Source organism: Macrotis lagotis, chromosome X, assembly GCF_037893015.1.
Source record: "Macrotis lagotis isolate mMagLag1 chromosome X, bilby.v1.9.chrom.fasta, whole genome shotgun sequence".
In the NCBI taxonomy this organism is placed as follows: Eukaryota; Metazoa; Chordata; class Mammalia; order Peramelemorphia; family Peramelidae; genus Macrotis; species Macrotis lagotis.
Genome location: NC_133666.1, coordinates 697,658,249 through 697,780,144, shown reverse-complemented (window position 1 = coordinate 697,780,144; position 121,896 = coordinate 697,658,249). Strand labels below are relative to the sequence as shown.

General features: G+C 46.1%; 2 protein-coding genes across 3 annotated transcripts in view; both read right to left on the bottom strand.

The window, feature by feature from the left end:
- Window positions 1-595: 595 nt before the first annotated feature.
- MAPK1 (mitogen-activated protein kinase 1) lies at window positions 596-69,201 on the bottom strand. 2 transcript variants are annotated; one of them, XM_074206604.1, is made up of 9 exons: window positions 69,065-69,201; window positions 22,111-22,293; window positions 20,421-20,610; window positions 14,326-14,442; window positions 11,248-11,362; window positions 10,643-10,774; window positions 9,372-9,481; window positions 7,343-7,469; window positions 596-4,153 (listed from the first exon to the last, which is right to left on the bottom strand). In XM_074206604.1, the coding sequence occupies exons 1-8, from the start codon at window positions 69,184-69,186 to the stop codon at window positions 7,353-7,355; spliced, it is 1,086 nt and encodes a 361-aa protein (XP_074062705.1). In that variant the 5' UTR covers window positions 69,187-69,201; the 3' UTR covers window positions 596-4,153; window positions 7,343-7,352. The 2 variants fall into 2 exon arrangements, with proteins under 2 accessions (XP_074062705.1, XP_074062704.1); XM_074206603.1 differs by lacking the exon at window positions 69,065-69,201 and adding an exon at window positions 38,723-55,090.
- Window positions 69,202-115,436: 46,235 nt separating this feature from the next.
- The window catches only part of PPM1F (protein phosphatase, Mg2+/Mn2+ dependent 1F), a 32,921-nt gene continuing 26,461 nt past the window's right edge, over window positions 115,437-121,896 (bottom strand). The window contains exons 7-8 of the mRNA XM_074206601.1: window positions 121,278-121,371; window positions 115,437-120,686 (exon numbers count right to left, since the gene is read on the bottom strand). Coding sequence (XP_074062702.1) covers window positions 120,403-120,686; window positions 121,278-121,371 — 378 coding nt within the window. The 3' untranslated portion in view covers window positions 115,437-120,402. The remainder of the gene's footprint in view (window positions 120,687-121,277; window positions 121,372-121,896) is intronic.

Sequence of the window (121,896 nt, the reverse complement as noted above, 5' to 3'; positions counted from 1 at the left end):
GGAGAGGGAGGGAGGGTGATAGGATCCCAGATTTAGCATTGACCCTCTGTATCCCAGAAGCATCCCATCTGTGGAGGACTGAATTCCAGAGCTCCTTCTGCCACCCAGTGACAGTCGGCCCAGGCAGTGCTTGGGGTCCCTTACAGTATTGAGTGAGAATCTTTTTTCCTCTCTGGTCCTTTATCTGAGTCTCTTGGAGCATGATGGAGACTCTTCATGGACCTGCACCTCAGGTCAGAGGGACCACTCTTGCTGGCCTTGGCTTCCATGGACATTGTTGACTCATACAGACTTCTCTGTTCCAGATGGAATGACTCTGCTAGTGTCCTGGATCCAAGTGTGCCACAAGTAACTGAACCCTCTTATCCCTATCAAATTTCCTTTATTAGAGTCGACTGACTCAGTGTTACTGCCTGTCAATTCTCTTTTGGCTCCTGTCAATGACAGGTACATCAGATCTGGAATACCCTCAACTGGCTTTAATGGGGGAAATGTGGAATTCACAGGAGGTGTTAACTAAAGCCTATCAGTGTGACACCCCTCCCCCACTCCCACCCTCAATTCTCACTACACATACACACACAGGACAATGGTATTTGGGTGAGACAGGGCCACAATTTAATGATTTGATGTCAAAAGCAGTAAACACTCAATGAATCAGGTTGTTGTTTTTTCCCAAAGGTAAGTGTACAACATCCAAAGAGTCCACTGGAAATAGAAACCTTTGCTACTTACAATCGTTTTATACAGATTAACCAGCTCACAAATGCCACAAGAGAATGTTCAGTTAAAACAATACAATGAATAATATACATTCAGATTCTTAATAAAAATCTCCCTTTTCCATGTTCTTTAAAACTTACCATCAATTAAGTCACTTATGCAGAGGTTAGGGGTACAATACTAAAAAGGCACCGACAAGACAAGCAGGTACAAACGAAGCTGTTTTTTCTGGGACATGTTCGGCGAGTGCCCTAACAGAACCAGCCCAAGGAAGGAAGGACAGCACGGGCTGTGGCGGCCGAGTCGTGGCCAGCGACTTGGGAAGGCCACTCTTTCTCATGTGCTGTTCAGGGCTGGCCGGACGGCAGGAGAAAGGCTGCTCGGCCGGACTCTCTCGTTGCCACCTTCTTGGTGACTCTGGTTTTCCAACACCGGCACAGCCGTTTAAAAGCCCAAGTGCATTGAAAAGTATCAGCAGAAGGACTGCTCAATAGGTTTTTTTTTTAATGGCTGCATTTACAAAAATATTTCCCACCAAGTGGGGATTACTCGGAAACATTGATTTACAAATATAAAAGTACTTCGCAAGGGCCCAGATCACGTGCGTTTGCAGATGCAGGCATGGACATACTAGTACCATACTACAGACTACAAAAGTTACCAATTTCTTCAAAAATTATATCAACATAAGAAAAAAGAGCTCCAACTTAACAGCTGCTCAGAAATGGTCTAAATGTGATGTGGAACAAATGGCGGGCAGTGTGGTTTTTCATTAAGGATGGCCACTCAAAACTCACCTGGGTCTCAGTTTCATCTCCTATAAAATGGGTGAGCTGAACTAGATGATCTCTAAGGCCTGTGATTCCAAGTGCACGTGCTCAACTGCTAAAAGCCTTTTTGGGGAGCATCCCCTCTAAACTGCTCTTAAGTCTCAGAGCCAAAGCTCAAGCAGTTGGGTTGTGTCATTGCATATCTGGTGTCATGGGGTTTGAAAGCATTTCAACCAAGGCCATGGTTAGCACGTTTCTAATGGGGTTTCTGTTGGCATGCCTGATGCCAAAAGTGACTACAAACTAGTGGCCAAAGGTCTTGGCGCCATCTTAGTTGGCTGCCCAGAGCACCAGATAAGTGATACACCAAGGCTGTGGTTTTGAGGAGGATTTGAAGATCAATCTTTTAATACAGAGACAAAGGAGGCAGCATGGTCCAGAGGAAAGGGTGCTGAATTTGGAGGCAGAAAACCTGGGTTCAAATCCAGACCCCATTTATTACATGTGTGACCTTGGAGACAAGTCATTTGAATTCTGTATGCCTCAAGTTTCTTCATCTGTAAAAAATGGGGATGGGGTGGGGAGTTGGCTTACATCTTCCAGTTCTAAAATCTATGTTCCTAGGAAACTCTATTTGAAAAACATAGGGGAGTAGGGGAAATGAAGCCATGCACAATCCTTAAGAAATTAAAAATGAGGACCAAAGGCATCAGATCCAACTCTACACATTGTATCAGGTTCTAGAAATTCCTAGGAGAAGCACAAGCATGGATGTGAAAAACGAGTAAAAAAGCCCAGTGTTTTTAACACCAAGACCCAGCTCAGCTTTGCAAATAGAACTGAGGATCCTTTTGTTGGGCTGGATGAAGCCTAGAGTTTGCAAGCTTGCTGGCTAATCGTTTACGGATGCCCTCAATAAAAGGGTGGGGGGGCTAGGGGGCTGATTGTTCCAAATGCACAGAAATCCAGAGAGGATCCTTTCCAAAGGAGAACAGTTCTTGGTCACAAACATTTTTTCTACTAAATCTCTAATACTTAGCATAGGGATTGGAGGAAATTGAGGCCATACTCTCTCCCTGTACACTGGAGGGTGAGAAATGTCTGGGCACAGCTTTGTACAAATGTCACACCTTTCACTGACCACCCCAGGAAGGTGAGCACTTTGCCCAGGGATGCCAGTTGAGTCTGACTGCCCATCCAAACACACTAGCCCAGAGAAAAGCAAAACTAAATTTTAATGTTAGTGTGAAGATACCAGACTTAAATTTATTTCCATGAATTACAAGTGCATTTCTGTTCATGTTAGCAGGCAGTCTTTATAGAATCCATTCTCTATTGCTGCCCAAATCAAACAAGGAAGAGGAGAGCAGGGGAAACAAGAAGCTAAAAACAGAATTCTTTCTCTGAAGGTTACCTGTTGGAAAACAACTCAGAGATTTTTTTTTTTTGTCTCCATCAATAGGCATGGGGCGCTTAAGACGACAGTCATCTGTGCACAGAAAGCAGTGACGGTCATGCGAGGGCATGGTCATTATCTGGAACAAGGCAGGATTCTCACCATGGAGAGGAGAGCAGCAGAGAGGAGAGAGGAAATCCGACCCGGGTGGGACCCCCAGGAGATTCCAGAGGAGGATTCTGGTGCTGGGTTTTGCCCAGGCAGGGCAGGAGAGTGGTTCAGGGGGATCGAGCAGGCCAGTGGCCCCAGGATCAGACCCTCACCTCAGCACCCACAGAAGCAGGCATAGTCACACCAAGCTCCCTCCCTTAAGCGTGGACATCCACACTCATCAACTCCCTGGCTGTTAAGCCTGCACAACTCACCAGATGGTGAGGTACCTGCCCCAGGGGGTTCTTTTTGCATACATTTTGTAAACACTCACTACTGCATATAACATGAGCTTTGGAAGGGCCCCGAGAAATGGGACAGGGAGCCACCAGACGCCAGCCCAAACATGCTATGGGTGGCCAGCTCCGGCCTTTGGAACAAAATCCTAATTTCCTAGGTGTTGGACAAAGAGCATCTACCCTTGAAGAAATCAGGCCCCCTCCATTTGGGTCTAATAAAATGGTGGCCAAGGGCATCCCTGGGATGAAGGTGAAAGACACACTTGCTAGGTCTGCTAACTTCTAATTAAGATTGATTTCAATGATTTCCTGCTTGGGGTAAACAGTTATGGTTCAAAGTTGAAGTGCAAACAAGGGGTTGTCACTGACGGTAAAGTGCCCTAAACAGTCCTAATCTAGCTCTCCCTTCAATATACAACATGATAAAACAAGATGCCAGTGACTGAAGCCAAGTCAGGGAAATGGAATCTACCACGTCAACTCGAGGGTCCACGGGGAAGTTGTTGTCTAGCATTGGTTCAGGAATGGAAGGAACCGCTGCATCTCTCAAACCAGAAAGCGAGCAGGAGACTAAACAAATGGTGAGCAGTCAGCGTCCTTGGACAAGTCACCAGTGGGGAACACACACAGGAGTGTCAATCACGATTCTTCAGGCTGAAAGAATTCATCAAAAGCAGAGAAGCCACAACTACCAGAAGCCGCCCCTCGGAACGGCTCCGAGGAGTTAAAAGTGGAGAAGCCAAGACAGGCCTGAGGGACACGATCAAGGACCAAGAAGTGGGAGAGGAATGTCCCTGCAGAGCATGTCAGGGTCCCTATGGAGAGAAGAGAGTGGTGGGTTATTAAAATTCTGTCACTGGTCCTTGTTGCTTTGGTTTCAGGGAGAGTGGCCTCCTTGGGGAGGCCTCTTGAACCCTCCTTCAATCTATTTGTGGCCAGCCTTCTGGGGAGGAGAGCCAAGACATGTCCTCAGTCAAGAGACCCAGTCTGCTTGTAGCACTGCACCCCTGTCCCAGTGGATTTTGAGAAGCTATCAGACTCCTAGGGAGGAGTAATAAAGGGAGGGATCGAGTCTTTATTTATCACCTACTAGGTGCCATACCCTAATATAAGCAAGCAGGTGCTCTGGAACTGGGAGGCAGACAGAGGTGATGCAATTTGCCCAGAGACACCAGTCAGGAAGTGTCTGAGGTTGGATTTGAACTCAGGTCTTCCTGCCTCCAGGTTTCTTTCCCTCTGGATGACATCTTAGATCAGATTTTTCTATTTTTAACAATGACTCATACACTAGAGAAACAACTATTTGCAAAGTTTTCCCCACAGGTGCGCCCTCAGTTCCAACTCCGCCCCAGATACTCCATGACTGGGTTCCTAGGAAAGCCTCAAGGGGAAAGGCCTGGGAGGGGCAAAGGAGAAGACCCATGTGCTGGGGAGCAGCTATGGCTCAGGGACCAGAGGTGGCCCATTCTAGATGTTGTAGGGGACCTTGGGCAAGGTGCTGCTTGGAGTTGATAATGACAACAGGAATGCTGGGTAGAGCTCGCTGTGTCCTCTCATGTGATCCTCACAACCAACCTCGGAAGGGCTATTGTTATTCCTATTTTATAGATGAAGAAACTGAGCGACTTGCCCAGGTCACACACTACTTAGTAAGCTACGGGGCAGGATCAGGTCTTCCTGACTCTTCAATGAGGCGAAAAGGAAGGGTCAGATCAGGTGACCTCCAAGGTTCCTCCCAGTCCTAATAATCCCATCACCTTGTGTCTTGGCACTTCCGACCTCGTGGGTCTTGTTAGCATTGGCACTCGTCACCCAGAGCAGCTGCTTGCTTCCTGATACTTTAATTAATGGCCAATCAATCCTCAGTTCCTATGGGTAAAATGGGGCCTGCCCTTCGAGACTCAGCAGAAAATTCCAGGAGTCAAAGACTCAATTCTATCTTTACATGGGATGATGAATACTAGAGGCCAGGGATTCTCCACCTGAAAGCTGTGAACAGATTTCAAGGGTCTGGTGAGGAAAAAACTGACAGCTTCAGCTTTGTGACCTCTACAATTGAGTGTTACTTTTAATTAACGTACGTGGGCCAGAACCACGATCCAGAGAGGGGTCTCTAGATTGCAGCCCAGGACAGACACATATTTAAGAACTCTTGTTGTTGACAATGTGGTGTAGTGGAAAACACAATTTTGGATGCAGGAAAATAGGTTCATACATCATCAAGTCTCTTACTAAATGGGTGACATTGGAATGTTGTCCCCTTTGGTTTCTTAGCTCTAAATTGGGGCTCAGCCCTGCCCCTCTGCCCCAGATCTCAGTTTTGGCCTTTCTCTGGATTTTCCTGCCCTCAGCACAGTGCCTGATACACACTTGCTGACTGAATTTACAAACTCCTGCTCTGACTCTGCAGGAAGTCCTCCTGTCTGGCTCCAAGGAAGGATTACAACTAGACTATCACTGCTGGTCCTCTGAGAAGGTGCTGACAACATGGGCAGTTTTAATTGTTTTCAGGTGTTGACAGAACTAAACTCATTTAAAAGCTTCAGGAAATGGATGATCAAATCTCCACCATCTTGAAAATCACTGAAAAGTGAGGCCAGACTCTCCTCCCCCAATTCCTTGCACATGGGAAGGGGATGGCTAAAGAAATGAATAGAAGCTAACAAGTCTTCCTGGAGTTTTCTTCATTTTTCATTTTTTTGTTCCTTTGACCTTTGAGAAAAGTGAATTTTCCAGATGATAATCTACTGGATTCTCTCTGGAATAACTCAAATATTCCTAACACCTGGATCATGCCTGTGGGGTCCTGGAAGAGTTCTCCTTCTGCCTGGTTCCTAAAGGAGCAAAGTTACTCCCCAGAGCCCCTCAGACAATTAGACACCACCCATGATGCCTTTTTCCCTCTTCTTTTTTCTCATGCTCAAGTAGCTACCTGACCCGTCCTCTAAACACACACACACACACACACACACACACACACACAGAGTTTCTCTCTGCCTTTTCTCTGATCTAAGCTAGGGGACTTCTCAGGACTGCTCTGGCTTCTGGTCTCTAGCCTCCAGGATATCCTCTACACAATTACAAAAAGAACTTACTAGGGACACATGGGACTGCATCCCCATCCCTCCTAGTGGTCTTTGGCTGTCTGAATGACCTCTACCCTATACTTCCAGCCTCACCCCATCCCTCTTCTTCTCATGTGTCCTCTTCACACAATGACCCAACATGTTTCCCAAGCTGAAGTTCATTCCTTTCTTATCTCTACCTTCCAGGATCCTTCCCTTCAAACTAATGGACCACAGGATCACAAAGGGGAATTCAAGGAAAAGAAGATTTGGGGGGAGATGGAAAGGAGAGGGTCAGGAGGGCAATGGACAGAACACAGAACATCAATCACATCTCCCCAGGGTATGTCTAGGGTAGGCAAACGAAGACTGGCCTCTGAGCTGCCTCAAGATGTACCAGGTAAGAGTTCCTGCGCCAAGATCTGTCTTCTCTGAATTTAACCATTAGACAAGCCTCCACTGATGTTTCCTTCCACTGCCTAATAGTACCTTGGGGCATTCTACTTCAAGTCACCCATTGGGCTTTTTCAGCTTGGGCTCACCAGTCACTAGATGAGCTGGTGGTGTGGATGACCCACAGAGAATCAACATTTCTGGCCATAAAGGCCTAGCTCCATAATGGGGAGATGTGACTTAACATCTCTAGGGTTGGCAACATCTAGTCTGACATTGAAGGTGTAACTTTAAAGAATTTATTTAACCAAACCCTCAGTTTCCTCCCCTATAATTGGGGGATGAAATCCTTGTTTTCCCTACCCTAAAGGGCTGTTAAGAAACATGCTTTAAAACAAACAAACAAAAAAAAAAACTGAAGGCCAAACAAGAGTACCTTATTTCCCTTACCTAGAAAAAGAAGTATTATCCAACAAAACCCTCGAGTCCCTAGGGGCTCCAAGCTGGTTCAGTCTGATTTCCTAGAGATGGTGGAAGCAAAGTTACCTGTAAAAGTTTAAGATCGGTATCCGGGTTGGAATCTAGCAGTCTCTTCAAAAATCAGCTCTTTCAGCTTCTCCTTGGGTAGGTCATCCAGTTCCATGTCAAACTTGAACGGGGCTTCAGCCACAGGCTTGAAAAAGAAATGAAACCCTGTGTTACCTGGGAAATGACCCTAAGTCCCAGGAGCTTCACAGCTCTTGAAGACTGAACGTGGTTTCGGTCCTAAAAGGATCAATAAAACAGAAAAGATAGGTGCAGGACTTAATGAAACAAGAGACAGCATATTTTGAGATGCCATTATGGTGAGAACTTGGCTTTGTTTTCTAATGCATTTAGTAAGCCCACAGGGCTGCACTTTGAACAGCCCTGGTCTGGGTCATGGCCAAAAAAGTTTGGCCTAACGTAGACTGGTGCTGCCCTAGCAATGGGGCTATCTAAGAGGAATCATTCATGGAACCATCTCAGTGTTACCATGCAGATTCTAGTGGCTTCAATTTTCTTCACTTCCTCAAATACCTAATGAGTGCCTGAGATAGGCAAGGCAATGGAAGACTTCCTTTGGCCGTGGAGATCAGGGTCCATAAATAGATTTCCCTGCTGCTCTCTCTCCTGGCCTTCAGACCTCCACCCCGGCTTTTTGGGAAGCAGGAAAATTTCAGATCCCCCCCATGTGGTATAGAAGACAAATCACCCCAAGTTGGAACCAACTTCCAATGTGCTTTCCCACAGAACCTTGTTATAAAATGATGGTTCAGGTTGCTAGTACTATAATTAAGAGACATTATAGGTTAAGTCGACATTTATGGCTGCTCTGGGAGCTAACCACTATTTAAACCATTGTTTTCTTTGGGGAAATGTGTCTTAAGCTCAAGTAACTGCCTTAGAAACTGGCACCCACCCCATTCCTCAGCCAGGCATGCATCTCTGGCACAGTGTGAGAGGTTTGACTCGCTGTCACCTGAAAGAGCCATAGTCCATTCCCCATGCAGCCCCACTGTTTAGGCAGGGCTGGGGGGGGGGGGGTTGCTCACACCCACCCCATTTATAGCCTTTCACAGATGAACCCAGAGTGGAGAGGCTTGTGGTGTGGCCCAAAGGGAATCCTGCCTCTGCCCCTTATAACATGTATGACCTTAAGCAAGGGACAACCATCCTCACTCACCGTAGGGGAGGTCAGGTCAGGAAGTATAATACCCATTTTAAAGACAGTGAAACAGGTACAGCGAGATTAAGTGACTTCCTCAGAGTTCCCAAGTCTGATGTCAACTTCAGCTGGCTGGAGAGTCCCTAGAGTGGGACTTTGGACTCCAAGTCCAGAGTGAGGAGAGTGAGGAGGGAGGGAGTGAGCTTCATGCACTGCATTCTCTTAGGAACTTCTTTAGTGGAAGACTCGTGTCGAACCATCTTAGTGAGAGTTAATAGGGGACTTAGCATGTGGACCTCATGGACCGTAAGCTTTTCAAAAGAAGGAATTGGCCATTTCTGTCCTCACATCCTGAATGCTCAGTTCAGTCTGAGTACACAATAGGATCTGAAGTGACTGCTTTGCTTGTATTTATTCTCCTCAACTGAACTTACCAGGCATTCATTCACTAGACCCAATTTTCAGGGGCTTTCACTGGGAAGGAAACAGTGGCACAGCCCGCTCCCAACCCTCCATGCTAGATGATACACAAGAAGGGACCTTGTGAGTAGTCCTGACTTTGCCAAGAACACAAGATGGTTATAGGGCTGTCAAGAATTTTAAAAATCAAACAAACAGAGCTTTACAAATCTTAAAGTGCTATATGAACAAGTTACTTCTTAAAAACAAACTTTATTGGTCCTCCCAAACACTTCCCCCACAACTTGTTACTGTCTTTTAGGTACCCCAACCTAACATAGTCATTTATGCGAGATGGAATGGGAGACAGCAATTGGGGAGCTGGGCTGTTCCAATGCTAGGGGGGTGGAGGTTCTTGAGAAATCTCCCCCATATTAAAAAGCTCCAAAGGGACTGGCCCCTAGGGGATCCCCCCAAGAAGCTCCTCACCTCATCACTTGGATCATAATACTGCTCCAGGTAGGGATGAGCCAGCGCCTGCTCCACCTCGATCCTCTTGTGAGGGTTGAATGTCAGCATCTTATCCAACAAATCCAGAGCTAGGAAGAGAACCAAGTTTCTTTGGAAAAAAAATGGTACCGCAAATGACACGTAGGAGGAATCAGCTCATGGGCTCATCTGCCTCTAAGAAGAGCTCCAAAAAGACACTGACTTGGCCCCAAGGTCCCAGGCTGAGGCCAGCCACTGGGGCATCCGATCCAATCTCCTCCACATCCTGAGACATGGCTAAAGGTGGGAATCCAAGGTCACAAGGTCCCGAGTCAAAATTGTCTCCCAGAAGCACTCAGAAGACCCTGTCGTTCCTCTCATCAACATTATCTCACAACCAACTCCAGGTTATAACAAGATGGTCATACCATGGGGCTCCATCACCCTCACTCAACCCCTTGCAACATGCTCAGGGAAGTGCCCACAGGGCACTCCCTCTTCCCCTTTGCCTTTCAGAGGGTCCCATCTTCTTTGTCGAAGTCTGTCCTCCAGCCTGGGATGACCTGTGCTGCAACATTATCACACCCATCCTTCCTCAGAGCTTCTTGAAATCAAGTTCTCTTCCTTCCCACTCTAGTCACCAGTTCCTCCCTGTTACTGAGATAGCAATGGATTTATCCACCAAGAGAGCCCTTAGCACTTACTGACTGAAGTCCGGGCAAATCAGAGATGCAGAAAGGGAATTGTGCTTACTTGTACTGTTAAAATAAGCCTGGAAGGCAAATCTGAACATGGACATTTCATCAGATATGTTCTCAATTAGGAAGGAGTACCCCAATCTCATAACTAAGATATGATGCATATGTGAAATCATAGATCCAAAAAAATCACCTCCCTGAAGACCAAGATAGACAGACCCACTCCACTGCATCAGCAGTCTAATGAAAGACCTAAGCAACAAACTGGACAACAGACAGATGAGCTTGTATACAGGCCCCAAAAGTGAGAGAGAAGGACAGTTTTGTCACAATAGGGACTAGAGAAATCAGAGCTGACCCTCACTAGAGGGGAACAACTGGCTCCTTGCTTTCTATGCATCCCCCTCACAACCAAAGAAGCAATCTAAATAGTCAAGTGGGTATAAATGCTTCTCTAAAAAGTTTGTCAACAGCTAACAATTCAGATCTCTAGGACAGACATATTGGCAATCTCAGAATTCAGTCTGAAAATTCTATGGCCAGCCCAAGGGTGGGAGGAGGAGGAATACATACCTTTGGGATCGGCATTGGGGAACAGTCTATTCCACGGCACCTTGTTTTTGTGAGGAAGAGAAAGCAAATAGTTCCTGGCTTTTAAGTTTATTATGCAATTCAAGTCTTCTTGTGATGGGGATCCAAGAATGCCTATCAAGAGAAAAGGATTTAGATGTTAAAACACGCCACCATCAATCTCCTTACTGAAAGACAGGGAACTAAGATCCAGAGAGGGAAAGGGCCTAGCACAAAGCTAGGTGGTAGGAGAGTTTGCACACAAACCTAGAGCTCTCCTCATGTACAAAACTTTGTCAACCATGTATAACACCCATCTATGTATTCACATCCACAAATAGATGGGGAGGGGACATCAGTGAAATAACCCCTGCTGATTTTTCCATGGGGACAACTTCTCCCACTCCTTTTCCTTCATGGACAGTTTGAAAGCTATCAACAACTCAGGAAAATAAAAACAATGACAATTTGTGTCTAGACTATAAAATCCACTGCCTGAATTAAGTGGAGGTCTTTGATCAAAGGGGGGGTAAGAGAGGGAGGCAAGCAAGTTACAGTGACAAAATTTTTGAAATGGAGGAATCACCACCCCAGGTAGAGAATCTTACCAAGAATGTGGTTCAGCTGATCAAGGTAATGTTTTCCAGGGAAAATAGGTCTATTGGAGAGCATCTCCGCCAGGATACAACCCACAGACCAGATGTCAATGGACTTGGTGTAACCCTGGAGGGAAGAGAGAATGGGGCAGCAATTTGCGTAATAGTACTCACAGTCAGCATAGGAGCAGTGGCAACTTTATTCTCATCATCTCTAAGGGAGATATAGCACTTCCTCCAATTGTTCACAAACCTGATTCTGCCAAGAGTCATGAGGCTTCACCAGACAAAGTGTCCATGGCATGGTGGTCAACACAGCAAGGACCTTACCCACTGTGGCTCTGGTGGGGAAGAAGGCCCCAATGCCAGGGGTTAACCTTCAGATGGACAGTGCCAGTCAAAGAGCTAAAGAACTTGGTGAATCAAGCTATAACTTGGACCTGATTCTTCTGCTCATGAGCCTCCACCAGAGTTCTACTCAAATCAACTTGAGAATTTGCCTTCCTCAGTCTCCTAATTAGAGACATCTGACTCCCACAGACACTTATTAGGGACCCACTCCATACAGAATGAAGAGGTGGGCCTGAAGTGGCCTCCATTCAGGGGAGAGAGATGTCTAACAGAGGTATGAGGGAGGGAAGGAAGAGCAGCATGCAAGAAGGGCCAGAGGTGTTTGAAGAAGGAGAAAATGTTTTTCACTTGAGCACAGAGGAGGCAGCTCTGGTATCAAGCTCTGAAGGAAGCTTGGGCAAGTCCTCAAAGGAGGGAAGCACAAGGTCAGTTTGGAAAAGTGTTAGTTAGCTGTCCTTGATAGCAACCAAGCAGAGGGCACATGAAGGGTTATAATGTGAAATACAGCTAGAAAAGAGCAGAGGGGGAAACTAGGAGTAAAGGGCCTCAACATCACCCTAGGGAATCTGTGTTTTACCAGGAGGATAATAGGGAGGAGTACTGGATACCAAGGAAACATCACAACCTAGAGAGGTTCCTCAACATATCTAGTTTGTATCTCCTCTAAATATGCTATTGGAGGCTTTTCCCACATGCTCTGGTGGAGTTTGTCTCATTGTAATGGAATTTTAAGTGAAAGCAGAGTTGATCATGAAAGATATTAACAGACAATTTCAAATGTAAATAAGAAGTGTTAACATGCACAAAATGAATGCAGTTGGGATAAGGAGAAGCTGCCAGTGGGTGGGAGATCTTCAATATGTCTCTGATAAAGTTTCAAGATACCTAGAGAACTGATAACAAACATAAGAATGACACTTAAGTGATCAAAGGTGATGGACAGTTTTCAAAAGAAGAACCATTAACTACTAATCAACCACATGAAAGAAGGCTCCAATTCATTAATAAGAGAAAAATAAATCAATGTTAAGGTTCTAACCACTAGTCCTTAAGATCAAGAAAGATAAGATGAAAAAGATGAATATTGGAGGTTTTCTGAAGAAGCAGAAACCTCATTCAGCAGTGCCAGAAAACAATCTGAAACTGTGATCAGGCGCATCCCATTGCATAAACACACTCTGTGACTGTTGCTCAGCAATACTACTCCTACGGTTCTGCTACAAGCAAACTGGAGAAAGAGGAAAGGGCCCTTTCCCCTTTCTTGGACATCCTTATGGTACAATTCCTACAGTGAGCTATTATATTGCACATACAAATACTTAGAGCAGCATTTTCAAAAAAAAAACTGGAAATAAAGTAGATAGTCATCTGTTAAAGAACCACAGAAAAAACTATAGTATAGTAGCATTATGGAATATCATTGTACTCTAAGAAATGACAAATATGAAAAATTCTGAGAATCCTGGGAAGGTCCTATGAGCAACTGCAGAGTAAAACACAGCACCTGCAATCTTCATTTTTAAAGATTTTAAAACAGTATTTCAATTGCATCAGATGACTTCAGAAAACCTTTTTTCTGTATTGTTAAATCAATCAATATTTAAATGCTCACTATGGAGCAGACAGTGATTTATTATAGAAGCACTTCTCCCAACAGAATGTCAGCTCCTTGAGGGCCTGAGCTGTCTTTCTTCTTGTATGTGCATTCCCAGTACTTAGCATACTGGTGAGCACACAGTAGGTGCTTGCCTAATAACATACATAACCTATACTCATTATTAAGTAACACTTTACAACTGATGTACCAAATTTGGGGAGTGAAGAAAAAAAAACTCCAGGAGAGGGGGGCTCCTAAGCTCTAGACCCTTCCTTTTTTTTAGGTTGGTTTTTATTTTTGCAAGGCAAATGGGGTTAAGTGGCTTGCCCAAGGTCATACAACTAGGCAATTACTAAGTGTCCAAGGCCAGATTTGAACTCAGGTACTCCTGTCTCCAGGGCCAATGCTCTACTTAACCACCTCCATCTAGACCCTTCCTTTACTTCCATCCTTGTGGTTCTAGGGGTGTCAAAAACACCCTGTGGAGTAACTCAATCCCAGATTAATGGAATCACTGAAGAACATTAGGACAGAAAACAGCTTAGACAGAGTCAGAGTCTGGCCTGCCACATGCCTCAATCACTGAAGAAAGGGAGAAGAGGCAGTATGACTATGTGAGCCTAAATTTCCTGGTTCTTACATCCTCACCAATGTCCTTGATCGCTTCATCATGGCATGGCAAGGTCTTGAATTCTTTTTTTTTTTTTTTTTTAGGTTTTTACAAGGCAAATGGGATTAAGTAGCTTGCCCAAGGCCACATAGCTAGGTAATTATTAAGTGTCTGAGACTGGATTTGAACCCAGGTACTCCTGACTCCAGAGCCAGTGCTTTATCCACTGCACCACCTAGCTGCCCCCCACTGTGCCACCTAGCTTCCCCAAGGTCTTGAATTCTTGAAGACTCCATCAAGGAAATACAAGCTTTATAAAGAAGGAAAGCACTTTGGGAAAGTCATATATCTACTGCCCAAGGCCCAGCCCAACTGTGAAGCTGACTAAGCTTTTGGCTCACTGCAGCTCATGAAAAATGATCAAGACTTGGGAGGTTTGGGACAACCAGTGGGAATACTGTTGAAATTCTTCATCTTTTCCAATACTAGGACTTGTCCCTGTGCAACAGAGAGAGACCCAACTGGGACTGACCTTGGAATTCAGCATAATTTCAGGTGCTCGGTACCAACGTGTGGCCACATATTCTGTCAGGAAACCTGTGTGGTCATGGTCTGGATCTGCAACACGAGCCAGGCCAAAGTCACAAATCTGAGGAAGACAAAATAGAATCACTTATATACATGGTCAATCCAAAGGATCAAGCCATCAGCTGACAGCCAAGCTGATTCCACTTCAACAAAACAGAGATTACATTTTAAAACCAGTGAAATGTCTCAAAATGTCAGTTTCTGAAACCCAAAAGTCCCAATAAATGCTAGCAAACTTTCTTTAAATAAAAAAAAAGGTAGAGCCCTTTGACAAAAAAGGGAAAGGTAAGATTTAGTGAGATGAAATACTAGTGATCTCAGGAATCCCAACCTTTGGGAGTCTTCAGATTTCTACCGGAAAACTAAAAGAAAATCGATTCAAAAATGAAAAAAGAAGAAATCCCAAGAAACAAAGAAAAAAAATGAGTAACATTAGAATCTGTTTTGTCCAACTATGTTAATAAGTTAAATAAAATCTAGCAGTATTTACAAAAATATAAAACATCCAAATGAACTGAAATTAAATCATTTTTAAAAAACAATCTCAGAAAAAGAAAACAAAACTTAATTTGGTTCCTCCAAAAAAATCCTTGATCCATAAGCAAATCCTATAAAACTCAAAGAAATGATTCCAAAATTAGACAAACTGCTTGTAAAAACAGGAAAAGGATTATGCCAAACTATGGTCTTGACACCCTAAACGAGGAGAATCAAAACAGAAAAAGAAAACCATGGACCAGTATTAAAGCACATTATTACTAAAACTTAAAAAAAGATATTAAGAGCCTCGAGCAACATATCACAAAATATTTTTACCCTATGACCAGTTTGGATTTCTACCAAGAATGTAAATTGATTTGATATTAGGAGAATAATTAACATAAGGGAATATACTGATTAGCAACAATCATGATTGTATCAGTAAAGGCAAACTAATTTCTATTACAAACAACAGAAAACACAGAAATAAATATACCTTTCCTTAAATGGTAAATAGTTATCTTAAAAAAACAGCAATGATATCTATTGTCACCATTTCTATCAAATAGAATGTTAGAATGTTACAATAAGAGAAACTTCAGCCAAATTGCAGAATATAAAGTAAACTCTATATAAATAAATATATACACACACATATATATACATATACATACACACACATGTAAAACAGCAAAAAAAAAAAAAAGATTAAAAAAAGAAATTCCACTTCATTAACTAGAAGATACAGAAATACCTGGGAGCTTATTAACCAAGATACACGCAGGGGCTATATGAATATATGTATGAACACCTTATGTAAATAAAAACAGACTTAAATAGAGGAATATAAATTGTTCAAGGTTAGGCAGAGTCAACAGCATAAAAATAACAATACTATTTAGTTTACACATTCAGTTCTTTACCAAACAACCAAAGGTCTGCTTTATAGAATATTTTAAAAAATAACAAAATTTCATCTGAAGCAACACAGAAAGACTGCTACTGAGTCCATATCCCAAAGAAATCAAAGAGGAAATGGATTTTTCACTAAGTTTTTTTTGATTGACTGAAATGAAGAAAAGATTTCAGGAAAACTTAAAACTTACACGATGTAATGCGATGTGAAGTGACCAGTTCAGGAGAACAATTTGCCTTACAACATCAATCCTATAAAAATGAACAATTCTGAAAGACTGAATAACTCTGACCAGTGCAATGTAAGGTCATGGTTCCAGAAAACTGGTGGACAAAGCCTATTTGTGCCTGACCTATTCTGAAGCATCCTAAGCTCATACTGATCTGATCAACCACAGTCAGACACATCACTGTAACCTGTGTCTATCACAGTGATGTCATTTTGGTCTTCAGTAACAAAGGGCAAGAACCAACTATATGACTAAGAGATAATATTCTAATATGCGCAATGAGACTCATTATTGAACAAGACCCATTTATTTTGCTTGACTATGCTTATTTATTACATTTATTATTATTTTGGGGGTGAATAAAAATTAAAAATAAGGGAAATAGAAAAGTTAATAAACTTTATTTCTATACTCTGGGAAATAATAATGCCACAATACAAAATATTTTCTTTTTTAAAAAAAATTGTTTGAAAGAGAAATAAGATAATTCTTCTGAAGTTCATCAGGATAAAATCTGATATAATCTTACAATAACCATGGTGGCAAATCCTTTTGTGAAAAATACACACAATTGTAGTGGTTGGAGTACATCTGTGTGTACGTTTTTTTAAAAAACCAAAAGCAAATCCATTTAAATTACAGCATTCATCAAAACACAAGCAGCAGAGGGAGAAACCTTGGATGCAGGCCTGCACAAATTTTCACCTCTCCCGCCCATACTTATCAATGGCACTCCCACATGATCTGTTTCATAGTGAACACAACCACATCTCCAGCTGCCAAATGTATCCAGCATGTCCAAACAAATTCAGATGAATACCTTCTGAAAACGAAAAAGCATGTGGTGCCCAGCTCCATCCACAAAACAAATAAAAGGTGGGGGAGAAGAAAAGCAAGGTGAAGTCATTCACCTGAAGGTCTGAGTTGGGCAGCCTAATTAAACAGGCTGAAGAGCCTACTATGTGCTAGGGGATACACAGCCGAAGACTATAACACAGCCTTGACCCTCAAGGAGTTGACAAGGAGAAGGAATGTAAGAGATGAGAAGAAGGAATGTAAGAGATGACAACAGGATGACACAAGGAAAATGTGCTTAAGGGCCAAGGAGAGATGGTAGTTAAGAGACTGAAAAGGACTCTTCCAGGTCCTGGGGGAAGGGCAGAGTCCGAGTTGGCCAGGATGCCAAGATAGCATCTAAGGTATGCACAGAAGGGGGAGAATTGATTAGAGTGGCTCTTCCCATTTGGAAGAGTCTTTTGCAAAGGAAAAGATTTTACGGGTCAGTCACATAGCTCAGCCCATGCCAATGAAAGCAGGCCACATCTCAGCTTCATACCCATCTTAGTTCAGCATCTTCCTGCTACCACTGATCTGCTCTGAATCCTTACCCAAGTCCTAGGGAAATGAAGCCAATTCTCCACTGAGCCCCTAAAGAAGAGGACTGGTGAACAAGTGGGAGAAAACCCTAGTGACTGGACCTTGACTCTGGCCCACGACTGCACTTCCCATCCTGTTCTGCCATCCACTTGGGTACCTACCTCATCATCTTCATGCCAACCACATCTCCCTCCACCTCACTGGCATACCTCTGATATGTGTGGACAACTTTCAAATATCATCCATACCGATGAGAAATAAGGCAGATAGGTCAATGCCCACTAATGGTCTTGGGTGGGGGTGGGGTCAATAAGATCCCCCCCCCACCTCATCTCAACTGTCCCTCATGGCTAAAGCATACTCTATCCTCACCACCAGCTTAGGCTCCCTTGCCTCCTTCAAGAAGTCACTCGAGATGGGTCCCTGGCTGTCGGAGCCTTCCAATTCCAAATTTCACCTGCATGGACTTTGTGGGTGCTCTAAGCTCCCCAAGGACAGGACCTGTCCCACCCATCTCTGCATCCCCAGCATTGAGCCCAGTGCCCATGTGTGGTAGGTGCTCGACAAACACTGGTGGACTACTCTTTACTACGGAGCTCCTCACGTCCAATGCATGTGTTTGAGGCTCTTCAGTTCTTCAGGGATGAGGGATCTTGGTGGGGGAGGAAGACAAACTGCACTGGAAGGGCTTTTCCAAATGATTTCCAGTCCTAGGGAGTTTTCACTTAAGCGAAGAAACCATTTAAGGACTGGAAGCACATTCAGGATGCCAGAGCCTCACGGAATCATGACTGGCAAGTCTTCTTAGAGATCACTTCATCCAGGAAGACCCACCATGGCTCCAGATAGAAATCACCTTGGTCGCTGCATGAACAATGGCAGGGCCACAGGGGTGGTTATTTCCAAACCACCATAACAGAATCTCAGAGAAGAAAAGACCCTCTGCAGCTTGAGGATAGCTATTCCAGGCGTTCTCAGGACATAGCCAATCACGTGGCTTTGGGGAGGATTCTACCTGACAGTGTCGCCTCCTGCCGAGTTGTCAATATGCTCACCTTGCTGCTTGGTCCTTGTCCTGCTCTTCAACAGGCTTGAAGAAAACTGGCCCCTCCCCCAGTTTCTCTTTTCCAGATAACAAATAATCACTACAACTGGCAAAGATCAAGGAAGGACAGAACGTGGCTCAGTGATTTTACTGAATAACATCTTTTCCCCCCTCACCTATCAGCCTCTTGCTCAGCTTTTCTGCTTGAAGGCCCAGCCTCCCCTCCCACTCCCCCATATTCCTAACTTCCGTTCATATGTTGCATTTAACCACCCAGTCTATGCTCAGCATCATCTCCATCTGGCATGTCCTCCTTGTCCCTTCACTCCGCATGCTGAATTTTGGCCAAAAAGGCCACCTCTTCCCTGCACATTGTCCAGGCATCCCAACATGGGACTGAGCCAGAATGGTCATGGTCTGTGTCTGGGTCCTCGAGCTCGGGGAAGACAGAAGGCTCATGCTCCAGCACACACAGCAGTGGTGCCCCACCCTCCACCCCCCTGCCCCCTAGCTCATCCCAGACCTTTGCTTCTGGACTTCTAACATCTGATAGGGGAAATGCTACCCAGACATTTGTCCCTGGGCCCTCCCACATGACTGACAGGAGGTTAGCCAACAGATGGGTCAATCAGCAGTCCACTGGCTGCAAACTGGCAAACCACAAGGCCTGGGATTCAAGGAAAAACTCATAGTGTCTGTCTGACGAGGCTGTGAGCCTGCCTCAGAAACACCAGAGCACCTCAACACCAGATGGGCAGCCAACTTTTGACTTGAGCATGAGCTTACCTATATGCATCATTCACTCATCTTTCTTTCTGTCTTTATTAAATCCTATGAGGATTCAGAGAGGACTCATTGCTTTCAATAGCAAGGTCCTAATATACAAACAGGAACATGGTCCAGGACTCATTCTGGAAGAGAGGAGACCTTGAGTTCACTAGGCTCACCCACTGTGTGTAGTGGGGACGGGATTCGTCCCACTGGCTTGTCGTGAGGATGGCATCAAAAAGATGGTGGTGGCAAGGGGCACAGAAGACGATGTCAGAGAGACCTGGGGATGATGGCATGGCAGGGCTCCTAACAATAGTGCCATGCAAACAACCAAGGCTGTGGGATTGGAACTGACCTGGGTGGGGTGGCAACTCTGTAAGGATGTCTGCACCAGACAAAGGTGGATGAAAGCAACAGTCTGAAAATAAGCCTCTTTGGGGGAGGATGCTCTGGCCCTACAGGGGTTCAAATGACCAAGTAGACACAGCTGGAACAGCCACAAGCCAGGGTGATGGGTGCAAGAAGCTGCTCCAGAGGAACCAGAAGAAAAACCAGCTGAGGAAGCCTGGACCCCGGAGTCACCATATTACCCCCGCCATGTGGGGTCCACAACCCTCATTTGGGCAGTAGTCCCCATTCACGAGACCAAGAACTTCTCAGAAGCGCCAGGAGAGCATGCGCACACCCACACTCCCACCAACCCTCACAGAGACACAATTGAGCAAGATCTAGGACCTTACAGGCCTCTCAAAAGAAGTCCTTTATGGAAACACTGTTAATGAAGACATGCCACCTGTGCCCCAGACCTGGTCACTCCAGAGCAAAGATGGTCACTCCAGAGCAAAGGCCAACGAAGGCCTTTCTCCCTGGATCTCCAGCCCTCAGAGCAGGGCTTGCTCTAAAACCCTTTCTTTCTCTCTCTCCTAGAAAAGGTGCCTTCACATTTAGAAACCCACATGAGGGTAAGCAAAGTGAGGTTGGAGCCGAGTCATGTTCCAGTCTGGGACTCCACAAGGCCGAGGGATCTGGGAGCAGATAAGATGGAAGCTAAATCTATGCTCAGACATGCTCCTAGCAATTGTCTGCAGAAGTCACCCACAACGTTCTGCTACAATCGCCTGGAGGCCACCTCTGAACAATGAGGAAACACCCCAGGGGGGTGCGCGGAGGTCAAGACAAAGCACAAGGCATCTGGACCTCAGGGTCAGTGGACTAACTGACCTTGAGATCGCAGGTGGTGTTGAGCAGCAGGTTGGAAGGTTTGAGGTCACGGTGCAGAACATTGGCTGAATGGATGTATTTTAAACCTCTTAGGATCTGATAGAGGAAATAACAGATGTGGTCATTGCTGAGGTGTTGTGTCTTTAAGAGCTTGTAAAGGTCTGTTTCCATAAGGTCCTGAACGATATATCTGTGCCAGGAGATTAAGGAAAGTTGCTTCTGAAGTAGAGAGGACCCCAAGGACCCTCCACACCCTGCTAGGAGGGCCAAAGAAAGAAGAGTCTCCCCCCACCCCGCCACACACACACACACACACACACGTGGCTGAGCCACTCCTGGGAAGGTGGCCCTGACTCAACTAAGGTGACCTCAGAGGCTGGAGTGGATCCAGTTTTCTCCAGGAAAACCCTTGGCTGTGGGTGGGGGAAGGGACGATAGAGCCTTGCCTTGGTGGTTTACAGATCTGGGGAAGAGAGTTGGTGACTAGAGTCCAGGAAGCAGCTGGTGGGGGCCAGCCCCCGGGCACACACTTCTTAAAAACATGATCTCATTGGATCCTCACACCAATCTTGAGAGGCAGGGCCTACTGTATTCCTATTTTACAGCTGAGAAAACTGAGGCAGCCAGAGGTGAGGGGCCTTGTCCAGGGTCACAGAGTCAGGACATGCCTGATACTGGGTAGGTATGGGTTGGAGGGAATGGGGAAAGATTCAGCTGCAAGTGATGCCTGAAGAGAAGGGCCTGAAGACAAAGAACATTCCTGGCTTGTGGAACAGCCTGGGCCAAAGCACAGAGACTGGAAGGGAGAGATCTGCACGAGAATGGTCTACAGGCCAAACTGCACAGGAAAGAAGCTGACCAGGGAAATGGGGTCTCTTGTAAAGGGCTGTGAGTGACAAAGTCAGCTTTAGTTGAACCAGAGGTAATAGGGAGTCATGGAGATTTGGGGAGGGAGGTGAGAGACACAGGAAGTGATGCACTAGCCCTGGGTGAGCAAAAGTGGCATTCTAGGGACAAACAGAACCGCGTGAAAGGTGGCTTCTGCCTCTCACCCCTTCCTTTGACGCTGGCATGATCTAAGCCCTTCTATAACGGGGGGGGGGGTGTCTCAGGGGTCACCTCATGCAGTCTCACTCACTTCTCTCTATGACACCCTTACAAGGCCTTTTCCATCTATAGAGCAAGAGGACAAGAAAAACGGGTAATGACTGTGGAGTTCTGAGGGTCTCAGGCCAAAACTTGTGTCTGACGCTTACCCATGTAATCCCAGATCTTCATTTAGGGTCTCAGTTTTCTCATCTGTCAAAGTCCACCTCCTTCAAGCTAGGAATATCCATTTACCCATTTAAGCCTCCCTTCTGAGGATGTCCATGCATAAGACAACTGTTAAGTAATGGCCAGTGAATACAATGAAGTATTTCTGCACCCTATGAAAATGAATATGAAGAATTTAGAGGGCCTTGGGAAGATTTACCTAAAATCCACACAAACAACAATGACCCTCTAAACAAAAAGGATCTAGTGAAAGAGAGCAGGGCTGGCAGTCGAGAGGACTGGCTCTCACCTGAACTCAGTCACATCCCACTCCAGGCCTCATTTGCTTCTAAGAAATTGGGAGGGAGTGCCTCTGTAGCTGCCTGCCCTGGGCCAATCCACTCTACTCATGCCTTAGGCTTTCAACAAAGGATACACATCTTTCATCTGCTCGATGGCTGGGGCCCGGATGATATCATTGATGCCGATGATGTTCTCATGGCGGAAGCGCAGCAAGATCTTGATCTCGCGCAGTGTCCGCTGGCAGTAGGTCTGGTGCTCAAAGGGACTTATTTTCTTGATGGCCACTCGGACCTTGTTGACATTGTCATATGCGGAACTGAAATAAATAGAGAGAAGATGTGAGAGACCACACAGAAAGGTGCAACAAGTCTCAGACACGGAGCTGAGAACATGGACTTGCCAAGGAGAACTAGGTCCTATCTGGTGCAATGACGGACTCAAGAGTAACTGTCCTGGGATGGTTAGGTGACGCAGTGAATAGAACACCGGCCTTAGAGTCAGGAGGACCTGAGTTCAAATCCGACCTCAGATACTTAATAATTACCTAGCCATGTGGCCTTGGGCAAGCCACTTAACCCCATTGCCTTAAAAAAAATCTAAAGAGTAACTCTCCTCCCCCAAGGCACCACTCATTCTCAGGGCAAATTGGTGGCACAGAATCTGGGCCTTAGGACTGGTCTCGGAAAGGTCTTCCACAAGAGTTGCTTTGTATAAGGTCAGCCCAGACATGTCTGGGCACACACTGTCACTCTCATTAGAAATAGGGGGTGCTCTGCTTTTGTCTGGAACCTGATCCATTCTCAATAAATGGCTGATTGAGAACTGCTAGTGAACCAAAAGAATGGTCCCAACTCCCTCTGGACATTGTTGAGTCAAGACAAGGGCAGTTGTCTCCTCAAACATGGTACTGTAATCACCTAGGAAATGTCTATTGCTCATCTTCCCTCCTCTTTTTTTTGGTTTTTTGCCCTGCAATGGGGTTAAAGTGACTTGCCCAAGGTCATACAGCTGGGCAATTATTAAGTGACTGACACTGCATTTGAACTCAGGTTCTCCTCACTCCAGGACCAGTGTTCCATCTACTATGCTACCTAGCTGCCATCCTCTCACAATTGCTAAAGAAAAATGCCTATCTATAATATGCCACCATCATTTAGTCTTGATTAAACAAAATGGTAGCCCTGGAGGGATACTTACAAATTAGTATTCTAATTTATTTTCTGAGATTACAAAACTGAAGACTAGAGCAGTACTGTCAAGAAATATGAAGTGCCTACTGTGTGCCAGCTCTGCTGTAAGTGTTGGAAATACTAAGAACGTCAAAGATTATCCTTGTCCTTGAAACCTCAGGAGATAATTGACAGAGAGAAGGGCCATGCATTAAGGGGGATGAGAAAGACTTCCTGAAGAAGGAGAGATCTGAGCTGGGACCTGAAGGAAGTGGGGGGGGGGTGTTAAAGGGGGCAACAATGACAGAGATGAGGACAATCCAGACACAGGGAAAAGAAGATAAGAGTGCCCAGAACAGAGATGAAGGATCTTCTTTGAGAGAGACAGGAAGCTGGGGTCACTAGGGGTAGGGTTGAGGAGGCAGTTTACAGAGGGCAGTGAAGGGAGCCCCTCAGGTAGATTTGTGCTTCAGTGTGTTCAACTAGAGAATGGTGCAGAATAAATACCACCCAGGAACCAATGGCAGGCTCTCTGGAACAAAAGCCACTTTCTCCAAGTGTAAGGTGGCTTGTCTTTACCAGGAGAGAATTAAGTCATCCTAAAGAAAGTGACACCCCATTTTCTCTTGTGTTCTCCCATAAGAACCCCATTACAGTTGATGGTTGAACTTTATGCCTGACCTGGAGGGCAACTACCAAAGAAGATGGTACAAAGTGGCCAAAAGAAACCCCAGAGAGAAGGCCCCAATACGTCTCCTGCTGAAAAAGATTACAAAGTATATGTGTTAAAAAACAAACAACCAACCTCAATCATCTCTAACACCTCCCACCTTCTGCTCTGTGCCCATAACTCTTCTCTACTGCCTAAACCACAAGCAGCCAAAATCTACCTGGAAACCAGCAGGGTCCCCCGCCCCCCCAAGGGGGCTCCCCTGTCAGAATGTGGGAGTCCAGGGATTACGCATAGAAATAGGAAAGGAACAGGTAAAAGTGTTTGAAAAGGAAGGCCCTGAGGAATCATTCATGTTTAGATTTCTATGGTATTTTCAGATTGCAACCCAACCCAAAAAGAATAAATATGTACAACAAATTCAAAGGTGTTCATCATAGGGGGCAGCTAAGTGGTGCAGTGGATAGAGCACTGGCCCTGAACCTGAGTTCAAATCTGGTCTCAAACACTTAATAATTACACCTAGCTGTGTGGCCTTGGGCAAATCACTTAACCCTATTGCCTTACCAAAAAAACCTAAAAAAAAAAAAGCAAAGGTATGCATTACGAGGCTCTGGCTGAAATGGGAGTTTCCTCAAAGTTCACATCTATGTGTATCTGTGTCAACTCAAGCATTTATTCAGGGTCTGCGGTTGTTCACTTGAATAGATAAGGAAATACATTCTTCTGAGAGCTGATGGTCTAGTGGCAGAGAAAAGACCTGGCTTGATACTAAAATGATGAGATGAACGAATATATATACGCATGATTAGAAGAAATCCAAACAATGATGTGCTCTGAAAAAGGCCAAGATGGAAGGCCCACGTTATGAAGGAGCCAGGCCTTGTGGACAGGTAAAGAAAGTGGCATGAAGAAGAAATCCAAGAGCAGATTGATGAGGAATCCAGTTTTGCTGGAACATGGAAAGCAAGGGGCCACCAGACTGTGGAAGGGCTTGAATACCAGGAGTAGGAAATGGGGAGGGGGCAGCTAGGTGGTACAGTGGATAGAGCACTGGCCCTGGAGTCAGGGGGACCCAATTTTAAACCCAGCCTCAGATACTTAATAATTACCTAGCTATGTGACCTTGGGCAAGTCACTTAACCCCATTGCTTTGCAAAAAAAACAAAAAGCAAAACAAAACAAAAAAGGAAATGGGGAGTTTATGAAGATTCTCAAATGAGGATCCTTTGACCATAGCAGTTCTTTGGAAAGGGTCCTATTTCCAAGCACAGACTGAAAACCTAGAGTAAAGCACCAAACTCAATCCCTTTCAAAGGATGATATAAGAGTGTACATGGCAGCCTTCCCTCAATACTCAACATCATCTACTCTTCAATAATCATTGAAAAAAACCCTCCTTCACTTCATGGCAGGAAACTGAGGCTTAAGAGAGATAACTGAGGTTAGACAGCTAGGAAACATTAAGAGAAAAAGTATCATAAATAGTCCTGTTATGAATATTTACATAGGCATGGTTTTTTCCCTTTAATAATATAGCTATGGTATTGCCCAAAAGCAGTATCCTGGGACAATGGTGAGAACAATCCTGACACTCTTACTGCACATACATCATCACTTTGTTTTCCAGAAAGATTACTCCAATTAATGGCTCCCCTGGCAGAATAAATCTGCCCACTTCCTACTGTGCTACTCAAAATGCATTTTATGTTTTTCCATTTAATGGGTATACAATGTTATGTCATAGTTATTGTATTTTCTATTTCTGGCTAAGTTTCAAACATTTTTCATATGATTTATAAATAATTTTTTTCTTTATTAATAATAATTTTTTTTGAGTTTGTGAAATACAACACTGCATTTAAGATTCACTTAAAAATTCCTGACGTAGGAGGTTCTGACAGAAAATGGATATGCTAGTTATTGCTACCCTCACTGCACAGATGAAGAAAACTGAGGTTCCAAGAGATAGTCATTTGCATATGGTCATATAGCTAGGAAATGTGAGAGGATGGATTTCAGTTCAGATTTTTCTGGCTTGACTCTCCAGACAGGGCTCTAGCCACCACATCATGGGGCCTGAGTTTCTCATAAATTTCTGTCTGATTAATTTTTTGATCCTTCAAAAAAGGCAAAACCAGAAAGTAACCTATATTGCATCCCAATCCACATTAGAGCCACAGGAAGTCTACAGAAAAGTTCAGAGGCTCCCCCCCCCCGATTATGGGAGAAGGGAATAAAAGAGGAGGAACCAAATTCTCTTCCCTCCCATAAAACAGATTCAGACTCTGAGCAAAGGACCAATATCTAACCAAGAACCAAGATCTTCTACAATGGAGCAAACAAGTGGTCACACGGCCTACATGAAAACTTTTAACCAATAAGCATTTATGAAACACTTAGAGGATGCCCTCCACTGGGACCCCAGAGTAAGCAACATTTGGTTTCTGGACAGCTTCTAACTCTGTCTCCTGGAAAACATCTCACCACCTCCCAGTTCCAATCCCTCAGTTCAAGGAAAGCACCCGAGCTCTTCAGTCCTCTAGACGGCTGGCACATTTCCTTTTCTCCCCCAGTCAATTCTGTTTCATGCTGAGTGCATTCCACTTATCCTTACATGGCTCAAATTACATATTTTTCCTTCATCTCCTTAAATCTCACCTAACTAGATCTGATCCACTGTCCTAGCCTGTTGAAATCTTTTTGCATCTTGACTGTCATCTTCCACACTGGCTTTGTCTCATCTACAAATTTGATCTGCAACCAGGATCAATTTATTGCCTAACAACCACACTGTAAAAGCAAACAATTTTGAAAACCTTAAGAAGTCCAATCAACCATGTTCCCAGAGGAGTGATGACAAAGAACTGTACTCATTTCCTGACAGAGAAGGGATGGACTCAAGTACAAGGGGAAATCATGTGATATCTGTCTGGAAAGATCAATTAAAGGAATTGGTATTTATGCTACCACGTGGACAATGAATTGAAGGGAGAGGATGGAAATATGGAAATCCATTAGGAGGTTGTTAGGATACTGCGGGCAAGCCCCAAGGGACACCAAGAGGTAACATGTGAGGGAATGGAGATCCAGTAAAAGAGACCTTGAGGGAGCTGTCCAGGAGCTATCTCTGTAAATCAAGAGAGAACAGGAGGAAAAAAGAGAGGGCATAAAGGGAAAGAAGGTGATTCCCCAGGAGAAGGAGGATATGGTCACTAAATAAACACTAAAAACTTAGAAGAGAACTGGTGTCAGTTGAAGGATGAGATTAGAAGCCAGACAATGGGTCAGATCCAATTAGATGAGATTTAAGGAGATAAATGGAAAATCTTATACTTAAGAAGAGAGTGAGAGGAAAGGAAAGGGAAAGCCAAAGCCTTCTTGAGGTTAGTCACAAAAAAGGAGAAATGAGGGACAATAGTCAATGAGAATATATGAGTAAACTGAGGGGGGGGTTGCCAACAGTAGAGATTGGGGCATAGTTGTTGACAGTAGGGAAGCAGCCAGTAGACTGGGAGAGATTTGGAATAAATGAGCTTCCTCCTGGAGGGATTTGCATGAACTGATGCTGAGTGAGGTGAGCAGAACCAGAAAAACACTGTCCACCCTAACAGCAATATGGGGGTGATGATCAACCTTGATGGACTCACTCATTCCATCAGTGCAACAACCAGGGACAATTTGGGGCTGTCTGCAAAGGAGAATGCCATCTGTATCCAGAGAAAGAACCGTGAAGTTCAAACAAAGACCAAGGACTATTCCCTTTAATTTAGAAAAAAAAACAAACCGTTATCTTATTGTCTGATCTTGTTATCTCTTATACTTTATGTTTCTTCCTTAAGGATATGATTTCTCTCTCATCACACTCAATTTGGCTCAGTACACCATGGAAACAATGGAAAGACCGGCAAATTGCCTTCTGTGGGGGATGGGGGAGGGAAGTAAGATTAGGGGAAAAATTGTAAAACTCAAAATAAAATCTTTAAGTAAAAAAAATAAAATTGAGGGAACTGAAAAAAAAATAAATGAATTTCCTGTCCTGGGGATACCTCAGTATTTTATCTGGGAGAAAGTCTGTTCAGAAGGAAAGAAGTTTTATTAGTGATGATGCTAGAATGAGAAGGCCTGGACCCCCACTAGTTGGAAAAGCAAAAGGGAGTGTCATGTGTTCTTTGCTTCAGCAAGAGGGTCAGCACTACTTCCCAAACCATGACAGCAACCCATTATCAACATCATCTTTCTTCAGACATGTTCTCTTACTTGTTCTTATTGCAATGTTACCTCTTCTCTCAAATTTTTTCCAAGGCAACCCACTCATCTCTGTCTGGACAAAAAGAGCCAGTCCAGAACCCCAACATCAGCCAGTAAGTTCTGTTTTGTCAAACCAGGTAGTAGACTCAAGGGAACGTGTGTCAAACAAACCACGCCTGACTAGACGTCTGTACAAGCTCACCAGCTCAGGTTCAGCTCCTCACCAAGGACCATGTACAAGGGCACGGGGAGGTGTCATCTGTAACAGAGCCATGGAAGGAAGAGTCCTGCCAAAGAAATCTGGAATCTAGTTCTAGATGACATTACAGTATCAGGGCAGCCAAGTGGTGCAGGGGGTAGAGAGGCAGGCCTGGAGCCAGGAACACTCATCTTCTTAAAGACTGACTAGCCATGTGACCCTGAGCAAGTCATTTAGCCCTCCAGGTCTCAGTTTCTTCCTCCATAAAATGAGCTGGAAATGCAATGGCAACCCACTTTTGTCCAAAAAAATACCCCAATGGGGTCAAGAAGAGACATATACAACTGAAAACTAGAAGAACAACTAAAAATAACAACCACCACTACAATTAATATTTAGGTATCACATTTGTAGAATCTTAATAGTTAGAGAGCTAGAATACCATTATTCCTTAGAAACTTTTTATATTGGGCAAGAGAACTAGACTTGGGACCAAGCCTGGGTTTGAATCCTGGCTCTGACATTCACACCATTATGGACAGATGACTTAAGCCTTTTCTACAACTCAGTTTCTACTTCTGCTGAATGGGGAAAATGCTGGTACCAGCTACGTCCCAAATCCACCACATGGTATCTCATTTTATTATTCTTTTTTACTTAAATTGCCATCAACATTGTGAATATTATTCCAGGCCCCCTATTTGAAAGAAGAGGAGAGCGGTTCAGGAGGAAGGGTCTTGGCCCAGATGCTGCAGGTGGGAGGCAGGAGCTCCATGGTCTCTGCCTTCAAATGCAGTGCTTTTGCCCAGAGGTAAGCAAGCCGCCCAGCCCTCATAGCAACCGACAGTCTATCTCCAAGCAGCCCGCTCTGCCTTCTGCAGATGGATTTAAAGGAGAGCCCACTTCACATTGCCTGCTAAAATGTGGCAGAAAGGCCTGGCTCTGCTGGGATAAAGGATAAACAATAGTCAGAGGAGCTAGTGAAGCAGCAGTGACCTCAGGTATCAGAGCAGCAAGCAGGCACTCAAGTCTCCTTTGGAGGCAACTTTGGGGGCAACTGAAGGGACATGGAATGTTCAAAGAGTTTCCATCAATCCCGACATTCTGGAGGTTATGACAGCCCAGAAAATTCAAATGGTTGGAGGTCTCCCTCAGTTGGAGTACTTTGTTTTGTACTCCAACAATAGCTACTCTGATAGCAGTTTCTTGTCCAAAGAATTTGATGTGTTGGGGAATAAATCATCTCTTTTCTGCTTGCCTTGGGCTTTTTTTTGTTGATAATGCTACTTACAGTTACAGAAGAAGTATGGCACTGAACACCTTCAGTCACACCCTTCTGCAGGATGTTTGGTCTTTTCATTTAGAGAAATTCTCAAGACTGTTGGGGGTTTATGATATTCTCAGATTGTATTAGAACTTGAGAGTAATAAATAAGAGCAGGCGTTCATAGTGTATTTTATTTTTGCTCATATTCACCCCCCTCATAGTCAAGCTGGTACTGAGGCCCCTCTGCAGCATCTCTCTTCTTACGCAGCCTCAACTCCAGGGCAGACCTCAGCACCTCCCACCTCGACTAGTGCTTCTTATTTGAAAGACGAGGAAAGAGGTTCAGGAGGAAGAGTCTTGGCCTGGATGCTGCAGTTGGGAGGCAGGAGCCTCCATATAACCACCAAAGAGATCATGTACGTGGCAGACCAGGTCTGTGTTGTCCCTGGACCTCCCCACCCAAGAAGCTCCAGGGACCCATCCTCTCCTGACCCTCTAGGGTCCAGTCACTCCAGCCATCTCTCTCTCTCTCTCTCTCTCTCTAACACACACACTCTCTCTCTCTCTAACACCCACACCTACACACCCCAGCTGTGTCCACTCTTCTGGGAGCTATCCTGCATACCAGGAATGCTCTCCCTACCCACCTCAGCCTTTCAGAAGCCCCTGCTTCTTTCAAGACTGGGTACCAACCTGATGGGAGGCCATGCTGTCAATTCCTCTATATGGCACAGTCATCCATACCATGAACACAGGGCATCCCCCAATCGAATGTGTGCCCCTTGAGGGCAGGGGTGTTTCTGCTTCCCCAGAATTTAGCAGGACATTGGACTTACTATGAACAATTTAGGAGATACCTGTTGAAAAATGACACGATGGCTGCTTTGTGGCCTGATGTGGACGAGGAAACTGCCACATTTGGCTCATCCACAATGAGTAAAGGTCATGGAGGGGTAGATTTCAGCCCAACTGAAGGGTAAACTGTCTAACAACCAGCACACTGCCCAAAAGCAGAATGGGCTGCATGGAAAACGAGTTTATTTTGGCCCTATGAGCCCTTCATGAGGCTAGCTGCTTTCCTGAATAGACCCAGAGAGAATGTGCTACGACTCAGGGAGGGCTTCCAATAGGGAGCTCAGAAGTCTATTGAAACCTGAAATGCTTGACTTCCTGCACTTCTTGTTTCAATTCCAAAGGAAGGGAGATCTGATTTAGGCAAATACAAATTCCCCCTCATCAACGATGATGCAAAATGTTTACAGATAGATTTTGGGTTTGCAAATGCTTTACTGTATTACTTCATTTGATTCTTGTAACAGTCATATAAGGGGGGGGGTGCTGCTGCCATGCCCAATTTACACATGAGGAAACTATGGTTCCAGAACTGGTGTCTGATGTTGGATTTTTAGCTCGGGCTTCCAAAATCCAACCCTATGTAGTATGCCCTTAGTTGTCCTTCTGGAGGGTGGTTAGCCACCAGATAGGTCACACTCCAGGCAGGAGTGGGACGGGAGAGAACAGAAGCGTTCTCTCTGTGTGAGGAAAGGAATGGCTGGTTTGTCTGGACCAATGAGAATAAAAAAGGGAGTGACATGGCCAGAGGTCACCTGGCCCAATGGGTCCAAGGAAATGGGAAAAGCTTTCAATCTGAGCTACATTATGTTTAAAGGAAAATTCAGGAATCTCCAGAGTTTGCTGAGATGAGATGAGACACAGGCAAAAAGGAAGACTGTGGCAGCTTTACAGTCAGGCTTGGGAGGGAGGACAAGTCTAACAACCCATCAATGTGGAAGAAAAGTCAGGAAACTGAGGCATGAAGATGCCTAGAGACTCACCACTCTGTGACCCTGGTAATCATAAGAGCTTCAGTTTTCCCACCTATAAAATAGGGACAGAATGGGCAGCTAAGTGATACAGTGGATACAACACAGTCCTTGGAGTCAGGACAAGAGTTCAAATCCAGCCTCAGACACTTAACAATTACTCGTTGTGAAATCCTAACTGCCTCACATCCAGGGCCATCTCCATATGTCATGATTCCTATCTGGTCACTGGACCCAGGTGGCTCCGGAGGAGAAAGTGAGGCTAGTGACAGCACAGCATCCCCCCCTCAGATGTAATTCATGTGCTTGTCATGGCATCACCTCCCTGATGGCATGTTCATATTCAAAAATGAAGGATGAACATTATTATTACTATTACTAAAATGAGGATAATAATATTGCCACTGTCATATAGCGTTCCTAGGAGGAATTTACTAAAAACATGAATTACATTGTGAAACAGTTTGGCAAAAATAAAATGCACTATAAATGCCCGCTCTTATTCATTACTCTCAAGTTCTAATACAATCTGAGAATATCATAAACCCCCAACAGTTTTGAGAATTTCTCTAAATGAAAAGACCAAACATCCTGCAGAAGGGTGTGACTGAAAGTGTTCAATGCCATACTTCTTCTGTAATTATAAGTAGCATTATCAACAAAAAAAGCCCAAGGCAAGCAGAAAAGAGATGATTTATTCCCCAACACATCAAATTCTTTGGACAAGAAACTGCTATCAGAGTAGCTATTGTTGGAGTACAAAACAAAGTACTCCAACTGAGGGAGACCTCCAACCATTTGAATTTTCTCAGCCATCATAATCCAATGTGCCATCTCGGCACATCTCATTCTGAACCACAGCCTCCTCTACACACTGGACTGTATTATATTAGGTGAGATTTGAACTGGGCCTGAAAGCCAGTTGGAGGCAGAGGTAAAGAGGGACAGCATTGCAGGCGTGGGCACAGCCAATGCAAATTCTTGGAGTTGGGAGACAGCACTGTGGGTGAAGAATAGGCCAGTGCCCCTGGATCAGACGAGTCCACAAAGGGAAGTAAGGTATTCAAAGACTAGAAAGATTAGGAAGAGGCCAAGGTATGATGGGCTATGTATGACTCATCTTACCTGAACAAGGGCCCCTGAGGTGGAGGGCTGAGGCACAGTTTTCCGAAGGCAGGTGGCTTGTTTCCTGCTATGTCCTCTGATCTCTAAGGTCTGGTTCCCACGCTGCCTCAAGGCCCCCTGAGCCACTGTCCAGCACTGTCCTCAGACACGCAGCCCCAACACTCACCCTCCATCAGCTGGAAGCCCATGGCTCTGAGCCTGGCCGGGCACTTGCTCTCTTCTCAACGGTTTTGTCTTTCATCCTGAAGGTGAGCCTTAATCCACATCTTACCCCTTTCCTCTTGGAATCACAAATCTATTTGCTGGATTTCTTCAAATCAGATATAATTATTGACCATTTCTCCTCTTGTGGTTCTGTGAACATTACTAAATGTAGGATTTGTATCACTGTAAATGAGTCATATGACTGAGTCTTTGGGCTAATGGATGTCAAGCACAATGTTCAAATTCAGAATTGTTCCACCGTGGGACAGCAGAAATTTACTAAATATCAAAATCAACTGGGCAACTAATTAGTGCCACAGTGTGCAGGGTCCAGGGTCTGGAAGACACAATTTAGTGAACTCAAATCTGGCATCCAGAAACTTACCAGCTGTGTGACCCCGGGCAAGTTACTTAGCCCTGTTCCCCTTAGTTTCTGGTAAAATGAGCGAATTAGCTTGCAAAAAAGCCAGACAGGAATGAAACCAACGAACAACAGAAACTAACATCAACTAATCAATTCAAAAAATGTCTCCTAGTGATGGGCACGGGTACAGGCTAGGGATGCAGACAAAAGCAAAGCAATCACAACCCTCAATAAACTTCCAATCTAGACAGGAGAAACAACACAAAATGTGTGTGTGTGTGTGTGTGTGTGTGTGTGTGTGTATAATTATATACAATATTACATAATATGTTCTCATATATTACATATAGTAACTATGTAACAGATCAGGGATAATAAAGAAGACTAAGAAATTGGGGGGCGGGGTTTGTAAATTAGGAGGCATTATAATTTCTTCCATAGAAGATTCGGTGATTAAAAAGGTGAAGAAGAAGGATGATGACAGAATAATGGTTCGATAAATCTAAGATCAAACAAGAAAAAATGGATCAGAAGCTTAAAGAGGGTGGACAGGCTTTAGAGAAAGTTAATTTTGAGCAAAGAATTGAGCACATCTGTAGATAAAGAGATGAGAATCAGTAGAGAAGAAGAGATTGGAAATTGGAGGTTTAGGAGAAAGCAAATAAATCCACTGACATAACTATAGTTAAGGGAAGATGGGAGGGATGGGGATTAAAAACACAAGCAGGGGGATTAACCTTGGAAAGAAAGGACAACATCACTTAGTCAGAACCTGGAAGCAAAATAGAAAAGATATGTGAAAGCAGGTAGACCTAAAGGGAAGAAAAGCAAGGTAGAGAGAGATCGCATTGTAAGCCCCCAGCCTCCTCAGGAAGAAGGTGAAAGGCAAGGCCATTAGAGTAGATGGATGAAAAGATGACCAAAGCAAGACTAGATGGTGCACGAACCCACCATGGCCCAATAGTACCCAACATGGCCAAAGACCTGGTCTCTAAGTGATCTGTGGAGAGGCTCCACCCCCAACACAAAACAACATGGTGCCTTCAGGCAAGGACTAAAGCTTCTGACATGTCTATCCCCAGGATGGATCATACATTGTCCCTTTTTCCAGCAGACATTCACTAAATGCTGGGAGAACTGAACCACTTTCAAAAGAAAAAATGCAAACTATCAACCATCAAAATCTCCAAAAAGGGGAATTCAAGTTAAAACAACTCTAAGCTGAAGATTAGCTCACACTTATTAAACTGTCAAGGATGAGTAAAAGTGGGAAGCAGAATGCTGGCGAAGCTGTGGGAAGTCATCTAGCTCATTCACTGCTGGTGAGGCTATGAATTGGTCGAAATGTTCTAGAAAACGCTTTGGAATCGTGCAAGAAAGGATCTGACCAAGGAAATGAATAATCTATACCAAAAATCGACACCAAAATATTTACAGTACCATAAACGTATGAACAATAAGCTGGAAAAGGTGCTGAACAAGTGATAAAGGGACAAAGATAAAGTATTACTACCTTCAATAATTTGCCTGTTTGCCTCAGTTTCTTCATCTGTAAAATAAGCTGGAGAAGGAAATAGCAAGTCCCTCCAGGATCTTTACCAAGAAAACTCCAAATGGGGTCAGGAAGAGTCAGACACGAATGAAATGACTGAACAACAATTATTGCCTTGTTGGAAAGTGGGGTTGGGAATGTTAGACAATGTGAATGTCAGAAGAATTTCCAACAATGACAGCATTGATCAAAACAAATTTAGAACTTGCCTTCTAGAATTGTCTTCAGAATGAACAAAGTCAGAGTCCCATCAGATGAATTGAGCACTATACTTTCAGACCAACTGGCATCAACCTCATTGTGCTGATGGGCCGTATTCCTCCTCTAATTAGTGTTAAGATGGACACTCTGGTGATCCTTACCTGTGTATAACTAGCCTCAGATGGTGCTTCTGCAGATTTAGATTCAAATGGGAACCTTGGAAATCACTGAATAAGTGCTTAATTATCAAGTGAGACAGGCCATCAAGATGGATTTGAATCTATTGTAAATACAAAGGAAAACAAGCTGTGAAGGCCACATGAAGAGTCTGATCTCCAAGGTTAGCTTTTGAATTGGGGTCTGAAGGCAATTCTCAAAGGGGAGTTCCCAGCCAGTGGCCTGTCAAGGGGTCCACTGGGAAGGACAATGCAACTCACTAAGATTTATCTTGTTGTTATTCCTGACAGTCAGATTCACAGTGGAGGGTCAGCACAAACCCGGTGCCAACAACTGGCTTAAGTAAAATGAATGCCATTTTGAACTACACAAGTGCCATATACAGTGTACGTTTTTAAACTATTAAAACGCTACCTATCAACTGTGAATGGGTTATTTTTAGAGGAAGCCATTAAGCTGCTGTTCTTGAAGCTCTTCATTTTGGGGACTTTAATTATCTGAATAGAAAATGGTGCAGTACAGTACTTTACAGATAAAAATTAACTTGTCTTAGATATTCAACCAGTTTGACTGATCCAAATTAATGTTCCAAAAATAAGTATGTAGAGAATTCTACTGAATTGATTTAAAAGAAAATTATTCCTTGCAATTTGGTTCTCAAATAAAAGAAACCCAAACTTCTTAGAGAACTGTGAGGCTCATTTAAGTCTGGTCCAAATCATAGATCCTGGAATTTTAGAAGTCCCTGCAGAAATTCCTAAATCCAAATCCCCCTCCTTTCACAGTTGAGGAAAAGAAAAGATTTGGGGGAAAACTGGTCAAGTTGTGTTACTAAAAGAATGGAGAATAAAGATTAGACCTGTGATTTCACTGGTAGCAATGAGGAAGTTCCTTCTTTCACTGCAGTCCCTAGCAGGTGTCAAATACAACACAGGGTCCACAGTGTTCTTCAGTGCAGTCTGAACCAGATTAAAATGGAATTAAAAATCCAATAAAACACAGAGAATAGTGTGGTTTTCTTGGTCATTATGTGGCCCGCAGGGTCCTTACATATATGCTCATTCCACTGACTTAGAACACTAAAATTAAATATCTAGCCAGGATCTGCCAGGGAGGGCAATCAGTGTTAAGTGACTTGCCAAGGGTTGCACAGCTAGTAAGTGTTTGAGGATAAATTTGAACTCAGGTCCTCCAGATTCTCTAGGACCATGGCTCTATTCATTGTACCACCTCATGGCCTCCAGAGAAAAGTTGTGAAGCCAAGTTCTTGATGCTGCAAGGACAGCACTTTTATCCACTAAACCACATTTTCTGTCCTTATAATGTAAACTCTCTCTGTTGTTAATGATTATAATTATTTACTAATATCTGTTTTTTAAACTTTTTTTAAGAACCAATTACCCGAATTACTCTGCACTACATTTCGAATATATACAGGAATATGGTAACCTGTTCATAAAAGTCTTGTTTTAAGGGGAAAACTTAGAATTTATGCTGAACTGTTTACTTATGTGGTTTATCTATCTACAAAACTTAAAATCTGACTCAAGCGCCAGTTCCCCAAAATACCAAAGAGCTGGGTTCTCACACTAATAGTTACTTCCCTCATCTATGTAAAAAGGTTTGGATATGGTGTTGCTTAGGACCCTTCCAGATTATATGATTCAAAGGGCTAAAAATACTAAGTTGGGGACTTTCCAGATGTAATATAGATCCCAAATCAAATGCTTTGATTCTGATAGTCAAAGGTATCTAAGTTCATATTTCAAAGATCTACACGAGGTCTTTCTGAACCTGACCCTCAATCCTAATGCCTCCCCTCAAAAACTCACCCCATGTCTGTTTCATATATAAAAATTCATATATGAGATACTCCCAGTCCCCTGGGTTCAACCCCAAAAGACATCCTGCATTCCTCACTATCTCTCACTCCCCTATATCCAAGCTATTGCCAAGGGCTGTCAATCTCATCTTCGCAACATCTCCTAAATACATCCCGTCCCCCACCCCCCCAGTCAACCTCCTGGTATAGGCTGTCATCAACTCATTCCTGGACTACTGTAATCACTTGCTGAGGATCCGCCTGCCTCTCCCCACTTTAATTCATTCTCTGTTCAGTCACTAAAATGATATTCCTAAAGCACAGATCCAATGCATCATGTCTCCCTCTCACCTCAATAAATTCCAGTGGTTCTCTTTAGCCTTCAAAGTCCTTCATAACCTGCCCCTCCTACCTTCCCTGTCTTCTTATACCTCTTTCCCCCAGTATATAATGCCAGCCTCCTGGTTGTTCCACCAAGATTCCCCAATTTTTGGCTCAATGTCGAGTATCCTCATAATGCCCGAGGGCACAGAAGCTGGGACCCCTGAGACTGACTCCAGTTCTCAAGAGCTGTACAGACAGCCTTATCAAATGAGTTAGCTGTAAAGTCTTACTTATTAGCACAGTGTCCAGCACATGGCAAGAGCTAATAAACAGTGCTTCGGCCCTTCCTTTATCCCCTCTGGGTCTCCTGACCACTCAACAAGGCAGGGAGGACCAGTGCTGAGGAGCTGCAACACACCAGTTCATCCAGGAGGCATGCTAGGGAGCATCTGGATAGCCCCAGAAGGTGTGCAAAGTACAAGTCACACATACATTTAGCTCTATAATTGAATCCTGTGAGTTCTAGCTAAGCTCTGTTATCTTCCCCACTTATCCAACTTTTACCTGAAGTGAGGGAGAAGAAAGTACATTCCATCCTTCTGTCCTTCCTTGTATAAAAACATTCTCTCCTTATTTGGCTCCTGATGGAGCTTTTCTAAGAATGCTGGTTGAGCCTGTGCCCAACCTGTGTTTTTCTGAGGCTTTGCTTGTAGATATTTTGGAGTCATTTGCTTCTGGCTCTGTTATCCTGAGCATCCCTATTAACCAGAAGAGCTCGTTTTGGGCTGGTTTCTACTTGTCCTTACATTCTCGAACCAGCTTCCTGACTTTGCACTTGAGTTTTGGGCTGGGCTCTGTGGCACTTTCAGAAGGAATTCCTAGGATGGTCCTCTTGCTGCTTTCCTGATTACTCCAGGATCTCAGGGCAGATCTCGAGTGCTCCTCCCATGATGGGCTAAGCAGGGTAATGTCTGACTGCTGCCCTCCTTGATCTGAGGTCTGCATGTCCCTGGCCTGGTCTGAGTCTATGGCTTCACTCCAGCCAATCAGCCAGCTGGAATGCTCCTGACTTTGCTTCTTTTTTTAAATTATTTTTTATTTAAGGCAATGAGTTAAGTGTCTTGCCCAAGATCACACAGCTAGGCAATTATGAAGTGTCCTGACTCCAGGGCTGGTGTTCTATCTACTGCACCACCTGGCTGCCCCTGGAATGCTCCATTTTGGGCTGGGATTCCTGCTGTCCATTACCTCCTGGGGAAGTTATTCCACTTGGGGATGGCTCCAATTGTTGGGAAGCATTACTAACAGTAACATATACTAGAAATAATAGTTATAGTAAATAATATTAGTAATTATGTTACATAACCCCTCAAAAAAAGGCCAACATTTTTTTTAAATGCAAAGATGAGAACAAAAGCCTAAGAGACAAGTAAGATAGCTTGGAAAATAAGCTGTTGACTTCTATTTTTTTAAAAAAGCAAACTCCGTAACAGAAATCAGTGTTTTCTTGTAACTCTCCCCTCTGTCCTACTTTGTATGCAGAAATGTTCTTTTGGGGGAGCTCGTTAAGTTCAACATTTACAGTTTTAAAATCTTACTTGTCAGATACTGCAATTAATCTTACACACATCACAAAGGAAACATGTTGTCTGAAGAGGTAGTGAGCTTCCCAAGCAGAAAGGGAAGGACCACTTGATGGGAGCTGGTAGACAAGTAACTCCTGCATTCTCTGAGTACAGGTCAGGCTGACTCTAACAGTCATTCTCCTTTAGAACATTCCACAGTGAAAAACTCAAGCGAAAGGACAATTTCCCAGACTGTGGGAAATGGGGAAATGGGGGGACTGAAGGACCTGCTTTTCCCAGCATTCCTTAAATGACATTCCTGACCAAGACATCTGCAGTGCAATTTCTAAATGGCAGCCGAGGCTAGCTCTGCTTTTGTTCCTCTGAAGCAGAAAACAGAAAAGAATGACTCAGGCTTCCTTCTCTACTGAAGAGGAGCCATCCATACCCATTATTGAAACTGCTTAGGTCAGGCAGGGTCCTGGTCGGCCATGGGAAGGGCTCAAGGGGAGCTCTGGTCTAGTCAGCTGCAGAGTGGACCAAATGGCTCTGTCTTCCAAAAGCTCTCGTTCAGGCCACTTTCCAGAGCACCCAAGTGGGAGTTAACCTTTCCTTTGTAGGCAGATGGGCCCGTCTCTGAGAAAGTTCATTAGATGTAGGCATCAGAGCAATCCAAAAATCTGCCTGTGCTACAGGTCAATCAACGATCTAACCAGGCCAAGAAAACCAGGGATCTTGGGGTGGCTGGGCCTGTTTACACCCCTGGCTGAAGTAATCTCTCCATCTCTTCTCTTGTGGTCTCCCTGGCAACCCTTCTCCTCTGTTGTTACTGCTTCCTCTTCTTGAGACACAGAAAAAAAAACAGGGTTGGAAGTCAGAGAAACTGGTTCTGTTCGGTCCCTTCCTGGCACTGACCTTAGGGGGAGGTCACCAGCTCGCTGAACCTCAGGTTCCGCATTTGCAAAAGAAGGATCCTAATTGTACCACCTACACAAAGTGGGTTAGTGGAAGCAAAGGAGCCAAGAGAAAATAGAGACAGTTGGGAAATTTTTAGCACTGAAGTCAAATCCAGTCTCAGACACACACACTAGCTGTATGACCCTGGGTGAGTCCACTGTCACTTAATCTCTGCCTGCTTGAGCTTCCTCATATGTAAAAGGGAGATAATAACAAGTCCAGGGTTGTCATGTGAACTAAAGGAAGTCCTATTTTTCAAGAGCTCAGGACAGAGTGCCCTGGACACTGGAAGAGCTACAGAAAGGCAAACAATCTCTCTTATCATCATCATCATCATCATCATCATCATCATGATCGCCAACTGGTATCATAACAACTGCCTGCTGCCTCATCCCATCCCTACTTTTATTTTTTTTTTTGCAAGGCACTGGGGTTAAATGACTTGCCCAAGTTCACACAGCTAGGTAATTAATTATTAAGTGATTGAAGCCAAATTTGAACTCAGGTCCTCCTGACTTCAGGGCTGGTGTTTGATCCACTGTGCCACCTGGCTGCCCCTCCATCCTTAACTTTTTCCTCTGGCTTCCCCCACTTGTCCAGACTTGGCCCTGACCATGCTGGGCTTGCCCATCTACCTTTGACATGAGCGTCACTGTTAGGTAATCACTTAGGAGCACATCTCTTGGCCTCCTCCCCAAGCAGTTTCCTCATCTATGAGAGATGGATGTGGATGAGATCACTGGAGCTATGAGATGATGATGACAACTATTAAAATGGATTCTACTGCATCTATTTACACTTCTCTAAGACTTGATAAAAATGGAGTTCTGGATGGTGCCAGGCTTCCAATTTCCCCAAACAACAGTACTGAGTGTGCACCATCATGCCAGAGCCCCTTTGAAATAGGCAGGTATTGCCACAAGAACTAGTGATGGGCACAGTCAGACTTTTTGGTGCATGTCCTTGAAGAGAGGGTTGCCAGGGCAGCTAGGTGGCGGGCGTAGTGGATAAAGCACCGGCCCTGGAGTCAGGAGTACCTGGGTTCAAATCTGGTCTCAGACACTTAATAATTACCTAGCTGTGTGGCCTTGGGTGAGTCACTTAACCCCGCTTGCCTTACACAAAAAAAAAACACTAAGAGAGGGTTGCCATCAGTAACACTAAAGAAAATGGGGAAAGGGAATGCCTGTGTCTCCCATTCAACTCAGAAAACCTGGATGCTGCAACCCCAGAATGATGTCTAGGCCAGAAGTCACAATTCAATAGACATTTATATATGCAAAGTATTAGGTTAGGTATGGGCAAAAACAAAGTGACAGACAACATGGAAGCTTGAGGAAAGCAGGGCTGGTCTCCTTCCTATCCCTGACCCACAGTGGGTCTTAATAAATACTGACTACTGAGTAAGTAACAATAATCTGGGGTGAACACACAAAGCAGCAGAGCAGTCTAGAAGAAGCTATGGATGTGGAGAATCAAGAAGTGTGTGAGACCATTCAAGAACATCCCAAAGAGGGACCAAGCTGAAGTCTACGAGGGGCTCTAAATGCCAAGCTAAGGGGTCTGAATTTCTCTCCAGTGACAGGAGAGGATTCAGGGAGGCTCTATTTGGCAGATGATCTGCAGAGAGAAGGGCCGGAAGCAGGAAGCCCTATCAGGAGGTTACTGCAACCATCCAGCAAAGAGGGATGAGGGCCTGACCTAGAAAAGAAGGCCTAGAATTAAGTGTCTTAGTATCCACAATCAATGCTTTCCCAATGGTCCACAGGGGCCACTAGATGGCACTGGCCTTGGAGTCAGGAGAATGGGACTTTGAATCTGTGCTCAGAGACTTGACACTGACTTGCTCATGTAACCTTGGGTGAGTCACTTAATCCTGATTGCCTTGCAGCCAAAGCCATCTTCAGTCATCCTGATTCATATCTGGCCACTGGACTCAGATGACTCTTGAGGAGAAAGTAAAGCTGATAACCTAGCACAGCCCCCCTAACTCAAATTCATTTCATGTGCTTGTCACAGCACCATTTCTCTAATGCCATGGTCTCCCTTGAGAATGAAGGACAAATATCACTACTCCACACAAAGTTTTCTGCTCCTTGATGATGTCATTTTTCAGTCATGTCCAATTCTTTGTGATACCATTTGGAGTTTCCTTGGCAAAAATACTTCTTTTTTCTCCAGCTCATTTTACAGTTGAGGAAACTAAAGACAAAAGGGTAAAGTGACTTGTCCAGGGTCACTCAGTTACAAGTGTCTGAGGCCAGATTTGAACTCAAGAAGATGAGTCTTTCTGACTTCAGGCCCCTAATTCTATACACTGAACCACTTAGCTGCCAGAACTGGGGTTTTTTGTTGACTGCTAATTAGCAAAAACCTAAAACACAGTAGACGCACTTTCAGAGATGGAGGTGGGAGGTGGGTAGAGAGGTACATTTCTGAAAACAGTTGGTGGCAGCACCATGTGTGATTTCTAGAAAAAAATTCATGCCAAGAATTTAACCCTATAGGCAGCCTAAGCAACTCTTCTATCATGACTGATAAAGACGTTGGGGGAAAAAATCAAGACAAATAAGGACCAAAAGGCCTTGGATCAAAGGCTAAAATAGACTGGCTTCTCTCCAAAGGAAGTGGAGACCCAGGAGTGGTTAAAGCACTAGACCTGAAGACCAGAAGCATTTCAGTCCTAAACCTGCCCCTGACTTTTTTCTTTTCTTTTCTTCTTTTTTCAGGTTTTTGCAAGGCAGTGGGGTTAAGTGATTTTTTTCCCCAAGGCCACACAGCTAGGTAATTATTAAATGTCTAAGGTTAGACTTGAACTCAGGTCCTCCTGACTCCAGGGACAGTACTCTATCCACTGCACCACCTAGCTGCCCTTTGGCCGTGACTCTTTAACTAGCTCTAGGACCATGAGAAAATGACTTCCCAATCTCGATCCTCAATTACATCATCTGTAAAAATGGAATAAAATCTACAGCACTTACCTCAAGATAAAATAATCTATGTAATGGCCTCTGCCAACCCTAAAGGGCTATGTAAATGAGCTCTGATAAAGGGGAGGTCTCCTAAATTTTAAAAGAAGCCACAAATGTAACTGTCTACAGACTAAAGTCTCTACATGATTTCATTTGATCCTCAAAACAGCCTTCAAATCTGGAATCTTTGGCCCACATACTAAGAGAAGGTAAGTGTTATTAATCCCATTTAACAAATGCACCTGAGGTGAGGATAGCCTTGGACAAGATCACACAATCAGTAAAGAAATAGTAGGTTTAGGACTCAACATCCCAAAGTCCTGGAGAGCAAATCTGGCATTCTCTCCATTTTTTCCATGTGCTTCTGCATTTTGTGTAGTTATATAAGATTATAACTACTTCAAACAATGGCACATCTTAGAATTTGTTTTATGAAGGGGGAAAAAAAAATGGTCCAATTTGCTATTTCCTCCCTCCACCCACCTAAACACATTTCTAAATTTACTCATTTACATATTTACATTTTAATGTGTTTCATGCCATTGCAAATAACACATCCAAAATCTGGATAAGTACAAGTCTTTTGTCCTTTTTTAAAGAGAAAGAGGGGGAGGGAGGAAGGGAGAAGAAAGGAAGGGAGAAGAGTGTAAAGCAGGAGAGGAGGCAATCTATTCAGAGACATTTTTGCTACTCTGGTCATAATGGTATGAAGCTGATATCAATATTTAAGAATGAACCCTGGAGCCAAACTCTCCCAATGTTCTTCTCCAAACAACTTCTAAAAAAATTGTCAAATAGAATTTTTGGAGTAGAAGAGGCAACAAAAAGAATGGGGGTGAGATATTTTTCTAGTCCAGGTCAACTTAGAAAGTTGAAAGACATCTGCTGGGGTTGGGGCTAGCCAGGAGTATCCAAGGCAGCCACACCAGCCTTGGGCCTTAGAGGCAGCAGCAGCAGTATCAAAAGCTCTAACTTCTCTGAGTTAATAAGAGAATATAGGATACTGGGTTAGAAAAAGATTACAGGAGACCCTTGTAGGGACACCGGAGCAAGGGTGGGACCCTTTGTGGAAACTCCATTAACCATTACCCAATTCTGGGCTTCAGTTTCAGGGAAGAAAAGAATTGCAGTGAAGCAGGAGTCGGGGCCCTTGGTGGGTAAAGAACCAAAGCACAAAGCAAGAGAGCAGTGAGCATGCCTCTACGCAGATTACCCCACCTTGGAAGCATTGAAAAGGATACACTCCCAGAACTGCTGTGAAAACAGCAGGGCACAAAAGTCAAGTTTGGGACATGAGCAGACTTTAATATACGATTTAAAGTCAAGAAATATGCTGGGAAAATGAGCAAACAACAACAAAAAAGGGTCAGACCACCAAAAATCTACTCTGGTGAAAAGGAAGACCAAGAAACAATCTCAGAAGACAACAATAATGTAAAAATGGAAACATGCAAAGCTTCAGAGAAAAAAATTGCAGTTCAGACTCAAGCCCAATAAGAATTCTTGAAAGTGCTAAAGAGAGAGGGAGGGAAATGATTTCAAAAATCAAATAAGAGCAGAAGAGGAAAATTTTGAGGAAAAAAAATCAGAGCAATGCAAGAAAAGAAAATTAACACCTTGGTTAAAAAAAGGCACAAAAATAAAACCTTAAAAAACCTCAACAAATTAAAACTGGGCAAATGGTAAAAAAAGTATAAAACACCACTGATGAAAATAACTCCTTCAAGAAACAATAAAACAGGGACAGCTAGGTGGCACGGCGGATACCTAAGTTCAGGTCTGGCTTCAGATACTTAATAATTACCTAGCTGTGTGGCCTTGGGCAAGTCACTTAACCCCTGTCTTAAATAAAATAAAAAAAAAAGAAACAATAAAACAAAGTTAAATGGGCGCTGCCACTTGAACATTATTAAAACCTCGCTGCATGCACAGCAAAGTATTCTGCTGCTACATCTTGGAATGAAGGGCTAGGAGGCACAATAAATAGAGCTTTCTAAGACTCAAGTTCAAATCCAGCCTCAGATTACCTACTAGCTGTGTGACCCTGGGATAGTCACTTAACCTCCTCCAGTCTTGGTTTACCAATCTATAAAATGAGGACAATAGTAGCACCTGCATCCCAGAGTTGTGAGGACCATGAGATATGTAAAGAGCTTTGCAATTTTTAAAAAATTATCTACATATATACATCATATTGTTTATGTGTGTGAATATAACCAGAGGCAAATGCAAACAAGTGTTTTGGGTGGGACTCCTATAGTCATCCAATTCAACAGAGAGGGCGGTCATCAAAAGGCAAACAGCACTGCATTTTCTGCTGAAAGAAAAGCTAATTCTATTCAGAAAATCACAGGTGGCTGAAGTATGGAAGCATGTGCAATTTTAAAATGTGATCATCAGCTGTCTATCCCTCAGTAGGTACAGCAGTTGATCCTTCTGACCCTTCACCCTAATTCCAGACCCTACCTTTGGGGAACACTTTAGAACCTTGGGAATTCTCTCTGAAAGAGGCCAGAGGGAAGAGAACACTGCTGTTCATGATATAGCTCGGTTGGTACTGAGGAAGGCAGTGGGATAAAAGGGACTCGACTTCTCAAGCCATTGCTGAGGGATAGGAATATTTAATGAAGTCTGGAAGAGAGGCAAACATTCTGGGAATCTCTAGCATCCTTTAAGGAAGTTGGAACCAAGAAGCTCCTCTTAACAAGATGCTAAGATGGACCTCAAATAGTAAGACCAGAAGCCATTCAAATTTGAGAAGACTTCTTCACTTCCTCCTTTGCTTTCTTTTAGCCTCTTTTGTCTTTTTGTGCCAGGGATTTTTCTATAGCTTCTTGCCTGACCCAGGGAGGGACCCAGTTTCTCCCCATATCCAAGAAATTAAGATAGATTACCCAATCATTGGAATTTGTATTGTTTGCTGCTGCATGCTATCCTTTCTAAATTTTGCAAATGTCTCACATCACAGAGAGAAGCTAGATAGTTCAGTGGAATCGCCAACACTGGAGTCAGAAAGACCAGAGTTCAAATCTAAGATAGTTCCTAACTCTGCAACCCTGGGCAAATCACTTAACCCTGTTTGTCTCACTTTCTTCATCTATAAAATGAGTACGAAAAGGAAATAGCAAACCACTCTATGACCCATGGACTTAAAGGTCAGACATGACTGAACAACAGCACTGCTTGGTAAAGAAAATTCAGCTAATAGCTAAAATCTAATAAAGAATACCCAAGAAGGGAGCAGCTAGGTGATGCAGTAGATCGAGCACAGGACCTGGAGTTAGGAGGACCTGAGTTCAAATCCGGCCTCAGACACTTAATAATCACTTAGCTGTGTGACCTTGGGCAAGCCACTTAACCCCATTGCTTTGCAAAAAAAAAAATATCCAAGAACAAATTAAAAATTGACAGTTAAGGGGGCAGCTAGGTGGCACAGTAGATAGAGCATTGGCCCTGGAGTCAGGAGGACCTGAGTTCAAATCCGGCCTCAGACACTTAATAATGACCTAGCTGTGTGACCTTGGGCGAGTCATTTAACCCTACTGCCTTGCAAAAACCAAAAAAAAAAAAAAAGATCGACAAACACCAAATTTGAAATTTTGTAAATGAAAGAAGAAAACCCAATTATCAGTATCAAAAATAAAATGGGTGAATTCCCTACTAACAAAGAAGAAAAGTACAGCAATTATTTAGGAGTTATTTTGCCCAATTATATGCCAAGAAATCTGACAAAATAAGTGAAATGGATGAATATTTACAAAAATATTAACTATCCCAGATTAATAGAAAGAGGAAATAGAATACTTAACCCTATGCTGGGGGGGGGGGGAAGTAAAATTACAAATCATCCAAAGAGCAATGGAAAGACATGATAAGAATAAATGAACTTGAGGCAGCTAGGTGACTCAATGGATAGATCATCAGCCCTGGATTCAGGAGGACCTGAGTTCAAATGTGCCTCGGGTCACTTAATATTTACTTAGTTGTGTGACCTTGGGCGAGTCACTTGACCCCACTGCCTTGCAAAAACAACAACAAAAAAAAGAATGGACTTGCTTAAAAGGTACATATTTAATACAATGCCAAAAGTCTCAAATAAGTATTTAGCATGTTCAAGATTCTTAGAGGTAGAAAGCCAAACTTTCCTCCCTCCTAACATAGAAAATAATATGAGAAAGGTTAATATGAAGGAGCTAAGGATTCCAAGAGGCAGAAGTGAGAAGAATGCTCCCGACAGATGAAAGAGTTCAAGCAAAGGCTAAAGAAAGGTGATGAAGACCACGTCTAGGAAACAGCCAGGGGGTGGGGGCCCAGCTGGGACAGAATGCAGGATGTCTGAAGGGGACAATGAAGTCTGGAAAGGTGAGCTAGAGCAAGAGTTGGCTGGGTCTAGGGGCTGCTAGGTAGCGCAGTGGATAGAACACCGGCCTTGGAGTCAGGAGTACCTGGGTTCAAATCCAACCTCAGACACTTAACAATTACCTAGCCTTGTGGCCTTGGGCAAGGCACTTAACCCCATTGCCTTGAAAAATCTAAAAAAAGAAAAGAGCTGCCTGGGTCTAAGTACTAGGCTCAGGAGTTGTTTTAGTCTAGAGATCATTGGGGAGCAAATGAAGCTTCTGGAGCAGGGGACTGATAAGATCAAATCTGAGTAGATAACTGTAACTGAAGAAATGGGGAGAAGTGGTGTGGGTATGACCCAGGCCCAGGGTCAAGTGGCCAGATAGAAGGCAATGCCTGCAAGCGCTAGTCTTTAGTCAAGGTGGAAATGAGAAGACTTGGCCACCCAAGAAAGGCAATGAGCAGTGTGAGAAAGGGCCTCAGCAAAACTGGGTAAAAGAAGGCATGCCAGTGACCTCGACAGGACTAATCACAGATAAACCCCAGCAGTATGTCTTGTGCCACAGTCCAAGCAAGCAGAAGTCTAGGGGAAGGCTAACCCCTCACCTTCAGATTCAGAGAGGAGCTCCCCTCGAGCTCCCTCAGTTCTGCCCACAGAGCCTGCTTGTTTGGTCTGGGGTGTAGGTTTCTTTTCTAGGCTTTGCAGGGAAAACAAGGATCTTTCTAAAGGAGGCAAGACCTTAATGCACATGGGTAAGGGCAGCCAGAGTCAGGTTTGGGTCTGAGCTTATCAGATGAAAAATGGTTTGGGGCTAGGTCTCCTCTGGACAGAGAATAGCTCCAAGGCCCCCAAAGATGATACTGCACAGACCTTTGGCAAAGGCCAACACGGACTGTTACAGATCTCTGAGAGATGTCAGTGAGGAAAACTGAAGTTGCAACTTCATGAAAGTACAGTTTTCATGTCTAAATTGGCAAGAACGACTTGTTCATCTGAACAGGTGGCGTAGTGTTACATAACAGATGCTAAACTAGGTAGAGAGCTGGGGGGGGGGGGAAGCAATGTATAATTAGAACTGTAAATTGCCAGTTAAAAAAAACCAACGTTTAGCGATGTAAAACAAATTCCTTTTATCCCGTTAGAGACTTGCTATTTGCCAGCCCTTTTCATCAGATGCCATCTGGAAAGCTCTCCACGTGTCACTGGTGTGTCCCTGAAGGGGCAAGGAGGAGCCAGCATGTTGGAACACGAAGGCAACTGAAGGCCAGGGCTGTGGCACAGGAGAAAGGAGACAAGGAGAGAGAACTGGAGGAGATGAGAGAAGGCGCAATCATAGTGACCCAGGAGCCAGGAGGAAAGGACAAAGGGAGAAGTCAAAGCACACAGAGACAAGAAGGAAAATCAGGGGTTTTTAAAACCAGGAATAAGTTCTATTCTCATGACAGGAGATTGATGACCCTCCCATTTTAATTAAATATCCAATCTGTAGGAGGTTAAACAAAGCAAATAATGAAGAAGAGAGCATGGGGTGGAAGGAAAAAGCAGGAACAAAGGCCAGCTGCCTAGAGACCTGGGACCAAATGCTCTGGAAACTACTGCTCAAAATTGTTTCTCCTCTAGCAAATCCCAGCCTTTCTGACAGACAGTATCCTTTGCATTGCTATTATCTTACAGCCTCTACTAAAGCCCCACAATACCATAGAATTCTACTTTCCACAACTCCAACGACAAATCAAAGAATCCCTGACATTTTGAAAACCATCACATTTATGAATGTGACATGCATTCAAAGATGGTTTTACCTTTCCCAACAGAGAAGCAGACAAACACCCCCTTGCACTTCTCTCATCCCCACAAAACTGTTTCCAAACAAACATCTGTAGCATGCTCCAAATGTTGATTTTTAATACACTTGCATGTTGGCCCACACTGGAGAGTAAGCAGCTGGCTTCCACCCCACCAAATCTCTCTAAGACAGCCCAAAGAAGAATGCATCTCCCCCCCACTTCCATTAGAAAAGGCCATTCAGAGGCAGCTAGGTGGCGCAGTGGATAAAGCACTGGCCCTGGAGTCAGGAGTACCTGGGTTTAAGTCCGATCTCAGACATTTAATAATTATATAACTGTGTGGCCTTGGGCAAGCCACTTAACCCCGTTTGCCTTGCAAAAACCTAAAAAAAAAAAAGCCATTCAGCTTGGGCATCTAGCTGGGTGACCTTGGGCATGTCACTTAACCCTATTGCCTTAAATAAATTTTTAAAAAAGAGAGGGAGAGAGAAGGCCATGCCCAAGCCCTGGTAGCATGAGGAGTTCTTTATAAAAGCTTCCCTGATGGTGACATCAATGTCAATCCAATGAAAAATGTTCTGTGAAACCAGACATCCCCCTTCCAGAGTCCATCAGGACTCTCCTTGTAACTTTCTACTTCTTGTTTCCTGGAATGCCAGGATGTTAAAATGGCAGCCTCAGCAAACACAAGGCTGAGCAAGTATTCCATGAGATTGGGAAACTAGAGAGAGGGTGAAGCAAAGGAAGCAGGGGATGGTAGAGAGCAGTAAAGCCACAGAAAGAAACGGGGCATGAGTTGAAGGCTGTGGCTGCTCCTTCATCGAGTCAAAACAATCAATGATGGGCTGTCATCCAACAATAATCATGTGGTGGCCACCCTCTAATAGGCCCTCGGATTAGACCCCCTCAGGACTGAACCCAAATGATTCTTCACTGACAGACACAGGGGCTATTACCAGATCTACACACCAAATAAATCCTAGCTGCTATTATTATTATTATTATTATTAGTGACTTAATATAAAAAAAATGAAGAAATATTCATCAAGGCCTCCCATATGCCATGAAGTATACTAGGCCCTAGAAATACAAACACCAAAGTGGGTCTTTAAGGAGATGACATCCTGATGGAGAGAATGGTGACCAAGGACAGGACTCTAGTCCAGAATGGTCTGGAAAGCTGTTGGCACAACTAGGAGCCAGTAGGTTAGGTGAGTTTGCACCAACTCCCAGACATGAAGAGGAACAAACCAGTTAAATCTGAGGGAAGTGACCAAGCTTTATTGGGCCTGCCCAACATTACCAAAGACCCCTTCAGGCAGAAAGGGCATCAGAGAAGCCGTTAGTGGAAATTATTGAGGCTTTATGGAGTCTGTTAAAGATCTGGGACCCAAATTGCTCTCTGGGAATAGTAGAAGTGGGGCTCTATTTTAAACAGAAAGTTTCATGCCCAAAAGTAATTTCAATGTGTTACCAAATTCATTAACATGACAGACCATATCAACAGCAAAGACAAACTTGAAGTCTAGGAATACTTCTGTGAAGGAGAAGGTGGTCAACTTACCAACAAGGAGGAATGGGGTGCTTCTAGGACAAGCAGAATCCTGAGGACATTCATGGGATAGGCCTTCTTCTTCCCTTTCATGAAATCTGTTGGGGTGCTAGGCCTTTCTCAGACCATTCCACACTCAAGGCTTAAGCTGCAGCCCTCAGTGATACATCATATTCAGTTGAAAGTGCTAAGTTTGTCACTTGACTTTTAGGAATAGGTTAGGATCTATTAATGAACTTGGCTGGGCATGTGGCCTCCTCTTATAAACAGTACAATATCTTCGGAACGAGTTACTAAAGTCCTTAGTGTAACAAGGAATTTATAGCTGGTGACAGTTGGCCGCAGAGATCTGATCCCTTAAAACAAACTTCACGGTGTTTCTATCCAGTCCTCCCTAATAGAGGCCTCCAGGCCGACCATTTCTGCTCCTCTGGACACTGAAGCAAAACCAATTTTACTTCCCTAGATTTTCTACTATGTCAAGCCAAGGGCCAACCCAGAGTTTGGTTCTTCTCACAGGCCACCAAGCCTGCTTAAGAAAGTCATGCTATTATGATAACCAGATTCTCAACAAGTTCATACTTAGAATCTCAACCAAACCCTCCTCATTCCTTCATTAATGTAGAGAGTGACCCCCACCATCCCTTCCTAGCTTCCCATAAACCCTGCAGATGGGGTCAAACCAAATTAACTTAGTAAGCTTTCCCCTAGGTGTCTTAACATTCTGTAGGTGCCTGAAGCAGCTTTACCAGACAGGTGGAGCATTGGAGCTGTCTGGCCGCTCTCCCTTCCTGTCACCAAGGGGCTAGCTGACCTTTCCTGAGCATACATTTCCTTGATTATTTTATGCTCCTTGGCCACAGTTGTTGCTTATTTACACTCACTATAGTGATGCTTGTCAAGATTCGTATTCTCTGGAGCTGGCAGTCCACAGGACCCTCACCAGTAGCCAGGTGTTGAAAAGATGAGGTTTTGACTGGGGCTCAATGAAAGCTACTAGGACATTTCCCAGTCCACTTTTCTGTCCATCCTGTTCATTATCTTCCTTGTCTTTCCCACTACACTCTCTATACTGGTCAGGTGACTATGGTTCTGTTCTGGCCTGGCATTTTTTCAGGAGAGCAATATTAATGTGGAGAATGCCCAAAATTTAACAACCAGGATCAGCTGATCCATCACATCCGACACTTCCAGTATGGACAATCCTCCACTGCATACACTTTGTTTGGCTGAACCCACAGAAGGTTGCAGGGCTGAGTCCAAATGTTGTGGCCTCTCTGGCATTGTGGATCTGATTGTTACTAGAGAAATGCCGATTGATCTTTTCCTTTCTTGTCATCTGATGGTTTAAAAGAGGCATAGCTTCCAGGACGAGGAAGGCAGTAGCCCCACAGAACCCAGTCCTGGTCAGACCAAATGTAGACAAATGACTACAGGTCATTTCTGGCATGACATTTTCAGGGGGGCAATGTTAAGCTGAGTGTCTGGAAGAGAACCACTAGAAAAGGGCCCCCAAGTCCTGCCATCCAGGAGAAATTAGCTGGTAGACTTAAAAGAGATAGCTAGCCTACAAAAGATACAAAAGAGAAGATGGACTGGTGGGGAGACTGGGGACTTCATAACTGTCTTCTGGTATTTGAAGGACAGTCATATGGAAGTAACTGTGATTGGCCACTTCCTTCTCCAGTTCATTTTACAGGGGAGGAAACTGAGGCAAGTAGAGTTAAATCATTTGTCCAGGGTCACAAAGTAAGTATCTGAGATGGATCTCAGGAAGATGAGTCTTCCTGACTCCAGGCCTGGGGCTCTGTGCACTTTGCCATCTAATACCATTCATTTACACAGTGCTTCAATTTTGCATCCAAAACACTTCTCCAGAATAAATGGCTCTGTGAGATAACAAGTAGATGAGAACCCAGGCTTTAAAAAAGGAGAAATTACTTCCCCAAGAGCAGGGTACGAGGAAGTTATCTGAGACAGAATCGGACTGCTGATCTAGACTCCAAATTCCAGATTGTCAAGGCCAAGAGATATCAGTTCTTTTCTTTTTCCCTTTGTGAAACATCTATTTCAACAGGTCAGGTAGGAGATATTGTCATTGGAGACCATTACACACACACACACACACACACACACACACACACACACACACTCCATACAAATATAATAATGTACATATCAGACATCAGGCAATTTTTGCTCAGCAATTTTTTTTCCCTCAATGTATAATTTCTCTTTGTTCTTTATCCTATGAAGTATCTGTACAGCACTTGGGGTTGTGCCTGGTCCACAGTAGGCATTTAACAAACATTTATTCCACATACAATAAATACAATCAATGTCTCTCAAGTTGTCTGCGCTCAACTCCCAGGGTTGATGTGGAGATCAAGGAAGAGAATATTGGTAAAACATCTCTGGAACCCTTTAAGCCCTCTAGGAATGATAACTCTTACTACTGCAAAGAGCAAAAACAAGATGTTTGCCAGGGAACTTCTGCCATATTCCTGTCTTCTTCTTCCCCAATCCCTCTTTAAGCACATTTCTGTGGTGGAAGGTGAGCCACATGTCTAAGGAATGGTGAACACCTAATGTAGGAGCTGTGTGAGGAGGGTGCTTAGTAAATACCTGATGTAAGGCAGTATCCACTGGCCTGCACTAAGGGGAAGTGAACCAGACCAAGTCTCAAGTAGTTTAGGGCTTACAAAAGCCAATACAGAAGGGAAAAACACTGTAACAGAACAGAAAAAAATTATAAGATTTGTTTCCAATCCAAAAAGATTATAATCTTGCCCTGGGCCAGAGTTCACTATTACACACTGAGGTTCCTTTCAGGCATGAGTGATTGTAGGCCTAGATGAACAGTTAACACTTTTGTTAACCTAACTTTTATTAATATCAAATTCCGACAGGTTATACAAGATAAATTGGAAATAACAGAGAGAAGACATTAGAATGAAGAGGCTTCATAGAGAAGGTGAAGAATATTTCAAGTTCAGGGAATTGTCACTGAAAATCCTTTAAGTCTGAAGATGAACTATCTTGTTTAAGAAATGGAAAAATCGCAGCAAGCCAAGTCATGGGTGAGAGAGGCTGGGCCAGTTGTCCCCTTGTTGTTGTTTTTTTTAATAAGAGTTTATTTATTTTGAGTTTTACAATTTTCCCCTAATCTTCCTTCCCTCCCCCCACAGAAGGCAGTCTGTCAGTCTTTACACTGTTTCCATGGTCTACATTGATCCAAACTGAGTGTGATGAGAGAGAAATCAGATCCTTAAGGAAGAAAAATAAAGTATAAGAGAGAGCGAGATCAGACAATAAGATAGCAGGGTTTTTTTCCCTAAATTGAAGGTAATAATCCTTGGTCTTTGTTCCAACTCCACAGTTGTTTCTCTGGATACAGTTGGTATTCTCCATTGCAGACAGCCCCAAATTGTGCCTGCTTGCTGCACTGATGAAATGAGTGAGTCCATCAAGGTGGAATGTCACCCCCATGTTGCTGTTAGGGTATACAGTGTTTTTCTGGTTCTGCTCATCTCGCTCAGCATCAGTTCATGCAAATCCTTCCAGGCTTCCCTGAATTCTCATCCCTCCTGGTTGAGGGATGAGGACACAATCACATACATATACCACAGTTTGCTAAGCCATTCCCCAACTGAAGGACATTTATTTGATTTCCAATTCTTTGCCACCATGAACAGGGCTGCTGTGAATAATTTTGTACAAGGGATGTTTTTCCCCTTTTTTCACCATCTCTTCAGAGTATAAGCCCAGTAGTGGTATTGCTCGATCAAAGGGATGCACATTTTTGTTGCCCTTTGGATGTGGTTTCTGACTGCTCTCCAGAAAGATTAGATGAGTTCACAGCTCCACCAACAATGAGTGTATTAGTGTCCCAGATTTCCCACATCCCTTCCAACAATGATCATTGTCCTTTCTGCTCATATTGGCCAGTCTGAGAGGTATGAGCTGCTCAGAGATGCTTTAATTTGCATTTCTCTAATAAGTAATGATTTAGAGAAATTTTTCATGACTATGGATCACTTTGCTCTCCTCATCTGTAAATTGCCTTTGACCATCTGTCAAAAAACCAATGTAATTTTTGAGATTCCCTGTTTCCTGTCTTCCAGTTGATCACAATCACTCAAAGCCTAAGAAGCCCACAAGACTGAGGAGTCACTTTCCACCTGCCATTGTTTCATGAAAGGCTTGGTGGGCTGCCTGTTCATGATGAGCCTGTCCAGACTTAATTAGGATGATCAGCAGACAGAGAAATAGCCTGTCCCTAGATCCAAACCCTCACTGACGGTGTAGCATAAGTAGCCCGAGTCAGATCCCATCTGCTTGCTCCCTCACTTAGGTCTAAGAACATGCTGCACTCCCCCATCTCTATCTATCTTGTAGGTAGAGTCCATTGGTTTTTCCTTAAGAAGAGAGCTCCCCTGCTGAGGGAAGGGCTAGTTTTCCACTCTCTCTACCATCGCCAGCACTTAACACAGTGCCCACCACACAGCAGGCTCTTCATAAATACTTCCTGATTTGACAAGGCTGCCCAACTCCATCTTCCTTGCATCTATTTTCTCTTTCCTTTAGCAAGCTCATCCATTCCCACTCTAGGCAGAGGATCTTCCAATTTTTTTCTCTGCTCCTTGCCTCCTAAACTCCACACTTACAACTAATTACTAGACACATTTCTATCACGAATGTCCTCTGGTACCTCAAGCATGACTGAAATCAAATTCATCATGTTCCCTTAGTGATCACTCCTATAATCAGCTCCCTCTCCTGGGGGGGGGGGGGGGGGGGGAGAACGGGAAACACTTAGGTAGTTTAGTGGATAGAGCACTAAGGTCTGCAGTCAGGAAGATTCATCTTCCTGAGTTCAAATCCAGCCTCAGACACCTGCTAGTTGTGTGACCCTGAGCAGATCATTTAAACCTTATTTACTTCAATTACTTCATCTGTAAAATAAGCTAGAGAGGGAAATGGCAGACCACTTCAGTATCTTTGCCAAGAAAACCCCAAATGGGTCACAAAGAGTTGTTTACAACTGAAAAACAACTAAACAGCAGGGCCTCCAAGAAGTGGAGATGATTCCAAGCTCTAGGGATAGTGAGTAAAAAAGTATGGAATCTGGAGATGGAATTCAAGGAAGTGCAAGAAACCTGTGTCAATGAACATAGATTACATGGCGAGCGGTTAAGGTAATAAGATGAAAAGGTAAGAGGAGGTCAGGTCATGAAGGGCTCTAAAAACCAAACAGGATTTTATATTGGATGCTGGAGGCAAGAGGGGGCTAACGGAATTTACTGAATAAAAGGGTGGCATAGTCATACCTGTATTTTAGGAAGCTCAATTTGGCATGTGAATGGAAATGGATTAGAGCAAGAAAGAATTAGGACAGGGGAACCAAATATTACTACGCTATGGCCTTTACACGAGTTATTAAAGGCCTGTACCAGTGTAGTGGCAGTGGCAAAAATGAGAAGAGGTATATCTAAGGAATACTGGGAAGGTAAATCAACTGGACTTGGCAATGGACTGGATATGTTGGGAGAATAAAAGAGAGAACTTAAGGATTATTGCTAAGGTTGTGAGTTTGAGTGTCTTGGAGGATGATGGTGGCCACAAGAAAGAAATTTGGAAGAAGGGAGAGTCTGGGAGAAAAGAGTACAAATTTACTATAGGACCTGCTAAGTTTAAGATACAACATTCAGTCTTAAATGTTCAATAGGCATTCTAAAGGAGCAGAATAATGCCTATGTTGTCTGAAGAGTTATTAGACCAAGGAGGGAGGAGAGGAATGGAAAATAACAGTAAAGTATAAAAACAACAATGAGGCAGAAACCTAAAGCAAAGGGTTTGAGAACAATCTTAAGATTGTCCTGAAGAACTGCGGGGCAGAAGTAAACACTTCAAGAAGCTGTTGGCAAGGCTGCCTATCAATGGCTATTTTTTAAAAACTGAGTTACCATGGAAACAGGGGGATGTTTTGCCATTTAAAAGAACAAATTCAATTCAATAAACATTTGTCAGGAGGCTGGATTGAAGTAGCTAACAGAATGAATTGAGAAGAAAAAAGAGGTACCTATATGAAAGGTACTATTGGGGGCATTATCTTTAAGGGGGAAAAAAAAAGCAGCATCCTATCACTGATCCCATGGGGCTCTCAGAATCACAATTCTCTTTCCTATTAATTGCCCAACTTCTCCAATGGCCTGCTTCATACCAGCTAGCTCCATTTTACTGGCCTTCAAGATCCGCTCCTGAAAGATCACTGAAAGAACAAGAACAAATCTCTTCTAGAGAGCATCCTTTGAATTCTGCCTCTCTGAGCTGGAGGGGACCACAGAGACCAAAACTTTCTGGAACAAGAATCTCTCTTCTGGATGTCCCCAACAAGTGCTCCTTGTCCTTTGTCTGAAGCTCTCCAGTGACCTGACCAAGGCCCAAGCTGCCCAGGCCATTTCCAGATGCTCTAAATATTAAGAAACTTTTACTGAAGTCAAGTCTAAACTATGTTTACATTTAAATTTGCCTCTGTAGCCTCCACCCATTGTTTCTAGCCCCACCCAAGTCTAATTTCTTCTTATGAGACTAGGCTTCCACGGGAGAACTCTACAGAACACAGGTCTCAGGTCCTCCACATCCCCAACCATGTAAAGGATACTTTTCTTCCAAGCACCATAGGAGAGAGATATGAAACAATTGCTCCCATTTACCCAAGAAGAACCATCCTCATTGGTGTCATGTTATTAAATCCTGGAAATAGGCTGAAAGCTCTAGTCTTCCACAAATACATAGGCCACCCTGATGGGCTTCAAACAAAGATCCTGACAGCATGTGCATTCACTGGCCGGCCCCCATACCTGGCCTGAATGCTCACCCTCCCTGGCTCCACCTCCTGACTTCCTTCCAATCTCAGCTGACATCTCAACTTCTATGGGGAGTCTTGATCAGTCCTCAGTTTCAATGCCTTCCTCAATTTATCCTTCTAAGGCTGGGTGGGTCTCATCTCCCCCATTAGACAGGGTCCCTAGTGCTTAGTACATGACCACATAAATGCAAGGTCAATGAGTTATCATTAGAATTCTTTTTCAAAGTTAATTTGGAAATCATTGTCCCAACAAATGTGGCAATATAATCGCTTTCCTACCCAAAACATCAGGCTGATCCACCTCTCTGCAAGCACTGAGGGTCCTCTGCTGGCACGCCCTCTTTGTGGGACCTGGGACAAGTCACTTTGGGTTGACAAACACCTCTCTGAACCTCCATTTCTGGATCTGTAAACAGGGATGATAACTGTATCTACCTCACAGGGTCGCAGGCTCCAGTAAGATAATGCTGTAAAAGCAGTTAAAACCTTCCAAGCACCACATTAATGTGAGCTATGACTCAATGTTCTCTGAGGCGCCTCCCAACCCTAGTGCCTTTAACACGCTATCCTTCAGAACAGAGATAAGAAGTTCTATCAACACATTTGGATATTTGTAATGTCACCTCCTACAAGGGTTTCATTTATTCAACTCCAAAATGAATATTCTATGTAAACATTTTCTGAGTTTGGTATAATTACCCAAAGGAAATCTACTCAGAAACCACCTGTCAGGAAGGTCATACAAGCCACTACCACACCACAGAGGAGGGTGGACTCTGGGATCCCTAAAATCCTTTCCAACTCCAGAAGGTTCTGAGGAAGAGCAGAGTGTCGATCCTAATTCAATGCCATTTCCCAGAATGTTGGGATCATATCTTGAGTCTTAGAAAACTCAGGTCAGCTGCTCTCTGACCTGATTCCCTCAGTAGTGCCATATCAAAATCCTTGCTGGGGTTGTTCTCATTTAGTTTGAGATTAAGAGCTAAAGGTGTGATGCCTATTTACAAAACTGTTACAGTTTTTTTCAGGTGGGAATGAACCTAATATACTTCATGATCTGATTCAAAGAAAGATTATTTATGAAAAGCAAATTCTTATGAATTCTTCCCCTTGACAAAGCTGGGGAGTCTCAACTACTTGCTTCTTCACCTCTGGCGGGTTACCTGGGTTTATAATTTCCTGTAAGACTATACTACTGCAAACTCAGCAACGTGCCCCCAAATACTGCTGGGTGATGATAAGAAATGATGAAAGGAGCAGTCTCAAGAGAAATCTGGAAAGCTTCTATGAAGTGATTCAACAGAATGAAATGAATAGAACCAGGAGAGTAACATATACAGCAGCCGCCACATATAAAGACAAATGACTCTGAAAGACTTGCAAAATCTGACGAACACAATGTCTGACCCCAATTCTATCAAGATTCCCATCCCCTGGCAGAGTGTTGATGGGCACAGAATGCAGTCTAAGGCACAAACTTTTTGTACATGATCAATGTAGGAATTTTGATTGACCTTGCATGTCTATTGAAAAGATTTTCTTTTTCTTTTTTCAGTAGAGGGGGATGAGAGAAAATAGATTTTCATTAATGGGGGAAAATTAAATTACAATTTTAAAAACTGTTCAAAGCAGACGAATCACCTTCCTTCCAAGTGTGGTAATCAAGGCATCCTAGCTCTCTCTGAGCTTCCCATTCGTGAAACCACAGGAAACATCTCATTGCCCTCCTTGCCCACCATCAACAACAACCATATATTAAGCTCTCTCTGCCTTGGGAAACAACCTCTTCAGCAAGGATGAGGAAATGGAGCCCAAGAGAAAGGCTGAGTCTTAACAGAAGTCACCCCAAAGTCAAGAGAGAGCATTTCCTGGGACAGACACAAGGCGTGAAATTGGAAAACCTAGAAAAGAACGGGGTCATGGAAGCCAAGGGGAAAGAGGAGAAGGAAGGGAAGGGCCCCAGTGTTCCAAGACAGAAGACAAGGCCTTTGACTCTGGCCATGGGGAGGCTTTGGGCATCACAAGTCAGATAAGCAGTAGACAAGTGAGGCAGCAAGAACATACATCCTTTCTGAGTCTGGAAGTGAAAGGGAGGAGAGAGAGAGAAGAGCAGACTCAAGGTTGGGGAGAGCTGGCTTAGCACATTTGTACACAAAGGGAAAGGAGCCAAGAGACAGGGAGAGAATGAGATTAGAGGGTCCAAGTATGAAGGGGGCCACTCCTTGGAAAAGAGGAGACAAGAGAAGAGAGAAATTAACCTTGAATGGAAAGAGGAGGCATGGAAAAAAGGGAGATGAGGCCTTGGGGGCAGGAAGGAGGCCCTCAATTTTCTTAATAAAGTGAGGTCAATCCTCCTATTCTGAGAACCAGTGGGGTGCTCTTTGGACAGAGTTTCTGATAATTCTGAACTTGCCTTAAGGGTATCCTCCAAAAGATAGAAGGATCCACAAAGGGAGTTTACTTCCAACAAAGAACTAGTTGCAAGGGTAAAATGAGATGAAAAAAACCTCAAAAGCAAAGGGACCCTCCCTGCTAAAGTTTGTGATAGAAAAGGCAAGGTGGGCATCACCACAGATTCAGTCCTCCTCAACCCTTCACCCCCCACTCCCCATCAGATGCTTTCAGGGGCTCATCACCTCTCTCAGCAAGTTTCTCCCCTCCACCCAACTGCTGCCATGTCACTAATGTTCAAGAAGCTTCAGAAGCTCCCTATTGCCCAGGGTCCCTAGGATCAAATACAAACACCTCAGTTTGACTTTCCATGACCTCTTCAGGAAGATTACACCTCATTCTCTTTAACACAAACTACAATCCAGCTAGACAGGACTACTTGTTGCTCCCACAATGTTACATTTCCTATTTCCACAACTCTGCACAGGTTGTTACCCAAGACTAAAAATGTACCCCCTCCTCACCTCTAGCTCTGAGACTAAGTCCTAGCTTCCTTCAAAGTTCAGATCAAGCACCACCGCCCTCCTTCATGAGGCCTTTCATGATCAGCCCCCCCCCCCCAAAGGCCCCTTTCCCCACCCTCCCAAATAACTACATTTACTCAGAATTTGCCATCTCTTCTCTCCTGTCCCACTGAATGGAAGCACTTAAAGGGTAGGAACTCCCACATCTTATCCTTGCAGTCACTGCCCTGGCACAAGTACTTGGGAAATGCTCATGGGATCCAGGCACTCAAGTTTTCCAGGAAGTCCAGGGGGCATCAAGATTGAAATTCCAAGAACACAAGGAGAAGATTCTGATGAGAAGAAAAGGGGCAGTTGCCCTCCGTGCTTCCCCCCTGAGCTCCAGTCATACCTTGGTACCCCAGCCTCCACAATGCCAAACAGAATTCACGTCCAAGACAGTAAATGCTCGGCCTTTCCAGGCCCATTACATATTAGCCTCATTTCCTGTTCCTCAAGACAGATCCCTCCATCTCCCACTTCCCTGCCTTTGCCCAGGCCATCCCCCAATGCTCTCCTCCTTCCTTTCTGCCTCGTGGAACCTTTTCATATCTGCATTCCCAACACTGAGCAGACTGGAGCACAGTGGATGCTTTTAGGGTTTCTCAATGACTGAGGGTTGGGGGGGGGGGCCCTATTTTGTATCCTGGCTCCCACTGGTGAAGCCAATGGCCCCTTCCCAGAATGTTTACAAAGGCAACAATATGAGAATTACAAAAGAAACCAATTATATCCAAATCATTAACAAAATTGTAGAAAACCAAAACAAATCTTATCATCCAAACTCAGGATCCCAAGCAGGATCAGCTAGATGTAGTAGTGTGGATGGGGAACCAGTCCTGGAGGCTCCGAGTTCCAATCTAACCTCAGAAACTAGCTGTGTGACTCTGGGCAATCACTTTTCCCCAATTTTCCCTCCCCTCAAAAAGGGAGATGTGGGCAGAGACATAATTCGTTAGTCCATTTGATTGCTTTTTAAAGACACTATACAAAATCCAAGGTAAAGAGACTTAACAGAGGGAAGACAAGAAAATACCATGGCCTAGAAATAAGAACTTCAGAAGACAGCACCAAGTTTAAAGCAAATTAAGGATGGTGAGCAAAGGAAGGACAATAAAAGGAGGTGAGGGCTTTCATAGCTTTGAGGAGGAAGAATACTAGAGAATGATCACAACCTCAGCTCAGACAGGACGCCATCGCAGATGAGGAGACAAGAAGGCTGCTTGTTTCCTCTGATAAGAAGAAAGATCTTGACAAGACAGAACAGAAAAATGACTGGAGGAGTGGGCATATTGAAATCCAGGGCCAAGGCCCAGATTAACCACTATTGACAGCACACTGGGGAAAAAATGGTTCATGGGATCAGAATCGGTGATTTCTGAGAGGCGGCTGGGACAGGGCCTCTTGCAGGCTGGGATGGAGTAATTGGCCCTGAAAGTCCCCCCTGCCCTCCCAACTCCCAGGAAGAGTCCTTGAACCCCAGAGCTCAGGCTCCAATTCCCCCTCTCATGTCTCCCCCACCCTTTCCAGCTTGAAGAGGATTGGTTTTTTCCCAACAGTCGGAGGAAAGGTTAGAGCTGAGGAGTCCAGATTCCTCTCAATTCCCTCTCTGTTCTAGCCCTCCCAGAACCCTCTTCCCTTCATGTCAGGACTCCTCCCTCTGGAGGAGCCCTTTCCTGGTCCTTGCTTACAGAATTTATGAGGCAACAAGGGAGGGCAGGCCACGCATCGACTGGCCTTGCAATAAAGATCTCTGGGGTCACGCCCAGCAGCTTAAGACCATTTCTTCTGCAAAATGAAGCCAATGCCTGCAAGCAGTACCAGGTTCTAGTGCCTTTCTTTCGCTAGGGCAATAATTTCCAGAGATTTCAACTGGAGACGGGAATCTCTTCAAAACAGAGATGAATCTAATCTTTAACTCTGGTTACTACATCCCCGCCCAGGCAACAATCACTACTTGAAGGGGAAAAAGGCATTTTCTGAAGGCCTCACAAATGCAACCTATGGGGGCAGCAAGGTGGCACAGTGGATAGAGTTTGGCTCTGGAGTCAGGAGGACCTAAGTTCAAATGTGACCCCAGACACTTAAAAAAAATTGCCTAGCTGTGTGACTTTGGTCAAGTCACTTAACCCCACTGCCTTGCAAAAACAACAACAAAAAAAGATTAACAAATGCAACATGTGATGGACTTCCTTCCTTTCAAGTAGTTTGTCAAAAAAAAAAAAGGCTACCAAAGGCCAATCCAACAAATTAAAAATTCTGTTCAGAGGTGCCAGGAACAAAAACATTTGCATGATACTGATTCAATCCAATAGCCATTTTTTGCACATCCTGAGGATGGCCAGTGCATATGTGGAGCAGTCAACAACAATACTTCCTAGGTCCCTCATACTGAGCATTCACACAAAGTCAGAGTTTGCCACATAACAATAGTGGCTGTTTGCACAGCACTGGACTAACTGCTTTACAATGACAATTTTATTTGATTCTCACAACCACCCTGGGAGGAGGATAATAATATTATCCTCATTTTACAGATGAGGGAACTGAGGCAGACTGCAGATACACCGAGTCCACAACATGTTCATGGTATGTTTGGGGAAAGTTACCATTGCATTCCCTCTGGGTTTGTTTCTTCTGGAAAGCTCAACATCATGCCAGGCAGAAGGCAGACCAGATTAGGACGAAGATTTCTTAACATTTCTATAACGTAACTCAAATTTTCTCACAGTATCTCCAGTCTTGGGGGCCATCTAGTCCAACTCCTACTCCCAAAATAATGCCACCACAATCCGTGGGACAGAGAAGGCTCCCTGGGAGGTAGGTATAGCAGACACTATTATCCCCAGTTTTACAGAAGAGAAAACTGGCTCTGCCCATCATCCTGCAGCTGATAGCGGAGGCAGGATTTGGCTGAGATCTAATACTAAGGCTCACACAAGAATGGCTGCTTCCATCATACCAGGTGGCACAGTGGCTAGAGCCCTGGGCCTGGAGCCCCGGACACTTACTCGCTATGGGGATGTGGCCTTAGGTAAGCCACTACTTGATCTCGGTCTTCCTCGGTTTCCCCACCTGAACTACTGAACTACAGGGATAACAGCACCTTCCTCCCAGGATTGTTGGGAAGATCATATGAGATGAGATTTGTAAAGTCCTCAGTAAACACCATTACATCAAGAGTTAGAACCCAATAAGAAGGCTAGCAGTGTATGAGCAGACATTATTTCAAAAGAAAAAATTCTACCACCTGACAACAATCTGCAAATGATAAATCAAGATAACAAGGATTTATAAGTGCTTCTGGACTGATGTCTTTTATGAAATAATAACCATCTGAAAAGGACTTTCCTCATAACAACTTTATAAAGTAGGCAAAATAAGAAGTATTCCCCCCATTTTACAGAAGAGGAAACTGCAGCATGAAAGAAGGATTAGGGTAAAACAACTAGAGTTTGTTATTCTGTTGTTTCAGTCATGTCTGACTCTTTGTGAGCCCATCTAGGGAATTCTTGGTAAAGAAATTGTCTCATTTATTTAACAGGTGAGAAAACCGAGGCAAACATGGGTCATTTACTTGCCCGGGGTCCCACAACCAGCAAGCTGGTCTTCCTGAATCCAGGCCCAGGACACTATCCACCTCATCCCCCAGCTGCCTCCAAAGTGAAAGGTATGGCATTATTAATCCCACAGCACGTTGGAAATGTAGCTACGACTGTAAATTTTCACGCACACTGGGTCATTTAACCTGAAAACCATCAGTAAGCCAATCACTTCTCTGCTGGGGAAGCTCAGAGCTTCAGTTATAAGGTGGCCCACACAAAGCAAAGCCAACACCAGCTTCATTTTTCTTCAAGAATTTCAACCCAAAGCCACACAGACGGGGCAGTGTTAGGAGCTGAACCCAGATCTCAGCACCAGTCTCATTCCATGCTCTTTCCACCACTGTACGGAAAGGAAATCCAAGTTTGGCTTTAAAGAAGATCTCCTGGACACAACTTCTAGACAGTCATTACAGCTGAAAAAACATGCTGTTCTGTCAGAGAAATGAGCAAGAAGAAAATCAGGGGAATTCTCCCAGCTTCAGACAACAGCCAATGGAAAAGCGTTACACAATACCAAAGGGAATGCTGGCCATTTAAAAGACCCATACGCTGCTATCTCAAAGGAGGCTTCCACTCTAGCACAAACTAAGAAAAGGAAATCTGATCATTCAACTAGCCCATTTCTGTCAACCATTCTTTAATTTAATACAGCAAATACTGACAAAGTGCTAGGCCCTTCCCTGGGAGTTTACAGTCTATCAGGGAGTAACCCTATAAGAGGTACAAGCAAATGCTCTTTGAGGACTGAGGAAGGGTCACTCTGAATGGACTGAGAGATGAGGAAATAAGATCCTGGAAGACAAGAGCATCTGAGCTAGGCTTTTAAAGAATGAGGGGAGAGATGGGAAAGGCAGGAGACTTGAGAAATCATATTACAATAAGGATCAATTCAAGTTATACAAACATGAGATGGAGAAGGAGCAAAGGCGAGAAAGAGAGGAGGAGGAGGAGGGGAAGAGAGAGAGAGAGAGAAAGGGAAGAAAGGAGAAGGAGGAAGAAGACATAGAAGGATAGGAAGTAAAAGAAAAAATGAGAGACAGAGACAGACACATGTCAAAGTGACATGACAAAGATCTTTTAAATACATGATTATTTTGCTTGGGTGTAGAATTAAATGAAATAGCATAGAAGCTGCAGAAAGACAAATCCCAACTCAGTCAATATAAAGGAAACCCTCCTAGACAAAAGTAGACCAGTTGGGCTCAAGGAGTGAGCTCCCTGTGCCTGGAGAGCTTCCAGCAGAAGCTGTATAAGGCCATGGTGCTAAGAGATGAGTGGGAGTCTGCAGAGGCTGGCCTAGATTACTCTAAGGCCCCCTTAGCTCTTGGAGTTGTTTATGGAAGGCTCCAATTGCCAAACTTGAAGCCTAACTTGATTCTATTAGAGCTGTTCAAAATGCAATGGAGGTTTTTCAGGAGATAATGAATTTGCCACCTTCACTGTCTAAAGTTATATGCCACTTAGGGCCATCAAATGACTCCCCTTCTCCCGTGACCTTTTTCCTTTCCTCCTTTGAGCTTTTTCCTTTCCTCCTACCATAAAACCCAGGTGTCAAGGGGTCACCTCTTGACAATCCTTCAAGATTCCTGGATTCGCTGGGGTAGGGGCTTCCTCTCTCTAACAATGACCAAACAGGCTTCCCAAATTTCTGCTGCACCACTACCTCTGCCAACTGACTGCCCACACTTCCCAAAATACATCCAGCATTCCTATCAAGCAGTCTCCTGGCAATATCATAATTGGTGCCTTTGGCCCATCATCACCCTAAAATCCCTGAAAAGCCCAACACGCTCTTCGGTCTACTTGAATTCTGCTGCCCCTTCAAGGCCCACCTCATCCCCACTCTTCCCAGAAACTGCAGATGAGCCTTTCTCCTCCCCAAGGACCACGCGTCTAGTCAGAAATGGAAGGCACACATCTAGTCCTCCATATATAGAGAACACCCTGAATTTTAATATGCACAAGAAATTTCTTGATTGCTAGCTCCAACAGTGCACACCCACATAAGAAAACCTCTTTACCTTCTATCCTTTGCAACTCCTGCCTATATTTTCCATTAACCTTAGAATCAAAGATTTAGAACTAGAAGGGGCTTTTTAGAGGCCTACAGTTAAGGATACAGAGGAGAGAGAGGCTGGCTTCCCCTTGGTCACAGAGCCAGCAAGAGAGCCAGACTTCAACATGGCCTCTATACTGTCCTGATGCCTAAACCAAGGGTCACCCCATGCACTGCTAGCATTCATCTTAATCTTAATGAGCCCTGAACCATCCTGACGGATGCTCCTCAATTAACACTGCTTGACTAACAAGGGATTCCCAACATTTCCAAATTGGCACATCTGCCCCTGTCTATGTCTCACCTTCTATTATTTGTAAAGACTGCCTGGACCATTGCCGTTATCTACGGTCAGAGACAGAGGATGGGCCTGTCTCAACAGTGCAGGCTCTGGAGTCAGAAGGCCCAGGTTTCCCAGCCCTCCTCAGGCTCCTCTAGCTCTTCCTCTGCACCCTCAGCGTTTGGGTCAGTGCCGGGAGAGAAGTGTGCAGTAAATGCTTGTGGATGTGAGAGAATGTCATTGCTATTCCTGCACCACCAAGATCTGTTATTTCCTCCATTCCCCAAGTTTTGCTGCTGCTGCTGCTGCTGCTGCTGCTGCTTGGGTTTTTGTTGTTTTGGTGTCTTTTTTGATGAGAGGAGAAGGAAGAGAGCTTCAGCAATATCAATCAGTCCATAAGCTTCTATTAATGGTCCTGGGCTAAAGGCCAGAAATACAAAGAAAGGCCAGGGTGCTGCCTGCTCTCAACAAATCCAGGCTAATTAATGGGGAAGGCTGGCTCCCACCAAAAAGAAGAGGAGGGAGCTGGTCCCCATACCTTCAACTGAAGATGATGGGGTTGGGGGGAAAGGTCTCCTAGACCCCGAACCCTCCAATTCTGCTCTGGAGCTCAGCCATCTCTTCTCTCCCTCTTGCCCCTGTGTTTCCCATCCTTCCCCTCAGAGCTCTCCTCGACAACCATCATAAGCCTCGGGCTGAGGGGAGACAACATGGAAGGAGCTCTCCTCAAGCAATGCACAGACAGGACCAAGTGGAGACAGTCTGGGGGAGGCCTAGAATTCCAAGGCCTGGGAAAGACTTCTTACAGAAGGCAGGAAGGATTTCAGCTGAGAAAGGGATGAGGGACATGGAGTCCAGAGAGGGAAGGTTCAGGGTCCACCCCAGCCTGGAGGCCAGGGAGTGTATGGAGGGGTGAAAAGGGCTCTGTGACCCCAGCTGCCTCCTAGCCTAAAGGAGAGCCCTCAGAGGGGAGGCTGACTGCATCTAAAAAGAAAAGAATTTAGTCATTTGTCTTCATTCTGGGGTTGGTGGGGAAGGGATTCCAGCAGAGGGAGTGGACTCAACCCCATGAACTCCAAGGTCCCCAGTTCTAGCTCAGGGAGGCTCCTCTCCTATCATCTGCCCACGGTCTTATGCCACTCCCCTCCTCCCCAAGGACCTTCTACCCTAACAGCCAGGTGCCCAGGGGCCAAAGTCCACATTCATGAGCTCTCTCCCCACCCTCACTTCACAGCAGTCAAGATACTGGAACCAGCTCTGGGCCCAGCCTGTTTCTGCTAACTAGGGGTCTTCAGCACAGTGGATGGCTTTTGGGTAAGAAGGATCCAGGGAACCCAGAGACACCTGGGGACTGGGTAAATGGATCCTGGTTCCTTAATATCAACACATGGGTTGAAGATGAAACTATATCTGGCACTGCAGAAAACTATCAACAGTAGTGCTAAATTATAGGTGCCACCAAACTCCAAGAAGAAAAAGAAAAACTAGTTTTACTAGTAAAGCATCAATAAAACTTTTTTAAAAAATTCCAACAACCATCAAGTCCTTCCCCTCCAATGAAAAGAACCTCAAGTCTACTTTCAAATCTCTACAGGCTTAGTGTCGGCAATGTTGTACAAAGGACTAGATGTCTTACAACTAACAAGTATAAATTTGTTCTTCTAATCCTACAGAAACTCTGCTGAATGGTGCATCACTAGAAGCCCATATTTCCCTTCCCAAAATAAAGCAATCCCAGTTCTAAAGATCGCTTATAACTCCTGCCTAATTACACACGTCCAATAACAATTACACCTATCATTAAGCGTTTTCCGTTCGACTGGTTCCCGAGACAAAATCATTCCTGTGGGGTCATACTTCTGCTATCTCCACAACAGGTCTGAGGGACAAATTTTTAAACAGAAGCAAAGAGAACGTGGATCACAACGCAGCATATAAAGCCCCCTACAGAGGAGGAGGATGATGGTGTTTCATCCTTCATGAAGACTACCATGATATCAGGGAGCTGATGCCATGACATGGACATGAACTGGATCTGACTGGAGGAAAAGGGGCTCACTTTCTCCTCCAGAGCTTGGGTCCAGCGGCCAGATGTGGATCAGAACCACTGGAAATGGCCCCGGATGGGAGGCAAGTGGGGTCACCCTGCTAGTAAGAGTCAAGTGTCTGAGGATGGATTGAAAGTCTCATTCTCCTTCTGGAGGTCTAAAAATGAACAGAAAAGACATCACGGGAGAGGGCAGATCCGGCGAATCGAAGACTCTTGAATAGCCATGGGGCTATTCTGGGGCTGCCAACTAACTGAGGAGTAGAGAAACCAAAGGCCCGAGAGAGAGAGCGAGAGAGAGAGAGAGAGAGAGAGAGCGAGAGAGAGAGAGAGAGAGAGAGAGAGAGAGAAAGAGAGAGAGAGAAATAAACAGAGAGAGAGAGAGAGAGCGCGCGAGCGCGCGAGCGCCAGCCCGTCAGAGGGCCCGGGTCCTCCGAGCTGGCACCGCAGAGACCCCCGGGCTGAGCTCCCCCTCTGGGGAATGGTGGCGCAGGGCAGAACCCTCAGGCTGATGGAGTCCGGGTTCTATTCCACAGAGAAGAAGAAATGACTGCGGCTTTTTGAGCAGAATAACACATAAAAATGATTTCCTCTTGAAGCACTCGGGGAGCTCCTTAAAGAGTTCGCCTCTCCCCCCCAGTCTTCCGGGGCGCTGCTCTCCGGTCTCCCCATCCTAGGAGGCGGGCCGCAGGAATGCCGGGGGGTCGGAACAAGCGGCCCCAGCCCTGCCCCGGGGACACCCCCCGGCTCCGCTTTCTGCGGCTCCCGCGGGCCCCCCCCACCCAGGCCCCCGGTGACCCCAGCAGCGTGGAGGTGGGGGCGCCGAGCCCGGGGGGGGGGGCAGCCCCGGGGGTCCGAGTGGGGTGCGGGCTGGCAGCGAGGGGGCCAAGGCCGGGGCGGGGGGCTGGGGTGACCTTCAGGCGCCCCCGCGGCCCCCGCCCCGCGCACTCACCACACCATGCCGTAGGCGCCCTCGCCGATGTAGGACAGGTTGGTGTAGCGCGGGCCCACGTCGAACACCTGCCCGCGGACCATCTCGGGCCCCGCGCCGCCGCCGCCCGCCGCCGCCGCCATGATGGCCGCCGCCGCCGCCCGGGCCGAGCCGGAGAGGGAGGGCGCCGAGCCGAGGAGCGCAGGCCGCCGCCGCCGCCCGGGCCCGAGCGCGCCGCCGCCGCCGCCGCCGCCGCCTGCCTCCGGCGCGCCCGCCGCAGCTGCCCGACCGACCGACCGCGCCACGGACCGACCGACCGACCGACTGACTGGCGGCCGCAGGGCGGGCGCGCGGCGAGGGGCGGGGCCTGCGGCGAGCGCGCGCCGATGCGGAAGGACCGGCCGCCGCTGGGGGGGGGGCGCAGCCGAGGCGCGCGGTCACGTGCCAAGGGAGCCGGCGGGGGGCGGCGGGGAGGGCGGCGCGCACGCGCACTGGCCGCAGGCGGGCGGGGGGAGGGGGGAGACGCCGACGCCGAGCGGGCGGAGGAGAGGGCCCGCGGGCCCCGGAGGAGGCGTCGGAGGGAGAAGGAGCGGGCGGAGGCCGCGGGCCGCGGAGACGGCCGCCGCGCCCACGCACCCCCTACCGACGGCGAGCGGGAGCGGGCGGGCTACGCATGCGCCGCCAGGCGCCGCCGCCCGCGCCTCCCGCCCACACGCGGCCCGCGCCGGCTTCCCCTGCGGGCGGCCGCGGCCCCCGCCCCGGCCCCACCCCCACCCCCAGCCGCGAGAAAGCACGCATGCGCCGCACGGTCCTGCGGGCGGCCTCCGAGCTCCCCACCCCAGCCCGGCGGGGCAGCGCGTCTGCGCCTGCGCCCGCGCCCCCGCCCTCCGAGGCGGGGCCCACGGGACCTCCCGGCTGCGGGGGGGGGGGGGGGGGGGGGGGCTGCCCTCGAGGACCCCGCGGGCCGCCCCCCCCCCGATGGGCCCCAGCAGGCCCCAAGAGGCCCCTGCTTGTCCCCCCCCCCGCCCCCCCCGCAGCCTGTCCTCGGCAAGCTGCCCCGAGGCACCCCGAGATGGGGGAGCCCCCTAGACCCCCCAGAAATGGGGGCTGCCACGAGGCACCCCGAGATGGGGGAGCCCCCTAGACCCCCCAGAAATGGGGGCCCCCCCTCGGAAATGGGGGCTGCCACGAGGCACCCCGACACGGGGAGCCCCCTAGACCCCCCAGAAATGGGGGCCCTCCTCAGAAATGGGAGCCGCCCCCAGACCCCCTCAGAAATGGGAGCCCCCCTCAGAAATGGGGGCTGCCCCGAGCCACCCCGAGATGGGGAAGCCCCTCTCAGACCCCCTCAGAAATGGGGGCTGCCCCGAGGCACCCCGAGATGGGGGAGCCCCCTAGACCCCCCAGAAATGGGGGCCCCCCTCAGAAATGGGGGCTGCCCCAAGGCACCCCGAGATGGGGGAGCCCCCTAGACCCCCCAGAAATGGGGGCCCTCCTCAGAAATGGGAGCCGCCCCCAGACCCCCTCAGAAATGGGAGCCCCCCTCAGAAATGGGGGCTGCCCCGAGGCACCCCGACATGGGGAAGCCCCTCTCAGACCCCCTCAGAAATGGGGGCCGCCTCCAGACCCCCTCAGAAATGGGGGCTGCCCCAGGGCCCACCCTCCCAGCTGGGGGCCCCACACACACTAAGAAGGGCCCCCCATCCTCCAGGCTCCACTCGGAGGTGGGGGCCGCCCCCGGGCAGACCCAGCTGGCAGGCTCTGGCACACACTCCTACAGAGCGCACTCTCACTCTGAGCCACCCACGAGCCCCCCGGAGGAGTGCCCCCCACGCAGGCTCTTCCTGAACAGAGGTGCAGATTCGGCCCCTGCACGGGGGACACCCCCACACCGGGCTCCAGAGGCACCTCCTGGGTCAGGCTCCCCTGGGGATCCAGGTGGTGCCCACCCACCCACGGGCACCGTGGAGCTGCCGCCACAGAGACCCCCCCCAGAGACAAGCAGTCTGCTGGCCCCGTCCCTCAGAGACACCCTGACTCCTGGCTCCCACTCTCCCAGGGTCCCCGGGGCACCCCGGCCTCCCTGGACAGACCAGAACACCGGCTTCACCTCGGTGCAGCCAACAAGAGCTAAGAACGGTGATAGCAGTGACCGTGGCGCCGGTGCCAGCTCCAGCAGTGCCCAGCCAAGGCGCACACAGAGGGAGAACCCCAGGCTGGCCAGGGCCTGAGGCTGCTCAAGCTCGGGTCCCCTTGCCCCTGGACTCGCTCTGCCCACTGTCCCCTGCACAGCCCGGTCGCTTTATAGGTTTCAAACACTGAAAACATTATCTGCCTTGGCCCTAAGATTGGGGGGGGGCATTTTTCAGAGGAGAACACTCAGGCGTTAGAGGCCCAGAAAGCTCGAAACCCAGCTCTGTCCCCTGGGCAGTCCCTTCTCTGGCTCATCTGAAAAAGGAAGGAGGGTGGAACAAATGAGCCCAGGGTCCCTCCCGCCCCAAGTCTGGGACCCTAGCAGAAGGTGAAAGGTGATAAAACGCTGCCAGGCTCAGTGTGAGACACCCTGATACCCAGACCCCCCACATACTCTGACTCCCAGCTAGACCATTACAACCCCCTCAGATCTCACACCCACTCAGAAAATGCCACACACTCAGCTACCCAGCGAGCCCCTCAGGCACATCTCCCCCAAGGCGCCTGACTCTGCCCACTTCCATTCCTCCTACACACCTGCAGAGGCACCCCCCTCCTCAAGGCACACTCCTCACAGGGCCACTCATACCTGCTCCTGAACCCCACTTCCCTGCCTCCGCAGTGCTCCCCTCTCTCTCTGTCTCTCTGTCTCTCTCTCTGTCTCTCTGTCTCTGTCACACACAAACACACACACACACGCTCACACACACACACGCTCACACAGAAACCACAGACCCCCGAGATAAGCGGCTGCCATCCGTCCTGGTCTAGCCTCAGTTGGGTGAGCAGGCCACTTACGTGACAAAAGCAACGCAAGCCAGCCATGGGGCTGCTTGGAGCTCTTTTGCATATCTGTCCCCAAGGCTGCCGTTAGGGACCCCTGAGACAATGAAACCTGGCAGAAAGAGCACCCTGGCTCTGCAAAAGCACCTGGAGGGCAGGAACTGGGTTTGGCCTCTTTTTGGTTCTCCAGCACTGGCACATAGTAGGCATTTCATAAATGTGCATTGATTGAAAAGAGGAACCCAGTTGGTTCTGGAAAATATAGTCTAATAGTCCGCATGCAAATATCCATCACAGTTCCAGACTATATTATCAGACCTAATCTGTGAACCCTCAGGAAGGAGCAAAACAAAGCATGCCAGACTGGGATAAATTCCTTCTTTGCCAGGCTTACTGCCTGCAAGGCTGTTAATACACAAGAAATGAGTTTCAGCAAAAAATAAAAAACTATCTGCAGGTGCCAAGATGCAGCCCATACAAGAACACAGCTCGATGGGTTCATGACTAATCGAAAAACTATTCAAAGACTAGTGATTACTGGATCGATGCTGTGCTCTCATCTCCAAAAAAAAACCCAAAAAAACAAGCGTTGTGAACCCCCGAATGCAGGAGACAGAGCTAGCTAGGAAAACATAGTGAAGGGGCTGCAAGCTCCAAATGAGTCAGCAACGTGCTCCGGCAGCCAAAAAAGCTGATTCGAACTTGGCCAGCATCATGAGAAGCAAAGGAAGGAACAGGTCTGCTCTCCTGTGCTCTGGGAGGCCGGGTGGACCAGGAGAAGAGGACTCAGAGGAGTTGGATTCAAGTCCCACCTCTAATCCTTACTGCCTATGTGACCTGCCCCTTCTGCTTCCTGGACCTCAGTTTCCTCCTCTGTACAAAGGAAGGACTCTGAGGTCCCTTCCAATATTAGATCTATAGCTCTGTGTAGGCACAGGGACTGGGGCTACTTCCCTCAACTTCCTTTCTCACTGTAATTGTCAGCCTGGGGCCTCCCCACCCCCCAAGGGGGCAATGATTCCAATCCTCAAGCTTCTAGTCTTGCTGCTCATGAGTAACATGCTCTGGTGTGCTTCCCAATATCATTGAACCAGCTGATAATGCCTCATCATCAATGAGTATGCCAGTTTTTACGGAGGGGTATTAACTGGAGTCTCCCTCCCACCCCCCAAAATTGTCTGGAGATACTCTTCCCCCCCCCGCCCATGGACCATAGAATACAGGGTAAAGTGAGATCCAGCTTAGAGAACATGTGGCCATGTGGGTAACTCATAGTGCCTGGATTCTGGGATTCTTTCTTTCCCTTTGGGGAGTCCTCTTGTAATCCTTAAGGCAGCTGGTGGATAGGACACCTGATCCAGTCATTAAGTTGTTGTTCAGCCATGTTTCAGTTGACTCTGGGGCTCCATGACCCCATTTGGGGGTTTCTTTGGCAAAGATACCAGTGTGGTTTGCCATTTTCTTCTTCAGCTCATTTTACAGGTGACTTGCTCAAGGTCACACAGCTAGGCCATCATCATCAGGAAAATGAGTCTTGCTCATTCCAAGCCCAGGGTTCTATCCATTGGACTCGCTGCCCCAGGGTCACAAAGACCCACATTCAAACCGGACATCAAATACTCACTAGAGTGACCCCAAACAAATCACTCTTTTTCTGATTGCCTCAATTTCCTCACCTGTACAAGGGAGATGATAATAGTGCCTTCTAGGGCTATAATAATATAATAATTTCTTCTAGGGTTGTTTTGAGGATAGTATTTGTAAAGTGCCTTGCCCACCTTAAATGGCTCTCCAAATGCCAGCCATGATACAGAAGCTGAAGATTTTCCTTTGTGTTTATTCTGTCCCTGACAGCTGGCGTTACCGGTATCTGTCACTGATGCTCCAGGGAAACCTTATAAGGTCTTCATCTGGCCAAAGACTGTCTCCTTCCTCCCTCCTCCCCTGTGTCCCTTCCCTCCTTCCTAACTTCCTTCCCCCTCTCCCTCCTTCCTTCCTCTATGCCCCTTCCTCTGGACCTCCTTCCTCCCTTCCTCCCCTTTGTCCCCCAGCCCTCCCTCCTTCTAAGGGAGAGGTTTCCTGAGATCTTGCCCAGAACTGTCCCTCCTCCAGGCTGACCAGCCAGTGGAAGGAAGCCCCTCTTCCAGTTGAGTGGCTATGCGTCTCCAAGCCCCACAGGGAAGGTGAATGCTCTTCAGTCAATTCCAATACTCATCTTGGGTAGTATCATCTCATTTCATTTCTTCCAATGGCTTGCATTTCAGAGCCATTAAAGATTTCTCCCCTACCTGGATTATACTTTAATTAATTTATTCCATGATTTAATCAGAGGTGCTCTCACCTGAGCAAGGTCTAGTAGGGAAAGCACTTGCTGGTTCCACTAGTTGCGGGGTGATGGACTCAGCAGGAAGTCTGGACCTTCTGTGACCACCTCCCTAATGTTTTTGTCCTTCATTCTTGAAGAACGCCATGACAACGGGGAGATGATGCCGTGACAAGCCTGTGAAGTGGATTTGTGTGAGGGAATGCTGTGCTAAGGCCACCAGCCTCACTTTCTTTCTTTCTTTTTTTTTTTTAGGTTTTTGCAAGACAAATGGCGTTACAGCCTCACTTTCTCCTCCAGAAGGATCTGGATCTGGTGGCCAGAGATGAATCAGGACGACTGAGATGACCCTGGATGCGAGGCAGTCAGGGTTAAATGACTTGCCCAAGATCAAACTAGTATTCGGTCTGAGGCTGTATTCGAACTCCCATCATCCTGACTCGAAAGCCTGTGCTCTGTTCACTGTGCCACCTAGTTGCCCCTGCCCTGTGATTGACTGAGAGAATGGAAGATGCTTCTTCTCTTAAGCCCTAGCATCAAGTGCAGCATGTTCTGTGTAGAGTAGGCTTTGTAGCAATGTTTATTGAATTAAATGGGAAAGTTGGTGAGGGAACAGCCCTCCTCTTCAGATAGCTGGAGTAAAGTGACTTGCGCAGGGTCACTAGCAAGTGTCTGAGGTCAGATTGAAGTCAGGACCTCCAAGCTCCAAGTCTAGTACCCACTGAGTCATCTAGCTTCCCATAGTAATCAATAGCTAACACCTGTTGGATCAACTGGTCTCGGGAGTCTGTGATTTTTAACCTTCCAAAGCAGTGCTGGTCTCTTCCATCTGCCAGGGAGTCAGAGAATAGCCAGCCCCACCTCATGCTGGGACTCCATCCTGGGTTTGAACCCCATCTTGCAGGCATCACAGCAGCACCAGAAGCCCCTCTAGAGAGCCTGGGCCCTCTCTTATGCTCTAGCCTTCATTCTTTGATCTAGAATCTACTTTCTTTTCAGTGCTACTGTATCCTGTGGGGGAGGGGGGTCTAATCAGGGTCTTCCACCTTGAAACTATGAAATCTGGAGTTCTCTCCATTCCTTGGGCAGCTATTGCCTGACTGTCTGGTTCCTATCTGGCCACTGGACCCAGACGGCTCCATAGCAGAAAGTGAGACTGGAGACTTAGCCCAGTCCCCCTCATTCTAATTCAATTTACATGCTTGTCATGGTATCACCTCCCTAATGTCCTGGTCTTCTTCAAGAAAGAAGGGCAGGTTGTCTAGCTGTGTGACCTTGGGTAAGTCACTTAACCCCATTACCTTAAATAAAAAAACTTTAAAAAAAGTATAAGGACAGGGGGCACCTTGGTGATGCAGTAGACAGCACTGGCCCTGGAGTCAGGAGGACTTGAGTTCAAATCTAACCTCAGACATTTAAGACTTATTTAGCCATGTGACTTTGGGCAAGTCGCTTAATCCCATTGCCTTGCAAAAATCCAAAAAAAAAAAGTGATTGGTATAAACTATATTCTATGTAATTAGAAAATGAAATATTTATACAACAAAAAAAAATGAAGGCTAGAACATCATTATCACCTATGTCACTATGCTCCATTTGCTGTCAGTTAATGATATTAAATGTGATGTCCTTCTTTGAGAAGGCAAACATCATCAGGTGGCTCAGTAGATAGAGCTTCATCTTCTGGAGTTCAAATCTGGTCTTAGACACTTACTATGTCAGCCTGGGCAAGTCACTGTCCTTCCTTATCTAGAAAATGAGCTTGAAAAGGGAATTAGAAGACCACTCCAATATCTTTGCCAAGAAAACTCCAGATGAGGTCAAGAGGAATCTGAAATGGCTGAACAACAGCAACATTTCCTGGACACTAGCTCATTATGCAGACTTACTCTAGATAAGTCATTTGATTCCTCTGGTTATGAAGGGCATTGATTCTGATCTCCCTATCTGGAGATGAGAGGAAGGTTCAGTCTTGGACTCCACAATCAGTAGGTTTTCATCTATGGCATTATTTTGGTGTGGAAGGGACCATAGCGAGAGTGTACTAGTTAAAAGCCAGTACTCCATTTGAAATTTGAGATAAAGCAGGACTGAAGACTGACCACCTGAGGCCTGGCTTCCCTGCTCTACTTCCCTAACAAGCCATCGTCCAGCTTTGGAAGCTCTCAGGAGGCAGCTCCTGCCATTCTGGGTCAGCTCTCGGTGTTCCAAAGTATTTCCTTAAAAATGAAGTGAAAACCACCGACTTTGCCTTGACTTTCTCCATGGGCCTGGTTCTCCCCCTATGGGACCAAGCTCTCTCCATCTCAACCCTCTCCCATATGACATCTAGTCTGGCACCAGAGAGATTGAAAATGCCAATCCTGGGAGGAAAGCTTCAGATTTCCCATTGGGATTCAAGTCGGGTAGATCTGGGTTCAAATCCTGTCCCAGATATTTCTAGGTGATGTCTAGAAAGAGCCCATGAACAAATCAAGAATTGTTAAGCCCTCAAAGAACCTACCCAGCTTTCCTTAGAAGAGAGATTCTTTTGGGGGAGGGGGAGGGGAAAAGTTATTAAACCAATGCTTCTTTGGTCAAACTGTGACCCTTGGAAAGAGGGAGCTTTAAAAGGTCAAGGTCTCCCCCTGCATCCAGGGTCATCTCCGGTCATCCTGATCCATATCTGGCCTGCAGAGGAAAAAGTGACCACACAGTTAGTTCCCCTCACTTAGATCTACTCCACCTGCGTGTCATGGCATCACCTCCCTGATGTCATGGTACTTTTCGAGAACAAAGGACTAACAACACCAACAATCACCTCCCGTAAAGACTGTCATCATCTAGTCATCTCTAGCCTCTTTTTTTTTTTTTTGCAAGGCAGATGGGGTTAAGTGGCTTGCCCAAGGCCACACAGCTAGGTCATTATTAAGTGTCTGAGACCGGATTTGAACCCAGGTACTCCTGACTCCAAGGCCGGTGCTTTATCCACTACGCCACCTAGCCACCCTCTAGCCTCTTCTTACCTCCACTCTTCTCCAAGGAAGACTTTAGTTGCTGCCAAGAAGGGAAGCAGAAGGTTGGGGCCAAAATGTTGGTCTCTCTGCTTCCCTGGCGGGGGGGCGGGTTGAAGTCCAGTTCTTTTTCAGTCGTGTCCATGAGTTCATTTGGGATTTTTGGTCAGAGATACTGGAGTAATTTACCATTTCCTTTTCCAGCTCATTTTATAGATGAGGAAACTGAGGCAAACAGGGTTAAGTGACTTCTCCAGGGTCTACCAGTTAATAGTATCTAGATTTGAACTCAGGAAGATGAGTCTTCCGGATTCCAGGCTTGAGATTCTGTGCCCTGGGGCACCCCCTAGCTACCCCAATTACATCTGTCCCCTCTTTTAAATACAATTAATAGGGATGTGGTCCTCCAGTTTAATCCAACTTGTGATTAATATTCATTAATTGAGGCAAAGCAGAACCCCACGTTTCAGGCTTGACTCCCTTCCCACCAAATCCCAATTCCACAATAGACATACATTGCACTCAACCAAGAAACTTATTTACCCAAATGAGGAGCAAAATAGAAGTCATAAAAAGTATACAGATGAGACTATATGCCAGGAAATGGTGAGTGAAGGGGCTCTCCTATCCAGAGTGAGGTTGGTTGAAACAGTGGGGTTAAGTGACTTGTCCAAGGTCACACAACATGCATCATATATCTGAGGTCAGATTTGAGCTCAGATCCTCCTGACTCCAGGGTTGATGCTCTATCCACTGCATCACCTAGCTGCCCTAAAGTTACTCATCTTAACCAAGAGAAGAGTCCTAGATCTCATCCTTGGGGAGGTTTCCCAAAATTTAGAGGGTAGCAATCTGGGGAAAGAGATCTGGAAGAGACTGCCCAGTCCCCTCACATTGCCCTCTTTGCAGAGTCTTCATCATTAACCTCAAGTGGGGGTTGGCACCTTCCAGTTTCTTCCTGGAGCCTGGAAGCCAGAATCACTCAGAAGAACCAGAACCCACTAGCTCCCCCCTCTCCGGTTCCCACCAATTCCACCCTGCCCTCACACCAATAAAGCAAGAACCCCATCCCGATGGGCTTTGGAACTGAGTTTACACTTCTCATTTGCCCCAGACCTGCATCATCAGAACAGCCCATGGCAATGGAAGGAAAAGGGCTGGCAAGTCCCAGTCCCCCATAGTGAGGCTCCAGGTCTCTCATCTTTCTTCAATAAATTTCCAAGGAAATCTCCCTCTAGGATATCTGAGGTCCCTTAGAAATTCTCTTACTTGGAAATTCCCACAAAGTAACTCTTAAGTCATGAAAAGTCTATTTTCAGAAACTTTGGGAACTTAACTGATCTTGGGGGAAAGAAAAGAAAGAAGGCAGTCAGAAAGGGGAGACCCAGGAACTCCCCTCTCCAACTGATCTGGGGGGGGTGGAAGGGGGAGGCATTTTTGTCTTAGATTCCTAATGCTTAGCATATAGAAGGCACTTAAAAAAACATGAATAATGTGCCCCATCTGCAAGTTGCATTAACAGTTCTGAGGGCATGGCAGACAAGAGCAATGCTCTCCTTAACCTCTGAGCAGACCAATCTGGAAATCCAAGTCACTGGACTCTGAGAAAGGTCTGAGCTTCTTGAGAATTTAGAGCTGAAGGGGAAGAAGGTGACTCTTCCCCTAGATTCTCTGGTGCCAGTCTTCTTGGAGGCAATCCCGCCACTGGGACCAATCAGAGGTGCTCCCCATATCACTTCCACCGCCTTTAGACAATCATCTGTGCTCTGTAACTGGGGAAGAAGAGGGGTTTCCTCTGTGCTCAGGACCATGCCATCAAAGTCCTCTTCCAGACACAAAGTAAATCCAGGGTGATGGATAGGGAAGGGAGGAGATACAAGTCCGGCTGAGGGGATCGGGAAAGGTTTCCAGCAGGTACTTGGGCAGAGCCTAGAAATGGGCAAGGGCAAGGGCCCATTCTGACATGAATCCAAGACACACTGGTCAGCCAGAGCAAATGCAGAGATGGGAGCTGGAACATTCTGTGCAGAGAACTGCAAATAGACCCGTTTGCTGGAAAGTGGAATACATGAGGGTAGTCATGGGAAACTGTTCTAGAAATAGAGGCTGAAGCCAGATTGTGTGAAGGGCTTTAAATGACAAGCCAAGGAATTTGCATTTGTCCTAGAAGCAATAGGGAGCCTGGGAGCTTCTTGAGCAAGAGAAGACCAGAGCTTCAGGACTATCAAGTTCACACCATGTTGGAGAAGGTTGGGACTGGAGACTGGGAGATCAATTAAGAGGCTATTATGGGAGCAGCTTGGTGGCACAGTGGATAGTCCTGGAGTCAGAAGGACCTGAGTTCAAATGTGACCTCAGACACTTAACATTTACTAGCTGTATGACCCTGGGCAGGTCACTTAACCCTAACTGTGAAGGAGAGGAAGAGGAGAAGGAGAAGAAATGCAGATGATAAGGGTGGTGGCCACATGAGAAAAATATGACTGACAGATGTGAACATGATTGGATGGAGAGGTGAGTTAAGAATCAAAGATGGCTTTGAGGTTGATGAGCTGGGTGACTAAAAGGAAATACCCTTGAGAGAAGAGGGAGAGGCAAAATGTCTTTATTAAAGTGCCTGCTGTATCTCAGCATTGTGTTAAATGTTTTATAAACATGATCTCATTTGATCCTCATGGCAACCCTGGGAGGTAGATGCTATTTTTATCCGCATTCTGCAATTGAGAAAACTGAAGCAGAGGATGATGACTTGCCCAAAAATCGAATAGCTAGTGAATGGCTGAGGCCAGATTTGAACTTGGGTCTTCCTGACTCCAGGTCCAGTTCTCTATCCACTGCAATACCTAGCTGCCTTAGAACAAGGAATGGATTAATGAAGGGGAAAGAAAAATGAGCCCATTCTGTGGGGCATCCAGGCAAAGATACCCACTAGACAGGTAAGAACTGAGAAGAGAACAAGAGCCATTCCCCAACAGATAGAAACACAAAGGAAATAGAGAAGCGATTCTCAAACAACGAAGGGCAATCAACAACTAAATGCAAAATGTTCCCCATCACTGAGAGAAATACAAAGTACAAGAACTGTTTTTCACCTCATATCCACTAGATTGGCACAGATGGCAGAAAAAAAGAATGGCAATTGTTTGAGGGGCTGTGGGAAGACAGGCTGCAATGTTAGTGGAGCGGGGTGTTGGCTCAACCATCCTGGAAAGGAATTTGGAATTATTTGCCTAAAGTCATAAAATTATGAGCCCCTTGAGCCAGAAATGCCATTAGGATGTCTATCTCTCCACAGAGATCAAAGAATGAAGGAAGTGACCTACATGGACAAAGATAGTCACAGCAATACCTTTCAGTGAAAGCAAAGGGATGCCCAAGGAGCCTTAACCAGGCATGGCAGATAAATTGAGTAGAATATTATTGCACTGAGAAAAACCAGCCAAAACTCCTATGAACGGATTCAGGGCAAAGTGGGTAAACCAGAAGCACAATTTAGAAAGTGGTCAATGATATTAAAAAGAAAAATGAAGGGGCAGCTAGGTGGTGCAGTAAATAGAGCACCGGCCCTGGAGTCAGGAGTACCTGAGTTCAAATCCAACCTCAGACACTTAATAATGACCTAGCTGTGGAGCCTCGGGCAAGGCACTTAACCCCATTGCCTTGCAAAAACCTAAAAAAAACCCAAACAAACAAGCAAAAAACGACTTTGGAAGACTTCAAAGTTCTGATTGATAGAATGACCAGTTGTCGCATCAGAAAAGTGCAGATGAAGGATCCTGGCCACCTCCTACCAGAGAGGTCCAAGACTCAAGATACAAAGTAAGATATCCAATTTAAGATACAACCAAGAGGCTTGCTTTGCTTGACAGTACTAATTTGTCCAAAGGAAGGGATTTTTTTTAGGGTGGAGAGAGGAAAAGGAGCAGGGGAGAGAGGACTGGCACAAAGAAAAAAGAAAAGGAAGGAAAAAAGCACCAATTCTTTTTGTTTAAATGAATAAAAGAACCAAAGGAAGTTCAGAAGAGATGACTGAATGAGTGAATTAATGGGATTTTATTAAATATATAACTAACTGTAAAGCTGTGGTGGAGTCTAACAAGTGAAGCAAAGTTAGAACCACTATACTTTAAAGAAGGAAAACAATTTATACATGGCAGAGATTTCCATCTTTTTCTGGAAATTGAGTTTAAAGTGACTTGTCCAAGGTCATACAGTAATAGTAAATGTTTGAGGCTGCATTTGAACTCAGGTCCGCTTGACTCCAGGGCTGGAACTCTGTCTATTGTGCTACCTAACCGTCCCCCATTCCTTCCAACTCAAGTTCAATGAGAGCAACAGTATACACAGAAGAAATGGCCTTGGCAAGGAGATAATAAAAACAATAACACAAATATCACTTATTCTGTGCTAAGCACTAGGCTAAATGCTTCACAATTATTATCTCATTTGGTCCTTATGATAACCCTGAGAGACCTCTCTATTATCCCCAATTTACAATTGAGGGAGTTGAGGCAAAATAAGGTTAGGTGACTTGCTCAAGGCCATACAACTAATAAATGTCTAAAGCTGGATTTGAACTCAAGTCTTTGTGACTCTAGGACCAGGATTCTGTACACTAGGGTGCCCCATCCCTGCAGAACAGTGGACTTGAAGAAGCAAAACTAGGAGGCCAGAGTATTTAGGAAACTGGAGAAAAAGAGAAGTAATGATTTCTCTTCTGTATTAATAGTTAATCATTAATTAGTCCCGCAGTTCCATTCAGTCAACTAACATCAATTAGTTTTCCAAATGGATATTGACTTAGAAGACCCAGGAAGAACAGAAGTCCCAACATTTCCCCCCGACACCCCCAGACCAGACCGTGTTCTCCCCTACTGTTCCCCTTCAGTCCCTCAGACTTGGCAGAGGCTCCATCTCACACATAGGTTGGTCCTACCGTTCCCATTCAGATGTGTTGATGATGGTCATGTCCCCACCCCTCTCACAAAGAGGGTAAGGACAGACTCCACTACCTGTTTTTATCTACCAATGCCCGTTATTAGTCAATACTTAAGAAATACTTTTGTTATTGACTCACACCTTCCTAGTAAGCCGTGCTGGCTTCTTCCCAGGCCCCAGCTTCTCTGTCGATGTGATTCCTCTCATGTCTCTGGCTCCGAACTGGATTCCATTAGCAAGAGGCCTGCTCTCTAGCTCCTGATAGGATGCGAGCTCAGAGAGGAGGTTGAGTCACCGTCCCCCATCAGCAGCTGGGCAACCCCCACATCAGAGCCGTACACGAGCAGCCTGCCAGAAAACAATTTCAATGCCAGTTTGGGGAAAAGATATAATCTTCTAAGAGCAAGCCTTCCCCATTTCTGATTATTCTGTACCGTTAATGCCCCTAACAACTTCCTCTTCTCTTTGTTCCTGGCGACCAAGGGCAGGCACAAAGTACAAGGCCTTCTGATTCCCTCTCCGGCCTGGCTCAACCTTCCCTTCAGTCACTCTTCCCCTGCCCAGCCCTTCTGTTGGATTTTTTTAGAACTCTAATTCCAATGACTTCTTTATTAAAAAAAAAAAAAAACAACTTCCTTTCTTCTAATCCAACCTATATACATTGTAAAATGCAGAAAAATCGCCCCTTGTCCTCAAGGAATTTACATTCTTCAGGAAGAGGGGGAAGGAAAATATATAAGCAGAAATGCATATATATGATAATTTGAGAAAGAACAGAACACCATTTTAGTATAATAATTAGAGGGTTGAACTTGGAACTCTGCCTCAGATACTAATTTGTGTGCTTCTGTGAACAAGTCATTGAACCTCTCTAAGCCTTAGTTTTACCCTATGTGTAAGGGAGAGGGGAGGGAAGTCAGGGGAATTCTCCCCCACCCTCATCTACTGCCCCTGGAACCCTTCCAAAAGAGCAAGTCATTGAAATTTTTGAGACTCACTTTTACTCATCTGTGTAATGGTGGAGGAAGGAATCAGAAGTCTCCCCCACCCTCATCTGCTATCCCTGGATCACTTCAGGTGAGTCAGGTGTGTTCTGGCTCTTTGCTAAGGGTCATGGCACTTGGGATGATGGACAAGAGCTATATATCAGAGAAAACTGGCCACTGAACCCAGAAGAGCCACCCATGAGTGGACCTTAAAACAAGTGATTTCACCTTCTGGGGTGCTCTCCTTCCTTCCGGTCTCCAGAATAGAGGGGATAACTCGTTCTCTAGGACTTCCTGAAAAGGATAGAGATGTAATACAGAGGAACTTGAGACTCGTCCTAGGCACATAGTCTCTTCTGCTTTACATTTCTTTCCCTGAACATTGGTGACCAAAGAGTGACTGTGAGGTTGACATTTCTGGATGCGTTAGTACTTGAACTCCTCAGGACTGAGAACTCAACACAACTGGGGTCCTCAGTTGGTACAGGCTAAATTCTAGGAGAAGCCCCCTGTGTCTAGTCTGGTACCTGTTGGAGATGACCAGAGATAGGAAGAGAAGGCCAATCCCTGGCTTGAGGTTGTCAGAAGAGTTTTATTTGATGAGGCTGTTCAGCCAGGACAGAGCTAAGAGGAGGGTGAGAAGCCCATTTAGTCATCCTGGAAAGTGTTTCATGTATTGATATGTTAGATATCTTCTCTGGAAGGGTTAAAAGGAGATCTAGCCCATGCTTCTTCAGTCTCTGTCAATGGATGCTTATGAGCTCTTTTGTGGTTTAAGCATTTCTTCTGGGTGGAGGAAATAAATAGCTGTCCTATACCTGAGCTACATTATTACATAATCAACATTTTTCTGCTCCATTTTGGGGGAGGCCTTAGACATGAGCCAAATCTCAATTTTATGTAACTCACCTGGGCTCTGGGGTTTGGGAATAAAGGGTCAGGAAGTTTGAACTAAAGGGGCTAATTCCTCTCTTTAGGGGTCAGACTCCCCCCCTCCTAAACTTACAGACAGGCTTAATATTGAACCAGGTCTGTTTATTTGATCCAAATCAAGGGTTATCTGTGGAGGAAGAGAGTGGTGTTCCAAGTCCCCAAATGGGAGTAATAACAGGTCTACTTCACAAAGTCCTGGTAAGGGTCAAATGAGATCATATGTCTAAAACTCCATGCAGGTCTTAACAGCCACATAAGTAGGAACTGGGGAGTGCAGATAAGGCTTTCCATAGTAGATGTATATGAACTAGAGTTGTTGTTTGTTTGTTTGTTTTTTGCAAGGCAATGGGGTTAAGTGACTTGCCCAAGGTCACACAGCTAGGTAATTATGAAGTGTCTGAGGCTGGATTTGAACTCAGGTCCTCCTGACTCCAGGGCCAGTGCTCTATCCACTGCACCACCTAGCCACCCCTATGAACTATATCTTGAAGGAAGCAAGGGATTCTAAGAGTTGGATATGGGGAAGGAATATTACAGGTATGGGGAAGACTAGATAAAGGCATCAAAGTGGGAGAAAGAAGTTTTTTCACAATCAGTTCAATCTCTTCTTTCTTCTTTTCTTTCTTCTTCTTCTTCTTCCTTCTTTCTCCTCCCCTCCTCCTTCTTCCTCCTCCTTCTTCCTCCTTCATTTTTCCTCCTCCTCCTTCTTTTCTTCTCTCCTTCTTCTTCTTCTTCTTCTTCTTCTTCCTCTTCTTCTCCTTCTCCTTCTTCTTCTTCTCCTCCTCCTTCTCTTTCTCCTCCTCCTTCTTCTTTTGCTTCTCCTCCTCCTTCTCCTCCTTCTTCCCCTTCTCCTTCTTCTCCTCCTCCTTCTCCTTCTCCTCCTCCTCCTCCTTCTTCTCCTCTTTCTGCTCCTCCTCCTCCTCCTCCTCCTCCCTTCTTCTTTCACTGCCTCTACCTCCTCACAAGAAGTCATTCCCCTCTGTGGCTCAGTCGCCTCATCTACAGAATGAAGGGTGGGACTGAATGCCTTTCCTCATCTCTCTGTCTGGGAGCCCACTAGTCTTCTCTGGAGCTGGGTTCGCCCTTTGCCATTTTCTTTCACCCTCTAGAGGCACAGAGAACACACCTGGGTGGCTCCGTGGAGAGAGCCGAGAAGACCTGAGTTCAGCTCCAGTTGCAGACATCTACTAGCTGTGAATGGACAGGCCCTAGAACCATTCTCAGTCTCGGTTTCTTTATCTGTAAAACTGAAATCACAGCATTGCCAGCTGCTTCACCCTTCCCTTGGCTTCTTCCCCACTCCCCCAGGTCCCTCAGGGCTTAGAGCCAGAATCACCAGAGTCCTTGCTTCTAGATCCTGACGACATTTTCTCCTTTCACATTCCTGGTCCCCAACTCGCCCACCCCAGCCTTCCCCCAGCCTCCCAACATCAATCCAAGATTTAGGATTCGGGCTCCTAATCCACAGAGAGCATCTAGGCTAACCCTTCGGTGTTACAGGAAAGAACCCGAGATCAGCTACATAAGCACAGGAAAAAGGAGCGGGAGACATTGAGCTTAGTCTCTTTAAGGACACCAAGGTCTTCAATGCATGTTTGTTGAACATCTGTGGAAGAGGAGATGAGGAGGAAGCTCCTGTGAAGCTTCAGGACTGTTTGGGGGTCCAGGACAAACTCTGTAAAACATGTAAGGGTGCTGAATTGAGGGAGTCAGAGACCTGTGAAGGAGGCCTCCCCTCCGTGGGTAGAGACAAGTTGTGGATGGGAGGGCAGGGGCAAGGAGGAGGTCAGTTGGACCTCCTTGGGAGAGGGCTGGGGGGGACGTGGCACGCAGGGTGGAATAGAAGGGAGTGGGGTGGGACAGGAAAGGGAGCTGGGGGTTTGGAGCAATTCTTCCTGCCAACTGCATACTAAGCCCAGTTATTTCTGTGCTACCTGACTGTGCATTCCCTAGGGCAAAGCCCCACCCTAGTTACTGAAGTAGTGGAAGGGCTGGCTTGGGAATGAAGGTTCAGACTTGTTCTGCCTGGCCCCAACTACCAAGGCTGGGAACCCCCAGGGGAAGCTGCAAATTCCTATTGGCTGTCCCAGAATGGAGGGGGCCGCTCCTGGGGGTGTCGGACAGAGGTCTTCAGGGGAGGGCAGGATGGCCTGTGTCTGGGTGATTAGACGGGATGGGGTGGTTCAGGTGGGACTGAATGAACTCTGAGGCCAACTCAACTCAACAAACAAGTCACTTCACTTCCAGACCTCAGTTTCCTCATCTATAAAATGGGTATAATGAGAGCACCTCCCTCCCAGGGTTGTTGTGAGGCTCCAATGAAACCATAATTATAAAGCTGTTAGAACAATCTCTGGCACATGGTAAGCACTGTATAAATGTTGGTTATTTTTGTTGTTACTATGTTCAAGGACTGGCGAGTCAAAGACAAAACCCAAACAGGTCTGCCCTCGAGGAGACAGACCTTCAATTGCATTCAATTAAGCAAATATTATATGAAGGAAGGAGAAGAACATTTATTAAACACCTTATATTTGTTTAATAACACTAGGGATTAAAAAAGAAGAAAAGAGTTTCTGCCCTTAGGGCAGTGTTCCATCCTGCTCAAAGGGATATGAAGGATTTATAACAAAATGAATGGAGAGAAGTGGGGGGGAGGGGAAGAGAGAGAGAAGAAGGAGGAGAAAGGATAAAGAGGAAGAGGAGGAGGAGGAGGAGAAAGAGAAGAGGAGGAAGAGAAGGAAGAAGACAGAGAGAGATGGGGAAGGAGAATGTTCCAGATATAGGCTGACGACCATTGTTGCAAAGCCACAAAGCAAGAGATGGAGAGTCACCCATGAGGAACAGTTAGCTGGCCAACTGGGCTGGACGCGTGCGGGGAAGAGTATAAAATCAGATTGGAAAAGTGGGTGGCAGTCACATTGCAATATATTTTAAATGCCGGGCTGAGGCTTTTGTATTTTATTCTAGATGCATGAGGGAGCCACTGAAGCTCTTAAGTGCAGGTGAGTGAGGAGAGAAGCAGGTTTGATATGTTTACTTTTTTTTTCCTTTTAGGTTTTTGCAAGGCAAACGGGGTTAAGTGGCTTGCCCAAGGCCACACAGCTAGGTCATTACTAAGTGTCTGAGACCGGATCTGAACCCAGGTACTCCCGACTCCAGGGCTGGTGCTTTATCCACTGAGCCACCTAGCCGCCCCCTATACATTTACTTTTGAATTAGGAATATAGATTTGGCAACTATTTGAGGATAAATTGGAGCAACAGACTGTAAATTCAACAATGTAATTCAATTTACTTCCCATTCAACAAAGGCTTGTTAAGCGGCTTCCACACAGTTGACATTGCGCCAGGTGTTTAGGATAATAACAAAATTGAAATGAAAATCACGAATTTGCTGTGTGAAGAAGGTCAGTGGGTTAGGCTTGTCTGGCCAAAGCCAGCTTCTCTGCTGGCACAAGTAATTCCTTTCCATCTTATCTTCTCCCCCAGACTGTCCCCTCTTGTTCACTTTTCTTCAACAGCTCTGTCTCTGCTGGGATTCCTTCCTTACTGTCTCCAAACAAACCTATTTCTTCCTCAGTCTCAAAAAAATTCTCTCTTGATCCATTCATCCCCATTAGGTATTAGCCCATATCTCTCCTCCCTTTTGTGACTAAACTCCTCGAGAAGGTCATCTGCATATGCCTCCTCTTAGTCTAAAATCTGACTTTGGACCTCATCATTAGACTGCCTTTTCCAAAGCAACAGTCTTTAATTGCCAAATCTCATGAATGACCTTTTCTCAATCTGCATCTTTCTTGATGTCTCTGAGACCTTTGACATTGATGACCACCCAGTTCTCCTTGCTACTCTTCTCTCCTGGCTCTCTTCTTACCTGTCTGATCCCTTCCTCCTTCATAATCTTTGCTGGATCTCTATCCAAGTTGCTGCTAAAGTTGAGTGTCCTGCAGGGCTCTGTGCTGGGGCCTCTTCTCTTCTTCCTCCATTCTGTTCACTAGGTAATCTCATCATCTCCCATCATCTCCTGTCTTCCCGATGCTAAAGATTCTGGGATTTACTTATCCAGCCCTGACCTCTCTGCTCCAGCCTCCCATCTCCATCTGCCTAATGGACATCTCAACCTGAAGGTCCTAGAGACATCCTAAGCTCAACAGGTCCCAAATTGAACTTATTCTCTTTCCCTCTAAACTCTCCTCCATCACTACCTTCCCTATTGCCGTCAGGGCATTACCCTCTTCCAGTCCCTTAGGCTCCCAAGTCAGGGCTCATCCTACACTCCTTACTCTCTCCCACCCCACCCCATATATCCGATATGGTGCCAAGGTCTGTCAATTTTATCTCAACAGCATCTCTTCTCCATTTCACCTTTGCAGCATCTCTCTAATATGCCCCCTTCTCTCCTCTGATACAGGCCCCCTCCCTAGTGCAAACTCTCCTCACCTCATGCCTGTACTATTGCAGAAGTTGGGGGGGTCCTACCTGCTCAAGTTTCTCCCCTACTCCAATTCATTCATTATTTGAATGATATTACCTTTTCCAAACCAATAATCTTTAATTGCCAAATCTAATGAATGGCCTCAGGTGGATTTTCTGAAAGTACCAGCCTGACCATGTCACCCCCTTCCCCACTCCAGTCAATAAATTTCAGTGACTCCTCAGGATCAAATACAATGTCCTCTGGTATTCAAGGTCCTTTATAACCTTTCCCCTGCCCCCACTTTCCCAGTCTTTTTATATCTCTCTCTCTCTCTCTCTCACACACACACACACACACACACAAACACACACACAGACACACACTGTTGTTTCTAAAACAAGACCCTCTTTCTCTTGGCTCCGGGCATTCTTTACAGCTGTCCCCATATCTGGAATGCTCTCCCTTCTCCTCTTTGCCTTCTGGCTTCCCTCACTTCCTTCAAGTCCCAGGGAAAAGCCTAAATGAGAGCCAGAGGGATTTGGGGCTGGGAAACCCCAAGATATCTGGCCAGATTTCAGCGATCAAAATCCACATTCCTTTGGGCAGAGCACCCACAGGTAAGGGTGAGGAGAAAGAAAGAAAGAAAGAAAGAAAGAAAGAAAGAAAGAAAGAAAGAAAGAAAGGAAGGAAGGAAGGAAGGAAGGAAGGAAGGAAGGAAGGAAGGAAGGAAGGAAGGAAGGAAGAAAGAGAAAAAGAAGGAAAGAGAAAAAAGAAAGGAAGGAAGGAGAGAGAAGGAATTAAAGAAAGAGAGAGAAGGAAGGGAAGAGAGAGAGGAAGAAAGGAGGAAAGAAAAAAGGAAGGAAGGAAGAAACAAAAAAAGAAGAAAAGAAGGAAGGAAGGAAGGAAGGAAGGAAGGAAGGAAGGAAGGAAGGAAGGAAGGAAGGAAGGAAAAAAACAACAACAGAAGTCCAAATGCACCTTTCCTCAATTCTTCTTCACGCTCTAGGTTATTTCCAGTTTTCCTGACTCTAGCCTGTTGCTACCTGCTTGTTGGCACGTTGTCTGCCCATGTGAATTCTTTGGGAACAGAGGCTGCTTGGGCCTTTCTTTGTCTTGCCAGCCCAACACATAGTAGGTGCTTGAGCAAGGCCAAGGGGGCTGGACTGGATGCCTGGTGAGTCCCTCCCCTGCTCTCAATCTCTGCTTCTAGGATTGGCACAGTCACCAGGCCAGCCCTCTGGCACAGTGGAGTCCTGGCAAGGGAAGCCCCCAGAGGATGGCTCAAGTCCACTTGGAGAGCTGCACCCTTTGGCTCAGAATGAGGCCAAATCCTGAGTTAATCCACATGAAGACACTGGGATGCCAGGGAACCCAGGTGGTGCTTCAAGTAGAAGGGGTTGTCATGGAGATAGGCAATCAGGTCAGCCCAGTCACATGGGCCCTGTAGCTGTGCCAGGGCCGGCAGGATTTGGGGGCAGGTAATCCAGAATGTCTTCTCCATCCTCAGCGAGGTGGCAGACGCTAGAGATGGCTCAGGTAGGGCCGGCCCAAACCAAGCATGGGGTTCAAGGAAACTACGGCTCCGACCATGGTCGTTGGCTAAATGAAGGTTAGTGGAGGGGGGTCAAAAGCTTGAGCTTGGATTCAGGAGACCTGAAGTCAAATTCTGGCCCCAGCACTAGCTAGCTTGGGGACTGTAGGTATAGGCCCCTGACCTTCCTCAACCTCCACTTGACTCTTCTCTGCAAATGATGAGAACAGAACAGTAAAAGGACTCTTCTTTTGTAACTGGGGTAATCAGGGATCTCCCCCTCTCCTTGAGATTCAAGTGTGACCCAGTTCAGCTGGCCCTCAGACTAGGGCCCTTTCCATGGAGTCGGATGTGCAAGCTTTGCTTGGTGGGAGGGGCTCAGGTAGCAGATCAGAGGTCTGACGGATCACCTCATTTTACCTTTTTACCTATTTTTAGGGATGTTACCCCAAAAAAAGTGTTTTCTGAGTTTTAAAGAGTTCCAGAATGTGAGATAGTTGACTATAATTATTATTTATTATTTTATTTATCATCTATTTCTTTATTAACCCGGAGCAGTTCAGGCTACCTGGGCAGCTTTTTGCCCAGGGGTGAAATCCACTGCCAATGCGCCTTGATGATCCAGTACAAGGTGTATCTCACAGGGGTGAAAAATCTTCATTACTTGAGAGGACGGGTTGAAATCTGTGTCTGAAGGAAAAGCTACCTCCCTTGGGCAGATTAGGAGATCTCTGTCTTCCCAAAGTTGGAATGAAGAGAGCAAGCACTCCTGGTCTTTCTCATTTTTTTTTTTAGGTTTGTGCAAAGTAAATGGGGTTAAGTGGCTTGCCCAAGGCCACACAGCTAGGTGATTATTAAGTGTCTGAGACCAGATTTGAACCCAGGTACTCCTGACTCCAGGGCCAGTGCTCTAAGCACTGCGTCACCTAGCTGCCCCTAAGTTCTAGTCTCTCTGAAGGGATTCCTCCCTCCCCATTTAGCATCTGCTGAAGACCTCGTTCTTATGTATCCATTCACCTGCCGGACTCACCTGTCCCATGGAAAGTGCAGGATTTGGAGCCAAAGCACCTGGATCAGAATCCAGATCTATTCTATAATAATGATAGTTGATACGATTATGATTATTATAGTAAGAGCTATCATTTCTATTGCTCTCACAATGTGCCAGCACTGTACTAAATTATTCACAATGATTATCTCATTTGATCCTCACAACCACCCTGGGAGGTGGGTGATATTATCTCCACTTTACAGATGAAGAAACTGAGGCAGAGGTCAATGGCTTTGTAGGCTAGACTGAATTCAGCTGAGGCTGAATCTGAACTCAGATCTTCCTGACTCCATTTCCAACATCTAGCTGCCTATCTCCTGTGTGATGCTGGGTAATATACTTTCCCTCTCTGGATCTGTTTCTTCATCAGTAAAAATGAAGTTGTTGGATTGGATGAGCTGGAAGCTTTCTTTCGCAGTCTAAATCTATGAGGCTTATTAATGTTAGCTCTGAGTGCAACAATCAGGGACAATTTGGGGCTCTCTGCAATGGAGAATCCCATCTGTCTCCAGAGAAAGAGCCATGGAGTTTGAACAAAGACCAAGGACTGTTACCTTTAATTTAGAGAAAAAAACCTGTTATCTTATTATGTAATTTTACTATCTCTTATATTTTATGTTTCTTCCTTAAGGATATGATTTCTCTCTTAGCACATTCAGCTTAGATCAATGTATACCATGGAAACAATGGAAAGACTGACAGAAAGTCTTCTGGGGGTGGGGTGGGGGGAGGGAAGTGAGATTAGGGGAAAAATTGTAAAATTCAAAATAAATAAATAAATATTTAAAAAAAAAAGTTAGCTCTGCGAAGGACTGTTGAAGTTGCTGGGTCTCAGCCCCTCATATTCCAGACCAAGAAGCCAAAGGGAATCATGGCAGTGCTCTGCTGGCTGAGATGAAACCTTGTGGCATGGATGACTGGGGTACCGTTGCCCAGTAAGCTACAAGGAGAAAGTCCACCCCAGAGGATCAACTCTGACAGACTGCCCCAGAGCCCCTTCACTGATCAGTACTTCAGTCCAGTACATCTTTGGAAGGCAAATCAGTCCTGGGGCACAGGTTCACAAAATTCAGAGAGCTCTCGCCTGGCTTCAAGAGATGGAATGATTCTATCAGGGAGAAAGGTCACCAAACAACTAAGAAACATTTTTTCTCTTTTATTTATTTATCTTGTCCAATTACATGCAAAGATGGTTTTCAGCATTCATCCTTTTGCTAGCTTTTGAATTCCACTTCTTTCTACCACCCTCCCTTCCTATTCCCCTCCCCATGGCAGCAGGCAAGCCAAAACAGGTTGTACACATATAATTATGTTTAACATAGTTCCATGTTATTTATTTTGTGAACAAAAGAATCAGAACTAAAAGGGGAAAAAACATGAGTGAGAAAGAAAAAACCATAAAAGAAATTTTAAACAGTCTGCTTTGGTCTACATTCAGCCTCCACAGTTCTTTGTGTGTATATGCATAGCATTGTCCATCACAAGTCTTCTAGAATTATCCTTGATCATGAAACTGCTGAAAGGAGTTGCATCCATCATGGTTGATCATTGCAGTGGGGATGTAAATGTATACCATGTTTAAAATCATTTGTTAAGAGGCCACTTTTAGTGGCAGATCAGTGGCACAGTGGATAGAGCACGGGCCCTGGAGTCAGGAGGACCTGAGTTCAAATACAACCTCAGACACTTAATAATTACCCAGCTGTGTGGCCTTGGGCAAGCCACTTAACCCCATTTGCCTTGCTAAAAAAAAAAAAAACTAAAAAAAAAGAGGCCCTCTCTCTGCCAACCCCTCTGCTAGGCATGGGAGATGCAAAGACCAAAGCGACACCCTCAAAAAAACTTGTTTTCTAATGGGAGGTGCACATACCTAAAGAGAGGATGGTAGGTTAGTGGGGAATGAGAACTGTAATCCACAATTCATACACAAAGCAGTTTGGTGGGGAGGCAAGGCAATGGGGTTAAGTGACTTGCCCAAGGTCACACAGCTGGGTAATTATTAAGTGTCTGAGACCAGCTTTGAACTCAGGTCCTCCTGACTCCAAGGTTGGATGATCTATCCACTGCAACACCTACATGCCCTACACTTTTTATTAAATTTTGTTGTTCAGTCGATTTTTGGTTGTATCCAACTCTTTGTGACCCAGTTTGGAATTTTCTTGGCAGAGAAATTGCACAGTTCATGATTTATTTCTCCAGCTCATTTTACAGAGAAGGACACTAAGGCAAACAGGGTGAAGTGACTTATCCAGGGTCATATAGCTAGTAAGGACAGATTTGAACTCAGGAAGATGATTTGCCCAGGGTCACTAGAATGTGTCTGAGGCTGACTTTGAACTTGGGATTTCCCCAATGCATCCTTTCCCTGACTTCCTCCCAGAAACTCCATTCATATAATGAAGAAATTTAAAAAGAGGAAGAAAGCAGAACAAATTTCTTCTATCAAAAAAAAAAAAAAAGGATGATATCACATATAGTATTCCACCCCCACGGCCTCCCTTTTCTGTAGAAGAGGGGGAGGGAACTTTCCAGATCTACTTTTTTCAGGACAAATTTGGTCATTATAATCTTATAACATTCAGATTTGATGGGTTTTCATTGGTTGTTCTTTCTGCTGACATGGTTCTGGATTACTGGTGATATGGCTCAATTTATGTGTAGTTCCATAATTCTCTATTAGCACATTGCTTATAAGTTATTTATTTCTTTTTTATTTTTTTAAGAAAGATTTTATTTATTTTGAGTTTTACAATTTTCCCCCTAATTTTACTTCCCTCCCCCACCCCCCACAGAAGGCAATTTGCTTTATATTGTTTCCATGGTATGCATTGATCTAAGTGGAATGTGATGAGAGAGAAATCAAATCCTAAGGAAGAAACATAAAGTATAAGAGATTATGCTATTCATTTCTTATTCCACTCATTTCTCTCCCAAGTCTTTTTACCATTCCCCAGGAGATGGGGCATCCACTTTGTTTCCAGGCTTTTGCTACCACAAAAAGAGGCTTCCATAAATTGGTTGATATGAGGACTTTTTTTCTCATTGGCCTCTTTGGAATATGAATTCTTCAGGTATTTTTTTTTGCATATTTCCAATTGCTTTCTAGAATGTTTAGACTAGTTCATAGTTTCATCAACAATGCATTACTAGGAGCAGCTAGATGGCACAGTGGATAGAGCACAGGCCCTGGAGTCAGGAGGAGCTGAGTTCAAATTTGACCTCAGACACTTAATATTTACTTAGTTGTGTGACCTTGGGCAAGTCACTTAAGCCTGTTGCCTTGTAAAAATCCACCCCCCCCCCAAAAAAAACCCCAATCGATTACCTGCATCATTCTTGAATGCATAAATGAATGAGTAAAAAAAGCATTTTTTGATTTCTTATTGTGTACAAAGCACTGTGATAAATGCTGGTGACACATTAGAGATGACCTATGCTCACCCTCGAATAAAGTGACACATTTGGAAGGTTTCAACTGCTGGTCTGATGGAAAGGTTCCAAGGTCCGTAGTGGGTAGCAAAAACAAGCAGGTGATAATTCTTCTTTAATATCATTGCACTTGATCAAATATCAGTTTCTGACATCCAATCATTTGACAATGCCAAGAAATTTGGAGAAATTTCTGTCCTGCGTCTCCATTTGATGTGACTGGCGGCTTCCCAGGATCATGGCTGCGGACACTGAGCCGGAAGCATTGCTATTCACAGTCCAGTTTGGTTGGACCTTGGAGGGTGTGGAGAGGACTAATATGGAATAAGGCAGAAAATGGAGGGAAGGTCAAGTTGCAAAGATCTTCAAATGCCAGAGGAGTTCATAGATGATCTTAGAGATGACAGGACCTCTCCTCAGTCCTGATCATGGTGTGGAGGTGAGCCTTAATTCTTGGGAGCTCTTATTAGTTGAGTACAAACAATGGAGGATTCTACCATGATGGAGAAGGTATCAATGACCAGTTAAGAATGGAAAACATCAGCAGGTTGGTCTTTTGGTAAGAAATTCTCTGCTCATGGCAACCTCCAAGGTACTTGACACTTTCTTCTCCCTTGTCTCTCTAATCCCTTTAGTTAGCAAGTCTGACAGCACCTCCAAGGTTGGGGCTATCTCCACAAACTCTCCTGTAGCCCCTTCTCTCAACTCCCATAGCCAACCCCTGATCCCCTTTCTCCTGGACATCTTTAGTCCCTCTCTCCTGTAATACGCTCCTATTTTGTTTTTCTTTTTGTTTTTGCAAGGCTGTAGGGGTTAAGTGGCTTGCCCAAGGCCACACAGCTAGGTCATTATTAAGTGTCTGAGGTCAGGTTTGAACTCAGGTCCTCCTGACTCCAGGGTCCATGGTTTATCCACTGCACCACCTAGCTGCCCCCCATAATACACTCCTAATTGATTTCCTTGTTTCATCTTGCCCCTAGCCAAGCTGCCAGATTGAACATCCTAAAACACTATGGCGGTGACACTTTCTGACTCAACCACTTTCTGTGGTTACCTTTTGCATCATAAAAATGCCCATTATGGCTCTTTAAGCCTCTGCAATCTAAAGTCAGGAGTTCTCATGGGACTGGAAAAGTAGGCAGAACTTAGCGAAAAGCAAAGTGGGAGGTTTGAGTCTGTCGGGTTGGTATAATTCCATTAAATTTCTATTGTTTTATTTCTGGTGGCTTGCTTCAATTTTGACAAAGGTGACCTGGATGGGGGCGGCGAGGTGGTGCAGTGGATAGAGCACAGGCCCTGTAGTCAGGAGTACCTGAGTTCAAATCTGGCCTCAGACATTTGATAATTACCCAGCTGTGTGGCCTTGGGCAAGCCACTTAACCACATTGCCTTGTAAAAACCTAAAAAAAAAAAAAAATGACCTGGGTGGAGTCTCAAGTCAAATAGCTTTCTCTCATATGTTGAAACCCAACATAGTATGGGAACCTCAAGGGGAAAGGAGGCAGATTTCAATTACTATTGTGGTTCATCCTTTGTTTTTGAAAAGGATCAAAGACATCATGGGTGATGTATTGACTCATGAGTGAATTGGGTTTAAGTGAGGTGGAGTTACACAAAGTGATCAGTCTGTCTTAGAGCGGTCGAAGTAGGGTGGCATGACAAAAGTCAAGATGACCGGTGGATAATCTTGGGATCCTTGATGTCCGAACAAGCTCTATGTGCTCCACCGTGCCGGCTTCCACCACCTTCATGGTCATTGCAACTAATTGCTTGCAACCACTCATTCCACTTGTGGAAGTCTTCATGCACTTCAGGTGGATACCCCACTAAGTCACCAACAGGCTTGAGGTAGATAAGTTCCCCTTAACCAGGTTTAACTCTTCTACCAAGATGGTTTTTCCAGGGCGTGACTGCTAGGCATGCCACAGGTCAGAGTTGGGTAAGAGGTGGACATTAAAGATGGGTGAACAGCCTTGAAATAGACCCAGGAAGTCCTCATCCCAGAGGGGCTGATTTTCCTGCGTACCCCATATACCCCACATCCCTGTTACTTTCATAGTAAAGAAATAGTTTGCAAATGCCTCGTTTTCCCGCTGTCTGCTTCATTAGAGGGTTAGCTCCTTGAGGGCAGGGCTTGCGTTTTCCTCTTTCATTATACCCTCCCAACATAGCACAGAGCTTGGTACATAGTAGGAACTCCAAAAATGCTTGGTGACTGGCCATCTGGTTGATGGAAAGGTATCCTTGATGCAATTTAAAAAAAAAAACCATCATAGACTTTCACAAAGGATTTTCTGTAGCAGACCCTGTTTTTACAGGTCCATAATGGACTGGAAGGTAGAAGAAATGTGTACCTTGATGTCATGCCTTTTTTATTAAAAATATTATAATAATTACTACTAATATAATAAAATATAATAAAATATAATAACAATTGGCCCCTGGAGCAGGCAATGTGAAAGTTCTCTTTCCACATGCATAAATCATACAAGATTCCCGCCCCAGAAATAATGGTCAACTCAACAACCTCAACCTGGGAAAGGCTAAAGGGAGGAAGAAGGCATGTTGTCTGGACATGTGACACGCTGTTGGATGGGCAATTCACTGAATGAGTGTGTTCCTGCATGCCCAACCTGTTCCCACAGCGCACTTTTATGTTATTTGGCATCATTAACATTTTCTCCATGATTTTCTTGGGTCTAGACAACCAACAAAATAGTTCATCAAGCTCAGATTTGTAGCATTTGCTACAAGATATGAATGTTCACACTGAAAATTTAACAGTCAACTGCTGAGAGCCAGTGGGAGCTGGTTCCATAATGTTCTCTGTATCTAGAGAACAAACAGACAATGAGGTGGCATAGAATTGATGGGTAGAAGGAATCAGGGGATCTGCCCAGTTCTCAGGCTGATCCCTTCACAAGGCACTATGTTTTTAACCTAAATGTGCTCCTGGAGATGCCCCATGGCTGTGAATCCTGTAACAACACAATCCTTCAAAGAATCAGAGTTGGAGATGATCCAAAGGTTAAAATAATATAAATAACAATAGGTAGCATTTGGAGAGGGCTTTAAGATGATCCTCAAAACAATCTTGGGAGGAAGGTGGTATCAGCCTCCATTTTCAGGTAAGGAAACTGAAACAGAAGTGAGGTCACTTGCCCCTAGTCACCCAGACGGGAAGTGTCTGAGGCTGAATTTGAACTCAGGTCTTCTTGACTCCAAACCCAGAGCTCTATCTTCTGGTCCATATATAATATCAGGTCTTTTCTTGAGATGTCTGTGGCCGCAGGAGCTCACCTTTCCTGCACAAAGGAAAAAGAAACTGAACTGGGAATATCCAGGCTGGAGTTTTCTCTGAAAGGTACATGAATTTCTTTTCTTTAGCTGCTGGGGCTCTCTTCCACCGAGAGGACATTCTGCTTTGGGACATTCTGGTATGGGGACCAAAGACTAGAAGAAGGTCACGCAAAGCAAGGGAAAGAAGCTGGAAGAGGAAGAAAGACAAGGGTGGTCCAAACTCTCTATGACCCAGGTCACCTCCACCACTCTATCCATTCTTTCAGTTCTGATGAAGTAGGTGTTGGGTTCAATATACTCTACCATTCCTGCCAGCCCATAATTCTCAAGCTGGGAGGGCTCCACACCAAGAGAATGAGTGAGAACCTAAGGAGGGATAAAGACAAGAAACTTCATTTGACCTTAGTCAGTCAATAAACATTTATCAAGTGCCTACTGTGTGCAAGGTTCTGTGGGGTACACAAAGAGGCAAAAATAGCCTGTCCCTGCCCTCAAGGAGCTTATACTCTATCCCATTCCTACTGTGGTCAAGGCAGATGTTGAGAGAGAAAGAGGCTTGGACCTCAGATTACCTGAGATAGTACAGCGGCGCCTAATATGGGTACTTCACAAATGCTGATTGGCCAATTTATTGACCAATCCATTGATTGGATGGATGCTGGGGCATGCAACCAAAGCAGAATCAGTCCCTGCTTACATTCTCCTGGAGAGAAACCAGGGCACAGATAAGCAGATACCAAACAAATATAAAATCATTCTTTCTGAGGGGGATTATGGGGAAGGGATAGAAGTGCCAAGCCTGGGGAATCAGGAAAAGTTCATTGGAGGAGGTGCCCCTTGAGCTGAGTCTGGAAGGGCCCTCAAGCTTCCAAGAGTTAGTTGTGAAGAGGTGATGAATGGAATGTTGAGTTGGCCAACTTAGACCTAAATCTACAGGTTGAGTCCTCAGGCTGACCAGACTTCCAGACATGGGGTGGCAATGGAAAGAATCAGCTGTTTGCCTTCTTTGCTCAATTGTATCCTCCTCCCTCTTGCTAAGGAGGCTTTTTTTGTCTCCATTTGTCTCATCTCTTCCCCACTATCTGCCCCTCATCTGTCTCCCCTCCTGTGCCACCCTCTCCATCTGCCCCATCTTCTACCTTCCAGTCCATTATGGACCTGTAAAAACAGGGTCTGCTACAGAAAATCCTTTGTGAAAGTCTATGATTGTTTTTTTTAAAATTGCATCAAGGATACCTTTCCATCAACCAGATGGCCAGTCACCAAGCATTTTTGGAGTTCCTACTATGTACCAAGCTCTGTGCTATGTTGGGAGGGTTTTTGCAAGGCAGTGGGGTTAGGTGGCTTGCCCCAGGCCACACAGCCAGGTCATTATGAAGTGTCTGAGGCTGGATTTGAACTCAGGGACTCCTGACTCCAGGCCGGTGCTCTATCCACTGTGCCACCTAGCCGCCCCCTACCTCATCTTCTTAACCCTCACAGGTTTCTTTCTTCCTGCATCTTTTCCCATCTGCCCAGGCTATCCAAGCATCTATCCCTGCCCACATATATGCCTTCAGACTGAGTCACAAAAGTGGTATCTAATAGGGGCAGAGTTTTTTTTTAGGTGGAGTCAAAACCCTAAACTGGGTTGTCAACTGAATTCTTTGTCTGCCACATGCGGCCTTGGTGATTCAGTAAAATGAGATGCCTTGCAATTGTTGTCAAGTAGCTAGCCATGAATGGTCATCTTCTGCAATGCCAAGGCTCTTAAGCAACTTTCTCTGGTTATGTCCTCATGCCTTCCCACAGAGGGGTTTCTCACTTCCTGCTTTCTTGCTGAGGGATGAGATGTGGGGCAGTGGGAAGAAGGCTTTAGTGGAATTAGAGAAGCAGGGTTTAGAAGCACAGTTCTCCCCCTTTCTTCTGTGTGACCTGACTTAGCTTCAAATTCCTTCTAGCTCTAAATCGAAGGTCTCAGGCATGTCCATAGGCTTTCTTTTCTCTTCCAAAGTCCTGGGATTCTCAAATCTTTGAGTAGAGATTCATCTTGGAATGTTGGTCCATCTGGCATCCCCCCCCAAAAATGGGACTTTTCCCCCAATTCTCCCAATTTTAGGTTACACACACACACACACACACACACACACACACACACACACAGCAAAACCCTGGTCTCCTTTGATCACATCCTGGAGTTTTGCATGTTTTCCTGTCTTTGCTGGTTGTGATTTTTTATAGCAAGCTTTAATTCCAAGTCCCATAAACAACTGAGTAACACACCAGGCTAACATGGCTACAAAAATCTATTTGTGCCACTGTGTTCAGATGTCATTTACTAACTGATCAAAGAAAAGATCACTGGAGAAAGTTCATTTTAATAGGGATTGCCCCTACAGCAGAGGGATCTTTCTTGAGAGCTATGTGGTTAGTCTGCCCAGGAGTCTGTGGTCCTCGACTGTAGTCTGCATCACTTTGAACAAGTCTTCCCAGGATTCTTGAAATTCTTTGTACTCCTCCCTCTTTCCCATTCGGTTCTGCTTGCACTTTGCCCTTGGTATGACTAGCCCACATCATTAATATTTGTGCTTGTCCTTAACCCATACATAGGATAGTTGATTCCTATGTGTGGTGATTCCCATCCATCTCACTCACACCCCACCTGATCCTTTTAATGTTTTGCTTTATTTATTTTTCTTTTCTATTATATAGACTTAAAACAATTTCCAGGGCTTAGTGGATAAAGCAACGGCCTTGGAGTCAGGAGTACCTGGGTTCAAATCCAGTCTCAGACACTTAATAATGACCTAGCTGTGTGGCCTTGGGCAAGCTGCCTAACCCCATTTGCCTTGCAAAAACCTAAAAAACACCCCAACAATTTCCAGCATATATGAACGTTTTGGTTTATGAAGGTTAAATAAGAGACTATGAACCTAGGATGATTTTTTCTTTTTTAAAAAAAGAAGATAAAATTTAATATAGTAGTAACAAAACTGTCCTGTTTGTATACTATTTTGGATATAGAGACCATCTTGGTCCTTACCTTAGATTTAATGATACTCTGTGGTACTCTTAAAACTTAAAAGTCCATGGGTCCCCACTGGTGTGCTCACCTTTATATACCAGATAATAGACATAATCGGTTCAAAGCAAAGAGACTTATAAAGTTGACCTTCTAAGCTCAGTAGTTCACAACACTCCCCTCCCCCCACCCCACCCCAAACCTAGGACAACAAACACAAACAAAGCAGCAGTGGGAATAGAGGGGACAAACCTAGAGAATGCTAGTAGTGAGATCCATGAACATATATGGTCAAAACAGGATAAACCTCTAGAACTGCGGCACCCTAGCGTCTTTTCTTTTCTTGGGGTGCCCTCACTGCACTGTCCCTGGGCAGAGCATCTCAACTGGGAAACCTGGACCTTCTCTTCTCTTGGAGGCCTGACTTCCCACGGCTGGAGAATCTTGAATTCACAGCTATCTCTCTTCTTTCCTACCAAGGTTTATTCTGTGGAACTTCTTGCCTCATTTCTCTCTGTCCTGTCTCTTCCTCCCTGTATCTGCCTGTCTCCCCATCTTCATCTCTGTGTGTGTGTGTGTGTGTGTGTGTGTGTGTGTGTGTGTGTGTCTGTGACTGTGTGTTTGTTTAATCTGCCCCAGTTGAGCGTCTCCTGTTAGGACAGTAGGTATTTTGTAGAACATTATGGTCAAAGAGGGCAAGGGAGAGCCTTCTGCTCTGGATTGAGTTACACCCGACAAAATTGTTTCCTGCCATCTCCAGGTCTCTAGGGAGGGCAAGTTTTCCTCTCTAAAGGCCACTAGGGTGTGGCCTGCCCAGTCAGCCAGTGGCAAGATGCCCTTCCAGTTTCATCAGAGGGAACCTCTTCACACTTTGCAAGGGGATAAAAGGTGTTCATACCTTCTCCCGGTGCTTCTTTTAACAGATGAATGCCTCTTTCTGTCTTCCATGCCTCCTTCTTTCTATGATCACATCAGCTGGGGTGGGGGTGCCACCATGGGAACTACTGCAAACACACCATGAACTTGTTTTCATAGGAGTATTTTAAGATATTGTATTCATGTGCTTTTCTTTCTTTTGCATGTCAAAGAAGACCTATGGAAGACCTCCGCTCTCATAAATGATTCTATTCAAGTAGAACATTTCGATGCTCTAGCCTTGTCTTGGGATGTATGTCTCATCCTGCCTCCCTCTTCCATCAGCTCCTGCTAAGGCACAGGTGGCAGGTTTCATCATCGTTCCTTTGCTGTCACGATTTGTTATTGCATTGGTCGGAGTTCTGCAGTCTTTCCAAGTTGGTATCCTTTCTGTACATTACTCCTCTGCATCAGAATTTCACTCTGCATCAATTAGTAATAATAATAATAGCTAACATTTACATAGAACTTCAAGATTTGCAAAGGCCTTCACATGTTGTCTCCTCATTAGCCCCATTTTAAAAATGAGGAAATGAAGACAGACAGAGGTGAAGTGACTTGCCCAAGGTCCAATCATTAAGAAGTGTCTGACACTGGATCTGATCTCAGGTCTTCCGGACTCTAGGCCCAGTTCCATCCACTGGGCCATCTATTTTTCTTTCAGCATAGAAATATTACATTCATTTACCATACTTCGCTCAGCTGGTCCCCAACTGGTGGGAATACATTTTGTTATAATTCTTTGGGATAACAAAAAAAGCATTGCTATGACTATTTTCCTAAACAAAGGTTCTCCCTTCCTGTCTTTGATCTCTTTGGAGACATAAATCCAATAATCAATAATCCGATCCAAAAATTGCTGAGGCAAAACAGATATGTGTACTCTCAATAACATTGGGGGGGGTGTTTCAAATTGTTTTCCAGAACGGTTGGCTCAGTGCCCACTTTCACCCAACTCTCACCTGTGGCTCCAAGAAATCATAAAACCATTTCAATAGAAAGGGTTAAATCAGGTTGAGGATAATGGACAGGCCTCAAATTTGATGCTGAGTTAGGGGATGTCTACCCCAAGCATGTGAAGAATGGGTAGATGAAAACAATTTGTTCTAATGGCCACGAGAGTGACTGAAATAGGTGTGGGGAAGTGCGTAGATGAGAACAATTTGTTCCAGTGGCCATGAAGGTAGCTGAAGCAAGTGCTGTGGAAGGTATAGAGCTTGTTCAAATGTCAAAGACGCCAAGGTCATAGCTGGTGGTTCTGACTTTTGTCTTATCACTGAACTTGGATGACTCGGGAACAGACAATGAAGCTTATGACTTTGTTCAACTGTGCCTCACTGAAGTCCAGTTCATGTCCAAGTGAAGACATCACCAATGATGTCATAGGTCCTCTCTGAAAATGAAGGGACAAACAACAGCAATACGCAACATGGCCTCTTTATTACTGGAATCACTCATAATCTAAATATATGGTTGCTTTCATACAACAGAAAACAGCCAGACCTCCTTTGGCATAAAGTCATCTAATCTGGTGTCTGGCTGGGTCCATTTCTAAGTACAATCCATGATTACTTAGGGTAGGCTTGTGTCTAATAATCAAGATTTTTAAATGACCTGAATTTCTGGTAATTTTGTTCTCAGAAAGTAGTTATGAAATGGCTCCTGCTCATGTCCCTAGCGAGAGAGTAAAACTCTAGAAATGGGCTAGGAGTAATATTCTCCACCCTGTCCAGGCAGGTGTGGTTCCTAGTGCTGGCCCACCCCTTTATATGGATGGAACGGGGTTTGTTCATGCTCAAATCACATAAAATGGATCTCTCTTGTGGGAGATGCAACTACTGCTTCTAGAAGATATTTTGAGTCCCTCCCCAATACCCAGCATGGTGCACATGCCTTGGATGAATAAATCTTGACTCCCTGGGATGCCACTCAAAAGAGAGAGACTCTCACTCTGGTAGTTTTACAGATTAAAGTCAGTTCCAATTGTATAGGGATGCAACAAAGTCTGTTCTCACCCCTGGCATCTCCCCCATGGATGTTTGCATCTTAGGTGATCTAAAATCTGGCTGTGGTGAGAACAAAGGGACATCAGGAATAATGATAGTCACCTTCCAATGTTGATGAAAATAATATTAAATCCATCAAATACTGTCTTTATTCAAATTTCTTAAAGTATACAACTAGAGGGGCAGCTAGGTAGTGCTAGGATAGAGCACCGGCCCTGGAGTCAGGAGGACCTGAGTTCAAATCCAGACTCAGCCACTTACTAATTCCTAGCTGTGTGACCTTGGGCAAGTCACTTAACCCCATTACCTTGCCCCCCCCCACAAAAAACCCTGTTTTGTGGATGAATTGTGGATTACAGCTCTCATTCCCCACTAATCTACCATCCTCTCTTTAAGTTACATGCACCTCCCCTGTTAGGAAGCAAGTTTCTTGAGGGTGTTGCTTTGGTCTTTGCATCTCCTGTGCCTAGCAGAGAACTGGCAGAGTGTGACCTTGGGTAAGTCCCTTAATCCCATTGCCTTAAATAAAATTTTAATAAAGTATACAACTAGAAAAAGGTACTGATGGCATTCAGTTAGAGTAAGGCAAGCGACAGGGAGACAGGGTTACAAAGCCTGGCAGTTCTTCCTATCTTGTCTTGGCATTCCAACTATTGAGATGGAGTGCCCATGACTCGTAGGGCAGGTAAACAGCACAGTGAATAGAATGCCAGGCCTGGTGTCAGGAAGACCTGAGTTCAAATCCGGCCTCAGATACTAGCTGTGTGACCCTGGGTAAGTCTCTTAATGCTGTTTGCCTTAGTTTCCTCATCTGTAAAATGAGGAGAAGGAAATGGTAAACCACTCCAATATCTTTGCCAAGAAAAGCACAAATAGGGTCATGAAGAGTCAGACTCTACTAAACAACTACCCATGACTGAACACACAGACACACGCGCGCACACACACACACACACACACACACACACACACATGCAGAGTTGTGTACTGCTCCAGTTGTCTGTGGAGAGGTAATCTTTTCTAGTCTCGAAGAAGAGTACTAGAATGCTACTCCCGCCACTGCTGCAATACTTCCATGGGATGACGGCCACCCTCTCCCTCCTCCTCGCCTCATTTTCTCTCCGGACAATCCCTCAAAACTCCTGCAGCATATTAAAATATCTTTGCCACCAGCCCTGATCTTGCAGTTCCCTCTTTTCCTGGGTAGGAAAGAACATCCAGCTTCCCTGGCTTTGTGGCCAGAGATTTGCCAGAGTCTGTTACACAAGTTATATGGCAGCTTCCACCTCAGTGGGGAGGAGGAGGAGGGTTACGGCTTCATTGACTTACCTAAAGGAGGGGTATTAGGGAGAAGTGTCTCGTATCATCACTCTATGGGTTTTTGAGTTGAAATCTGTTAAGATCTTTTTTGATTTTTGTAATTTCTGGGTTTGTGTTTGTTTGAGGGTTTTTGATTTATTGTTTTTTCGTTTTTTTAATTATGTCTTTCTATGAATGAAAATATTTAGCGATCTACCCCCCGGGCTGTCGTGGTTAGATTTCAGAACTTGTCTCCTTGCTGTTATTTTCTTTGATGAGACTATCTAGTGCTCCCATAATTTGCTCACAGCGCCTAGCATTCATTTGTTTAAGTTTGAACCCTTTTCTCAAAGGCCCTTTACTGATAATAATTTTTACAGAGTCTGTTCATTGAATAAATTGTCTTTTCTAAGCTTAATATACTCAACTTTTTTTTTTAGGTTTTTGCAAGGCAAATGGGGTTAAGGGGCTTGCCCAAGGCCACACAACTAGGTCATTATTTAGTGTCTGAGGCCGGATTTGAACCCAGGTCCTCCTGACTCCAAGGCCAATGCTTTATCCACTGCACCACCTAGCCGCCCCAATACTCAACATTCTTTAGGCAACTCAGTCGACTCACATTTAAGACCCTTCCGGCCTCAAATGCAGGTGACTATTATCATGGACAGGAGGAAGTCGAAAATGAGCAAATTCTCACCCTAAGGATGACATACATTCATTAGCCTTAGAAGGTGGCTCTTATTTCAATGTGCTCGGTCTGCCCAGATGGGATACTAATATTCATTGTGACCATGACCTTTACAGAGACTACTCTTCTCATGGGTGGGGGGATGACAAAGCTCACAGCCTTTTTACAAACAGGAGAAGAAATGTCCAACACTGAAAATGCAAACTACACGTGTTCACATGAGGCTATAATTCATGGAAAACTATAAACTCTTAATGTGCCCACAGAAAGGATGGCAAAAAACCCTATTTAATAATACGAATGTTTCTTCTACTGATTAAAGGAGTGGTATCTGCTGGGGGGACAGTGGGCAGACTTACAAAACTATAGCCCAGAAGCATTTGAGTGGGGGACTTGGGAGTTGGGCTGAGTCTCTACTCTGGACTTCATTCATATCCCTGTGCCCTCTGGGGGACAGTCACCTGGACCACCTGGACTCATCTTTGCTTAGTAGAAATTCTTCTAAGTGTTTTTTCTCCAAAAGGTTCTTTCTTTAGTACTTCTCACGCAACTCTTTTGTTTCTACCCCTTTTGGACAATAAAACTGTCTCGAGCCAAAAGAGGCCCCATTTCCCACAAATTCTCAGCCCTGAGCCTAGTATAACCTATATCCACCTAGAAATCTCCACTTGGATGTTCCTCAACACATCCAAACCAGAACTCACTCTTGTTTTCCCCAAGCCTCCCTCTTCCCAGCTTCCAAATTAGACTTGGTGCTTCTTGACAGCAGGGACTGTCTTTTGCCTTTCTTTGTATCTCCAGGATTCAACCAGGGCCTGTCACATAGTAGGCACATGCTTATTGACTGATGTATTGATTTCTATGTCACCACCATCCTTCCAGAGTCATTGTTGACTCTTCCTTTGCCCTCATCCCCTTTTCTAATTTTTCGACTCCAGGATTTCCATCTCTCACATCAGCGTCCTTCTCTCTGCTCCCAAAGCCATCACCTGAGCTCAGTCTCTGTCACTTTGCTGGATTATTTCAGGCTGCTCATAAATGGTGGTTCAGACTTGCCTCTCCCCTCTGGCTTCCGAATGGATATTTCTGAAGCACAGATCTACCCTGGCTTGGGAAGCCTTGATGGCTCCCTATCATTTCTAGAATCCAACACAAACCTTTCTTTTTAATTAAGACCTTTACAATTTGGCCCCTATCTCTCCTTTTAATCCATTATCCATTGAATCCCCTCCCCTATAAGGTCAACATTCGAGTGGTCTATGTCCGTCCCACTTCCAAACCATTGCACAGGCTGTGACCCGTCCTGGAACGCTCTCTCTCCATACTCCGCTTGGAATGGTGAAGGGAGAGGGGAAGAGAAAGAAGAGCTAGGACTACATCTGGGGTAGAAAGGATGGATAAAGGAGCACAGGCGGAGTCTGAACTTCCATTTTCTCTTCCAAGTAGAATGCTCTTTAGGCTGAGACCACCAAAGTTTCAGAGTCCGGATGACCTTTGGGACCCCCAAACCAACGGAAAACTGAGATGAGGACTCAGGTAGCAGTCAAAATAACTGAACTTGAATGCTGGCTAATCTGAGTCTACTCTTGAGAAAATAGGTGGTGTGTATAGGGGAGAGATAGGGGAGGGTGGTTGATAGGTTTGCTCCTGCTTTATTTTAGAAGTAAATAATCCTTCTGTAAAAGTTATCCCACGGGAAGCACCTAAGTGGAACTTGGGTGCTAGTCACAGGCCCCAGTAATGGGCAGAACAGTCAGTGAAGTTCAATCAATGGCAATAAAGAGAGAGAACCCAGCCCTAGGATGCAAGAATACCAGAGGGACAGCTGGAGTCAGTGTAGCTACCCAGAGCCCATACAAGCTTGAAAGTAGGTACATATAAGAGAGATTCAGTGCAAACAGAAGATAATCTCTATGTCCACATAACTATGTAGATATAAGATAGACACAGTGTAAAGGAAGGCCCTGAGGATGTCAGGAGGGAAATGGCAGAAGAAGATGGGATTTGAGCTGAGTCTTGAAGGAAACTGGGAGTGGGGGGGGAGACACAATTCATGGGACCTGCCATTTAGGAACAATCACTTTAGCAGCTGAATGATCGACCAGAGGTGTGTCTTTGGGGGGGGGGGCTTCAAGCAGGCAGACCCTCTGGCAACTATTGCCATAAGACCAGGTGTGAGATGTTGAAAGACTGTCCCAGTCGAGGCGGCTAGGTGGCATAGTGGATAAAGCACTGGCCTTGGAGTCAGGAGTACCTGGGTTCAAATCCAGTCTCAGACACTTAATAATGACGTAGCTGCCTTGGGCAAGCCACTTAACCCCATTGCCTTGCAAAAAAAAAACTAAAAAAAAAAAAAGAAAAGAAAGACTGTCCCAGGGCCCGGGCAGTGTGGAAGGAGAGAAGGGGTCATATTGCAGAAAGGTGGCAAAGATGAAAGCAACAGACCTTGGCACCATCTTGGATGTGGGGGGTGAGAGATAGTGAGGGTTACAGAATAGTTTCGAACTTGTGAGCCTTGGGCACTGGGAAGATGAGGCTGCCATCTTCAGGAAGAGGGGCCTTTGTGTGTATTTGTTTGTATGTTGTCTTCCCTTTAGATTATAAGCTCCCTGAGGTTGTCTACTGCCTCTTTTGTACTTAGCACATTTCCAGGAACATATCAGGTGCTCAATAAATGTTTATTGATGGTTTGATAAACCTCCACATGACAGAATTTCTAGAATTTCTGATCACCAGTAAAAGTTGGAAAGAGGTGTGGAAGTGTATTAGACAACTGCATTATTAATACAATATTATTAATATTGTTAATCCAATATGTATTAACCACTGAAATTGTTAGGAAATCAATATTTCTCTAATTGAAAGTTCTTTCCAGACTTTTTCTTTAAGGGAGTATATCAAAGTTTAAGAATAAGGAGGCAGCTAGGGGGCACAGTGGATAGAGCACTGGCCCTGGAATCAGGAGCACCTGAATTCAAATCTGATCTCAGACCCTTAATACTTATTTAGCTGTGTGACCTTGGGCAAGTCATTTAACCCTACTGCCTTGCAAAAATAAAAATAATTTTTTTAAAGAATAAAAGTTTTAGGGGTGGCTAGGTGGCATAGTGGATAGAGCACTGGCCCTGGAGTCAGGAGTACCTGGGTTCAAATCCGGTCTCAGACACTTAATTATTCCCTAGCTGTGTGGCCTTGGGCAAGCCACTTAACCCCATCTGCCTTGCAAAAAAACCTAAAAAAAAAAAAGAATAAAAGTTTGATCTTCAAATACAGGACTCAGGTGAAGCATGGAGATTGGAGGAGAGGAGGAAAATATGAGGGACTTGATGATGATGAACTGCATGTATTCCTGCATAGAAAAATGACACTGATAATGCTTATATGAACCTTCTCAGTTGATAGAGCAGGTAGAGGGAGCTTTTATAGTTGAAGAACAGGAGAAAGCTGAATTTGAAGATAAAATATGGTGAAAAAATGGAGTCAATAGAAAAAAGGGAAATGTAATGGGAGAAAGAAAAAGGAGAGGGGGAATAGGCCAAGATATTTCATATAACAAGATTTTTTTTATTACAATGAGCTATTGCAATGATATGGAAGGGGGGGAAGGCAAGGGGGAATGGGGGTATCTTTGCTCTCATCAGAGGTGGCTAGGAGAGGAAACTGCATTATATACTCAATGGGGTATAGACATCTGGAGTAAGAAGGAGGAGGGAGCAGGGGGAAGGGGTGGGGATGTGAATAAAGGAGGAGAGGATGGACCATGGGGGGAGAGTGGTCAGATATGACACATTTTCTTTTTTACTTCTTGCAAGGGGCTGGGATTGGAAGGCCTGTCCAGGACCATAGGGCCAGGTGGATGCTGGGTCTAAGGGGTGGTATGGGGGCTCAGGGCTTCTTGGCCCCAGGACCAGGGATCTGTCTGCTGCGCCACTCAGCTACCCAACAGCAGAGTCAGAGTGAAAGGAGAGAGAAAATATAGTACATGGTAGTGGAGAAATAAGAAAGGAGGGAGTTGCAATCAGCAATGGCAACCTTGGAAAAATATGGACGTAACTTTTGCGATGGACTTAACATAACGTGATCCACCTGCAACAGAGTTGTTGGGGTTGGAACACAGACTGAAGCACATTTTTTATTATTATTATTTGGGGGAGGCGTGCAGGGACCGATCACAGAAGGAGCTGAGTCGTTTTAGAACATTAAATGACTACTTTGCTCTTGGGTGAAGTGGAAGGGTAGTTGGAGTGGAACACTATGCCATTCTGGATTTTACATGTATTTTATTTGTTATAGTTTATCATGTTGTGATTTTCCCTAAGTTTCCCCTAAGTTTTACCCTCATTAGAGAGGTGTCTGGGAGAAGGGGGGGGGACTTGATTTGTTTGGACATTTCTCTCTCCATACTAGAAATGCATTGATTTAGAATGATGTTAAATGAACAATTACTTTTTTTTTAGGTTTTTGCAAGGCAGTGGGGTTAAGTGGCTTACCCAAGGCCACACAGCTAGGTCATTATTAAGTGTCTGAGGTTCGATTTGAACTCAGGTCCTCCTGACTCCAGGGCCAGTGCTCTATCCACTGTGCCACCTAGCCACTCCGAACAATTACTTTTAAATTAAATGAATAAAAACTATTCAAGAGAACAGTTGTGTGGTGGTGATTGATGATGAAGATGAAGATGAAGATGATGATGATGATGATGTTTTTCCTTTGTTCTCAAAGAAGACCATGACATCAGGGAGGTGATGCCAGGAAAAGCACATGAACTGGATTTGAAGAAGGTGGTGCCATGCTGTGACTAGCCTCACTTTCTCCTCTGGAGCCACCTGGCTCCAGGGGCCAGAAAGGAGTCAGGACAACTGGAGATGGCCCTGAATGCGAGGCAGTCAGGATTAAGTGACTTGCCCAAGTCACACAGCTAGTTAAGTGTCAAATGTCTGAAGTTGGATTTGAATCCAGGTCCTCCTGACTTCAGGGTTGGCACCTTAGTAGGACAGTGTTCACCCAAGAGGTCCAGATAAGGAAGGGGGAAGAATCTTGCTTTGACACTTACTAGTTAGATGATGCAGGCATGTCACTGAATCATTCTAAGAATCACATTTCTTCAGTGTATAATCAGGTTGACAATGCCAATAGGATAACATTTTTATAGATAAAATGAGATGATTTCAGATATAATCCCTGGTATACAACAGTTGCTTAATAAATGCTTGTACCCATCATTGTAGCATCTAATCAATAGGACTCTTTTAAGATTAAAATAAAACAATGTATATCATTAAAAAGAAAGATATGACTAGGTAAAGGAATTTCAGAGTTCATGAACCCAGGAGTGGAACAATGGGTGGTGGCAAGATTTGTGTCTGAGGTGGTCATGGAAGGGGAGTCAGTTGAGGAACTAGGAGGTTAAGATATCTAAGGAAATGGCAATAAATATTTGAGTTGGGGAGGAGTGAAAGATATAAGTCAGCCATTAGACTCATGAAGGAAGAAAGGAAAAGGTCCTCGGAATTGGTAGGAAATAGCCACCCAAGGCTGGGTTGGGTGCAAATGTGAACTGAATGAAACTCAAAGGAAGAGTATGGCTGTGTGATGGAAGAAGGGCCAATGGGAAGCAAGGAGAATGCCAACTCCCCTTCCATGATTTGTGAGTCACAGAGGATGAGTGTTAGAGTGATTGGTACTGGGAAGGGTGGCTGGATCATGAGAGGGGAGTCAGAAGATGAGAGGAGTAAGAAAGGAAAAGATTAGGGGTGAAAATCAGTTTGTTATCTATGGAGCAGGCATTCCAGAGGGCACAGAGGAAGGAGTTGATAGATACAGAGTGGGATGATTGGGGTCAGGTTGAGAGAGATAGGAGTGAGGGAGAGGCGGTGAGGATGGAAAATGGGATTGTACAATGGCAGCTGGGGGTTCAGAGTCATAGGGAAGGGGCAAATAGGATGGGATAAGAGAAATGAATCCAGGAAGAGGATCAGCGGAAGGAAAGCTGAAGCAGATGATTACTGTTTAAGGTCCTCCCTCAAGATAAGTGGTTTTAACAACATGGCGTGATGATCAGCCTTGATGGACATACTCACTCTATCAGTGCAATGATCAGGGATAATTTTAGGGGATCCCTGACAGAGAATACTATTTGTATCCAGAAAAGGTATCGTGGAGTTTAAACGAAGACCAAAGATTCTTATCTTCAGTTTTTAAAAAGTTGTCTTATGTAGGACATAATTTTGCCCTTCTAATGTTTTCTGTCTTCCTTTTGGATTTGTTTTTTCTCTTAATACATTCAATATTGGTCTACACATATCATGGAAACAAATGTCAAGATTTTATCAGATTGCCTTCTCTTGTGGGGGAGAAGGGAGGGAGGGGGAAAATTGTAAAAATTCAAAAGCTTGCAAAAAATGATTGGTAGAAACTACTATTGGATATAATTGGAAAACAAATAAAATATTTATATAATTAAAAGAAAGATAAGAGGTTTTGGCCTGTGAGGTCCAGGAGGTGGGAGCTGGTGGAGGTATGGCCTAGGAGCAGTCACCTGAACAAGAGGTGAGAGCTGACAATTCTAGGTGGGTCTGGCCTGAGAACAACTTCCAGAGCTCTGGAGAAGACCTGAAGACTGGAAAGCCAGAATGGGAGGCGGGCAACCTGGATCTGGGGTGACTCAATATTATCAGAAAAAATCCTGTCTGGAATATGCTGCCCACTGGCAGCAGGACCAGGGGACTCTAGGCGGACCCAGAAGACATCGGGAAGCCTCAGTGGCTCAGATCTTGCTCAGGTTGGTTGTGAGCAGGACCTGGGTTTCCAAAAAGCCTCTAGCAGAGGGTCAGTCCTGAAAGCGTGTGACACTGCCTTCCTGCATTTCCAGGCCAGGATACGAGCAGGAAGGAGCCTGTTTGTGCTCTGCTCCCCGGAACGATGGAAAGGTCCAGGTTCCCCCTACCCTGGGCCCCTCCAGCTCGTTTCCTATTCCCTCTCTTTGCTGTCTCCTAGCACTCACTCTAATTACAGGCTTTGAAAACAGTTCTTGGGAGGAGCTGCCTGCATGGGACTTGGAGCAGCTGTTGCCTTGACACCACTGTGTGGGGGCAAGAGGGAGAGAAAAGCAGCTCTGGCTGCTCCAAGCTGGTTCTGGGAAGGCTCCCCCTTCCTCCTCCTCCACCAGACAAAGGCTTCGGGAGAGCAGGTGTCTCCCTCTGGTGTTCACCTCACCCAGGGACACCAGGAGCCCTGCCAACAGCACCATCCAGGGCCATCTCCAGTCATCCTGATTCCTATCTGGCCACTGGACCCACATGCCCCTGGAAGAGAAACTGAGGCCGGTGACAGCACAGCGGCCCTCCCACTCAAATCCAGTACGTGGACTTGTCATGGCATCACCTCCCTGATGTCGGGGTCTTCTTCAAGGACAACCATCACAACTGGATCCGGCCCTGGGCTGGGCCCACTTTAGAACCTCAGAACTGAGGCTGCATTCATCCCAAGGGGCCATGCTTCCAGCCCCAGCCCAAGGAGCATGTATCCATCCCTTCAGCTACTACCCAACAAAGGTCATTCACCTTCCAGTCCATCTTTCCACCCCAGCTCCCACCCCGGAGACCTTCACAAATTGAAGCATCCTGCCCTTCAGTTCTTCAGTTGACTCATTTCCCATGAGCTACTTCTCTCACAGTCTCCCCCACCCTTCAATCACACACAGAGATGGTCATACCCCTCGATCTTGCCACCACCCACATTTAGAAGTTCACAAACTCTGAAATTCCTTTATCTGGTCACCGTCTTTCATTACTTCATCCTTCCCTGTATCCTATGCCCCCAATCCTATTTTTGGTCAAAGCCATGTCCCTCATTCCCTTGTCTCATCAGGTTTCTCCCAGACAATCACCCCTTCACTGGCATTTTCTCCAATTCCCATCTTGACCCCCTTGACTCCTTCAACTCACCAGTGCTTCTCTTCACTGGGATCCTTTGTCCCCTTGGCCAGTCACTGATCTTGACCTATCAGGTCTCAGTCTTGCATTAGCCCCATCATCTCCCACCTTCCTACTTGTTCGTAGAACACAAAACCCCAATGAACATGTTCCACAACCTCCACTGGGCTCTTGCTGCTGCACGGTGATCCTTTTATACTTCCCTAACAGACTCACCTGAACCTTCTCATCCCTCCTCAAACCTCCTATGGCTCCCCCTCCCCCCATGCACTCTGTTGAGAACTTCATCATTTACTGGCAAAAATGGAGACTATACCCGGGGAGCTCCTTCTCCTCCCTCCTCTTCATCTCCCATCACCCAGACGCCTCCCACCATCATCTCCTCCTCATACGGTCAGGGAGCCCTCTGTGCTGGCCAAGGACAACTGCTCAGCTTTCACAGGAGATCCCAGCAGAGCAGCCCCTCTATCAACCCTCCCTCTACCTCGTCCTCAGTCTCTTCATCCACTGGCTGCTTCCGAACTGTTGGCAGACACATCCATCTCCCCATCCTCAAAGCCCTTCCCTTGATCCATCCATCCCTCCATCCATCCTCATCAGCTCTTATTCTGTGGGTTCTATCACCTCCTTTTTGTTGTGAGCCAGCCTTCCCTCAGTTTCTCCTTGTTCACAAGGTCTCCCCCATTAGATTGGGAGCTCCCTGAAGGCAGGGACAGTCTTCCTTTTTCTCAATTGTATCTCCAGCATGTAGCACCCCGCCTCACACAAGCACAGTCATTTTTTTCAATCATAGCCAAGTCTTCTTGACCCCGATTGGGATTTTCTTGGCAAAAGTACTGGAGTTTGCCATTTCCTTCACTAGTTCATTTTACAGAAGAGGAAACTGAGGCAAAAAGGGTAAAGTGCCTAGGGTCACACAGCTACAAAATGTCTGAGGTCGGATTTGAAGTCAGGAACATGAGCCTTCTGACTCCAAGTTTGGTCCTTTATCCCCCGTGCCACCTAGCTGCCCACCTGGACTGTAGTAGGCACATTAAAAAATGCTTGTTGTCTAGGGAGATTGTCAGTTAGGTCTCTTCAAAAAGTCCAGGCCCAGCACTGATCACCTCACTCCACTGCCATCAAACCCATTAGTCACAGAGTCAAGTTCAAATTCCCTGGCATCAGAGAGGTGATGCCATGACAAGCCCACATATTGGATTTGGTGGGGGGGTGCTGTGCTGGCAGCAGCCTCAGTTTCTCCTCCAGAGGCATGTGGGCCCAGTAGTTAGATAGAATCAAGTTCAAATGTCCAAGCGGCAGACACCCCACAATCTAGCCTTGCATTCCTCAACAAAGACTTCTAAGTAACTCCTGGGTCTGCCCAAGTTGTTCCCATGGCTCCTGTCCCCTCCCCAGGTAAGCACCATCTCCTTCAGGAAGCCCTTCTGGTCACTGCTGGTCCCCCCATCCACTGCAGACGAAGAGGGGACATGCCCTCCTCAAACTCTGATAGAGGACTTGCACTTTATGCCATTGGATTGAAAGACAAATTCCTGTTGAGCGCCGCTTCCTTGGGCAGGGCTCAGTCCATTTTTGTCTGTTTTCCATGTTTGCACGCAGTAGGTGCTTCAGAAGCACCTTCTTTCAGAGTCCTGGGTCCACATCCAAGCTGCATCACAGCCAGCAGCAGGCACCTCAGCTGGGCCCGTTTCTTCATTTGGATAAAGAAGGAAATGACCGTTCTGCTCTTATCTCAGCAAAAGATCCAATGGGATTCGATTTTTGAAGTGCTTTGAAACCTTAACTAAGCAAAGGTGGGCCTACTCTTCTCCAGAGATGGCTGGAGACATTATTTTTTCTTCCCCGTTTCCCCGGCCAGATGGGCAGTCCTTGGAAGGCCTGCTCTTTTCCTTCTGCTCCTGCCAGGGATCCCTGGCATCCCCACCCCCTGCCAAGGGGCTTCTCAGCTGAAGCTCCGAAGGAGTTCAGTGATTGGGTTTTTTTTGGGTGGGGTGGGTCCTCTGTCTCAGGTCTGATGGCATGGGAGGAGTACTGTGGACCCCAGACCCTGAAAGAGGGGCCTGAGGACTCCCTTAGGGATGCCAGCTTCCCTGGTTTGCCTTTCCCTGTCCCATCTTATGGGATGAGAACCTTGCAACCAGCCTTTCTTCCCCAGAACCCTGCTGCTGCCCCCCAAGAATCTGACATTATTCTCCTGTCCCTTTCAGTGGAATCCCACCCCACACCCCTTAGGAACTCCTGAAAGGGCCAGGGGGAAAATTGAAGCATGGATGAGTGTGTGACATGCCTCCCAGCTGCTCCCTGGTCCTGTTTGCCTTTAAAAAAAGATACCCACCCACCCCCCATTTTAGTAGGAAACGAGACACCCCAAATTCAAGGATCCAAGGTTTTGATACTGGTTTATTAATACTTTGTGCCAATATAATCCAAATGGCGAAGGCCCCTCCTTCTTTCCTTTGGTTTAGACAATTACACTCCCAATGAGACACACTGAGTGTGTATGTGAGTGTGAGTGCGGGGGGTGTGGTGGAGTCTGAGCTCTTGGGCAAGGGGCTTCTCTTCGCTGGAAATGGGGAGAGGGACCCTCCCACCCAGGCTAGAGTCGCCCCCAGGGCAAGCTCTTTTTGAACAAAGCAGCGTCGCCCAAGGGAGCGTCCCCATAGCCAACAAGTGTGCTCTGCACCAGAATCAATGCAAATATCTGTGAAGCCATCACCCAATAAATAGGGGAGCAACAAGCTGCTCCACTGGCCACAGGAAGAAGAGGGGCTTCTTGGCCAAGAATACTGCCAAGTGCCAAGGCATGTGGGAGCTGGGGAAGACCGGAGGCCAAGCATACCACCCCCTCCCAGCTTTAGTGGTATGGAAACGGGTGGGGAGGCCCTGGCCTCCAAGCCCTGGCCTATGGCCACCAGACTGACCATGGAAGCAGGTCCCTGCTCAGGCAAGGACAAATGTTAAATCGGACCCTCTCAACACTCCCCCACCAGGCTAGGGCCCTATGAATACTGACTTTGTGGACATGTTGGAGAGAGGGTGGGGATGGGGAGTCCATGTAGCCTGCCCCCCAGGAGGAGCCTGGACCGTACCTCCATGAGGTCACCATCCAGTATCCAAGCAAAGGCTCCCCTCGGTGGGATGTACCTGCTGCCTGAAGCCCCTGGCCCCCTTCTGGACCAATCATTAGGCCTTTCTCCTCTGGTCACCCCCCACACTGAGGCCAGGCAGATCTGGTCCACTCCTCAGGACTGCCCTCCGCATCCCCCTCACCCTGCCGCTTGTGGCCACTCTCCATCCTCGATGACCCTCCAGTCTGCATGTGGCCTTCCTAAACACGGTGCTGGGACAGGACACAGGACTCCGGGGTGGTCCAACCAGGACACGCTGCTTCTGGCCAGAGCCCTCAGGGCCTCCTGTGGCCACAGCTGTGTCCAGACACCACAGCTGGGAACATGTTGGCAACACTCCTCTCCATCACAGGAAAGTCGTCAAGTGAGGCCTGGACCAGAAGGCACTTGGCTTTGAGGCTGCCCGCCAGGTCTATGTCCATTCAAAGGAGAAGCAGACTAGCCATGAGGGCAGCTGGGTGGCACAGTGGGGAGAGCAGCGGCCCTGGAGGCAGGAGGACCTGAGTTAAATCTTAGCTGTATGACCTTGGGCAAGTCACTTAAACCCACTGCCTTGCAAAAACAACAAAGCAGCAGAGGCTGTGGACAGGAGTGGGCTGCTCTCTCCCTGTCTCAGACCCCCACACCCCGGGGGCCAATGCAGACTTTTGAGGCCAAGCACTGGTTTGTTTTCATCACACACACAGACACCCTCACTCAGACCCAGACAGACATGCACACACCACTCTTCCTCTTTGCTCTCTTGTCCTAACAACCCATGGCTCCCCTTGGGACTCTAGGGTCTGGAGAACCTGGGGGCAGTGCCTCTGGACAACCAGGAGCAGAGGGTGAGGTTACAAGAAAGCCGATGCCCCCAGAGGGAAACTGAAGGCACTGTGGGACCCTGAGCCTGAAGCAGGGCCAGTACCTCCCTGAGTTAGCCCCCATCTGGTGACCAGTGGGGACAGAGCGGAGGGGAAGGAAGGGCTGGGCACCTCACCATCTCGAGAGGGGGGCTCTCCCTTCCCCCCCAAGGAAGGGGGGGCACCTGGTTCCCAGCTTGTTATTTCTGTGGAAGGAGCTGACATTTGCAGCTCAGGCTCCCAGCCCACTTAATTTTAAAAATAGACCCTAATAATACTTAATCATCTTCTCTTCCAGAGAAAGGGATGAGGCACAGAGCGGCCTGAACAACTGTCTGGTGCTCAGCAGGCGGGCCAACACCAGGGGACACGTAGACCCTCGGGTCCATCTTGCACAGTCACCAGTCCTCTCCAGGGCCCTGTGCCCGGCTGGAAGGGGCATCCACCACCAGAGACAGCCTCCTCCTTCTCCAGTGTTGGGTGAGAGGGGTCCTGGCCCACCCCGACCGGAGAGGCCCCGGATTGGTTAGGAGTTCCCGGACTGGCTCACTGAGGCTGCTGGAGCCGGGGAGGAGCCGCCATTCTTCACCTTGGAACTCGGCAGAAGCCGTGCCCCAGCACATGGGGAGCCAAGTGAGGTCTACCCCAGCAGAGTGAAGCCACAGCAGCTCATGCAGGGCTCTGCAAGTAGCCAGTGCCCACAGCTGTGGACCCAAAGGGTGCTCCTTGCATCCAGGGCATCCAGGAAGGTTCACCATAGTGAAACATCTCGGGGGGGGGGGGCAGTCAGAGGATTCTCTCCTCCTCCCCAGGCCACAGCAGCCCACTTCCAAGGTGGACCTGGGGGTGGGGGGAGGGTCCCTAAGGCCCCATTAAGTCCATGGAGGAGGAAGCATCCTTGAATTGAGCTGAACGAGAGAAACAGAAGAAACAAACAAGGAGCCGGTCCACACTGGTCAAGTGACTGGCCAGGCGCCAGGAGCCTATTCTCTCTCAAGGTCATTCCATCAGCTGCTCCCGAGTTGCTCCGGGTTCCAGAGGGTCAAGACCTCACGGGGGGGGGGGGTCTACCCACTGAGAAGCCCCAGGACCAAGGATGGGGAGCTTGGCCAAGGTCAGGGGGCCTGGCCCCCCTCAGAGGAGCAGGCACTGCCAGCCAGGCTCGGACAGTTCCTCCTGATTCCCTGGAGCCACTGACACTCATCTTCCTGATACAGGTCATCCGAAAATGGTCTGGAGGGGCTGAACTCCCCGTTGGGGGAGAGGAGGCTGGAGGAGGACCACTTATTGGGAATGCAGCAGCGGGGAGTCATCTGCCAGACCTTCCAGGGTAGACCCTTGGAACCCCTTCCAGGCTTTTCTTCTGAGGGAATGGGCATCCAGCTTAAGAGATCCGCCTTTGGCCTCCTGGTGCTCGCGCCTGGCCCCCTCTCCTGGGCTTCAGGCTTCACAGGAACTCGAGTGCAGTTTGACCACTGGATCCACATACCCTGGCACTGCCACTGGAAGGCCCAGAGGCATCAACAGAATTTGGTGGTGTTCCAAGAGAAGAACCTCTGAGGTCCCAGAACATTTGTGTCCTGGGCAGATGAGGAAACAGGCCCCAGTGGTGAGGGGAGCAGAACTTCAGCGTCCATCAGAGCTTCCAAAGGCGCTTTGACCCTGGAAGGGATGGTCCTAGTCAAGCACGTGGGGGAAAGCTGACCACAGGACTCCTGAGTTGTTTCCCATCCTGTGGCCCATGTCACAGGAAGCCATTGAGGAAGGGGGCAAGTTGACCAAGACTCCCCCCAACAGGCTTCTGGGTCCCCCCCCAGGGCCATCTTACAGACTGAAATACTCAGAAAGGTGGGATTCCTGCCTGTTCTGCTCTGCCCCTTCCTTAAGCCAGGCACTTGGCCACTTCTTGCCCGAGGCTGCTTAGAGCCCATCACAGGCTGGCAATGCCACCTACAGAAGTTTATCTTTTCCACCCTCTTCTTGAAAATAAAACCACTGCAAAGTAACACTGCCAGAAGGTTCTGCCCTGCTCTGTTCAGCCCAGAGAGGGTGAGGAGGCCTGCCTGGGGTTGGCACTCGAGGCTGGTCAGGGGCATATGCCAGGTCCTCTGCATAGGCTTCCTGGCTTGGCACTTGGGACCCAGCCCACCCAGGCACCTGGTGCTGACCCCAGAGGGTCACCCAGGGGGCTAGGAAGGCAGGTGGGGCCATCTCCCCTGGGCTGAGAAGGCAGGGCCCGTCTGCTGGTCTTTGGACTCTTGGTGTGTTCTGTGAGTGCCTGCCCAGGATGGCCCTGGCACCAGGAGGGCAGGCAGCTTTACAGAGAACTCTTTGGTAATCACTGTAAACTGTTTGGGACCCTTCTCTCCTGGGGTCTTGGGGGACCACTGACCTAACTGAATATCACTGCTGGGGGAGGGGGGGTGTGGTGGACATAAGACCCAGGGAACGGTTAGTAACACTGGAAGAAACTGGCTGGTTGGAGCCTCCAAGTCATTTCCTCAGGAACCCTGGAGTGGGGAGGTGGGGGAGCAGGAGGGTCCCGGGTCCCAGGACCTCTCGGGGCCCTAGACTACCATCCGGACCACTGCTCTAGGGGGCAGGGAAGGCAGAGGCTGAGCCTCCCACACTCAGGTCCTGTGGGGCATCCGCTGCCTCAGGACTCTAGCCTTCAATGAGCTCCTGGGGGTCCCTGAGGAAGACCACCAGGACGGTGATATTGTCACGGGAGCCCCGCTCACGGGCAGCTGCCACCAGCTCCTCTGCAATCCGAGGGGCACCACCCTCACTCTGGAGCAAAAGGCTGCGGACCAGGCCGGCGACCTCCTCGTGCGGTACAGAGTCGAAGAAGCCGTCACAGGCTAGGAGAAGGTAATCTTCTGTGCCTGTGAGCTCATGGGAGGCCACGTCAGCCTCGCCAGACACGTAGGGCTTCTGGAAGGCATCCCCTGGATCGAAGAACCAGATCATATTAAAACCCAGCCCGTAGATTCCTCTCGTCCTCTGCCCACCCACAGTGGCGCCTCCCCTACCCCCTGCCCACCCACGGGCCACAGAGATGACTTGTCCACCTGTGGTCTGTCCCAGCGGGAAGGGGGGAGGGGAGGCTCCATCCACTCAAGAATGGGGAGCTGCCTTGTGAGGTAGTGAGGCTGCCTTCACAGAAGGTCTTCAAGGGGGCACGATGACCACCGTCTAGAGATCCCCACTTTAGATATGTTCACTATCAATCTAGGATCCCCCACATCTGGGAGGAAGGGACAGACAAACCCTGGGCCCAGTCCAGCTGGCCCTGCACACCCTTGGCCCAGAGAAGCCAAGGGGTCTTTGGAGGGATGTTCCCAGGAAGCCGGGCCCAAACACTCAGCCTCCCCAGTCACAGCGGCCCGGCTTGGCCAGCAGAAGCAGAAGCTGAGCCGGATGGCGGTTGGTCCCTGACTGCAGCTAATGTGCGGCCTCCGACCTCTCTCTGAAGACACTGCCACCCCCAACAGCACAGCCCCCACCTCACAGACACCACCCAGCGGAGTTGTCCTTACCGATGGCCCTGGAAACAGCCAGAGTGCCGTTGACTCGCCAGCAGTCCACGTAGGACACAAAGCCACCCAGGGCTTCGATGCGCTCCTTCTCATCCTAGGAGAGAAGCAGAGAAGGTGGGCTGCAGGGCTGCCCGGCCTCCCCAGGGAGGGGGTGGGTGGGCACAGACCCAGCAACCCTCTACCAGTCCATCTGGTGGCAGATGCGGGTGATCCTCACCAGATCTCCAGGCACCATTTCGGGATCTCCACTCCCTAGGCCATGTCCTGAGCCCCCAAGCACCTGAACTCCCCACATACCACGTCCTGAGTTCTGCAAGTGCCCCTCCACCTGCCTGCCTTCCATGGAGAGAAGGCGCAGGGAGCCCAGGCTCCTGATGCTTCATGGGGGGCTTTCACCCTTGTCTGAGTCCCACCCCACCATGGCAGGGCACCGGGAGCATCCTTAGTTTACCGAGAAGGCGGCAGAGGCTTGGTATCACCAGTGAGGGGCAGAACACAGCCCTGACAGGGCCTCCATTTTGGCTCAGGGCTGCAGACAGATGCCCAGAGTCCTCTCCAGGCTGTGCCTTGTGTGGCGGGTCCCCAGCTGCCCCAGTCCTGGCTGAACCCCTTCTAAAAT

Excerpts from the sequence above, each read along its gene's own strand:
- MAPK1 (XM_074206603.1), bottom strand. The coding sequence starts at position 38,886 with ATGACTGTTAGAGTCAGCCTGACCTGTACTCAGAGAATGCAGGAGTTA. Across the intron at positions 10,775-11,247 it reads TCAGCTGAACCACATTCTTG|GCATTCTTGGATCCCCATCA; the intron begins GTAAGATTCTCT and ends TTCTCTTGATAG. Across the intron at positions 7,470-9,371 it reads ATTATGATCCAAGTGATGAG|CCTGTGGCTGAAGCCCCGTT; the intron begins GTGAGGAGCTTC and ends TTCTTTTTCAAG.